Source organism: Cavia porcellus, unplaced genomic scaffold (genome assembly GCF_034190915.1).
Source record: "Cavia porcellus strain 051 isolate PalLab524CR breed Dunkin Hartley unplaced genomic scaffold, mCavPor4.1 scaffold_4, whole genome shotgun sequence".
NCBI lineage: Eukaryota > Metazoa > Chordata > Mammalia > Rodentia > Caviidae > Cavia > Cavia porcellus.
In genome coordinates this window covers 62692360-62814255 of record NW_026947487.1, presented here as the reverse complement: position 1 = coordinate 62814255, position 121896 = coordinate 62692360, and the positions used below count along the sequence as shown (strand labels likewise).

General features: G+C 38.7%; 2 protein-coding genes and 1 long non-coding RNA gene across 33 annotated transcripts; 1 reads left to right on the top strand and 2 right to left on the bottom strand.

Annotated features, from left to right (window-relative positions):
- Nucleotides 1–2115: 2115 nt before the first annotated feature.
- Nucleotides 2116–69373, bottom strand: Sec31a (SEC31 homolog A, COPII coat complex component). 29 transcript variants are annotated; one of them, XM_063247156.1, is made up of 30 exons: nt 69082–69373; nt 61502–61581; nt 59673–59755; nt 58836–58959; nt 56815–57013; nt 54683–54778; nt 53854–53994; nt 52192–52334; nt 47340–47439; nt 45980–46141; nt 45634–45786; nt 43083–43319; nt 41420–41494; nt 38921–38959; nt 38380–38457; nt 35266–35341; nt 34662–34840; nt 32758–32884; nt 31773–31918; nt 30441–30614; nt 27121–27294; nt 24436–24528; nt 23650–23773; nt 21608–21946; nt 16710–16748; nt 15233–15291; nt 13586–13849; nt 6797–6916; nt 4220–4291; nt 2116–2685 (listed from the first exon to the last, which is right to left on the bottom strand). In XM_063247156.1, the coding sequence occupies exons 3-30, from the start codon at nt 59749–59751 to the stop codon at nt 2506–2508; spliced, it is 3792 nt and encodes a 1263-aa protein (XP_063103226.1). In that variant the 5' UTR covers nt 59752–59755; nt 61502–61581; nt 69082–69373; the 3' UTR covers nt 2116–2505. The 29 variants fall into 29 exon arrangements, with proteins under 29 accessions (XP_063103226.1, XP_063103225.1, XP_063103223.1 ...); XM_063247155.1 differs by lacking the exon at nt 61502–61581 and having other exon boundaries at nt 69036–69373; XM_063247153.1 differs by lacking the exon at nt 61502–61581.
- Nucleotides 69374–77106: 7733 nt separating this feature from the next.
- LOC101788537 (uncharacterized) lies at nt 77107–79616 on the bottom strand. The gene is made up of 2 exons (XR_010046933.1): nt 79151–79616; nt 77107–77180 (listed from the first exon to the last, which is right to left on the bottom strand). It is a non-coding gene; the product is annotated as an uncharacterized LOC101788537 (long non-coding RNA).
- A 104-nt stretch (nt 79617–79720) lies between these two features.
- On the top strand, nt 79721–97677 carry Thap9 (THAP domain containing 9). 3 transcript variants are annotated; one of them, XM_013141467.3, is made up of 5 exons: nt 79721–79958; nt 83594–83789; nt 86460–86763; nt 88264–88414; nt 93710–97677. In XM_013141467.3, exons 1-5 carry the CDS (start codon nt 79873–79875, stop codon nt 95661–95663), a joined length of 2691 nt encoding a protein of 896 aa, XP_012996921.1. In that variant the 5' UTR covers nt 79721–79872; the 3' UTR covers nt 95664–97677. The 3 variants fall into 3 exon arrangements, with proteins under 3 accessions (XP_012996921.1, XP_003477736.2, XP_063103252.1); XM_003477688.5 differs by having other exon boundaries at nt 79722–79952; XM_063247182.1 differs by having other exon boundaries at nt 79724–80573.
- Nucleotides 97678–121896: the final 24219 nt, after the last annotated feature.

Sequence of the window (121896 nt, the reverse complement as noted above, 5' to 3'; positions counted from 1 at the left end):
GTTCTGCTTTGCTCCAATTTATTGTTTTATTCAGTCTTATATTTTGGTTTGTTTTGATTTTGCTGTTTGATGGTATGAACAATTATTGTGAAGACAGCAAGACATACTATGGTAGCTATTGTTGATTTCTTATTATCCTGTTTTGAATTTCTACACCACTTGTACTGCTGTTTTGATTGGGTTTATTATTTTATGTTGGGTTCTATTGTTTTAAAATAAAAAAAATACAGCTATAATTTTTCTAAACTGTAACAATCACGGTGGGTGTGGTGATGCTTGCCCACGATCCCAGCACTGGGATTGAGGTAGGTAGATCACCATGAATTCAAGGCCAACCTATACTACATGGCAAGACCCTGTCTCAAGTAAATAAATCCTTGTATAACTCTTAAGAGCTTTATGTAAAGATAAGACTACTCAACTGTGGAGGTATGTGTTGTAACATTACTCTGAGTTCAAACATTAAAAATGGAATTATTTGCAAAATTAAGTTGAAATTTTTCTCTTAAAAAGAAACTCAAAATCTGTTTTGTCAGCTTATCTGACTTCCATTCATTTCCAGCCTCAGAATCATAAGCCACAGACAGAAGCAGCTCCACAGGGCCACAATACAATCGCAGTGCTGTACAGTAAGACACAGGGGACACGCAGATGTCAGTGGCACTTTTCATATTTATACTCTTGAAATCTCTGGGCCTGGCCAAGCTGCACTACTGCCACCTCAACTTACTTCTTACCTTTTTTGGGGAGAACTCACATTTTTGTAAAATGATGCCACAGAATAAATCCTAATTATAAGGGAAGTGAGTAAAAATGACCAATGAAAGCCAGGCAGCTGTCCCAGTGGAGCCTGGCATGGACACTGTAGTCCCGAGTGCAGGCCTGGTAGTCCAACTATCTCTGTTAGCGGGACCAACATTCATTACCAAACACACAGGAGATGCCAAGTTTGGACAACCCATTCCTGACACTTCAACATACACAGATGCTAGTCAGGTTTTTATTTCCCCTCTTTGTTACAAAGCTATTTTGAACTATAAAGTCAAATTGGTTAATTTTTTGTTTTTGAGACAGTCTCACTAACTCATACAGGCTGGCCTCAAATTTACAGTGATCCATCTACCTCAGCCTCTGACGTGCTGCTTTATCGGAGTTTATTGTCAAGCAATGGATTCCAGCAAAGGGAACTGAAAGGTTCTCATGAACTACTTCATTCAGGATCCAAGAAAACCTCATGAACTATCCTCATTCATGAAATAGCATTCACCTCCGCAGTGGTCCCACTGTTGCTTTTTCAGTTTCCTGCAACTCTTAGCTAATACTCCACCAGCAATGAGATTTATTGGTACCTAATTCTCCACACTCTACAAGACCATGATTTTACCACATGCTCTTACAACAAATTGTAGTATAAAATCACTTCACAGAAAAACTGGCTGAAAACGATTCAAAAGGCTGAAGGAGATGTTTTTCTTTCTGAACTTAAACCTCACAACCACAGGGAATTAAGACTGTGTGTTGCGTGTGGTATGAGGGAAGGAATCTGGGCAAGCATATGTGAGCCAAGTACTCTACTGCTGAGCTATTTACTCAGTCATTTTAAATTGAGACAAGGTCTCTCTAAATTGCCCTAATATTCCCTTGAATTTGCAGACTAGGGAAGTCCTCCTGCTTCAGTTTCCCAAGTAGCTGAGTTTAATTACAGGTAAATTATAGAAAATATGTGAGAAATCTCCAACTATGAAATGGAAGAAGTTCAATATTGAGCCCAGACATTATGCTTATTAACAAAAGAAAAGCTCATCATATCCCTATAGATGAAAACACTGAGTCTTTTCCTACAGATATTTAAAGCAAGCAATCACACTTTTCATTAATATTTGCTGAAATCTATGTAGCAACTTCTAGTTATTTGTTCAATTCCAAGATAAAAACACAAGAAACAGGGGTCAAACTGCCATGAGCAGTTGTTTTTCTGCCCATGGAGGTGGGGATGAAACGCAGGGCCCTGTGCATGCCAGGCAAACACTCTACCACTGAGCTATATTCCCAGCTCAGTCACCAGTGGAAGAAAAATAAAAACAAAAACAAAACAAAGAATATATGCACATAAAGTAGGATTACACACTTTAATCTGATTGACGTGAATAAAGCAGGGAGAACATGAAAGAAATTTAGATTTAGCTCTGCTTTATGCATAACCAATTTTTCCAAAAATAAACAGTTTTAAAAACCACATTTATCAGAATATTACAAACCACTCTATGTGTAATCCAGAAATATGCTATTTGCAGAATAGGAAAATCATAATGGACAAGTAAAGATTAAAACAAAAGCACCAGGGTTTGGAATAGTTCTATGGTGGGTATCTGCAGAAAGAATGTAAAAGCTTTTATTGGCTGCTATGGAAACATGCTGATGAGGATTGGTCCACATCTTACAATTTTCTCTTTAAATGTACTTCTTTGGAAAAGTGGCAACATGGGCTGGGAGTACAAATGTCCTTCAGACACCCAGCTTATTGGCCTGGGTGAGAACAACTTTGAGAACCGGCATGAAAGCAGATGTTTCACTGAAGTTGCTGGTGCTGACTATGTGGGTATGGATGGTCAAACCTTCTGAGTAGTTTCGTGTTTCAATGCTTCTTGCAATGTTGTGTAAACCATTGATGATTGTTGGTGAAAGCTGAAATAAAGATGCAACCAAGAGAAAAATTACAGGAGAATTTTTCTGTGAGACCCTCTATAAACATTAAACCTAGATACCTAAAAAGAATTGAAATAAACATTTAAAAAATGTATGAATCACTAAGAATTTCTAGAAATATTTTCTTGGCCCAAACCATAGCTAAGTTACAAAACAGAACAATGACAAAAGGACTCATGTAAAGAAGTTACTTATGAATTATGCCTATGAACCAGGTATTTTCTTACAGAAAAGCAGCCAGATTTTCTCCCCTAAGCTGGCATGCTAACATTTCTGTTCATGTAAGTACTTTTTCTTAAAATTTTTCCTAAGTATATGAAGGAGATTAAAAATTCTTAAATCATGATATTCAAAGGTAAGGACCCAATTTATTTAAAATCTTATCTACAACAGAGTCCTAAATTTTTGGTCTACTTCTGTTAGCAGGCCAACAAGCTTGACGATGTACTCAATTTATTAGTTCTTAACTGTTTCTTATAATCGTAACATCATCTTGAGAAAAAAAGCCTAATACAGTGCCAGGCTGGTCTCAAGCAATCCTCCCAAGTCAGCCTCTTGAGATCCAGGGACCACAGGTGCATACCACCATGCCAAGCCTTGTCAACTCTTAAAAACATGAAGCTTGCATTTTCTCCATGTCATCACCACTTGGCAAACAAGTTCATACTTCAGACAGATAGTATTTTGGATCAGTTCATGGTCCATGACCCTCAACTGTTTTATCAACTTTCTCTGGCTTGGCTCTCATGAAAGAAATAAGGTATTTTCATTTGATGAGATTGGATATGGAAAATGGGTTGGAAGAATGCTGATATATAAAATTATAAAAGTACTAGTTCTTTTTTCCTCTCCCATCCTCTGGGATTCATTAATAGAACAGAACAATTCTAGAACTGAATGGAGGGGTAGGATAAGGGAACAGCGAGTACCCAATTCCTAGCTGTGGGCTCTCTGTACAGCATATCGCCCTACTCATCTGGCTCTGTCTTTATTTTATTTATTTTGGCTTTGCTGTTGCAGAAAAAGATCAGGAGTCTTAAAAATATAAGGAAGAGGGCCAGGGATTTAGCTCAGCGGCACAAGCACCTGCCTGGCAAGTGTGAGGTCATGAGTTTAATCCCTGGTTTAAAAAAAAAAATACACACACACACGCAAGATTACAGATTTCTTCCCTAGAAAATGAACTACCTGCCTAGATCCTGATTTCTCAATTCATGGGCCATACAACGAATGGACAACAAAAGGTCAGCTACCTTGAGGCCAATACAAGCCAGTTTGTTTTCTAGTCTTTGGTATGAAAACGGTTAAAATCTCTCTCTCTTCTGCACTATTCTTGTTTCCAATGAATAATATCCAGGATTCAGATCAACAGTCAAAGGGATGCCCATTCTGTAACTGTCACAATGGTTTTGCCACCAAAATGACAAAGTAGAAATGCTAATGAGATGCTTATTTTATTAGCAACTAGAAATAACCGGTTATTACAAATTCTTCTTTTTCCCCCCAAACTTACTGTCTGTTCTCTAAGTTTATCGTACAGAAACTCCAAGCGTTTACTGGCATCATCTAGCTTCCTCTTGGTTTGCTGCAGGAGAGGAAAAACAGATACTATATTGGAACATTTTATTCACAGAACTTGCCCTATTTCACCTCACTAAACCTTACACTTAAGATATTGAACAGTTTCCTTTTCTCCAAGAAATAAGAGGCAACTAGGGTCAAGAAATGCTTAGAATAGGCATCAGTAATCTATCAAGGGCAGTATGGTAGGGAGCAAAAATGAAAGAAACTTCTTTTCAGTGTGCAGAAAGTGGTACTGGCTGGACTTTCTCTGGCCTGCAAACTACCTGCCCAGTGTGTGCGCGGCTGCACTTCAGTCACAGGTCTCCGGAGGCAGCTGTAGGTTTTTCATACAAAAAAGGTCTTCAGACCATTTACACAAGATTACAGGTTAGAGGCAAACAACGGAGACCTGTGGAACCTTATTTAACCTTTCAAAACTACTACTTGTACACTTGATCACACCTGGTATGCTTAATCCTGCCTCTTTTTGTGCTTTTACAGTACCAAGCAAGGAAAAGGAAACTATCTTCTGACAACTTAAAATTACTGAAGAAGGAATTTTTCTTTCTTATCCTACTCCTGTAAATAGTGAGAGAAACTATTTCAACACTTAAAATATCATTTAAAAAAGTGTAATATGATTAACTTAGTGATCTACATGACACAACAGTGATGTTATTTTTTAATATATAATTCAAAGTCCAGAGTTTAATTCCTAGTACCAAAAAAAAATTACTGAATACTAAATTTATCAAATACTCTCATGCTGGGGAGTCTTACATGTCACGGAACATGTATTCTACTGGATGGGAAAAGATACTAAACAGACATCACATTATGTTTCAGATGGTGTAAGTGCCATAAAGACACATTAATGGGTTAGGTGCCAGCAGCAATGGGAGGAGTAAAGCAGGCCTGATGGCTAATGGACACTTCAGCAACAGCCTCCATGTGTGGAGGTGAGCAAATGTAGACCTGTGGGAAGGTTGCCAGGCAGGAGGAGCAGAAATACACAGTCCTCGATGCTCACATGCTCTGGGGGAATTTGATGAGGGAATATTGCCTGTGGGTCTGGAGGAGACAAAGGAGAGACAAGACCACCAAGCATGTCATATGCTAGGTTGTGTCACAAAATCATCTGTGGTTTGGACATAACTAAAACGAAAACAGAGTAATGCTATGCTATAAAAATTATTCCAACTACTGATTAAAATGAACTTTTGCAGAAGGAAGTTCCTACAACACAGCTAAAAACGGAAGCTTTACCTAAAGGTTAAGGGGACAGCAGGGAAGGGTAGAATTTCCCACCTATTACAGGAACTGCCTGTCTTCTATGGTTCTGGTCTGCCTAGCTAGGTTCCTTGGTTATCCACCCAGAAGAGAAATGAGACACAGACCCAGGGGAGGCAAAATGCAACCACAATTGATGTTATCCGGGCCATGCATTAATATGTGCTGTCAACCTATCTGTGCTGCTTAATGCCTGAGGGAGGACTAGAATTCTGCCACATTCTTATTAGAATGCCTCCACTTCTGAAAGACTATAACCAATTACTTAGGGCACAGTGCATATCTGCTTATCAGTTCATCTGCTCTCCACTCTTTTCATCTAACTGAGAAATTCTGTTTTCTGTCAATCCCTTAGTTTCCTGACATTTTCAGTAAAAAGAATTGCTTTCCCCAAGGCTAGCAGAAGACTGCACATAATACTCATTGGCGGAAGAAACAACACATTCCAGAAGCTGTCTTTTCCAAGTAGACAAGTGGCAAATGACTAAAATATATTCAATATTTGTGGGCAGAAAATGAAGTTTCATTTAAAATAACACTAGCTTTGTGGGTTTCTGTCACTGCCAATAAACTAGCATCCTCTAAGTAAATAAAAAGTCAGTCGCCTTAGCTATGACTAAGACTTCAGTAACTATAATATTAAACTATCTTTAAGATCTTTACAAAATTAAAGACAATACAACTAGTTTCAAAAGCTTCAACTGTAAATTCAGGAAGAAAACCCTAACTGGAGTTTCCTGCAGACTACTATTCGATTCTGTTTGTGTGCCAGGAGGTCTGTAGAAATCTGGAGCCAGACTGGCCAGAAATGCTGGCCCCGATCTCAAGTAAGAACACTTAACTGTCCTTTAATTTATTTCTCTAAAATAAAAAGAAGTCGATGCATCCTGGAGTTATTATAGGATTAAATATGCTTTATATATGAAACAAACATATTTCTATATGTAATTAAGCCCTAGATTTATTAGTTTTCTACTTTTTTTTTTTTTTTTTTTTTTTTGAGACAGGATCTCACTACATAGTTCAGGATAGTCTCAAACTCACTTTGTAGCCCAGGTTGGTCTTGAATGATCCTCTTGCCTCAGCCTCCCAAATGCTTGGATTACAGGCGTGCACCACCACACCCCACTCTACAGTTTTTTAAAGAACCGTATTTTGTAGGTCTTCAAGCAATAGTAACAGAAGAGTTCCAAGAAGAATTATTTTGATTAAACAAAATATGAGAAAAAATACATACAGGATCTGTGGCTGAAGAGAGGCAGCGCTGGATAAGATCCTCAAATGTGGTCTTCAGAATGAGATGCTCATCTGGAATAGGTTTCTTGGTAATTTTTTCTGTTGGTAAAGACTGTACATGCTGGGAAAAATAGTATCAGAAATGATCAGAAGGTATTTTACACATGAAGTTCTGAATCTATGCAATGGAGAGAAACCATCTTGCAGACAAACCTATTCAAAATCACATAATTTAACATGTAAAACTACCTATTAGGAGAAGGTAAAGCACTTCTTCCATAGGCTGCATTTTCCTAAGACTGGACAGGCAATAATGAGGGAATGTATACTGGCCATTACTGAGTGCAACTCATGGGAAGTAAACTGTTCCAGGGAAATAAACCAGATATTGGAAAACATAGTTGGCAGGTTAGAGTGGCTGCTTATACTACTTGTTCACTTATTTCTGTTTAGCCTGGCATTTTATGTTTTACTCTTAGAGGCTGTTAATCATCTATTACATAAAAAATAAGATTAAGTTAAAGATTTCAGAATAGATCATAATGTTGCTAAGTACAAGGACAGAACAAAGAGGAAGATTTTTTCAAATTTTTGACTTACTAGACTTTATTAATTTTATTTGTCTTTTTGAGACAGATTCTCGCTATGCAGTTCAGGCTGGTCTTGAGCTCATTTTGTAGTTCAGGATGGTCTCAAATTTGCAATGATCCTCCTGCCTCAACTTCACAAATGCTGGGACTACAGGTGTGCCACCACGCCAGGCTAGATTATTCTCTTATCCATTCAAAAATCAACTGGCTGGCAGTGGTGGCAAATGCCTGTAATCCTAGCCTTCAGAAGGGTGAGGCAGGGAGGAGTGAAAGTTCGAGCTTACCAGTCTGGGTAATTTAGCAAGATATTGTCTCAAAATTAAAAAAAAAAAAAATCTTTTTAAAACCACTAAACAGAAAAAGCATTCCACATAGAAGATTCATGATATAAGGGACTAAAGGTAACCAGTGAGTAGCCAGGGCAGAGAGAGACAGAACAAGGAGTATGAGCTGAGCCTTTGTAAATAGTTTGGTCTTTATCCCATGGCCAAAGAAAAGCTGTAATATTCTAAGCAAAGAGGAAACAAGACCAAATTAAGAGATAGATCAGGGATTCCGGGAGAACATGGTGGACAGATAGCAGCAGCTACAGAGGCTCTCTTAAAGACTCGGCTTAGTAATCAGGAATGGTGCGGACTAAGGAGTCATAAGCAGGTGGAGATATGCTCTGCTGACCCAGGAACGAACTGGGCTGAGAGAAACCAACTTGAAATGCAGTCCTGGTGCTAGAACAGGAACAGAGGGGCCTCAGTGTGGAGGCTGGAGCCTGCGCCATTGGAAGCCACGATTTGGGTTTCCCGCAGCACGGCGGCTGCGTCTACATCGGCTCGGCAGGGAGAGAGACCTGAGAACGGGAATCGGCGAACGGAGTTGAAAACAGGACGGGTGGGGAGCTGTGCATTGACTTGCGGTGAGGTGAGTGAGAGAAACTGACACTCTCCCACAGTTTAATGAGACCCCAGCGGAAGACATTCTGGGACTAGGCAGACTTGCGGGAGCGGGGCACTGCAGCGACTTCAGCCACATATTCCCCTCTCAAACGGGATTGGTGAGCAGTGCCTAGCCTACATGACGCTGCTGGCTGAGACCCAGTAGGCTAGCACAACCCAGGTCCCAGAGCCTGAGGGTGGCCTGGAGGGGCGGGCCCCGCATAGGCTCCCTGGTCTGCAACTTCCTGGTGTGCTGCGGTGGGCGGGAACACCTAGCCAGCGCAATTCAATCAGACTGTGGCTGACAGGAAAGGAAGCTGGGCCTCCTATATACACTTGCATATATAAGGAACAAAGAATATGGGAAGAGGCAGCAACAAGAAAGGCTCCTCGGCCCCCAATCCTGAACAGGCAATAGCGGACACTGCACCAATAGACATAAAGCACCATCTAGAGAGCCTAATAGATCAATTCAGGAATGAAGTTATTAATGACCTGAAGCTAGAAATAAGCAGAATAGTTAGAGAAATGTTAAGCACCACCCAAGAAAAAACAGATGGTGGAATGGAAGAACAGAAAAAGAGGGGAGAATTGTTTCATGGAGAAAATAAAGAAAGCATAGAATATGGGAAGCAGGTTCAAAGAGACTACCAGGAAACTAAAAACTCTATCGAAAACTGGCATAACAGCTTGAAAGAAACTAACAGACTATCTGAACTGGAGGGCAGATTTGCAATATGGGAGAATGAAATGAAAAACTTCTTAAAAGTAACAAAGAAACAAACAACAATAATACAAAGACTAGAAGATGATAAGAGGATCCATAACTTAAGAATTAAGAACATAAAAGAAGAAGTAGGGACACAAACAAATGAGCTACAAAAGCTACTCACAGAAATAATCCAGGAGAATTTTCCTAATTTAGCAAAAGGTAAAGATACTCAGAAGTATGAGGCATACAGGACCCCAGCTACCTACAACCCAAACAGAGCAACAGCCAGGCATATAATAATAAAAATTCCAGAAATTCAATACAAGAACAGAACATTAAAAGCTGTCAGAGATAAGAACCAGACCACTTACAAGGGAGCACCCATCAGAATTACAGCAGATTTCTCTGCACAAACCATCAAATCACGAAGAGCGTGGGGGGAAATAATTCAAGCTTTGAAAGATAATAATATCCAGCCAAGATTGATATATCCTGCACAACTATCCCTGGAAATTGATGGAAAAACAAGGTGCTTCCAGGATAAAGAGGAACTAGGGGAATTTGCAACCACCAGTTCAACTCTACAGAGAATACTGCAGGATATTCTAAAAGAGAAAAATACCAAGATTCCAGAAACAGTGGCAGAGAGGCCACAATGAATGGAGCAGAAAGCAAAATGAAGAAGACAAACTGACAACTAATCACAGAAAAAGAGCTCAACAGAAATGAGGCAGAGAAGGTTAGATGGTAGGAACAACTATTTTGGAGGCAAGAAGACATCATAATAGCTAGTGCTGATTTAATATCATCTTGTTTTGAAGTCCTATCAAGCTTTTGCTCTTCTGTCTCCATCAGTCTTAACATGTTGTATCCTATTGGATTTTATTATATGTGATAATATAAACAAAAACTTTTATAGACAAGGAGATTATACAGAAACCATTGTTCATTTTCTGTTCATTGATTATAAATACCCTGCAATACTGTCATTCCCTTGAACGGTTTTACATTGTCTTGATATGTTTGATGCTACAGTATACAAAGTTATACTCAAAGATTTCAAGGGAAGAGACAATATGGTAACTACTTTTATATTGGGATTATCTTGTGGTGAAACACTATTTTGCTTAAATGGTTATGTTTTGACCTGCGCTGTTTTGTTGTTGTGCCCTCTTTTATCTCAATCTCCTATTTTTATTATGTACTTTTTAATTTTTATCCTTTTAATTAAGGGGAAAAATAAATAAAAAATAGCAGGATATATTATAGTAACCCACTTTGACTTTCCATTATCTCGATTTAAAGCCCTGTATTACTCTCACCATCTTGTTTTTGACTGATGTCCCCCTATTCTGTTTTGCTTGATAGTACCAGGTTCGAAAGTTTAGGCAACAGCTGTGAAGATAGTGAGATTCATTATGACGCCCATTCTCGTTGACTTTTATCTACTTTTGAAGAGCTATAATGTCTCCAGTGTTTTGGTTTTGTTCTTTACTGTTTTATTATAACTGATGATATAGGCAATTCTATTAGAGATAGCGGGAGGCATTATGGTAACCATTATTGATCACCTTGTATTATGCTTTTATATTATCTATTATGTCCACCCTTTTGATTTGATTGATTCTGTTCTGTTAGGTCACATTTGGTTCTACTCCCTTCCAAAAAAGTAATAAGAACTGTGGGAGCAAAAAAACCCAAAATGTGTAATTGTCATTGTACAAAAGAGAGGAAAAGAAAGTGCTCTAAACGATATAACTGCATGCATATTTAAAGTGTGTAAGATAGAAAATGATATCACTGAGTTTTATTGGATCATTGAACAGAACTGTTTGCAGTGTCACTGTTGGAATGTCCACTTTACAAGCTTTAATTTTGTGACTTGAACAATTATTTCTAAGATGACAATATGTAATCCATTAACTAGTGATTTCCTACTGTTTATTTTTTTCTGTAAATCTGTATAACTTGTACCCTTTCTCTGCTTTTTTTTTTCTCCCTAAATTTAAAAAAAAAAAAAAAAGAGAAAGATCAAAGCAGATAACACCAGACTAATTAGGAGGCTCCTGTATTGCTGAAACAAGAAAAGTAGCAAGGATCAGAGTAGAAATGCTGAGAAGATTCAAGAAACATTTTAATATCAATAAGGTTTGGGAGAATTTTTTTATATAGGTATCAACTTTTTGGCTTGCCAAGGTTATACTGATGAAAGAGTCTTTATGTTTCTTGGGTAACATATGAAATATATAATATAGTTAACATAAATAACAAAACTTTAATATTTGCACAATATTTTAAAAAAAGGAAAAAAAGGTGAGCAGCATGCAGGTTGGATACCCTTTACCAGTTAAAGGGAGAAAGAGTATAAAGAGACTCCCAAATTTTTGGTGGAGTCCAAAAAAAGACCACAACCTCATATGCTGAGAAAGGAAACAGGTAAAGACTGGGCGCAGTGGAAACAGTATGAGCTACACAACATGGGGCTGGGCAGCTTCTGCTCTCAAGGAACCAGGCAGCTGGTGTATGGCCTGGCTGGACACCAAGGGTCCCCTCCTTCTTGCAGTAACTATGGCTCTGAATAGATAAGGACAGCCTGAGAACCCAGGTCCACATCCCAGTGAAAGCTGGCCAGTGTCTCCATGTAACAAAGGCTTACAAACCATAAAAACAAAAGATTCGGGTACTGATAAAAATAAAAAAGACCAAAAAAAAAAAAAAAAAAGATTTTACAATTTGTATTTTTGTGAAAAGATGCAAATCTTCCTACCTTCATCAGCATATTTGTTTTGGTAATGTAACGTTTAAAATCTTAAGCACAACTATCTTTTAATTGTAAATCATACTGTTGTGACAGAGACATACAAAATTTACAAATTTGATTTAAACAAGTCAAGAGCTGATGGTGATGGTTCACATCCATAATCCTGGGACTTGAGGCTGAGGCAGAAGAGTTCCAGGTCAGCCTGTGTGATACAGTGAGTGTAAGGCCAGCCTGAACTATATAGCCAGGCCCTGCCTCAGACTTATTTATTAGAAAAGAAATAAGAATTATTTCTTAGAAAAGAAATAAGTCAAAGACAAAAAAAGAATAAGGCCTCAAATTACTAAAGCTCTTGCATCAATCCCTTGAGCTGTTGGGAGTACAGACATGCACATAGCTTTTAGCAAAATTTATTTCATATTCCTAATGTTTAACTTTGATCCATGCACTTTACTTTTTATGGACAGATAAACAAAACAATTTTTTTGGTACTGGGGGTTGAACCCAGGGCCTCATGCAGTGCTCTACCACTGAGATATATGTAAGCTCGGACACTTTTCTGTTTAATTTTATTTTGAGACAGCGTTTCTCTAAATTGACTTGATTGATTGGCTTTAAACTTGCGAGCCTCCTCTCAGCCTCTCAAGCAGCTGAGATCACAGTAATGTGCCACCATACCTGGACGAAATATCTTTGTAGGTGTAAGTCAAATACTTGAAAATGTTAATTCTTCAGCACCTAAGACTTGCCAACTAGCTGTTTGTGTGAAAAACAAAAATGTGTACCTCCACCCAAAGATAAGGCTATGCATATGTAAAATATAACTGATTACCTTTATTTATTACTCTAAAGAGAAAAACCATCGAAAAGTTTATTTTAGTAACTTCAAATACAGAGATAATTTAACCAATCTTAAAATTATTGTTACTGACTAGATCAAGTAAAACACTGTAACTGCCAAGTTCTGAAAAACATTTCTTCTCTTCCAGAGTTTGTATGATATGGCCATGTTGCTGAAAACTAATATACACATATGGGCAATCTTTAAAAAAGAGGTTACTGCTATGCATGGTGGCACATGCCTGTAATCCCAGCACTTTAGAGGCTAAGGCAACAGCATCATCATGAGTTTAAAGCCAGCGTGGGCTACATAGTGAGTTCAGGACCAGCCTGAACCACACAGAAAGACTGTCTCAAAAAATAAATAAATAAATAAATAAGTTTTAAAAAGGGGTTTCCATTTTTTGCTTAGGTTTTGTTCTGGTCTCTGTCTAGATGTCCCCCCAAAACCTCATGCAAATGTGGAGGCATGCTTTTCAGACGCAGCTGAATCTAGTTCGTGACTATTCATGGTCTACTGAGGGGATTATGGGTGTGAGTGCCATACACACACACACACACACACACACACACACACACACAAAACCCAAGGGTGGGTGTGCCCTGCATACAATATAAGGGACAGAGTCTTATCTCTATCTCCTCCTTTTTTGCTCTTGTTGCTTTTGCTGTCTTTCAGCTACCACGAACTGTTGCCCTTTGCCAAGTGCCACTATGCCTTGGAGCCAGTCAAGTGTGGACTGAAATCTCCAAAAAATGTGAGCTATGCAAACCTTTCCTTCCTTAAGTTTTGGGGGTCGAGTATATTTTGTCTCAGCAATGAGAGAAAAGTAACCAGTATGGTTGTCTATACTGAAACCAAATTTAGATGTTCATTAATAATGGTATAACCATAAAAGTTAACACATTAAAGAAAATGTACTGCCATGCCAGTTCATGTCCATGGATTTACTGTTACCTGGATGGTATTTCCAATTGGAGCCCCAGGGGCACCCTCGATGTTGGGCTTCGGAAAAGATGTGGGCATACCAGCCTGGCTGAGTGGCTGTTGCAGGCCGTGGAAGTGCTGGCTGCCCAGGAGATGTGGTTGTGGGTAGGAAGGCTGGCTGGACAATGGTGCGGGCGGTGGAGGTTGCTGCTGCAGCATCTGTGTCTGGGGGTCACCCACAGGGTTCATGATTGGTGAGGTGATGGGAACAGGAGGCATGAAGTTTTCAGGCATCTTTTAAAACATGGAAAGAAAAGACACTGAGGATAAAAAGAAAAAGGACATGGCCAAAAAGGACATAGCATAACACATGTATAATCCCAGCACTTAGGAAGCTGAGGCAGAAGGAGCTCCACAAGTTTGAGGCTAGCCTGGGCTAGACAGAGTTCAAGGACAGCTTGAACTACATAGTAAGACCCTTTCTCCAATGAAACAGAAAGGAAAGGGAAGGGGAGGGGAGGAGAAGAGAAAGGACAAGAGGAGAAGAAGGGAATAGAAAAGAGAATGGCAAAGTCTCCCCAGTTTTAAACAAGGGAGCTAGAACATTCTATGATTTTTTAAAAATTTTAATAGCTAGAATTCTTTTTCACAAATGAAATTTTACGTAGATTTCTAGAGTGAAACATGAAAGTAATGCTAAACTGGCTAAGAAGTGTAAGGAACTCAAACCTGGTCCTCTCCTTCTCCCCTTGTTACTTTCAGTAAAGAGAAGCTAAAATAATAGCATTTCTGAAAGAGGATGCCAGTCTTAAGAACTGTGTCTAGCAATACAGGGGTCAAGATGTGCCAATGTTCAGTGCTATCAAAGTGGTTTTGTGGTTTGTTTGTTTGTTTTGGATGAGACTGGGGATTGAACCCAAGGACTGTGCACTGAGTTACATCCCAGTCCTGTATATTTCATTGTGTGACAGGGTCTTGCTTAGTTGCCTAGGCTTGGCTCAAACTTGTGTTCTTGCCTCCAGCATGCTGGTATTAAAGATGTGTACCACTACACCTGGCTCATCAGGATGTAATTTAATACACCATTTTCCTAGGTCACTAGTAGATACTACCCAGAATTCTGTGACATTAGAAGTGGAGATCGAGCTTTTGATTATTAAGCTCTATTTTATGACTACTCATTAACTACATTTGGGAGAAGGGAGTCACTAGGCATAAATAGTAGAAATGGTTTGCAAAAAAAGAAGGAAAGTAAAATCTTTTGTGCACAAATAGCTTTCAACAATTACTGATATACAAAAAAATGCTCAACTATAAGACTATTTCATTATTATTATGGCATAGAACGATTGTTCTAAAATGTAAATATAGTCATAATTACTGCTGGAACCCAAAAGTCAAAGCAAGTCCTTAATTTCATTTTCTATTATTTAAGAGAGGCCTGCTAGGAATTTACATCTTGTCTTCTAAAAAGGCTTTAATTTAAAGAGCAAAGTTTTGGAAATTCTGTTTTCTACTTTCTTTCTCACATGGATAAGGCACTTGATGAAATACAATCTGAACACATCCATCAGTAAGCTTTGTCTCTAAAAAGATCAGTGAAATGTGGTCTGTGCTACGTTGCTACGTGATCCTGTAAGATCTAGAGGCCACTGGATGGGCATCTTTTTCTAGTACCTTCTTCTTCTTGGGCACTCTGTTCAAAGCAGGGGGATCATTCCAACCATTCTGAGAACCTAGAATAGGTAACACAGGACATTTTCCTTTAGAATATTTAAAGAAAGAAAATGAAACTGAAATCATCTAATACTCTGAAATCCTGCCGTAACTGAGTAACTATCACACAGAATTTTTCCAGCTGAGTTACAGGGTTTGCTACATAACTGGATTCTAAAGCTCATACCTTTAATAGTCACAAGGCCTTGGCCTAGGAGGCAAGATATGCCTAGCTGTATTTAAAGGGAAAAGGTATGCCAAACTTAAAGATGATCAAGTCTTTACGTCTATACTAGTGCACAGCCTACAAAGATCAGCTTACTATTTTTACCTAAGGAAGAAAAAGTAAATCACCAGAGTCAGAGTCTACAAAAAACAACCCCCCCAAAACCTGATATATCCAACATACCCTGCAAAAGGTAGCAATTTCTTCCTTTCCAAAAAATCAGTTCAAGTGAATCATCTATGAATACTCTAAACATAATAGAACTACTATTTTAAGAAAAGCTAAACTATATGATACTAGTAATTTTTATCATCTTTGCCTTAACGACCACTTATAAAGTAGAAAAAGGCATTCAAATATCTGTACAGGTTGACAGCAATTATACTGTCAATTATATAGTATAGTTCCTTTCAGAACCACAAAGTTCTATGATCCCAAGTTAAAATGCATACCAGTAACAGAACTCATTAAGTGTTTTAACGCCAATACCTTCAAGAAATCAAACATTTTATAAAGATACTTTAAAAACCACAATTGTATATCTCTTTGTGAGTTTTGATATCTTCCCTAAGAAACCACATACTCGCCTAAAAATAACATTCAGTTCCTGTGTGGCAAAAACTCCCGTTCCAATAAATTTTCTTGCAACATTTTCAATTTTACTTGTTTAATCCATATATATGATATTAAGTTACAAAAAACTGCTAAGCAATCAAAGAGACTGTGGTACATAAACGACGTCAAAGAAACTTTTAAAGCTGTAGATCTAACCATGTACTCACTTGCCTTGATTTTGAAAGAGAAATTCTACACGTTTACTAGAAGATAAAACGCCAAATAAGGCTCAAAATGCTAGTTAATCACAAAATACTAAATCACATGCTGTTATCTCCTTTAAAATTCTTAAAACCGCTGGTCACACACAAGTTAATCATTCCCATCATCATCAACCTTAACTGTATTAAAGACAATCTTGGTAGAGATATGTTTATATATGTTTATATAAACAGCTTTTATGATTAAAGAAATTTGTCATATAAATCAAATCAGCTATAAAATTTGATTCAATGAAAATGCCAACTAATAAAAGGTTCAGATCAGATTTAGGACACCATCATCTTTGCAGCTCACATGCATTATTGTTAAAGTCCAGCCATTAATTATATTCAGTGATTCGAAGATTTCTAAAGGTATATTTTATAACCAATTCACCTTCAAACATAAGTGTCTGGTCTTGGACAGACTGATTTTCTGTAGACAAAATGTAGAAGTCATTTCAATAGTATTACTGAAGACATTCTTAACTGTATTTCTTACAATTGCTTCTTCTCCCTCCATCAACCCCCACAAAAAGCAATCTAATTTCAAGAAAGCACAAAATGTTTTCTCTTTTCTTTAAGACAAGGTCTTACTGTATAGCCCAGCCTGGTTCCAAACTTGCAATTCTCCTGCCTCAGCCTCTTAAGTACTGGGACTGCAGGTGTGCACCATAGAGCCCAGCTCCAAAATTTATTTCCTAAAATAAGTCATATGAAATATCACCTATCCAATTAAGGAAGTAAGTTTTTAGCCAAAGGGAATTCATTTATGTCAGATCAAATTAACTATTAAATACTGTCATACTGTCAGAAAAAATTTCTTTTACTGTGCTATTTAAGAGTAAGTTCTACCCCTTTATTTAAAATAACAGTTATTTCCGTAATCATGTGCTTGGTTTTTTGTGGAGTTTTTTGGTACTGGAGATCAACCCCAGGGCTTTGTATATGTGAGGCAAGTCCCCTGCTACTGAGCTACATCTTCAGACTTCTAAAAATTTTTGATAGGATCCTGCTAAAATGCCCAGGCTGGCCTTGAACTTGTGCTTTTCCTGTCTCAGCCTCTTGAGTAGCTGGGAGTACAGGTGTAATCCCATTTTCTAAATTGAGCAGCAACACTGAAGACAGCATTTCTCAATGTATTATACCACATACACGAAAAGTTGTTAAAGGTATGATCCACATCAGCTGAGAAAAATCCTAGTTGTTTGAATTCAGACTCTAATTCATTAGGTAAAATGGCAGGGCCTGAAGTCCTCTTTCCAGCCATCTCCCCCTGTGACACAGATGTTGCTGGTATCACAGCAGAGTAGAGAAACGAGAAAAAGTCCACATGGTCTGTGGATACTAACATGCCAATGCTACAGGCACAGTGTGTTCCTCTTTGCTGCCAGGTCAGAAGGCCCCAGGGGACCTTTCTACATTCTAAAGAACATGTAATTTCTGGGGTCACACCATGAGTATGGAATATAAATAACAGAGCCAGGAAATGTGTAACCATCTCATATGATCCTGCTGGGACTACATAGATTTGGGGACTACTTTGCACAATCCTCTCAGATCTTTTGCTAGAACTGGTGTTTCTAACAGAGGTAAACAGGCTGGAACACAGCAACTCCAACTGTCAGACAGTAAGGATTCAGGTAAGGCCCAACCTCAAATCAAATTGAATTTATAATTCAACCACCTTCACATGGTGAGGGAGGAAGCAAGAGCATACACTAATTAAGAGTGAATTCAACTCAATTTGAGCTCAAGAAACTGAAGCTGATCGAGGTAGTGCAACCTCTAATCCCAGCATTCCAGGAGGCAGAGGCAAGAGAATCACAAGTCTGGCCCCAGTCTGAGTGACTGAGACCCTTTCTTAAAATAAAAAGTAAAAAAAGGCTGAGGATGTAGTATGGAGACCCTGAGTTCAATCCTTAGTACTTCTGAAACAAAACCAAAACATTTGGTGAGGTGAGAGAGGCATTCCAATAGTCTAAAACCTTGTCATGTGAAATTAAGATTCTAGGATTAACTGATTAAGACATCTTTTCATACAATATTGCTCTTAAACCAATTTCATTCTGCTTAATGGAAGAAAACAGTAAACAATGATAGCAATCCGTGAGTAAAATTACTTTTTTTATTTTTAAACAGTGATCTGTGATCTTACAACTAACAGCCACCACGAGACAGTAACTTCCTCACCCTATAGTTAATAAATGCTTGGGAGTCGTATGTGTATGTATCAGCAGAACCAACCTGATTCCTACCACTGATGTGCTCTCCAGCCCCACTTCAGCGTTAAGGCTGAGGGGCCAGGGTGTTACAAACCCAGAAGTACTGTAAATAGTTCGGGGCTTGTCAGTCTCAGAAACACTCCTTCTTTCCAGCCCCACAGCAAAGATGACAACTGTTTTGTCTCTGGCCTTTTGTGGCAAGGAGTTATATGAACATGAAAACCTAGCAGGGTATCCTGATTTCATGAACTAAGAGCAGCACAAAGAAGCCTGGGAGGCAATTTTTGTATCCTCCCTTGATGACAGTAAAGTCATAATGAAACCAAATTTAAGGTTAGGAGTAAAAGTCAATCAAATCAGAATCCATGACTCTCAACAGGAAGAGTCAGCTGGCCTGCGAGGGCCACAGAACCCAAAGGAACAGCCTTACTGTAGTCACGCCCTTTCGCTGATGCCTGCCTTGCAAACTCTTCCTCGCCTCAAACCTATACTATATTTCAGCGTATTTTATTTTGACCCAGATAAACCTTGTTCAAAGTTTTTTTTAAATTAATTTGCACAATTTCATTTCTATCAGGTACCTAGAAAGTCCCACTAAAAGACAGAAAGTGAAGTGGTTTTCACGGGCTGGTGAGAACAAAAGTTATTGCAAACTGAAGTACTCATTAAGAATTTACTGAATAAATGTTTTCCTGATTCCTACATTCATTTCTCTGAGCCTTGAGTACGTAATTCTGCAGTTCATTGATATAGAGCCTGAAAATCTAGTTTCTTTAATTAGGAATTATCCCACTGGCCAAGTAGAACTCCTAAATCCTGAACAATATCATGATCTAAGACACATCGGAATAAAAGAAACTTCAATCACAGTTACTTATATAACTTAAAAAATTTTTTAGGAAATACAAAAATAAAATATGGCAAACTGTAAATGTTAAAACATGGGGGACTGTTAATTGCAAGAAGTAACAAAGCAGCTAGGCATCCACAGTACATGCTGAATTCCAGAAAATGTTTTTGTGCTGCTTCTGGTTAGCCACTGTTTCTCAGCCAGGTTAGAACATTCCCATACTCTGTGTAAAAGCCATGACACATCTGTGCTCAAGAGGAAAAGCACCCATGCAAACATTTACAATGTAAAGTAACAAATGCTTACAATTCTAGAACAGCACTGTTAGATAGTTTTTGTAATTCCTCACTAAAAGTTTTCTATCACTTGTATCAGACCAGAATTTCTGATGTAGAATGAACAAAAGCTTTAAAGACTCAGATTCACTTTTTACCCTAAATTGGAGACTACTATTGTGCCATTATACAACTCCTAAGAAACTCAGTTCTCTCATCAGTAATTTAAAAACACCTTAATTGGGCAGGGGATTTAACTCAGTGGCACAAACACCTTCCTCGCAAGTGCAAAGTCCTGTGTTCAATTACCAGTATCAAAAAGTTTAAAAATAAATAAAGCAAGCCATAATTATTTGTTTTTGGTGTTTGAGACTTAAGTAAGAAAATATGCAATGAGTACTGGATCATGAACAAGATCAGTTCATCCATAAATGTCATTTCTTTCCCCTACTTCCCTACACTTTTTTTAACCTTGATACTAGGTTTTGAACCTTAGCCTCCTCACTGGGCTACAATCGCTCCCTTTATTTACTTTGAAATGGTATCTCTTGAAAGTTGCCCAGCTGGGCTCCAATGTGTAATCCTCCTGCCTAAACCTCCCAGAGCTGCTACACCAACATGGACAGCAATGACTGTTAAGTAGGGCTTTCCTAGAGCCCACACTATTTCTCTTCCTCAAGAACTCTCATAATTACCCCCTTACTTGAATGGATACTGTCAAAAAGTACTGGCTACTACTCAGACACCTGTAGTATATCACTGAAATTTCATCTGTATAGTAATGAAGGATAAACATACAGTAGTGCTTCCTTAACTACAGTTTTTCTGTAGTGTCATTCATCCATGGTCAAAAATATGTGGAATATTAATAATTCATGTGCACTGTGAAATAATACAAAATTACTTCAAATTGTGTACCATTCTAAGTAGTCTCAAAAGATCTTGTGCCATTCTGCTCTGTCTTACAACTAGGATGAGACATGTGAATATCCTGATGTCCAACATGCCCACACTAGATGGTCACCTGCCTGTCAGAACTTTAGGGCCCTTCTCACATACCTTATCAGTAGTTGTGGGACTGCTGTACTTTTGTTCATGTAACTCTGATTTACTAAGTAAAGGCTCCAAAGTATAAAAACAGTAATGCCAGTAATTTGATTATAGATTATAAGTGTTCTATTTTATTAGTGTCATTAATCTCATTGTGCTTAATTCATAAATTATGTTTTACCACTGATACATGTGCATAAAAAAAATATAGGATATATGGGGTTGGTACTACGATCTCAAGAGACATGTGTTTAACTCTGGACCAACTCTCCACAAGTAATAGTATTTTAGCTAGCTATGGTGGCACATGCCTGTAATCACAGCATGCTGAGAGACCAAGACAGGAGTACTGGAAGTTCAAGGACAGCCTTGTAACTAAGGGTTAGGGACATAGCTTTGTCTTGTCTCACAGGATCTTTTTGTGAGAGCTTTACTGTCTCACTTTTTTCTGGGTCAAGCATACAGAGATCATGTTCTATTCTTACAAATAAATATAACTGTAAAACTTCTGCAATCTGATTGAGATTCTGTACTGTTTAATCTCCATGAAGAATTTAAGCAACAAGTAATTTCTACGTTTTCAATTAAGAACAGAGCCTACCTTTGTTGTAGTAAAGAAATTAGTGTCAACTAAATCTGATTTCAACTATCACTTACCAATGAATTTCTTGCCATTCATTTTACTATCAGTGGCCAATTACGTACTTACTCTTCTGAAGTGCTAAGCTTTCTTCACTTGGCAGTTAAAGTTCATTGTGAGAGAATCATACTCACAGAATGCTATAAAAACTCAATCGCCACCTCACATTACCAGTACAAAGTAGGGTACCTCCCCTTTCCCACCGCTTTGTGCACAAAACAACAAACAGGCAGATAAATCCCCTCAAGCGCAGACCTGTTCTCTGGGATGCAGGCAGCTCACTGGCAGCAGGCAGTGTACCTGTTGTTCCAGGAGGCAGTGCATAAGCAGAGGAAGATGGGGGCGCCCCCGGTCCACCATGCTGGAAGGATGTCCCCAAAGCAGAGGGAGGGGGAAAAGCAGCAGCAGGGCTGGAGGTAGAAGAGGTCGGGTGCTGTGCTGCATAGAGCGGAGAGTGCCCAGAGTAGGAAGTAGCAGAAGAGACGTAAGCGGTGTTAAGGTAAGTGCTTGAGGCAGGAGGAGCAGAAGGCTGCTGAGGTCGGTACATTGCCGGCCCCCCTGTTCCGAAGGAATACTGCTGGGCTGGTTGATAAGCTACACCAAGGAGAAGAAACAGAAATTATAATTAGTTCCAAGTTTATTCAGACCACAACAAAACCAAAAAGTTAGCTCATTCTATAGAAATTATTGCAATCATCTCTAATCAAGTTAAAACCAAAAATTAACACTTATGGGCTGGAGTATGGATCCATGGGGAGGGCTCACCTGGCATATGTAAAGCCTTGCTCAATTCCTAGCATCACAAAGCAACAACTATGGTTTTGTGGCTCCAATGATCTAAGTATACTTAATTAGCTCTCATATTTGAAAACTACTAGCAGAGATAGCTACTCGTAATGAAAGTTTTTGAGGCATTCCTTTCTTAGACCTTTCTGGTCCTAGAAAAAGACTACACTGATACCCATCAACCATCAGATAGAACCAAGCAGGAATCACACAACTCAAAAGGCCACTTTTACAGAAAAGGTCCCCTGACTCATCCAGAATCCTGGTGAGGGAGATCTTGACCATACCACATTCTGTGTGAGGGGGAAGGGGAGGGATGAGTCTTTACAGAGTGTATTTACAACTACCCAGTTTCTACTGAGTACTGTGAAGACAACACTTTCACACAGAGCATTTGAGTGAAAAAGGCTGTAGCAAATCTGTATTTATGTTAGATAAAAAGAACAACTGTAGTATAGAATATACTCATCAATGGCCTTTTTTTTTTTTTTCAAAAAGTTGTTTTGTCTTAGAGTAATTTTCCCTTTTGAGATTTTATTTAGATTTTTTGCTTTTAATTTTGAAGCCATAGGGGATTTTTTACCACCCAAGTGCAATTATTTCCTAAAAGTAAAACAAAAAAAAATGCCAATGGTAGATACTTATCATTACACATCTGTCAAAGCCTGTAAGAATGTACAAAGCCAAGAGTGCATAGGACTCAACTATGGAGTTTGGTGTGGCCACAAGGCATCACTGCAGGTGAACTGATTGTAGCAACCACACTACTGTGGCACCACAATGCAGATGACGAGGAGACTGCACCCATATGGGCACTCCACTTTCTGCTAACTTTCGCTATGAATCTAAAACTATTTTAAAAATAAAGTTCACAAAAATAAATGAATAATAATAAACAGTAACAAATACCCCTTGAAAACAAATGTACAAAAATGGTTATTAATGAGCTGGGAGTCGCATAGTACCTGTGGCATAGTACCTGTCTGGCGTGAGTTTGATCCCTAGTACCAAAAAAAAGATTTGTAGTATCTTGCCCACAAGAAAAAATTATGTATGAAATGATTTTTTTTTTAAATTGAGATAGGGTTTCACTATGCAGTTCAGACTGGCCATGAAATCACTATGTAGCCAGGCTGACCTTGAATTCGAGGTGGTCCTCCTGCTTCAAGCCTCCAGAGTGCTGGAATTATAGGCATGTGTCCCAAAAATTTCTAGAATTCAATTTTAGAATCAATGGGCATTTGGCCTTCCTTAACAGGCTTTAGTAATGAAGCCTGAGGGATAGGAGCCAAGGCTCTGAACAAAGGCACAAGGAAGCGCCTTTCCAGCATACCGATTCAGGATGGCTTTCAAGGAAATCCTGTTCCTCTACTGAAGGGACTCAAGAGTTCTGTGCAAAATGGTTCTTACTTTGTTTGCCAAAACTAATTTCAACAATGGCTTTGGTGCTTCAGAGTAGTTACTATATGAAATAAGATCTGCTATGAAAGACTTCAGCTCATACTACTTACGTTGCGGCTGTGGGTAAGGTGGTACCTGGCTGTGCATATGACCTGGAGATGGAGGAGGTGGAACAGCAGCATTTGGATTAACATTTCCATGCATTATGAAACCTGGGGGTGGAGGGTTTTCAACCTAGAAAAGATTATAGTAAAAAGAAGGATTACATTTGGGACCAAGATGTAAATTTATAGATGGCTTTCTAATCTCTGAAATGGAATTCTATGTTTATTGAAAAAAACAATGTCTTTACTGTATACAAACTCCTTTCTCAGCAACATGTTCTAAAAGATTTAAAGATCAGACAGGCCCAACGTAAGAACTGGAATGAATGGCAAAAAGATGCTAACATATTTGTAAAACAGTGTCAACAGTATTATGATAAATCACCAGGATTGTTTGTCTCTATTATCCATCCACTACATACTCTGAAAATATAAGTAATAAATGTTATAAAGGAAACTGTAGTTTTTTATCTCTGCAATGCTTAAAAAAAGTGAATGAAAGAAACAAAAAGAAAAAATAATAAAAAGAAAAAAGTCTTAAGTAAAACCATCATATTCACAGAACCGTGGTTATTATTTTTCTAATTCAAATCAATTTAGAACTGCAGGAGGGGATGGATAAGGAAGTAAATTAATTGTCCTAAAAGTTGCCTCTTACATTCTAAAAGCAGTAAAATGTAACGAGTAGGCAGATGAACGTGCAGTAAGGGTGCAGAACTTGAGGGGCAAGGGGCATATAGCTATATTTCAGTGGGAAGAATCCTGCTCAAAGAGGAATAATGAAGGATATACCTGTGTGTCAGAGGGAGAGGCTGCAGGTGGATGGCTGGGAAGGGCAGTAGGAGTTTTGTTACTCCAGGTAGTGGCAGTAGGGGCAATTCTAACCTGGATCGAACACAAAAATACCAATCACAGAAAATAAAAATGAAAATGTTAAAAGAAAAAAAAAAAACAACTCAAAAGATATCAAAAGCCAGATGCAAAGCGAAAAAGGAAGAACAGCAAGGTACCATATCTGTCAGATGATTGCTTTCAACATAGCAAGGATGTCAAAAGAAAAGCATGGTCACAACAAAAGAGGGGAGAGGCAGGGAAAAATCAATACAAAAACCTAATCAAAGCACAGGAACAATGCCATTCAAGCATCAAAAATAAGTGGAGAAAATCAGATCCTCTAAGTAGGGAAAATAAGATGTTCTGACAAAACTAAGTAAAACTGTGATTTCTAAAACAGTAATATGACTTATGCTACTAGTAATCTGCAAGCATATTGCTATAAACTTCCTTTTCTGGATTTCGTTAGAGTAGACACAAGTCTTAAAAAAAAAAAATCACACAATCAGACAACGATAAAGTTGAGTATTAAAATCCCAATCTCTGTATATAAAAGCAAAGCTGTGCCAGCTGAAATGGGAGGAGATTACCTACTAATCTGGACTCCCTTTTACTCCTTTACCTGCCTATAAATGCTGCTTCAAAAAAAAAAGGTACTGTCTTCATTAATTCAGCTGATGATAAGCTTTAATCAAGAAAATCACTGACTTGTCATTCAATGTATTTTTCCTTTTTTTTTTTTTTTTTAAAGTCTCACTATGCAGTTCAGGCTGGCCTTGAACTCACTACAGTAGTCCAGGCTGACCTCAACTCAGTGATCCTTCTGCCTCAGCTTCCAAAGTGCTGGGATTACAGGTGTGAACCACCATATCCAGCTATTTTTCCCTTCTTACAACATAAGAATGGTAAATTAAAGCACAATAGCATCTTTCAATATTTTTATCTCTCGCCAGAAAGACACATGAACCTAAAAATCTAAAAAGTAACCACTGTCATCTCCCAATGGGGAATCTGCCTTGCTTCAGTGCCTGGTGAGACAGCAAGATGCTTGAAAGTTCTAACCCCAGCTTGGTCATTAACCCGTTATGCAATGCTGAGAAAAGAAAACTCTGTCTCTTCAAACTCAGATTGGCTGCTTGAGTTTTCTGCCTCAGTTTCCTAGCCATCCATTGATCTTGCTACAGAATTCACAGGCTTCCTAAGACATATACAGTCTCTATAAGGGAGGGGAATTCCATGTACTCTATTCCCCAGCAGACTCTTAATAGCTAAAACAATGCCAGGAAACCACAGCAGGGTCTCAGTAAATATTTGTCAAATAAATGAAAAGGAAAAACAAAAAAGCAAGTATTCTAGCCAACTTGAACTTTAGAGCAGAGACCCTGTCTCAAAAACAAACAAAAACAAAACAAGTGTTCTAGATAATTAACGTATTAGTTAAATGTAACCTATCCCCTCTTTTTTTCTTGGAACCAGGAATCAAATTTAAGACCTCCCACTTGCCAGGCAGGCACCTTGCTGCTGAGCTATATCCTTGGTCCAAATGTAACATGTTTTATTTTTATTTTTTTTGGTATTGGAGATGGAACTCATGACCTTGTGCTTACCAGCCATGCACTTGTGCCACTTGGCTGTATCTCTGGCCCCATCTTGACATCCAGTCCAAAGTGTAACAGACAACAGAGCATGACTTTTAAAAAGTGTTTTTCAATTTTATTTATCTTTTTGAGATGAGCAGGATTCTTACTACATAATCCAGATTAGACTTGAAGGTAGTAATCTTGTCTCAACCTCAGGTGATGGGATTAAAGGTATATTCTACCATGCCTGGCCAGTTTTCTGTGGTTTTAGATTTACTTTTGTCATAACGAAATATAAGAATGTGCTATCAGTGCTACCACCAATTTGTTCTATTTTAAAACTGTTAATTTTGCTATCACTCAAGACCAATTTATTAATTATGAAAGAAACACTTTTCATATAAGGACATACACTGAAGGGTATCTGTTGGTCTGGAAATAAAAAAGTTTCTACATGAAACAGTAAAAGACAGTAAGAACATGTTTAATGTCAGCAAACATATTAATTTAAATAAAAATTATTAAACTTCTGCACTTTTCCCATAACCTACTTCATAAACTGTCAGTTGTTCAATTTTTTTCTAATATCAAACTTGTTCAAGAATATCTGTGTTCTGAGCATTTATTGTGCAGACCCAGAATAGAGCAAATCTACACTGATTATGTAGAAAAGAATGCTGCTCAAAACAGACTACTTTCTGAAAATATTTTATAAAATTAACTAAATCCCTGAAAGTGTTGTTTCTACCAACTGACTGGCTAGTTTGTTAGATAAGCAAATGTTTCAAAAATGAATCTACATATGTAAGACAGGTCTGAGAGAGATAATACAACAAATCTCCCAAGAGAGTTTTAAACTAACTTATATCCAAAATATGTTTGATCAGATTAAAAAGATGCTCTTGGGTAGTAGATACAAATATCACTTTTAAGAATCCCAACATTATAGACAGTGTTGTCTAATTTTACCATTTAAGGGAAGATCTTTTGTCCAACAAACAGAAACTATCGATTTGAACACAAATACTTAAATGATCCTCCTTCATCAGAACCATGCACTCACATGGGCATAATATGGTTGAGTGGAAGCCCTTGGCATCTGTGGGTGGCCGGTCACTGGTCCAGGCCTGCCCTTGGACAACTGTGGTCTCTCACAAGGAAGTTTTGGTGATTGCTCTGCTGGTACAGGCTCTCCTTGGGCTCTACAAAGTCTGTCACGAAGCTGCACAATATTTGGCTGTAAGAAGCAACAGAAGAAAACAAAGCAAACTGTGATGATTCACCTAACTGTAAGAAAGCATGTTGATTTTCTTAAAAGTTCATATGCTGTGTGTTATACAATAATCCCTGACATTTGAGGGTTCAACAGTAGGATTTCTATTACTTAACACTGGCACCAAGGAAAGATCTATGACACACACTGCAACTTCTTTTTTAGTGACTGGTTGGATGTTGGTGTCTGTCTTTTTTTTGAGACAAGGTCTTACACCATGTAGTTCAGGCTGGCTTCACACCTTCAATCCTTTTTCCTCAGCCGCAAAAAGTTAGGCTTATAGGATATTCCCAGCAAATACTATAACTTCTAACTTAACTGAGGCAGGGATTTAAATTATGTCCATAGATCACTGCCACTTTCAGCATTGCTTTTTGATGTGTTCGTGTGGTTAAGTATTAATGCTCCTGAATCTCTGCTTACTATCCATCATACTGTGAGCAGCTCTCCTCCATCAGGCCCCTCTGCCATGCTGCCCTGCTCTGCAGCAAGCTGAATATGAACTGAAACATGAGTCAAAATAAACCTCTCCCTCCCTAAATTGTGGGTGTCAGATATTCTGTCCCAGCAACAAGTAATTAAAACCCTAGAAAAATAAAACCTAATTTTTGCTAATCCAAAAAAGTAATAATGTTCATAAATCATAAAACTAAAACAAATATAAACAGCCCTAAAAGAGAATTAACTGCTAAAGATGAAAATGGAAAATGTGATGTAAGAGATCATTAACTTCTAAAATAAATTTTTTGAAATAAATTAAGATCACAAATTCAGATCTATGATACACTTAAATTTTTTATAAATTTACATATTAGAGCTGGATGTGGTGGCTCATGCCTGTAATCCCAGCACTCAGGAGGCTGAGGCAAAAGGATTGTTGCGAGTTTGAGACCAGCCTGGGCTACAAAGTGAGCTCAAGGTGAGCCCAAACTGCATAGCGAGATCCTGTCTCAAAAAACACAAAAACAAAAACACCCAAAAAAAACCCGACATAAATTTATAAGTTAGTCATATACATTTTCTTCATACTAAAAATTATAAAGCAAAGTAATAAAATGCTTCAGAAATTATTATACAATCTTTTAAATTTGCTGAAGGTTTAAAATGGTCATGTAAACTTTATTTGGGAGGGAGAGTGTACAATATTGAAGATTGAACCCAGGGCTACATATCCAGCCACTTGAAACTTTTTTATTTTGATACAAGAACTCTTTGTCTCAGCTTACCAAGGAACTAGGATTACTGGCATGTACAACCATAACTGGCTCATCTGAGCTTTTAACATATACTTTATTGTATTTTATGGTGAAGAATTATATATGATAACACAATCACAAAGTCTCAGGACATTTTTTCCAGAAAATGCAGGTTTTACTTAGTTAAACCAGGAAATAACATCAAAATCATGTTTTATATAAAGAATGTTCTTTAAAGTCCAAAGAGCCAGGTGTGGTGGCACACACCTGTGATCTTCCCAGTCAGGAGACTGAGGCAGGAGGACTGTCATGTTTGAGGCCAGCCTGAATTACATAGTGAGACTCTTATCTCAAAGAACCAAAAAATAAGGCCAGCATGGAGGTGCCATATTCCCCAGCACTAGGAAGGCTATGGCAGGAAAGATTACTACAAGTTCAAATCAGCCTGAGCTACAAAGTGAGTTCAAGGCCAGCCTGAACTGCATAGTGAAACCTTGTCTCAGAAAAGAGGAAACACCAAAAAACAAAAACAAAATCCAAAGAAAAGCATTAAGACTAATACATTAAAAATGCATGAGATTTTGGCATTAAAAACACAGTTTAGGATTTGTGTAAGGCAGACAGCATATATCTGTAATCTCAGGGAGTCTAGAACCCTAGGCATGAGAAAATAAAGTTCTAGGGCATCTTAGGGAACTCATCTCTGTCTCAAAATAAAATTTAAGGCCCAGATTTAGCTCAGTAGCATAAGCAACTGCCTGGCAAGCACAAGGCCATGAGTATGTTCCCGGAAACAAAAATAAATAAAATAAATAAATTTTAAAAGGGCTGGTTGTGGAACATGGTGATGCATACCTATTATCCCAGCACTTAGTGGTTGAGGCAGGAGGATCACAGCAACTTTGATGCCAGCCTGAACTACAGAGTAAGATGCTGTCTTAGAAAGGGGCGGGCACAGATGGGGTGGGGCAGCTTGTTTGCTAGTTCTGGTAGAGTGCTTGTCTATCATGTGCAACCATTGGGTTCAATCCTCAGTAGCCAAGTGGATAGGGGAGACTATAAACTTAAGGCTAAACAAACAAAAAGCCTTAGATTACGTTGGCCTAAAAGGGTCTTCTATCTCGGTATCACAATGAAATTATGTGAAGTAAAAGGTCTTAAAACTATTATGCCAAGTTATCTTTTAAAAAAAGACTATGTTTTTATTCTAGCTATTTCCTTTAAAAATGCAGATATAGCTGGATTTTACAATTAAAGGATGTGGTGCAATTCCTTCTACCTTGAATAATTTAAAAAACATACCTACAAATGGTATTAGATTAAAATAGCACAGAGAATGCACTTCACTGCTAATATTTAGGGTGACACACATGAGAATTTGACATTTTACACATCAATATTCATTGTTTTGTTTGAGATAAGGTCTCACTATGCAATTCAGGCTAGCCTTGAGCTCACTTTGTAGCCCAGGCTGGTCTTGAACTTGCAATCCTCCTCCTGCCTCAGCCTCTTAACTCTCAAGTGCTGGGATTTCAAGCGTATGCCACCACATCCAGCTTAATATTCAGTTTTTCAACATAAAAAAATCCTACAAAGAATCTCATGCACAAAATCAGCATTTAGTCTTAAACATAAAGCTGGTCTTTCATTCATTTTGCTAAACTATTATAGTTCCACAATACAGAGGGATCTATAGACCACAGAAGTACCTACTTCTCCAACATGGCTTAGCTACACATAAAGTGATCCTTGAAGAATGTCAATAACATTTACCTACATTTGGTTGCTAGAGATTCAGCTGCTCCAAAACATTCCACCTAGTTCATGTATGCCTCCCTAATGTCAAGTGCCATCTACTGGAATCATCTTATTCATACACTGAAAGGAAGACGACAAATTGTCAATACTAATTACCTGGTTGGTGTTGTCAGGAAGAAAAGCCAAGGCTGCAGCAATGCTGCCTTGCGCTGCCAACAAATTAGCATACTGACTCATTTTCTCAGCCAAAAGAACCCCGACAGTACTAGTATCCACGGTTTGGGTGAGCTGTACAGCTTTTCGCAGAATGACAACTTTCTCAATCAGATCCTAAATGAGAAAAGTAAGCCAGGATGAAAGAGAAATAAAGTATTATGAGTGGAAGTAGAGAAAAGGAAAGAGTTACTAAGATTTTTAAAACCTGTTAATTAAGTATAGTATTTATTATATTATTCCAGTTTGAAAATTATGAATAGCTACTGACCTCCAGTTTCGTAAGTGAAAAAGGAGTAAGACAGGGGTGCTGGGGATTTAGCTCAGCGGCATAAGCACCTGCCTTGCAAGAGTGCAGTCGTGAGTTCGATCCCCAGTATCCAAAAAAAACAAGACTCCGCAGGTGAAATGGCTTGTGAAAAATCTAAAGATACAGTTATTCAGTGACTGAGAAGAATCCCCACAGTTTTTCGCCTTCCTTTGCTTGTGTATTGGTATACATGGGCTTCTATTTATATTCTCTTCATTTTCCCTTAATCACAAAGGTTCTCTATTGGTATTAGAGATGCCTCCTCCTCCTTAGGCCACATTGCAGCTTTCTTTGCCCAAGGCAGAGGGGCCACTAAAGAAGGAACCTGAGGTAGGAAAGGCAAACCCTAGGGCAGTGATGGGGAACCTTTAGAAAGCAGTGCCCAAACTGCAACCCAAAATCCACTTATTTATCACAAAATGCCAACACTGCAATGAAACCTGAATACTGAGGTTTTGCTTTAGAAAAAGCAACTCACACACAAATGTCTCACCTTAAAAGAAAAACACAGTTACAGAGCTTTCAATGACACAAACAGTTTTTAGTGAAAGGTAAGTTTCAGATGGTATGCTTTTGCACAATTAATGTGATCTTATTGTATACATGCTGATAACCTGTCAAATCTCTGCTGGGGTGACTTGGCTTACATGCTGACAGAAGACTCAGCATGTCTACTGTGGCACCACCACTCTGGGGAATTTTTAATGCTCTTGCCATCTACTGAGCCCAGTATGTACCAAATCACAAACAGCTGCAACTCCATTTCACTATTTTATCATTTCAAACTTTGCTGCTTCAAAGGATAGCAATATTTACAAGTAATTATCCAGTAAATGATTTTTTAAAATGTAACTAGGGTAAAAGCAATACACTTCCAGAACAAATTAACTTCTGAAATAGAACTTGATCATAAGTAGAGTAAAAGAAAACACTAAAAATGCACATTTTGTTTCAAAGATACTAACCTGAAGAGACAAAGGGCTGCTACCATCTTGAGCTTTAGTCCAACATGCAACTAATTTCTCTACATTCCCTGCACAAATATAGCAGAGACATGCCTGAGTCTGTAAGATGCTATCTCCTTCACTTTCAAGCCTGGTGCCCAGAAGATCTGTAAGACAGGAGGACCCACATTATACCCAAAGTAATCTACAACACAGTGGTGAGCAGCTCCCTGAAAGTTTCCTATGTACAGACTAAACTTCACACCCAATGAGACACAAACTCACTCTAAATGTTCCTCAGTAAATGTTATTAAATAAGTGGAAGTGAATGACAAGTTAATTACATATAATAAGCTATTTCACAGGACTCCATCTAGCTGCAGGATGATTTTCATTAGTTAGAGCGGAAAAACAATAAATGAAAACACTTTTAGAACATAAAGCTCCTAAAAGCACATTTGGAATTGGCATAAATGGTAGTTCTACCAACAATTATTTATGAAAATAGTTAGTGTCATGCAATTTTTGGTACTCTTAGTGAATGATTGCTGGCTCTTACACTATCATACTTAACCTTTACTGCAAATACAAATTGCTATTCCTGAACCACCAATTTAGTCATGGCCTCTAATGAAAATTTTTACTCAAACCCAATTATTAATTTTATCAGTTAACATTTAATAAGTGAGAGCTGCCTATTAAAGATGAATAAAATGAGGCTTAGAAAATAAGTTTTCCGGGCTGGGGATTTAGCTCAGCGGCATAAGCACCTGCCTTGCAAGCAGGCGGTCGTGAGTTCGATCCCTGGTACCGATTTAAAAAAAAAAAGAAAATAAGTTTTCCTAGGTTATCAAACTAGCTAAGTGGCTGAGGCAAACTTCCAACTTTGTTATATTTGAAATCAGATTCACTAAACAGTATTTTTAGAAATAATGTTAAGAAGAAATATATTAATATTATTTACAATTCAGCGGTTAATGTAGTAAGTGCAAAGCTCATTTCTTACCACACAGAGAGGGAAACTCATCCGGTTTAGCATAAGTCAACACAGCAGCTAAAGCTTCTCTCCAATTTTTAAGGTCACAAGACTCAACAATTTCTTTCCAGTTCTTCATTACAACTGCAGTGATGAGCTTGGGAACAGAAAAGAAAAGGAAAATTAAACCGTTAGGTAGGCATGGTGGCACATTCCTGTAATCCCAGCATTTGGGAGGCTGAGGCAGGAGGATCTTTGCAAGTTCCAGAATAGGCTGAGCTACAAATTATCTGAAGGTCAGCATGAACTGAACAACAAGACCCTGTCTCAAAAAAGATGAAAAAAATAAATAAGTCTTTAGTATATTAATAAAGATTAACTTTGGCTAATAAAACTGCTATTTAGAGTATTTCATAAAGCAGCAAAAAAATACTTTCTTGCACAAGTGACACAATTAGAAGGTTTTATTTTTTTCTTAGGAAAGCCACACCAATATATTTTATAAAATGATGAAAAGAAAGGTGTACGAGACCAGCAGAACATTTAACAGGAAGATGTGACCTGGTCTACTAGGTCAGAAAAACTGCCTCAACATGAAGGCTTTTGCACAGAAATTTAAACAGAATGAGCAGGAAATAACTTAATCGAGAAGTAAAAAGCATTCCAAGCTGAGGAGACATGAGATACAAAGTAGGACAGAACACAAAGTGAGCTAGGAGCCAAAAGGCAGCCTGTCACAGGGAGAAAAGGCAGGAGCTGTGACAGTGAGAGAGGCACGTGGGATGAGGAGGGAGTGTGGACAGCAACCAACCAACACTGACATGACTTTTATGTAAAGTAACTGTCATAAACATTACCTTCTTATGATACAGAAAATAACATCAAGCAGGATCCTTGTAAGAGTTTAGACCCTTTGTACCAGAAATTTAACCTAGTATTATGGGGTAATCAATTAGAATCTGCACAAATCTTTAGGTACAACACAGATTTTTTTATTTTGTCTTTTTCCTTTTTATTGGTACCAGGGATTGAACTCACGACTACCTGCTTACAATGCAGGCGCTTATGCCGCTGAGCTAAATCCCCAGCCCCCAACACAGATTTTTATCACTATACACATAATGGTGTTCACCTATATAAGGAAAATATTAGAATATGCATAAATACCCAAATATGGGAAATAAACACATCCTTATTAAATAATACTTAAGTAGTTAAAATCTTTTGAGCTTTTAATGATGGAAAAAGTAGTGTAAATGACAACATGAATGAAACCACACATATCACATGATCCTGTCAGAAAAAAATTCTATAAATATATAGAAAGAGGTATTGAAAGCTGTGCAAAAGATTGTTGGCAGGATTAGGGGAATCTAATATTTTTAACTTTAAAATTTTCTATGTTAAAAATTTTTTGGGGGGCTGGAGGTTTAGCTGAGCGGCATAAGCGCCTGCCTTGAAAGTGGGCAGTCGTGAGTTCGATCCCCGGTACCGATAAAAAGGAAAAAGGAAAAAGACAAAAAAAAAAAAAAAAAAATTTTTTTTTGACTGGGTATGTAGTCCGAGCATTCAGGAGGCTGATGCGGGAGGATTTGCCATGAAATTTGAGGCCAGCTTGGACTACACTGTGAGTTTAAAGCCAGCCTAGGCTATATATTGAGACTGTCTCAAAAACAAAAACAGAACAAAACAAAAAACTCAACAATTTTATCTATTTAAACCTTTCTATAATAATATGAAAAAGAGTTTTAATTTTAAAAATATATATAGAAATAACAAAAGCTGGGTTAATCACATCAAAGTGCCAACAACTATTTCTGAGTTAAAGTATTATGGATAGGTTCATTCATTAGCGTTTTGTACATCCCAGTGTATTATTTTTGCAATCAGGAAGACAAATAGGCTATGATTCATCTGTTTTGAAAGTAACATACCCTGGTAATTTTGCTTTGGGACTTTGCAAAGTACTTTTTCTGAGTTCGAGCCAAGAGTTCTTGTCCCCCTGCTATAGCCAATATAATGGCATCAGCCATGCGGTTATCATGTAGACAAAGGTCAACAGCACTCTCAAAATTACCCGTCAGCAAAGCCTGAGTAATTAAGCCATCAATATCTGCAAGAAGGAAAAATACAGCCAAGTTCAACAAAGGTTTCTGTCATCAAAATCAGCTACAGTAAGAAAATCTATACACGTTAAGTTTTTACACACAGATTCAAATGGAGAACAAGAAATTAACTTCTGCTTACTGAGTTTTAAATTTCTGACATAAGCTATTAGTTTTTTATAGGAGAGTTCCATGGAAATATACAATGAAGTACATGTAAAATAACACTACTTGCTGATTCCTTAGACTAGATGAACACGGACGACTCAAGTGCCAAACACCCCACCCCTCTCAAGACACTGATTGCATATACTACACGGTAACTCAGTTCTTTCTAAACCCTCAACTGCTTCTAACAAAATATTTTTAACTGCAACCATTAGCTTTCAAATAGTTTGAAAAAATTTAAAAATCGGAACCAACAGGTACTTACCACCACTCACAGAGATATTAAATGTCCCGCCAGCTGAGGGCAGAAATTCACATTCATGCTTTTCTTCTTTATTGTGCTAAGCAGAGACAAAAGACAGCAATTTAGTCAAAATGAAACTATGGGACAATTTATTAAGAAAATAAAATTTATACATGATTATTTACCACTGACTAGACAATATGCCAAGTCATTCCAGAGAAGTCCATATATATATATATATATATATATATATATATATATTTTTTTTTTTTTTTTTTTTTTTTTTTTTTTTTTGTGCAGGGAATCAAACTTAAAACCTTGAACTTGACAGGCAGGTGCTGTGCTACTGATCTGTAATTCTGGCCCCTCATTTCTAAATTTATACTCAGATTTATGACTTCCTGAAGTATTAATTCCCATTGTGCAAGACCATCAGAAATAATGTAAAACAGACAAGCGTACATATTCATTATAGATATGGTATCTGAAAAGTTATTGAAACGGAGCATTTTCGTTAGATGCTTCAAGTACAAATAGCTTGAGAAATACAAAATATCCATGTTTTAAATTACATTTAGCTTTTAAGACAATCCTACTTCTAATAAGTAAACATTCCTGTCTACTAGACTTGGCTGAATCTTTTTGTTATAACTGAATCCTTAAGGAAAAAAAAACATGCCAGGGATTTAGCTCAGTGACATAAGTGCCTGTCTAGCAAGCGTGAGGTTGTGAATTTGATCTCGGGTGCCAAAAAAAAAAAAAAAAAAATCACCTGGTATCCTAGGCATACAGACACACAACAGGGGCCTGGGACATAGCTCAGTGGTTGAGTATTTTGTCTACTATGTGCAAGGCCCTGGATTCAATCCCTAGATACTTCCCTCACCAAAGCAACACATTATTTCCAGACTTGTAATTTTTTTCAAATTCATTTTATTTCAAAGAGAAAAAAGAAATTTTAACAAATGACAATCAGGGGAGTGCTTTTTTTTTTTTTTAAACTTACACTACATTTTTTAAATTTAAAAATTGCATGATTTCTTTTATATGAGAAACTTAATAAAAGACAAGAATAAAAAGTAATTGTAATCCAAGGGGAACAATATACCTAAATGTGTACCTTAACTTAGCACCATTGTCTTATATGTTCTTTTTAGCCCAATCAGATTTTATTGGTAGAATCTGAGTACTTCTGAATATACTCAAGTTCAATTATACATTTCACATTCTCTCAAATTAGTCATATCTGGAACAGCAGATCAGTCTGGTAAAAACACATTCATTTCTTTTATAAACTTCTGAGATTACAGGTTAAGCATCTCTAATTCAAAAAATCTGAATTCTAAAATGGCCCAAAACCTAAAACTTAGCAGGGCATGGTGGTACACACCTGTAATCCCAGTACTTGGGAGGCTGGGGTAGGAGGATCGTGAGTATGAGGCCAGGAAGGGCTATGTAGGGAGTTCAAGGCTAGCCTGAACTACATAGCAATACCCTTTTATCTTGATTATACTGTTTGATTGTCAAACATAGTAGCAAACACATTGAAGGTTTTGAATACATAGGAAAATTTTGTATCTCAAAAAAAGAAAAAAAATCTAAAACTTTTTTTAGTAGATTTTAGATTAGGGATTCTAAACTTGTAGTCCATACAACTTTTTAAGTAAAGGCACAGCTCTTTCTATAAAGGTACTCAAATTAGTCATACCTTTAAGATAAACTACCTTCTGTACCTGTGCCATTTATACTTCTGAATGTAAGCACCTAGAATTCAAAGTCAGGGGTTTGGAACTGAATCATTCAAGTGCAGGGTGCAGCACAGCTAAGGATAGTTATTACAAAAGAGTAACCATGGTTCTATATCCTTTCCCCAGTTAAAGAGATTCATTTTAGAATCTAAAAACTCTAAGCCATTGGAAATTTAAGTTAATCACATTAGTGATCATTGCCAAAATTCACAGAAAAATCTTTTAACTATTTTTTCAAATTTGCTTTCTATAATAAACACATCTTTATAGACTTTTTAAATATACACAAAGCCCAAACAGTACAATTTTCTTATATATTCAAAACCTCACTATACAATTCAGTTCAGGCTGGCCTTGAGCTCACTTTGTAGCCCAGGATGGTCTCAGACTCTCAATGATTTTCCTGCATCGGCCTTCCAACTGCTGGGATTACAGGCATGCACCACCTCGCCTGGCTAGGCCGTATTACTTCTAAGGAAAAATTTTAATAACTGTATGTAGTAGTTGAAATATGTGGGTGACTTTTACAACTTAGTAACATTATATAGAATATTCCAGTTTGTATATCATCAAGTCACAAAAGGCAAAGAAAAGTTAAAGGTGAGCTCAAAACCAAGAAGCTTCTGATTAATCTTCCAACATGAAATAAAATTAGAAAGCAAGAAAAGCAAATCATAGAATCAGATTAGTGGTTTAAGAAAATCAAAAGGAAAAAAAATTAATGATAGAACTCTGTTCAAGGATTCTTTTTGATTAGTTACAGAAATTACCAAGTAAAACGAAGGACATATTTACAGTAAAGGACAATCAGTTTAGAGAAAAATTTCTTTCAGCACTGTGAGCTGAACCCAGGGCCTTACACTAAACTACACCCTGAGCCCTTTTCTTAATTCATTATTTGGAGACAGGATTTTGACAAGTTTCTCAGACTGGTCTCTTAGCACCCTCCTGCATCAGCCTCCCATGTAGCAGGAATTACAGGTATGCGCCACCATGCTCAGTTAGTGAAGTGTTCTCTCCTTGGCGCTAAGTTCAGGACTAATTCCGAAGGCTATGCCACTGAAGTGGACCCTAAATATTAATATGCCAAGAAAAAAATTAATTTTACATGCAATGAAAGCAGATTTCTGAATAAAATAGTCTTCTATGCAAGTTAAGTCAATCTCACTTCAACTGTTAATTTTAAAAGCATATAATCCAGAAGCGAGGTTAGAGAATTAAAAGACTTTAGAGAGGATACTTCTGTCCTTCTAAGTAAACAGATTGCAACCCTAAACATTTCTGAGAAAACAATATGTTCCAAATTTATTTTGCAACAAACTGTCAAGAAAATGTTCATATTTCAATATTTGTCCAATATAATATGAAAAAAAAAAAAAATAAGTACCTCTCCCAAGAGCTGCTCTTCAGCAGCAGGGCTCTCCTCCCCATCACTCTGTGCTACTTGGTCAAAGTCTTTAAGAGCCTTTGGTACACAAAATGATTTCAAAGGAAGTTGAAGAATGTAGAATGAAAAGATTATTAGTAACAAGGAAGACAAAAGATCCAACCAACAGCATTCACTTTGATCATAGGGAACAACAGTGAGTCAATCTATTTGAGGAACATTAGAGGAGAGGCAAAAAACAACTTCTAACACCTTCCTCTTCTTTGCTATCAATGTCACCCAGCATCAGAAAGATTTCTTTAAAGTATATGAGCAGTTATTGAGCCCATTCTTCCTCTTTTACAATATTCAGATACGCCAAAAGAAAGGTATGCTCTGCCAGTGAAACACAGGCTATTTTAAAGTAAGAATTATGAACTTAATAAAATACTCAGAATCAACATTTGTGAAGCACAAATCAGATGTACTTCTTAGATCACATTTCCTTCTTTGTTGTGACCTAACCAAAATTTTAGAAGATAGCTAATTTTTAAGACCTTACCACACTGGATCCATCCACTTTGTTCAAAGCCAAAGCAATCTGTAAAGAAAATAACAACTTACCTACTAAATGGAATTGTACTTCAAGCCATACTGCAAATGTTCACCTCTCACTTCATTCTTGTTGGCAAAAACTCACAAAAGTCCTTATCAGGGATAATGTAACAGACAATAGCATCTGTGCAGAATCGCCTCAGCAGCTCTACATGTCACTTACAGGCAGTTCTTTCAGATGTCATCCTGTTCTGCTGTTTAGTCACAAAACTAACTTCAAAACAAATATATTCCTTTCTATGTTTCTGTTAAAATGCAAAGCCTCAGATGATGGTGTACACGTGTAATCCTATACTAGGGAGGCTAAAGCAGGAGGACTGCCTAGACAGTGACAGTAAATCTTTTAGAGATGAGTGCCCAAACTACAATACAAAACCCATTTACATATTTACTGCAAAGTGCCAACACTGCAATGAAACTTGAATACTGAGGTTTTAGTTTAGGAAACAACAACTCATATATTAACATCTTGTGTCTTAAAATAACATATGCCATAAATTCGCACTACTAGCCTAGAGCTTAAGGCAAGTCTGGGGCTATACAGTTCATGGCCAACCTGAATTACACAGGGAGACCCTGTCTCAAAAAACAAACAAACATACCAGGTGTGGTGGCTTATGCCTGCAATCCTGGCATTAGAGAGGCTGAGGTAGGAGGACCAGCCAGGCTACATGGGCCACATAACCAAGTTCTAGGCCAGCCTGCACTACATTATGAGACCCTGTCTAAAAACAAAGACAAATAACCAAGCAAAAAATTAAAAACAAAAAAAGCTATTGTTTTTAATTTTTTATTTTCTTAATGCTCAATGACATTTAATCATAAACATATATGAAGCTACTATATATCCATTTCAACACTGACAAAAAGTAGTTTTCCTGGATGTATCATGGTAGATGGTACTTTTCCTATTATATATGCTGCATATTTTATTTATAGACAGCATATTTTTTTACTTTTTTTTTTTGGTACCAAGGATTGAACTCATGACCACGTACCTGCAAGGCAGGCACTTATGCCGCTGAGCTAAATCCCTGGCCCTTAGTTTTTTACTTTTAAAAAATAACTAAAATTAATTTTGTTTGTTTTTTTTTTTTTTTGGTCTTTTTGCTTTTTATCGGTACCAGGGATCGAACTCACGACTGCCTGCTTGCAAGGCAGGCGCTTATGCCGCTGAGCTAAATCCCCAGCCCCCAAAAATAACTAAAATTAATTTTGGCAAGTATATTTTTCAGGTACTCACTATGGAAAGAATGGGTATATTTTGATAATCAGGTTCTATTTCCTACCAGGCATCAATAAAATTCTTATAGTAATCTCTTACAGATTTGGAGGAGTTACATATTGAGTAATTCAGGCTAATAATAAAAGGAAACATGAATTCTAGAGGAGAAGCACAGTTCCAAGCAGCAAGCTATGATGTCTGGCTCCAGAGTGCATGACACCCAGTTTATACCACTTAACAATCACCACATAGTATTATAGAAACTGTCATCTACATTACTGTCTTCAGGTTTCCAGTGTTCTTTAAAAACTGCTATTTGAGGACCTGGGGATTTAGCTTAATGGCATAAGTGCCTGCCTGGCAAGTGCAAGGTTGTGAGTTCAATCCCCAGTACCAAAAAAACAACAACAAAAAAGTTGCTATTGATATAAACACTGTGGAAAAATATTAATCCATTTCTTGACAAGAGTACTACAAACTGCAACATGACTTCCTCTTTTTAGAAGGGAATCCTCTTTATGTTTAAGTTAAATTGTTAATAAAGCCACATGGACTGTTGTTTACTTGGGTTAAGAATAATAAATCACTCCTATTCCAAGATACTCATTAGTTATTTGTGAGCTGGACCAATCCAATACACAGTTTCGGCATCAGAACAGTTAAATGGGAATTGTGGTAACAAAAATCTGTTTCTCATCACCTGACCATACTGAACATGGGGAAGACCACTAATATTTCTTCCTCTTTCCCCTAGAAAGCCACTGTTTACACTCTGCTGCTGTCAGAGTTGTGTGTGGTATTATATCTGTCAAGATACAACTCTTCAAACAACCAAGTCTGAATGGATGATGGTTCCAGTAGCTTCTAATCCAGGTAAAAAGTAGAGTTTGGTAATACGTATTTGAAACTCTGGCAACCAAACACAAATTCTTTGGGGAACCAAACACAAATTTTTTCTTTGGCCAAGGGTTGCAGGGGAGATGACAACAACTGGGGATTTAACCCAGGACATCTCCAATCTCTTCTCACCTCCACTTTATCTTTTTTGAGATAGGGTCCTTCTATGTGGTTGAGCCTGGCCTTGAACTTGTTATTCAGCCCAAGTTGGCCTAGAATTTAAAATCCTCTGGCCTTAGCCTCCCAAGTCCTAGGATCACAGCAATGCAACACTTCACTAGCTACAAATTCTTATTAAATGCTTAGTAATTGGGAATAGTTTACCTTCTTTCCAAGATCTTCTTTTCTGTATCCTAGAAGCTCAAGGTATTTTCCACGGGAATCATTCTCAAAGTTCACCTTTCAAAAACAAAACAAATATATATATATATATATATATATATATATATATATATATACACACAGACACACACACACATATATATTCTTGAAACAAAGATCTATACTTAAGCCTAAGTTTTTAAAGAACAGACCAAATTCCAAGTAAAAATTAAAAATATCTAAAATCTACTACATCATTCTGAAGATTCACCATTAGAAAAGAACTAGTTATTTTTTAACAGTAAGTATACTAGTAATTAATTATCCTGGTTGAATAAAACTTCCTTTTGAACTATAATTTTGGTAACTACAAGCTAACATCCAAAGGATATGTGTATGCAGAGCTCATATGAAAAACTTTATATCATAAAACACTTTTTTCAAATTTCATATTAAATTGCAAAATATAAATTCTTCAACTCTAGAAATTAACCTTACTGGGCCAAGGATATAGCTCAGTGGCATAAGTGCCTGCCTGGCAAGTTCAAAGTCCTGAGTTCAATTCCTGGTTGTCCCCTTCTGCCAAAAAAAAGAAGAATTGAACCTTACTGTATTCGAGATTGCTTTCCTTAGAAAGCAGTGTCAATTCAGTGTCAAGAAACATACATTCCAACTGGGTGTAGTGGTGCATGCCTATAATCCCAGCAGTCAGGAGGCTGAGCCAGGACGACTGCTGTGAGTTCAAAGCCAGCCTGGGATACACAGTGAGTTTGAGGCCAGCCTAGACTACACAGCAAGACCTTGTCTCAAAAAAGAGAGAGACAGGCGTGATGGTACACACCTGTAATCTTTGTAGTTGGACGGTAGTGGTAGGTGGATCACCATGAGTTCAAGGCCAGTATGGATTACATAGTGAGTTCAAGGTCAGTCTGAGTTTAGAAAACAAAACAATAACAACAAAAAACAAACAAACTCCAGACATTACAGTAGAGGCAAAATGACCAACCAGAAAATCCTAATTGTTAAGCCGACTGGTCTACTGTCAAAAATGCAATTGAGCACTCAGGAGACTTAGGCAGGAGGATCGTGTTTGAGGCCAACCTGTACAGGAAAATGAGATCAAGGCCAGCCTGAACTACACAGAGAGACCCTGCCTCAAAAAAGACAAAACAAGCCGAGTGCCTGCCTGGCAAGTGCAAGGTCCCGAGTTTAATTCCCAGTACCGGAAACAAACAAACAACAACAACAAAAAAAAAAAAACAGTAAAAACCTATTTTCTCTCCTCTAAATTCCTCAACAGTGGGATGAAAACACCACAAACCTCTCACTTCTATGCCTCATCTCTTTTACCATTTGCCTAAAAAGCTTTATTACATATATTACACATTTTATGTTTTGATTGCAGTGGCCCTTATGTTGTAGTTTGAATGCAATCTTTCTTCCTGAAATATACTGTATCTGCTGTGTTGTGTTTTACTAGAAAAGTATTTCATAATAGGTTTGTCCAAACAGAGAAGGACTTAAGAAATTAGATTGTATTCTTAAATTTCATGAGATTCTGAAGTCACACTTTCACAATTATTTAACAGGAAGTAAGGTTCAGAATAAAACAGATACAGTTGTATTTAAATTTAACAAAATGAAATAACTTGAAATGACAACTTACCTTCAGAAAGGACCACACATTTTTCTCAAACTCTGTCTGAGAAGCATCTATTTTTTTCTGGCAGTAATTGACAAACCCTTGCGACTGTACAACCTGCTGCAGCTGATCTGAACGACTGAGGAATTCCTTTTCTGTCACCACCTGGCTAATGAACACGTAGTGGTGGTGCTGCTGCTGCTCAGCTCCCTGGGGAGACTGCGCTTTGACACCCTCAAATGTAACCAGCTTGCCTCCAAACTGCATAAGAACAAAAGAGATCATTTTTCATCACAAGGATGTGGCCGAAAACACACTTATAACACCACACAGGAACAGAACTGCGGTTGAAACAGGCACCCATGTGGATGACATTAGCACTTTCCCATGTTCCTTCCAGTCTTACAGCCTAGTCTTCAGTTACTAACACACACTACTGCAACCCACCTTACTACTCACTGCGCCCCACAATTTCTCCATCTTGTATATAGGAAGTAGACAATAAACATCAATGTGTTCATACAAAATAAATATAGAGAAAAAAACAGAACCAAGTCTGCTTTTCTGATTCTGTAATGCTTAGTACAATGACTATTGGGGCCATTCTCATGCTCACGCTCTGCGTGTATGTGGATGGAACCCAGGCACCTGCACATGCTGTGGTCTTATGAAATGTTTGTTAGATTTAAGTTACCTACAAGGTTACATGTTCTTTTCTTGGCATATTAGTAGCAGACTAAACCTACTAGCAGTGGCTTAGTCTTCAGAATTCGTGCTGTACTTGACGAAGTCCAAGTAAAGCACACTCTACTAGCTGGGCCTGGGGGAACACACCTGTAATCTCAGCTGCTTGGCAGACTGAGGAAGGATGATCTCAGGTCTGAGGTCAGACTGGGCAAATTAGCAAGGCTCTGACAAAAAAGAAAAAATTAAAAAATAGCGGGGTTGGTGGTACATGCCTGTAATCCCAGCACTTGAGACTGAGGCAGGAGGATCGTTGTGAGTTTGAGAACAGCCTGGGATACAAAGTGAGCTCAAAGGCAGCCTGAATTGCATAGTGAGACTTCATCTCAAAAAGAAAAAAAAAAGCTGAGGATATAGTTCAGTGCAAGACCCTGGGTTCACTCCTTAGGACTGACAGAAAAGAAAGCAGCTCATGGAGTCCCCTTTGAAACTTGGGTATAGGAACTAAAATTCCAAAATGAAAGCATTAAAGATGGTTTTTTTTTTTCTTCCAGTATTAGGGATTCAATCCAAGGCCTTTGCACTGAGTTATACCCTGTTTTTTGTATGTTTGTTTTTTGAACTAGGAACTCAGAACCTTGTGTTTGCCAGGCCCCATGTATCTCCCTTTTTATTTAAAATTTTGAAACAGTCTGTGATGGTGGGTTGATTGTGTCAACTTCAGAAGTCCAATTAAATTGGCTCTGCAATTCTACACTCTAAGGTGTGGGAGACCCACCCGAGGCCAGCCTGTCATCTGGATGGTATAAAGGGGAAATGAGGAAGGACAGATCTGCTTCTGCTCTTCAGGGCAGTTCTAGTCTTCGCCTTCATACTGGATGTCATCTCAGGGCTTCCAGCAGACTCTTCAGCTTCTGCTGCAGATCCTTCAGCCTCCCAGAGCACTCTTTAAGCCTTGCACTACAGGCTCATCGGCCTCTTGATACAAACTCAAACTGGACAACGCAGTGAGCTCCAGACCCTCGAAAGCATCCTTCAGTCTCCAGTGTGTAAACAAACCCTCTGCACTCTTACTCATCTGACTGTGGGTGGCCAATGCAAGCCAACTTGTATCCTGTATTATATTTGTTTCTCTAGTAAATACTGACTGATGTGGAGTTTCATTAAGTAGCTAAATTGCCCAGGATAAGGTTGAAACTGTGATCATCCTGCCTCAGCCTCCCAGAGTTCTAAGATCACAGCACTATGCTGCCATGCTGAACTTTCAAAATGATTAAGTCAAGAGGGCAGAGAGGGGCCAGGGATTTAGCTCAACAGCGTAAGTGCCTGCCTGGCAAGCATGAGGTTGTGAATATAAGCCCCAGTATGGGGGAGGGGGGTGGCACAGACCTCAGAATGGAGGTAACAGCAGCCTAAAGGGGCAGGGAGACAACAGGCAGTGCTTCTGTCCCTCCGCCATGAGGACACCACCTCTGTTCCCTCTGGAGGGCACAGAAACAAGACACCTTCTTGGAAAAAGAGTTTAGGCACCTACAGCACTGAGCCTGCTGCACTCTTGCTCACAGACTTAGACCTGAAGCCTCCTGCGTGGCCCTCAACTTGCAATCCTTCTGCCTCAGCCTGTTGAGTGGCTGAAATTACAGGTACATGACATCATGTTCGGACTTAAACTATGTATTTTAAAGGTGGTACAGGTGATAAGTTTTATATCATGTATACTTTCCCATAATGTTTTTTTTAAAGGCCCCACTTTTTTCTAAGAAACCATTTTGAACAATGATCAGCCCACAAACACATTTTAAATCCTACTTTTACCATATGAATGATCCTAAAATGACTTTTCTGGAAAAGTCTTTTGTCACTATTAACTACACAAACAAAATCCACTTACTGAGAAGGAAGCGCCAACAGGCCTCCGGACCCACTTGGGAGGCTTCTTCAAGGGGAGCACTATAGCATGCTGCCCAGTCTGCTGTGGGATCTGTAATGGAGGAAGGGGCTGCCCTGTGCCAAAGGGATCCAGATTGCCAAATGACGATGAAAGCTTAAAATTTAAAATGGAAAAAAAATATATACATTAAATGTACTGCAGTTTTTCAGGTCATGTACTAAAATATTTTATTACAATCATCTGACAGTGTTAAATCACTACGATTGGTCAGTAAAATTATTTTCAAAACAATTATTCAATGTGATTTGGGGGATATGTAATCAAAAGCCTTATAACTTCCTATTACCTTGTCAACTTGTTTCTGCCTTAAGCCATCTGTGCTCCCTCCCATGACAGAATAAACACTGATTCGCCCATCAAAGGAAGCAGCTGATAAGACTGCAGGATTTCGGGGACACCACTGAATATCAAAGCACCACTGTGTGTTGGTGGGAAGTTCATATAACACCTAAGTCATACAAAAACAAATGAAGAAATTATAAACATAGTAAACAAAAAAAAATGAGAAAAGGGTATAGCCACTTTATAAACAAAATCCCTGAATTAAGTCAGTCAATAAGCACATTTAACATTTTACTTTATAAAATGTCTTCAGCCAAGTAAATCTATTGCAAGATTTTGGAATGCATTTTTTTTTTTTTTTTTTGGGTACTGGGGATCAAACTCACGACCTCGTGCTAGCCATGCAGGCACTTACACCACTGAGCTAAATCTAAATCCCCGGCCTTATTGTAAGATTTTATTCCACTGTGGTAGTCCAGAAGGCTACTCAGAAATGCTTCTAATGTTTCAACTAGATTTAAACAAACCTATCTTTAAAAGTGAGGTTTTCAATTTTTCTTCAAATTATAGTAGATGTGTTTGAAAGACTTACTGAACTGTAAAAGATCAACAGTCCTTTTTAACTGTTTTTGCCTGACAAGATTCATACTTAAAGATATCTGAGGGCCATATTTTATAATCAACCTTAAGAAGGAAACTCTATAACCTGAAAGGAAGTAGTTCACCCTTCCTTCACTGTCTCACCCGCTTAATCCCACCAGAAACAACAGGATCCCTGGAATAACAGGTTTCAAATTCAACAGTCACACTTGCTGATGTAAAATCTTTACAATGTCACCACAGTTGTTACCGCTTCAAAGTTAGAGTGGTAACTGTAATTTAAAGAACTGGTTGTAGGCCGTAAGAAATACGTCTAATGATCTGAACTTTGGCTTCACGCATGATGTGTCATTTCATAAGAAAATAGAAACTAAGTAGTACTATCATTATTGCTGCTTTTCTTTTTGGTCTTCTAGAATGAACCCAAGGGCTTATGCATGCTAAATAGATACTCTACTATTCAGCTAGCCCAGTTCCTAAACAAGTATTTCTGAGGCTACGTAATGAACACACTTTATTGGAAACAAGATATTTATTACTACCTTTTATGTGCTATTTCAGTGATTAGGTTTTCTGGTTGGAAGAAATGATTTTAGACAATGTTTCTGGAAAAAAAAATCTACACTGGATTAACATTTCATACCTACTTCTTACTTTGTCAGGTTTTTAATTATTCAAGTGCACTATAACATTTATATGGAAAATTACTCATTTAACTGGAAACAACAATTTCTATAAAACTGAGAAACATTTCCTCCTCATACCTCTCCTGTATTTGGATTGGAGCAGAGAATCTTTGCATCTTTTCCACAGCTCAGCAACAATTCAGGATCTGCCATGCTCCAAGCAATTGCCAAAATCCCTCTGTAAAAAATACAAGGAAAAAATGACAGAAATGAGGAAGTTTACAATACAATGAAAAAAAATCTTAAATTATTTCTTTTAGGTTTTGGAGACTCACACTTTAACAGAAGAATAATTTAATATAATCTTTCTAGAAGCCAATTTAGTCATGTTCATTACAATTTAGTGTGGATCATTACAAAGACATGGATGTTGAAAACAGTGTCCAGTGTATGAGCAAAGAATGAATGCAAATGGTCAATATGAATCTACTCAGTGATAATAAATTACAAACCATCTTCGGATTAGAAAGTACAGACTTAAATTATAGGGTAATAGCTCAATGGTAGAGCACTTGCCCAGCCTGCAGAAAGCTCTGGATTTCATCCTCAGCACCATCAAACAAAACAAAAAGTTGTAGAAATTTACCTCAAATTCTGGTATACTATTTTTATAATCAATGAAAAAGTTATATATATCTATACATTCCATTTTTAGTAAAGTTATTATAGGAACTGTGTAAGTTAGGTATAATAAAATATTTTACTTAGAGAGGGCCGGAAATATAACTTTCACTCTTTTGTTTACATTTCTAGCTTGTTACCAAGGATGTATTCTTCTTGTGTCAATTTTTTTTTAAAAAGAAATTTAAACTATGTCTCACAAGATCGAAATTCCAGAGATGCAATTTTAAGTTTTTTGTATTATACTGAATTTTGGATGCTTTTATCCTCAGTATAACGAAGTAGTATTTTCTGGTAAAAGTTCTGAAAATTCAGATTAGCACAAAGCAAACAAAAATTTCCATACACCATAATCCATGGAAAGCCACTGTTACTATTTCTCTCTTCTGTATTCATGCCTATGCTACTTACTCTATTAGAAGCTAGAATTCAGTTTGAGTATTTCTCCAAAGTAGACAAGCTAGACTGTACAGATGTAGCTCAGTGAGAGTATACTTGTTGTTATGGTTTTGAAAGGTGAATGGACCATGGCGGGGCACAAGGCTTACCCATGGACCAGTCCTTTTATGACTTTATAGTTAAATGTGACACCAGGAGGAAGTAGGTCACTGGGGCTGTGGCCTAGAAGCCAGATGTCCCTCTCTTCCTTGATCACTCTGCTTCCCACCACTATGCTTACAGTGTTTCTCCTCTGCCATGCAACCATGCCCGAGAGCCAGCAGACTACAGACTAAAACCTTTATAAACTATGAGTCAAAATAAACCATGCCTCCTTCAATCTACAGGTGTCAGTTATTGTCTCAGTGACATGAAAGGTAAAACAGATGCACAGTGCTACTTTTTTTTTAACCTTTTGAAGTACTTAAAGAGGGCTAGGGATTTAGCTTGCAGCATAAGCACCTACCTGGCAAGTGAAAGGTTATGAGTTCAATCCCCAGCACCAAAAAACAAACAAATAAAACAAACCAGAAAGATAAAGCACCTACCTGGCAAGTGAAAGGTTATGAGTTCAATCCCCAGCACCAAAAAACAAACAAATAAAACAAACCAGAAAGATAGTCTTGTTATCAATTAGTGGTGATTATCCTTTCCCAAAAAAGTTTTTAATAATTGGATAATAGTCTCATAATCTTACTTCCTTCAGAGTCAAGAAAATACTGGTACAGAATTGTACAAGGACCAGTTTGCCTGAATATATTCTATTTCCAACAGTTTAAGAATGTTCAAACCAGGGGCTGGGGATTTAGCTCAGCGGCATAAGCGCCTGCCTTGCAAGCAGGCAGTCGTGAGTTCGATCCCTGGTACCGATAAAAACGAAAAAAGACCAAAAAAAAAAAAAACTTAAGAATGTTCAAACCTTTATGAGTTATATGACAGCACGAAAATTTACATGCCTCACCTAGATTCACTGATTTAGCCAGTTACTTCCCAGGTTTCTCTCCTTTCACATATACAGTACATGGATGTAGTTTCTGATCATTTGCAAGTTATGACATGTCATGATACAACACATTGCTCCTACCGTTATTTCCTCATGTAACTATATTGTCCTTTACAACTATAACTCAAATATATACTCAAAATATTTATTATTTACATGTAATACTATTTTTTTTTCTTTGTCTTTCTGAGACAGGGTCTTGCTATGCAGCTCAGCCTGGCCCTGAGTTCCTTTGGTAGCCCAGGCTGGTGTTGAACTTGCAACACTCCTCCTGCCTCAGTTTCCTGAGTGCTGGGATAACAGGTGTGTGCCATGATAACCAGCTAAGTATTTTAAAATATATAGCCCACATTAAATTCCTCCAGTCATGCCTGTAATCCCAGCACTATGGAGGCTGATGCAGAAGGACTGCCATGAGTTTAAGGCCAGCCTGGGATACAAAGTGAGTTCAACATCAGCCTGATCTACATTGTAAAATCCTATCTCCAAAGAACAAAAAAAATTAAAACAAATCAAATTCCTCCAGTGGCATCAAAAATGTACTCTATAATGTATGTCTATTTCATTTATTAGAGGCTGATTTGCTCCTGGCACCCACTAGGATGTTCGGCTAACTTCTGACTACTCCAAAGCCTGGAGTCAGTGAGGAAGGCAGTATAGAGCAAACAGACTCTGGGATCCCACCAATTGGGGTGGAAGTCAGCATGGTGCTGGTTATATGACTTTAGGCAAGTTAACCTTGCTGAACCTCAATTTGTGACCTTCAAGATGTGACAATAACTGCATCCAAAAGGTTATAATGAAGGTTAACCAAGGTAACTTGTATGGTTGATACATTGTGTCAACTTGAGCAGTTTAGAAGTTTAACTAAGAGACTCAGAGGGGAGCCAGGATCCTTATTTGTAAATATCCTCATCCTGTACTCACCCTGGAGGGGAGTGGCCTGTGTACAATATATGAAAGGAGAAGAGGCTTGCTCTTCCTTTCTTTCTGCTTTGGCTGCTTTTGTTGACTGCTGCTGTTAAGTGTTGTCCCAGTGCCATGCCACCCTGCCTTGCAGCCAGCTTATGGACTGATTAGCTTCATAAACAATGAGTTAAATAAACTTCCTTTTCATTTTGGGTGTTGGATATTTTGTCCCAGCAATCAGAGAAAATTAACCAAGACAATGCTACTATATGTATTGTATGTGTTGTATGTACTGTATGTGTTACTTCAGTTCAGTTGTCTGAGGGCAGAAAACTTTGTTAAATAAATGAATTCAATATTAAATAACAGAACAAAACTATTAAAAGTCTCAGAATCATCCTTAAACAAAAAAAAACAAAAATCTGACTGAAGCCCGGCATGGTGACACATGCCTGTAATCCCAGCATTTGGCAGGCTGAGGCAGGAGGATCGTTGCAAGTTCAGCACCAGCCTGGGCTACAAAGTGAGTTCAAGAACAGCCTGAACTGCATAGAGAGACCTAGTCACAAAAGACCAAAAAAAAAAAAAAAAAATCTGACTGAAGCATAACATTTATGCTTCTTTTTTTTTTTAAACTTTTTATCGGTACCAGGGATCGAACTCACGACCGCCTGCTTACAAGGCAGGTGCTTATGCCGCTGAGCTAAATCCCCAGCCCCGAAGCATAACATTTAAATGGGACAAGTTTGACTAGACTCTTCTCTGTAAGAAGTTCCAGAAGAGATCATAAACTTTTTTTCCCCTTAAGATCATAAATTTTTAAGTACAAACTCACTACAGAGGATGAAAGGGATTTAAAAAAAAATTTTTTTTTGTACCGGGGTTCAAACTTATGACCCCCTGCTTGCCAGACAGGCACTTATGCTGCTGAGGTAAATCTCTAGCCCAGGATTTAAATTTTAGCCTACATATCACTAAGTAGGAAAGAGGAAATAGAGGCTAAAAGTACTTAAAACATACCATCCTGTTAAAAGAAATTTGTTTTTTGTTTAAAAACACTGAACAAGTTTGCATAACTTCTCTGGGTACTGGAATATCAATACAGGAAATTTGTCAATTTACTAATTAATAGTATTAAAACAAACATGAGAAAATCCTTGTATGTTTTTACAGCATCAACATATTTATTAAAATTCAAAGAATATAACAAGTAATTTCTCAGAATGTTTGCTTTAAAAGTAATAACTTAGAAGCCGGGTATGGTAGTGTATCCCTATAATCCCAACACTCAGGAAGCTGAGCCATGAGGAGTGCTGAGAATTTAAGGCCAGCCTAAACTACACCATGAGACTCGGTCTCAAAACCCAAAGTAAAAAAAAAAAAATTAAAATTAAAATTAAAAAATAAAAAACTCTGAGAAATAAAAATATTTTAAAATTGTTAACATTTTATGAAAATCTCTTCATAAGTATGATGACCCTAGTAATGATCAAATTATATAACAACTTCAAGAGTTGTCCCAAGGTATTGTGATTTATAAAAATTTTGAAATATCTGATAGAAAATCGTTTAACAAAGGATTTATGCTGATATGATTTGGCTCCATTTTGATAAAGAAAATTCCTCAGTTACACAGTGAGTCACTACAAAGTGAGACCTGCCTTTAAAAACTATCAATCAATCAACTAACCAACAACTAACCAGTAGTACTACCATTCACAAGAAAGCAATATAGTAAACCCCTGAATTAAAAAGGAAAAATATAGTCTAGCAAGACGCTGTGGGGCATGCCTGAAGCCTCTATTAATCAGTAGGTTACATCAGGAGGATCATGATTTGAGGCCAGCCTAGGCAACACAAAAAGATTCGAAAATAAATAAAAATTGGATAATTCAAAGTGATAACAAATTATGTTTTACAACATAAACAAATCAAGCTCTTTGGATAGTAGCATGATACCTGGCATGGTTCTCCAGGACACGGAGAGGAGAGGTAGCAAATCGAAGATCCCACATCTGGATCACTGGTAACCTGTCATCCTCAGAGGCCAGGACCATCTGAGTGGCAACATCAGGATGCCATGCCAACCCAGAGCAATGCATCTGGAGACAGTGAAAGATCAGATTTAGCAATCACATGACTTTATAAAAACTAAAATGAAATTTGAGGATTAAGCTTTTATTGACATAAATAATAAAAAATATCAGCCCAGGCTTAATTTTTTTTTAAACCAAAACTTAAAACTATTAAGTTTTATTAAAAGTATTAAATACTAGTCTTTTTCTTTTTCTTTTTCTTTTTTTTTTTTTGTCAGTACCGGGGATTGAACTCACAATCATGCACTTGCAAGGTAGGTGCTTATCCCACTGAGCTAAATTCCCAGCCCTTAAATAGTAGTCTTCCCATCCAAGTACTAACTAGGCCCAACCCTGCTCAGCTTCCGAGATCAGATGAGATCAGGCGCCTTCAGGGTGGTATGTATGGCCACAGATTTAAAACAGTAGTCTTAAAAACCTTCTTCCTATGCATTTCTTCTATCAGAAAACTTAAGGAGCTGGCCATGATGGCACACACCTGTAATCCCAGCACTTGAGAGGCTGAGGCAGGAGGTTAACCATGAGTTTTAGAACAGCCTGGGCTATACAAGCAAATTCAAGGCCAGTCTGCACTATATAGTGAGCTGTGCTTCAAAAACAAAACAAAATAAAAAAAAATTCAAGGAAACATTTGTGAAACAACAATTATGATTTATATTTTCATATTTATATTTTCATATGGAATATGTAAGTATCATTAATAAGAATTATCCAGAGTTCAAATCCTGTAAAACATTTCAGAAGATGAATAAAATGCTTATCATATGATCATTCTAGTGAAGCTTGTGTTTTAAAACTCCTGATCCATTTAAAATACAATACTCTGAAGTAATATTCATCTGAACAGTTTGCTATTGTTTTAAAATTGTATATATTCTAACTTAGGCAATCTTGGTTTTTTTTTTTATGGTACAAAGGATTGAACTCATGACCTCACACTTGCCAGGCAGGCGCTTATGCCACTGAGCTAAATCCCCAGCCCAAGCAACCCTGTTTTAGAAAATGTCAAAGTAGACAATTTTAGTAAAAACACAAAGAAAAAAAATCTCTGAATTTTATCTAAACTACTTTACAGTATCTAATGACAACGATTTGTAAAGCTGGGAACTTAATGTGCTCTGTAGCTGTGTCTACGGAGATGTTCAGAAAGATCGTGGCTCCTGTTGGCAGAATCTAACTGGATAAAGCCAGAAGTTTGAAAACTGAAAGTTCATACTCATACAATTTCTAACAGGAAAAATTTATACATCTCTAGGAAAAGCTAAGTATCAATTAAGGTGCTGGCAATGCCTGGAAACAGCTAGCCAAGGAAAATCAGTATATTATGAAATAAGCATTAGTAATATCCAATCTGGCTTAATGGGAACTTTATTATTTTGCTTAGCAAGGGGAAAAGTGATTCATTCCAACTCGATTGATGAAGATTTAACTTTATAAAAACTTGACTTATTGGCAATTCTGATGGATAATATATGAACACCTAGAGCAGAGGTATGAATTCATCACAAATCAATCATATACTTACCCTGTTACTATGATCACTGACTTTGATGATTGGTTCATTTTTCCTAAGATCCCACACAGTGGCCCGGCCACTGGGACTGGCTGATGCTAAAATATGCTGAACTTGTCTGTTCCATGCAATGCAGCTGATATCTTCTGGGGGCTATAAAGAATGAAGTATTAAAAACCATTTCCCTATTATAGTCACATTTAATTATAAAACTGCTTCACTTTTAAAAAACGTAATTATTTAAAAGCTGGATTCATCCATTGTACAACTTTCCTTTATATGACTCCAAATTCATGCTTTAAAGCACAGGTAAATGGTACTTCAAGTATTTTATCTTTTTAAAGAGAAACTTAAGCAAGCAAGGAAAGACTGTTCTTACCTAACTTATTGAAAATACACTTAAAAAGTGTATTTTATTTTCTCTGGTACTAGGGGATTGAACTCATAACCTTGCAATTGCCAAGCAGGCACTTACACCACTGAGCTAAATCCCTGGCCCCTAAAAAGTATATTTTTAAATAAGGTAGAATACTTAGAATACTTTATCACAAAGGAGAAAAAATAACACTATATCTAAGAGAATTATTAACGATTTTTGTTGGTTTTACTTACTACTCTATGCCCAGTACAATGAACAGTGTCCAGCAGGCAGTAAACCCTGAATAGTATTTAGTGTAGAATGCCTCACTAACACTTTGAAGAAACATATTAACACTTTACTATACTGAAGGAAAATCAGTGCCATCTAAATAATGATTTGCATAAAAAACTTAAAACTGAAATAAGTATAAGAAATACTTTTGGTTGCTTTGATTACACTTAACCAAAATCAATATAATACCTGTGTTTTGGCTCCTGGTGTCATTGGAGTTGCAAAATTGTTTAGATCCCAAATGTAGATTTCAGATTCATTAGCACCAGAGGCTACCAGATTAGTCTGCAAATATGAAACAACTATAACTAAATAGTATTTATGAATAATGAAGAAAACAGAATTCAGAGCTAGAAAGATGTTGGTTTTGGGACAATTTTTCTGTTTAAAAAAGCAAAACATATACATGTTATCTTATAATTCTTCAAATTCAGTTTTTTAAAGAGAAACACTATAAAACTATTTAAAATCTTCTGAAAAGAAGTTTTAATGCCACACATTACCAAAAAAAAAAAGAACATTATGTGGCTCAAATTCTGTTTTTTTTCTTTTGGTACCGGGAACCAAACTCTCAACCTTGCACTTACCAGGCAAGTGCTGTGCCACTGAGCTATGTCCCTAGTGTAAATCGAATTGTTAATCACTGTTGTAACCATGTAGAGATTACTGCTTGTATATCTGCACTTCTGGAAGGAAATATTATTACAGGAGATGAAGAATGATCACCAATCATTGCCTTCAGAAACGGCTAAAATCCTCAAACTGTGGCATTGTTCTCAAGGTACTTTAATGCCAACCTCCAGAGTTCCATGATAACAGAAGTAAAATATCTTATGTTAAATCTTCATGTATTTTTATTTATTTGTTTATTTGTTGGTCGTGGAGATCAAACTCACAACCTATTATTCACACTCAAAACTCCTTATCTGATCACCTGGCACATTAACTTCAGAAACAGAAAAATTCTATGGTAGCTACCTATAAGATTCTTTTACCAAAAATGAGCAGGTATTTAATGTAAGTATGGAACTGACTAGTTAATCTAAAGAGTTGACAACACAAACTGCAGAAATGAAGTTTTGAAGGAAAATCAGTGACATTTAAACAATGATTTCTGTTTTTAATTAATGAAAATCTACGTATCCAGGTGTAATGATGCATGCCAATAATCCCAACTACTTGGGAAACTGAGGCAGGAGGACTGCAAATTCAAGGCAGGCTGGGCAAGTTGGCAAGTGTCTCAAAATAAAAAGGGCTAAGAATGTAGCACAGCACTCCTTGTGCTCAATCAATAGTTTGGGGGAAAACCTATTTACTTTCTTCTTAATATTCTTTTTTTTTTTTTGTCTTTTTCCTTTTTATCGGTACCAGGGATCGAACTCATGACTACCTGCTTGCAAGGCAGGCACTTATGCCACTGAGCTTAATCCTCAGCCCCCTTAATATTCATTTTTTAGTTGTTATGTCAGTATCCTATTAACTCAAGATCTGTATTCATCTATACACTTACATAATCAATATTTGCTAATTTTATAAGGCAAACAGGTATCTTTTTTTTTCAGTACTGGGGCTTCAATCTAGGGGCATTCCACCACTGAGTTCCATTCCACATCCCTTTTTAAAATACTTAAAATTTGAGTGGGCATGGTGGCTCGTATCTGTAATTCCAGCACTAAGGAGGCTGAGGCAGGAGGATCATTACAAGTTCAAGACCAGCCTAGGCTACAAAGTGAGCTCAAGGCCAGTCTGAACTGCATAGAGAGATCCTGTCTTAAAAAGACAAAGCAAAACAAAACAAAAAAAATTTTTAAATTTGAAACAGGGTCTTGCTAAATTGCCTAGACTTGACTAAAACTTGTTGTCCTTGTACCTCAGCCTCCATTTCTCATTATTTCAGGATAGTCATCTAATATAAATACAAAATTTCAGGTTGGGTGTGGTGGGGTAATTAATTAATTCCTAATTAAGATGTGACATCGTAGTACCAGCCTAATCCTGACTTAGCACAAACTTTGAACAGGAAAAGTTTCCAATCTCAACACTCCTGTTTAAAAATGTTCTGTTGGATGTTACGACAGACTCTTCTGGACTGCTAGAAATAAACACAGGGCCTGATCCCCTATATAAATAAGTTAGTATTATGCACCCTCCTATAAACCCTAAATCCACCAGTCTTAAATACACTCAAGTCATCAAACTATGCAAACATATATTTTTTTAGGTTTCAATTCAAAGACCAAGGCATTAGATTCATAAACTTCTTTCAAATGAGAAGCATATATTTATTGTTACTGAATGTCAAATGAATGTCAAAGCCAAACCTGGAAAATGTTCACATCCAAGGCTCTAACTGGACCAGTATGCTTGTCATTTTGGGCAATTACAACTTCCTTGTCTCCATTTATAATTTTAGAAGGATCATAAAGAATAATGTTTCCATTTTCACCACCTGCAATCAGAACTCCAGAGACATCTCCTTTGGAATCCACTTTGTGAGGCCCCCAAATCAATTTGTGGTACCTTTAAGAAAACGCGAAGTCAAATAAATGTAGAAAAAAATGTAGTATTATACATTTAATACATTTTTCATGTCTTCGTAAGCATTATGGAAATGGTTTCTTATCCACTCCTGGCAACTATCTGTGACTTTGGTAAAATGACATTTCATTTGTTACTTATATTTGTATCTACATGAGTTTATAATCTTCAAAAGTAAAAATTTTTGTGGAATAATACAGTATAACAAGGTTTATTTGGAGTTTGAGTTGTATGTCAAAAGATATGGGCTTGAGCCAGGTGTGGTAATGCACTCCTGTAATCTCAGTACTCGGGAGGCTGAGGCAGATGGACCACTGCAAATGTGAGACCAGCCTGGGCTACAATGTGAGCCTAAGGCCAGCCTGAACTGCATAATGAGACCCTGTCTCAAAAAGACAAAAAGAAAAAAAAGATATGGGCGTGAAAATGGTTTTACAATTTCGGTAATACGAGACACAGTGTTAAAACTATTTAATCTTCCTAAAATGCCTTAGGTTCTGTAAAACACAGCTGATCAACCACTTTCTTTGAAAAATAATACCTTCTATTTGACCACTCAAGTGCATTAACAGGTCTACTAAACAGTGAAGGTGTTAAGGAAGTTACCTGAATTTTATAAGAAAAATAATTTGATAATAGAAAGGTAACATAAAATCAAGTCTACTATCTCTGATGGAGACTAAAAGCTCACAGAGATAAAATATAAACATGGCACAGGACGAGATGGTAGTGAGACAAAGACAACTGGGAATCCTCTGATCACATTGTAAAGGCACTGCAGAGCATAAGGGAGCCCATGAAACTCTGTGACTGAAGCTGCACTCTGCAAGCTAAAGACAATCTTTTCAAATTCTGCCAAAACACTGAGGGGCAAGGAAGTTTCTCTTGTTACTCAAATGAAAGCATCCTTTCTCTGCATTAGAACAGACCGTTAGGACCTGAAAGCGTGACCCAAACAGTGTATCAAAAACCACGTCAACAGAATTCTCTGTGATATACATTTCTAAATACAGTAAGTACATAAAAGAAAATAAAAATAACCTGCCATTCAGAGATGATGACTACTAATACAATAATTAATATAACCAGCCCTTTTACTAGTCACAAATGCTTTTATAAACAAGTGAAACAATGGTGATAGAAAACAATAACTCTACTAATATTATGAGAAAAGATTAGAAACTAGAGGCTCTCATGTACATTACATGATAGCAATAAAGAATCAACAGGGCTAGGGATTTAGCTTAGCAGCTCAAGTACTTGCCTGGTAAGCATGAAGTTGTGAGTTTGATCACTGGTATCACACACACACACACACACACACAAATACAGGACATCTAAACACTTACTTTCATAAACATACTTTTTCACAAAGTATCTCATGTCACTGATGATATTTATTAGTTGCTAAAATGATGTAACTGTGGGCAATGTGGGCATACCATATAACTAAACACAACATATAACTAAATAATCATATGAATTGCTGAGGACATAGCTCAGTGGCAAAAGCACCTGCCTGGCAAACGCAAGATCCTGAGTTTGATCCCCAGTACAAAAACAAAACAAATCAAAAAAAGCCACTTCAAATTTCCAAAATTAGTAAATAAATAAAGGAGCCAGGTGTGGTAGCACACATCTGCAATCCTAGCACTGGTCAGGTTGAGGCAGGAGGATACGTGGGAGTCAAAACCAGCCCAGGCTATAAAGTGAGCTCAAGGCCAGCCTGAAATCCATAGTGAGACCTTGCCTCAAAAAGACCTCCCCCCACAAAATCACATGAATTTAAGGTTGAACCTCATACCTTTGAGAAGAAGAGAAAGTAGCACAAGATTTCATATCCAAGGATGGATCAGAAAGGTCTAATTCAAACACCTCAAGGGATGCACTCGTACTAAATGTTGCGTCCAATTGCTGAGCAGATGTTCCTAAGGAAAATATATTCACAGTTAACTACACATGCAAAAATAAATGATTCGGCAATGGCACAAATAGAAATTCAAAGCATGATTTTCAATTATCTTGCTCATGAATGCTGCATTAGTGGCTGAAAGTTCAGCATATATGCCATTGAGCAGAAGCTTAAATTACTATAGCAATGAGATTCTGGCACAAGACAGGGACACGATGTTTGCAACAGTAATAAGCATAATTTTTGTAAGCCTGCAGCTATTTAAAAGTTGTCTGTAAAAACAATTGTGTGACTTACTCTATCTGCCTACAGTAAGACACGATGAAATTTTTTACATAAAGCAGCTTACATCAGATTTGCTCTTCATTCATTCCGTCTTTCATGTCTTTTACTTCCATAAAGATGATATTGCTCACAGTTTCTAATAACATATCTAACTCTATTAAGCACTGATTGTGCTTGATAATCGAAGATAAACACTACTCCTGACAGTGGAAAAGAGAGTACATATAATACATCATCATGGTCAGTGTTGTGATGTACAAGGTTCTACCAAAGCACAAAGGAAACTCATCCAACTCAGTGAGGGGGAGGTGGAGATAACTCCAAGGGACAGAGGCTTTCCAGAGCTGACGCTGGAATTGAATCTTAAAAGAATACATATGGATTAGCTGGATATAGTTAAGCAGAATTAGGGTACTCACGACATCTTTTCTTTTTAGAACTAACCTGTGGCCAGGTAAATAGGATGGTTCTGGGCAGGGCTCCATGCCTGCATGGCAGTACGATCTACTTCCTTTAACTTCATCCTGCTAAACAGGGTATTTTTTACACATTAATATACTACACATGTAACAGCATATTTTACATAGAAATCTGTAATGTTTGAGTGTCAATAATTCAAACGGGTTAGGTATCACTTGTTGGAAAAGGTCAAAAGTATAAGACAAGTTTTTGAAACTATTTTTAGACAAATATTGGGATACTCTAATTTTCCAGATATACATGTTCAATACCTTTTATATAAAATGGAGTTATAAGTGTCTCAGATTCCACAGTTGTTTTGACTCTGGAATATCTACATAGATGTTCGTGGGTGATTATTTGTTACCTGGAAATATGAAATCTGAAAATGCTCCCAAATCTAAAACTCTTTTCAGATTTTTAGATTAGGAGCGCTCAACCTATAGATTAGTATGAATGACAAACCTTTCAGAGCTTTCAATGATAACAAAAAGCCTGCTGTGGCTGGGGATTTAGCTCAGCGGCATAAGCGCCTGCCTTGCTAGCAGGCAGTCAAGAGTTCGATCCCTGGTACTGATAAAAACGAAAACTACCAAAAAAAAAAAAAAAAAAAAAAGCCTGCTGTGACGAGCACACTATAGGTTTACCATCACTGTTATAGAGCTTCAGCGAAAAATCAGTCAGGAAAAATATTCCACAAAAACAATACAGGGTAGTACCTAAAGAACTGCTACACATTTACTTCTTAAACAAGGATGAGTGACAATGCACCAAGCCAAAGTACAAGAGGCATCTTCCTGGAGTAGGATTACTCATTAAAAGCAGTCTTAAAATTATTATTTTTGGCCACAGGATCTCACCATTAGTAGTCATCATCTCTGAATGGCAGGTTATTTTTATTTTCTTTTATGTACTTACTGTATTCAGAAATGTATTTCACAGAGAAATAGTTCAAAGCTTCAAAGTTTGTAGCTTTGAACTCATTACGTAGCCCAGGCTGGCCTCAAACACATGACAGTCCTCCTGCCTCAGCCTCCAAAGTGTGGATGACAAGCACATACCCCACACCCAGCCTAAAAATTAATTTTAAATTAAAACAGATTTCCTGCAAAGAACAGCCAGCTGTGATAGGTCAGACCTACAACCTCAGTACTTAGAAGACTGAAGCAGGATGATGGAGAGTTCAAGGACAGCCTAGGTTATGTAGTAAGAATGTCAAAAAAAAAAAAAAAAAAAAAAAAACCAAAACCACCACCACAGGTTTTGAAGCAGAAATTTTTAGAAAAACAGTTCTAATTTGAAATGTTACATGTTTATATACTATCAGTAAAGTTACTTTACTGAAAAAAATTAGGAATTATAATACTATATATTTTTTCAAACTTTTAATTTTCTGTATGTTCAAATGACATAGTATGTTATTGTAAGATGAGTCATAATTTAATTACCTTATACTGAACATCTCAGCTATTTTTTGCTATTTTTACAGAGCTGAAATAAATGGCCATACATACAGATTATTTCATTCATAGCCAGGGTTAATCATAAATTTTCAGAAGTAAAATCACTAGGTTAAAGGATAAATGCAATTTTACTTTTCATGACTATTATTAAGCTAGTCTCTATAATGAATGCATCTTTTCAAAGTAACATATGATAACCTGCTACATTATAGCCTTACTAGAATGTATTATCACACTCAGGTTTTTCATGTATGTGTATGCATTACTGGAGACTGAACCCAGAGCCTCTGCACTGAGTACATTCCAGCCCTTTTTATTTTGAGATAGGGTCTCATTAAGTTGCCAAATTACCTGGACAGGGTTACGGGGTTAAAGTTATGATCCTCTTGCCAGTTTCCAAGCTCTGGGATTACAGGTGTGCACCCAGTGATCTTTACCAATGCAATAGGTAATAAATGTTAGTTATGTACAACTTTAACTTCTATTCTTCACTCTACAAATGATGGATAGTACCTCTCTTTATGACATTCACTGTCCTTCCTGTTACCTTTTCTGTCTATTCATATCATTTGACCACTTTTGTTTTTCTTTGTTCTTTTGGGAGAGGGTACATCAGGGGTTGAACCCAAACCTTAAACTACCACTGAACTATACCCCTAGCTCATGCTTTTCTATTATATTGCTGAATTTAATCTTTTGACTTTGCTTACATATTTTTAACCTTTCATAAGATTTTGATTTTTTTTTTTTTTTTTTTTTTTTTTTGAGACAGAGTCTTACAAGTAGTTCAGGCTGGTCTTGAACTCACTTATGCAGTCCAGGCTGGGCTTGCTCTCACAGGGATCCTCCTAACTCAGCCTCCCAGGCTGGGATTATAGGCATACATCACCACACCTAGGTATACACAAGCTTTACTTTTTACAGCAGTTTTAGGTTCACAGAAAAAGTCAGTGATAAGTATATACAATATATGCCCCTTCTCCCTTCACTCAAGCTGCTCCACCTGCCACCAACATCCCACAACACCTGTGTCAGTCCACAAACCAATAGGACATCATTATCACCCAAAATTCATACTGAATACCTTGGTTCATGCTTGAGGTGTTGTGCATTCCATAGGTTTTGACACAGAGTATAATGTCTTCTTTCCAACATGACAGCATCACTAAGAGTAGTTTCTCTACTCTGAAATCTCCTGTGCTCTGCCTCTTAAATCCTCCCTCTGTCCTTCCCTATAAATGGATTCTACATAGTAAGCTTTTATGAACTGTCCATGGGACCTAAAAAGGCATGCTGTTTTTCAGGGTCCACAATACCTACTGTATCATCTAAACCGTTTCTGTTTCATATACATTTTTCATCTTAAGTGATACTGAACCAGAGCAGTGAATTAAAATCTAGCCAGGTGTGGTGGCACATAACTAATCAAAGTTATTTGGGAAGCTGAGGCAGGAGGATCAAAAGTTCAAAGCCAGCCTGGGCAACTTACCCAGACTCAAAATAAATAAATAAATAAATAAATATAATTTTTAAAATGTGGGGGCTAAAATAAAGAAGGATAAGCTGATAAATCTGGGTAAATGGATGCACCAGGAGACTATATTCTTAAGTAAAATAAATCAGACACATATGTGTAAATACCGCATTCTCTGGTATGAGAAAAAGAAAGCATAAGGACAAAAATATGTAATAGGTATTGTGAAACAAAATAAAACGGTTCAAATGGTGAGGGGAATAAGGAAGGGGGGAAGGAGAAAGGAAAGAAGGTAAAAGTAAAAAGAAAAATGAGAAAAGAAAGAAAACATGGAAACAAAACTTTTGCAAATGAGAAGTGGCTGAAAGGAAGGTAGGGGGATGGGAAAAAAAACAAAAGTTATATCAAGTACAGGTACAAATTCTCTATGATGAATATGATCATTGTGTATATATAAAATGTACCAAAATAACCTAATTGGCAAAAAATGGAGAGGGGCTGGATATAGCTTAGCATGAGGGCCCTGTGTTCTATCCCCGGTAACAACAACAACAACAACAAAAAAGTTTCCTCAGGCACTAAAGTGTCTCTTGGTATCTACCGAAATTTCTACAGTATGAAAGTTATCATGTTATTTAACACAGTTATTTGGCACATATTCTCCAAGTTAAATTTCACTGCCAAATACACAAATTTGGCCTAGAGTATTGGTACATGCCTTGGGAGACTGAGGCAGGAGGATGGCTACAAGTTTGAAACCAGCCTCGATTACACAGCGAATTCAAGGCTAGCCTAAACTGCAAAAAAAGACAAAACAAAATAGGTAAGCTTTTTTTGAAGAGAATTGTCTCAAATAATGCCTCTTAACCTGGATGTCACCTTATATTAAGACCAATACTCTAGTTTTTTGTCTTTCAGGTGGAATTGTGTACTTGTCCTTTTTAACTTTATTTTTTTGGTATTGGGGACTGAACTCACAACCTCACGTTCAAACGCTGTGCTGCTGAGCTATGTCCCTGGCCCCTTTTGAAACTTTTGAACTACTTTATTTTCTCTAGCTGTACAAATAAAAGTCAGACTTTGTGATTCAATTTGAAATTTTTATAACAGATTAACCACTTAAAATGTAAGGATATGAAGTTCCTTTTTGGTTTTAGTCTATCACATTACATTTTGCTGTTTAGTTTTTTATTTTTGTTTTGGTACTGAGAATTGAATTCAGGACCTCACATTTGCCAGGCAGGCACTGTACATACCACTGAGCTACATCAATGGCTCCTGTTTTGTTCTTTTTCTTGAGGCAGGGTCCCATTCTGCAGTCAGGCTGGGGCCTGGAACTCCTTTTTAGCCCAGCTTGGCTTCAAATTCACAATTCTCCTGCTTCCACTCTCCAAGTGCTAGGATTACAAGCATGAGCTACAAATCCCAGCTCTGGCTTAACATTTTAAAAATGTCTTCACTGTTAACCACCCTATAGTTATCCTCCAAAAATACAGAGGTCTTGTATTTTTGTTCTAATAGGTATTTCTGGTTCTATCTCCTTTAATTTTAAAAAATTTTAATACCATTAATCCTCTATTTCTTTACATAGCCACTACTAACTCCTTGCTAGGCCCTCTCCTGAACCTGGCTCATATTGTTTATCTGCCCCTACCACACTGTGCAATGAAAGCACTGTATAGCACTCTGATCACTTCCGTCTGCACTGTTAAATAAGCTTCTATTTCTACTGCTGACTTGTCAGCTGCAAGGATGTCCTCTGATTCCCAGCTATTAGAGACAAGGGAATCTAAAAATTTTTACTACCTACAATTGATTTTATTTTCATTTCTTTATATATCCAAATTCCTACGTTACTGGATGTTTAGCATTTACATGTTTACCTTTTCTTCCTAATACTCACTTTTGTATTAGTCTGGGGATGTAATCCCAGCACTCCAGACACCAAGGCAGGACCATCGCTATTGAGTTTAAGGCCAGCAGCTATATAGTGAGTTCAAGGCCAGCATGAACTACAGGCCTTGCCTCAAAAAAATAAAAAACACCACCATTACAACAAATAATTAATGACAATCAACTACCATGCATAATGGAATTAAGAAGAAAAAATGCATTTTTACTTTATTACACATGCATGTGACTGTGTGTGTGTGTGTGTGTGTGTGTGTGTTTGGAAACAAAATATCACTGTGTACCAAGGCTGGCCTCAAACTCCACAGTGATGTTCCTCCCTCAGCCTCCCAAATGCTGAGATTATAAGCACCACTCTGCCTGGCAAGAAATGGGTTTTCAAAACTGTGCTAGATTAGGGAAAAGCAGGATTAGTAGATCCCGTTACATAGTTAAAATCATGATCTCTGGAATCAATGCTCAACTTCATTATGGGCTCTGCTATTTTTTAGACATGACACTTTGCACACAGTATTTAACTCCTCTGTGCCCTGGATTGCACATTTGTAAAAACAGAAATAAGAGTGACTATCTCACGGGATAGTGTGAGATTTAAATCACATAATTTAGAGATCCAAACAATGCACCTAGCAAGATGTAAACTGGGTTGTTTGTTCTGTTTCATTTTGAGACATGGTCTCACTGCATAGGTCAGGTTGCCCTTGAACTTATGTAGCCTAGGCTCTTCCCAAACTAACTGCAATCCTCTTGTGTCAGCCTCCTAAGTGCTGGGATTACAGATGTGTACCATCAATGCCCTGTGAAAGTGTTCTGATACATTATTATTTTTTTTTTTTATCGGTACTGGGGATCAAACGCACGACTGCCTGCTTGCAAGGCAGGTGCTTATGCCGCTGAGTTAAATCCCCAGCCCCCTGTTCTGATATATTATTTAAAGAATCATTGCTAGCCTGGCATAGTGGCATACACCTGTAATCCCAGTACTCAGGAGGCTAACCCTAAATTCAAAGCCAGTCTGAGCTACATGATAAGACCTATTCTCAAAAAAAGAAAATTACTACTATCATGAGATTGAGAAAAGTTCTTAACTAGTATTACTCTGGGGGGGAAATCCTCTCATTTTCTAAAAAGTAAAAAGAGACCTATTTTCTTTTTATGAATGCCATCTTCTTCCTCTCACCCAACTGTGTGACTTAACTGTAAATTCAAGTCCCAACTCATTCATGTACACTTCCCAGGTGATCCAATCCACACTGATTTAATATGCTATTAACTATTCACATTGGTCAGTATTGCATTTCAGGCGTGTCATAGTAAACTGCCATCCTGCTTAACTAGATACTTTGTAACATCCTATTATCACGATGTTTACCTATTTTCCAGTTATCTTTTTATAAATTACTTTATGTGCTACCTTGTCAATTTTTTTTTTTTTTTTTTGTACTGGGGATTGAACTTGGGACCTCACAACCTCATACTTGCCAGGCAGGGGGTTATGCTGCTGAGTTAAATCCCCAGCCCAATCTTGTCAATTTTTAATCAGATGAGGTGGCCTTCATGGGTTATGAAGTTTGTTTGATTTTGAGTGCTTCTATTTTAAGGAATACAAATACACTAACAAGATCCAGGCATGGAGCTCACATGTAATTCCAGCACTCAAAGAGACTGAAGCAGGAGGATAGCAACAAGCTGGAAGCCAGTCTCAAACATGGTGAAACTGTCTCCAAAAAAAGACAAAAAACAGAACAAAACAAAAATAAAAAACTACACATTGATAGGCTAGACTCACCAGCTCCCGATAAATAATAAATTTAACTGTGCAGATCATTCATATTTTTAAAATGGGACGAATGGGGGGGGTTCTAAAATGATTTTGCAATAACTTCTAAAAGCAAAAAACAAAGTATCATATTAAGAAACCAGACCAGAATTACAGTATCTCTAACTGCAAAGGTTCAAGGACTACCTAATTCTTGAATCCTTAGTTAATGTGTAACACAGGCCCAAAGAACCCACAGTGATTAAGTGGGAATTCACAGAAGTTTCTTAGCTCTCTAGGACTCAATGTTCTACTGGAAGCAGCACCAATTATTAACCAGTACTGAATACTATGGACAAGGCTTCAATGTCATCTATACAGAAAGAAAAACAATACTGTAACATAGTTAAAAAGAAAGGCAATACTATATGATCATTTTCAAAGTAAGAACACTATGGAAATACAGCTTCAGTATATGTGTATTCCTTTTGTTAGAAATGATTGTTCATTAATTACAAATGATTTTTCTTGAAAATACTGAGTTTTTAGATGAAACTATATATGTACTTCCTAAGACTTGCTTTAGAAGATCTGTGTAATTTTTTAATAGTTTTAATAGTGATTAGAACTCATACTATACATTTTTTTTTCATCCAAGACTATTTTACATACAACATAATAATTATACAAATAGAGAAAGAAAACTGTATAGACAGTGTCTGGTTAATATAGGCCATCTGCCAAACAATGTTTTAAGCTGTTAATAAGTATGTAGCCTAAAGTGGACACCCTGGATTGAAATCCCAGCTATGCCATGTGCCAGTCCTGACTCTGGTCACATAACTTTACCTAGCTAGGTCTTGGCATTTCTCACAGTAAAATAAGGACAGTAACAATATCAGTGCTATGTGGTGCTATGAGAATTAAATGAAGTAATACAGTACTTAGAATAGTGCCTGGCACATAAATAAATGCTCATAAATGATGACTATTAAGGGCTGCGTGTGGTGATGCACATCTGTAAACCCAGCACTCAGGCGGTTAAGGCAGAAAAATCACACCAAGTTGGAGACTGGCCTGGCCTATGAAGTGAGTTTGATGCCAGCCTGAATTGCATAGTGAGACCCTGTCTCAAAAACACCAAAAAAAACAACAATTACAAAAGACAATTTAAAATGTCTATCTCAATGAACCTTCAAGAACACTTATGAAGAAAATTTATGCTCCAGACTAAAATTCTTATTTTATTCAACTTTCTCTCTGTAAGAATTGTATGCAATTCAGTGGAAACTTTCTGTTCACTTTCAAACTACAAATTTTGGGAAGCAACACTAAATTTCAACAATACTAGTCTTTGAAATATCGTAAAATGCCATTTAGAGGTGACCCACATCTCAGAAAGTGAAAAGAGAACAGGTAGTAAGTAGCCTCTGCACCTTTGATGCCAAAACTAGGAGGAATACAATCCCTTACTGGCACTGCCTGTAGTCCAAATTCATTTAGCATGGGCAAAATACCTCTTGTTAAGGATTTACTTAGAATTACCAATGTTAGGCTCATTTCACTCAACCAAAGCCAAACCAGTGAAATGCAAGAAAAATGTTTTTGAAGCTGAGCTCACTGGCACAGGCCTGTACTCCCAGTAGCTGGAAGACTGATGTAGAAGGATCACAAATTCAATCCCAACCTTGACAATTTAGTGATTTAGCAAAATGTTGCCTTAAAAATCAAGGAATAAAAAAGGGCCACAGACGCATACAGCTCAGTACAAAAGATTGAATCCCCAGTAAGGGGGGGGGGGGACAAACTCAAAAGAATTTTTGAGCTGAAATTAACCTATGTAAGAATGACAGCATTTCCAAACAACAATATAAAGATCAATTTAGCAACATTTTACAAGAGTTGTTAATTTTGGATTCTACACCTAATGAAATTACAAAGAAAACCCTATGTATGTGCATGTGTGTATTTTGGGGAAGGTGATTCAATGCTTTCCCAAAAAGGAATGGAATCCCAAGTAGTTTGTAACACCGTTCTTTAAAATTTCTTTCTACTCACATGTTAAGTTTCACAAAAGAAGCTGCATATACAAAGTCAAGCAGTTATGATTCCAAATTCATCTAAAATTTTACCCTTCCCAAACAACCATGAATGTAACAAATTCGAAGCTATAAAAACATTTCCAAATTATCCAAAGTTCTTACAGCCCACAAATCTTTCCCAGAACTATAATTAAGAGGTAAAACAAGGAGCACAGAACAATCACTTAAAGTTTTTTAGCCAGTTCTTGAAAAACTTATGGAAAAAAGGACACTACGATACAAGGACGCTTGTAATTGCTGATTAGTTACGACAGTTACGACTGCCGACACAGAAAACCACATTTCAGTTTTCTGTAGTTAGAAAGCTAACTTAAAAACAATTGGCAGAGAAAATCTCATCGCCGCGACTCTGCCAAGAGCCATATAAAATTATTCCTCTACGCTCATAGAAATATAACGCATCCAAGTCTACGTAATATTTTGACTTTTATAACTGTCCCACACTAACTTTCTATAAAAATTTATTAGCCAAATTATACAATATTTGAGAGTCCTTCAAAGTATAGACTGCGACTAGCGTCCATTATGCCTAATAATCCAATTCCGATTAAATAAATGATATGAATCTTCCGTTCAAATCTTACGGGGCCCTGAAATTTGACGAGAGTCAAACAAACGAAAATTTCCAAGCGAACTGACGTGGACAAGCTAATTCCGAGCGTCTGCCCTCCTCCCGGGACCGCACCTCTCGGAACACCGGGCTGAAGGTCTAAGGCGTCCCGGCGCCGCGACCGGGCCTCAGGCTGGAGGGACGGCGGAAACCAAGGCCGGGCTCAGGCGAGGGTCCAAGCTCCAGCTCAGGGTCTGACGCCAAGCGAACAGGGCCGGCAACTACCGGCACACACACCAGGCGGGGACCCTTGGCAGCCGCTTCTCTGCGCGGTGCCGCGGGACTCTTCTGGACTCACGACAGCCCCTACTCCGCCCAGAGCCACCTCCGCGCTCCGCTCCAACGTGGCAGCCGCAGACCCGCCCCGTCGTCGGCACTTCCGGGTGCGCGCCCCGCCCACGGCTGCATGACACTTCCGGGAGCGGCAGGGGCGGTGGCGGGGACCGCGCTGGCGTGGGGTCGCTTGCGGTCGTGCGCTGTGCGCTCTTCCCGGGGCAGCGCGCAGACCTCGGGAGAAGGCCTAGCCCACTAGGCGGTGTCTCTGGCCCAAAGGAGGCTACGGCCATGACCCGCAAGAGCAGAGCCACGTAGCAGCTTGACAGACGCCAGGCAACACCCGGGAAACACCGAGCCTCCAGGTCGAGGGCAGAGCTTGGCCGGGCGCTTTAAACTGAACGTTGGTTCCACAACGTTGGGTAACGTCACCAGATCGTTTCACACTTGACTAACCAGGTGCTTCTGTAGATCCAGCACTTCCCTTAGGATCTACAACTATGATCCAAAGCCCTCTCTTCCCTAACACTTTTCTTCCCTAGCCACTTTAACCGAAGTAATGTATCTTGTACACATACAAAAAAATACAGCTAGTACTCCTGTAAGCCCTAGAATAGGAAGACTTTCGTCCTCACATCTTTCCAAGACCCTTTCTGGTCCACCAAGAATTGCAAAGCTACCCAGCCTTGGAGCCAGCTAATTATGAACTGAAACCTCTACAAATGGTGAGCTACATATTCTAAAGCATTCCCCTCTTAACTTTTGGGTATCTTGTCTCAGCCACGAGAAAGGTAAAAAAATTTAAGTGCAAAAGAAACACTGAAATTAATGTGTCCATAAATAAAAATTGGAACACATTTATATCCTTTCGGTACCTTGGCAAATTGTTCTAAGTTTGGTTCAGCTACCAAAAAATTTTTTTACTTAAAGAAAATGATTTTTATTGGTACATTTTGGTAGAATGATCACACATGGCCACCAAAATTTTATCCTTTGCACTTGTAATGTCTTGAAATTGCGTTCTTTTAATGTGAAGGGTTTTGCTACCATCCCTTCCTGAGGTACACGTATCTTCTATTAACAACTACTTTACATGTATGCCAGAAAATTTACCTTCATTAGTTTCTATGGCTGTATACAGACAACTGCCTCTTGCATGATAGCAGCACCAACATCCCCAGTCAACTCTTAACAATGATCTGAAACCTAATCTTTTGCACAGTGGGATCTTGCCCTGTTGTTCATCAAGAACACTGTCTTACAATCTGATGTTAACTTCACAGTACCACCTTCATCTAAGCTTGCAGTTTCAAACAGTTTAACTCAACTAATATGTGGCAATTTTTGAAAGGATCAAACCAGTCTTTATTAGCAGCAAAGTGTTCACTTTTAATTTTTGTTGTAATTACCACTTTCTACTAATGTAGCAATAGCCACCCAGTATTTCAGCCTGACTGCCAGCCAGTGTTGTTTTTGGTTAGTTCAATAAACAAAATACAAATAAACATTCAGTCTCGATCATAAGTGGTTTTTAGTTTCTGGTGCAATTTAAACTGAACAGTGTTAGGGGCAAGGGATATGGCTCAGTCGCACAGCATCTGCCAGGCAACCATGAAGTCATGGATGAGTTCGAGCCCTGGTACTAAAACAAAAACCACCTGAACGATGTTGGTATTAGTCTTTTGATACTGTAGACTTAACCACTTAACAGTCCAATTGTTTACAGGATGGCCAAAAAAAAAAAAAAAATCACATTTCTTAGTTAATTTTAATATCACAGGAAATATAAAAACAATTTTAGCAAATTTATCCCATAATTTGTATAGGGTACATCTTAACATATTCAGTACACAATGCAACATTACGTCTGGACAATACTATCTAGTCTGTTTCTGAATTCCTTTTGTATTGTCTTTCTTTGAATTCTGCTGTTGTATTGGCCTCTCCTTTTTTCCTGTGGATGGTATTAATTTCAATAAAATGTCTATTCACTGCACATAATGGTGACATGGATGATGGACTCTGCCTGGTGTCTTACTATCGGTAGTTTTTCAATTATTTGGTCTGTTAGATCTAACCTATATTGTAAAAGACTTTGTGAACTCCCTTGTTTTGAATAAGTGAGTTCCACATTATTTGGTCCAGAAGGTATATACCTGTTACAATTTAGCTAGGCCTGGTGGCGCAGACCTGTAATCCCAGCACTTTGGAGGATCTCTGTGAGTTTGAGACCAGCCTAGGCTAAATAGTGATTTCAATGAGAGCCTGAACTACATAGTGAAGAGCCTGTGTCAAAACCAACCAACCAACCAAAATAAGCAAAATCAAATAAAAAAATTTATAGGTTTTCATTACAGGATAACCTGTTAATGTTGGTCACCGCTGTCACATCCATAGTTATTGTAATCATTGACCACTATTAGAATTCCTATAAAGTTTTGTTCTTTTTTCAAGTTATCATCTGTATTATAAATAGCTGATAATAAGGAAACATCTTTTCATTGAATAACAGACTTTTATTCTCTGATATGCCAACATTTCTCCATTTTTCAGTTTTTCCTTTTGCAAATCTTTTTGGCACTTCCTATTCAGTCTCAGTGTGTCAAATGTGTCTGTCTTGTAAGAGGATCAGTTCTGGAGAAGTATACAAATTGACCATAAGTTAATGTCCCATGTTCAAAAGTGGTTTCATCAAACAATTCATGTACACATGGAATGATCTTTAGTTATTACCAAGTACTATCGCCTTTTCAATGTAAATTATTAAAGACAAAATATACCCAGACTTGGATTCACAAGCATGTTAAGATTCAATACCAAATATAGATTTTTAGGAGCATAAAATGAATCCATTCCAGTCAACCCTTATATAGAATTAAGGGTTTCAATTCTGATCTTGCTCAAGTATAAATGCAGTAGAAAACTTTTTGAGATGTTGAACCATTAGTCATAATATACTTTAGGATTCAGGTGAGGTCTAGTGTCAAAAGAATTATCTACAAAATGAATATGTTTCAAGAAAGCAAAACATTTATGATATCACTTTACTAAAAAAAGGTATTCTGATCCAATCTTTTTTAGATCACTATTACTCACATATTGGCTTACACAGAATTCCTTAAAGAATATGGAGAGCAAAAAATAAACTCAGCATTATCTTTGGGTTTCCAGTCCTTCCAGTGTGAAAATTTTCATAAAATTTCAAAAGACTTGGACAGATTTGCTATTTGTTACTTTCCACTGTAATCAACTCCATTATTTTAGAATCACAGAAATATTCAAACTACAACTATCCGGCTCAGTATTTTGTCTAAACAGCAAATTTACACTAGGTGTATTGGTGAATGGAAACGTAGAAAGGGTTGGCATTGGATTTTACAAATTATCTGGCATGAAATCTTCATCCTTGGAATGAAATTCATCATCCAGTAATTCCAAAAAATCATCTTCAGGTTAACTTATCACTTCTTGATTCATTAATCAATAATTCCTCATCAGTATTATCTTCTGATTCAAACATTTTGGATGGCAACTAAAAATGCAAAAAAATTTAAAAATGCTGATTTATCGTAACATGAAACAATATAATGGGCATATTAGTAACAAAAATATATCTAATGTACTTATTCTAAGTCTTTACAGATTATAGCACAAAATTACAGGTTATTTTTCACAAACATGAGTTAGTAAAAGAAAATAACTACAACTTATTAGATTTCACTATAAAAAAACAGCAAAGGCAAGTACAATGTTCTAAATAAAAAATATGCAAAAATAGCCAATATAAAACAAACATGTCTGTGCGTTATTCTCAGGGAAATAAGAATCAACTGGTTGAAATGACACCTGCCAAAATGATGCTCAGGATTAAACTGTTAAATGTTTAATGTGCATCTAGGAATTGACCACTCTGCTTCGTGGTCTCCATTTTTAAATCTTCTAATTGAACCTACTTCTAGCATTCACATTTTTTGTCACTGTTATTGTCACTTCTGTGAACTGTCACATGAATTCATCTCTCCTAGACAAGGAAGCAACAAAACTATGTCCTTTGCTTTTTGTGAGCTAAGTGACAGATGCTTAGTAAGGACCAATCACCAACAGACCTTACAAGTAATGTAATGCATTATTGTTTATGATGTACATACTTTGTGTAAGGGGTGTGAACTAAAGAATTAGCAATTAAGTTTATGTGGCTTTTTTTTTCAGTACTGGAGATCAAATTCACAACCTTGCACTTGCCAGGCAGGCGCTTATGCCCTGCCAGGCGCTTAAATCCCTGGGCCAATATGGCTTTTTCAGTTAAAACTTTTGCAACAAATTTCAACCATGTTGCTAGGGTACTGGTGTTATTTAACTAAATTGTGGTAAATGAAACTCATACATACTGGAAAACTACAAAGCAATTCTAAAAAGAAAACTCATTTTTTTTCACAAAATAATCAAACTTTAATTCAACTTAGAGCTATCCACAATTAAATAAAATTTTTCTTAAGGAACACAATTTCAAAACAATTAGTGAGAACAGAACAATATTTGGAGATAACTAAATGAAGAGTACATCAAAGTAGGATTTACAGATGCTCCAAAGATACTTTTGAGAATTTACAGAAGTATTTTTTGTTTGTTTTTTTGATACTGGGGATCAAACTTGTGACCTCACACTTGCCAGGCAGGCGCTTATGCTGCTAAGCTAAATCTCGGCCTCTTGAGAGTTTAGATTCCCCTTCTCTTTTTGATAATCTCTAAATTGCTAGGCATAGTGATGTACTCCTATAATCTCAATACTCAGGAGGCTAAGGCAGGAGGATTCCAAGTTTGAGACCAGCCTAAGCCCAGGGCTAATCTGAACTGAATACCCTGTCTGAAAAAGACCAAAACGAAAAAAAAAAAAAAAAGAAAAAAAGAAAAGAAAACTGAAGACCAAAGTTCTAGAAGAAATAATCACTATAATGCAGTGTTATACTATTTATTCCATAACACCCAGTACCAAATTTACATTTCAGCAGAACAGTAGCATCCATTCTATTAAATATTTTGTAATTTTATTGTTTTTGAATGCATGTTGTTGAATGCATTTTTAAAAATGCTTTTTAAAAATATGATTTCCAAAGCTGGGCATGGTGGCTCACACCTGTAATCCCAGCACTGTGGGGGGGGCCTTGAGGCAGGAAGATCGTTGAGTTCGAGACCACCCTGGGCTACAAAGTGAGCTCAAGGCCAGCCTGAACCGCAAAGACTCTGTCTCAAAAAAGACAAAAAAAAGATTTCTAGTATAGTTTTCCAAATCAATAGATTTGATTTAGGAAATTAACTTAAGGCAACATAAGACCATTTCCCTTTTTATTAGTTGTAGATATCCCTCAAATTTGAAAGCTGTGTATGATAAAATGCCTAATTAACTGGGTGTGATGGCACATGCCTGTGATCACCTAAGAGTTCAAAGCCACCCTGAACTACAGTGAGGCCATGTCTCAAAAAACAAACAAAACCCTTATTAATGACAGAATTGATATCATATCAGAATTGGATTCCCATTTTCATACAATTTTTCTATCTGCCATTCTTCTTAATTACAGGATAGCCATCTGCTGGCAGATGTATGAGCCAGTTTATCAAACAGCAAATGCATTTCTAGAAGATAACTATTAAGAATTTCAGGGGTTGAAAGGAGGACATCATTTTGATGACAAAACCAAAGTTAAAATTCCTATTCTATGCCAAGTGTGGTGGTGCACACTTGTAATCCCAGCACTTGGGAGACTGAGGCAGTGGAATTGGTGTGAGTTCAAGACCAGCCTGGGCTACAAAGTGAGTTCAAGGCCAGCCACAACTGCATAGCAAGACCCTGTCTCAAGAAAAAAAAAATTCCTATTCTATATTCTCCAATTGTCTTCCGTGAATCAAACCTACTAATTTGGAAAATTATCCTGGAAATAGTATTTTTAAAAATCATTTTTAATTTTGGTTTTTGAGACAATCTTGATAAATAGCTTGAACTTATTATGCAGCCCAGTCATCTCCTTGCCTTAGCCTCCCAAGTACTGGGATTACAGGTTGTGCCACTATGCCTAGCTTGTTTTTTTGATTTTACAAGTTGGAAAACAAAAATGTTTAACTTAAGAGTACAATATCCGAATCATATTCAAATAAATGCCAATTTATGGATCAAGTCTAACTTTTTTGTTTTTATATACTAATAGATTATAATCACCTTGCTGCTACAGATGTAGCTCAGGGGTAGAGTGCTTGCTTAGCATTCAATGAGGCCAAGGCCCTGGGTTCAATCCCCAGCATTGCCAAAAAAAAGAAAACACTTACCTTAATAATCTTCAAATTCTTGATCAAATAAATCTGAATAATAATGTTCTCTAAGAAGACACCTGTTTTATTCCTACAAAGAAAAACATTCAGAGAGGGAAATCAATGTACTAAAAATTTATCATCTTAATCTCATAATTTTCTTTTTCTATTATGTCCTCATCCACATACATTAATCACAGCAAGTCATGATGTGAACAGCAGTGGAAAGTTTAATCATTGGACATTTGTACTTTCATTTATTTTGGTACTGTCATTGGAAGTCAGGACCTTGAACTTGCCAGGCACGTGCTATGCTGCTGAACTATATCACCAGCCCCTTTCACTTTAGTTTGAAGCTCTATTTATGAGGTTTTTCTCCATTGTTTAGTGTTTTAAAAATGTTACTTTTTTTGAGTGTTTATAAAAGCAGCATCATAATTTTCAACATTAATTGGTTTTTGGTATATGAAGTCTAAAAAAGAACATCAGAAATAAATTCTCATATGAGCTACAATGAAAATATCAACAAAATTCTACAAATAAACTAATCTTTGTTTCGAATTATCACACCTAAGGCCACTAGTGACACATTTTTACAAACTTCAAATCTGTTATGTATAATACAGATAAGGCCTTCAATTTCACTGTATTTATGTGTCACAACCTGCTTTGCACAGACTTACACTACTATGAAGGCATCCTCATAGCACCCAACCTGCTATAAAAAGATATATTAAACAAGTGGTTATTCTTTGCTTCATATGAAATGCTTTCATTTGGAATCAGGTAAGAGATTTCCAACCATTATAAGAGTGACGACTTTAAGGGAAAAGAAGTAGGATTATTTCTAATAATGAGCTTGACATTCCGATGAAAAGAACAAGACTCAAGATCTCATTAACCACTTGTGGTGGTACACACCTGTAATCCCAGCACTCTGGAAAGTTGAGGCAGGAAAACGTCAGGTTTGAGCCCCATCTGGTCTACTTTGCAAGAATGTCTCAAAATAAAAGATTTTTTAAAAACAAGTTGGAAGTAAAGCTTAATATGAAGACCCTGGGTTCAATCTCCAGTACTATAGAACTAAAATCAAAACTACTAATCCCAGTCTGGGAGTCTGAAGCCAGTATGAACTACATAGGGAAACCATATCTCAGAACAAAATGTTAATTAAAAACTCTGTCTCTCTACATATAAAGCTTAGCACACCTGGCACACAGTAAACTGGTCAATAAGCACTAGCTGTTCTTATTCTCTCCCAAGTGACCAAACTAAGATCTTACATCATAAAACAGGTAATTTGATTTCACCAAAGCCTTCACAATTTTGTTTGTTTTTTTTTTTGGTACTGGGGATTGAACTCATGACCTTGCGCTTGCCAGGCAGGCAAGGCAAGCACTTATGCCACTGAGCTAAATCCCCACCCCTACAAATTCATTTTTCACTGGGACAGTGTTTCACTTCCAAGTCAATGCTATAGTTCAACAATACTTAAAACATTTAACAGAAAAAGATGATATACTACCTTTCCTGCATATTTCAAAGAAGCATCTTCCAAGATCCATGTGTCTTTCCCCAACACCTTCAAAGTGTAATTCCTAAAAAAGACATTTTCTTTTAGTTATTTTGTGCAATGGTCACTGCCTTTTACAGTAACAATACCTTTAGTAAAGCTTTCATATCCTCATTTAAGTATTCAGTAATCACAATGGTTCATTATGTGAACAGCAGTGAAAGGGTTTAATCACTGGATATGAAGTTACTAGAGGAAGCAGAAATAATAGCACACAACCAAATTGTCAAATTGAGAACCTCAATGTCACCAATAAAGAAAAGCAAACCAAAAAAGGCACCAAAAAGTTCTATTACCTACTTCCTTATCCACAGTATTCTAAGAATATCTATAGCAGTGACCCCTGCTGGATTGGGCAAAGTGAATTGGTTATGTATTAAGTCTACCCAATGGTGAATCTTTTACACTTTCAATGATGCAAGAGTCAGTTGCAGGCATGCAAGCCATATATTCTCCACCACTGTTCTGTGCCATTTAAACAACACTAGTCTGCTAAAAACAATTAAATAAATAAAAAGCTTTTGTAGTTCATCTACAGTTAATTAGAAAAATGTTGTCAGGCTTGGAACAATGGCACGCTTTTACAATGTCAGCTACCTATAGGTAGATGGATTGCTGCCTCAAAAGTAAAAAGCACTGGGAGCGTTGCTCAGTTTTGAGTGCTCAGTTTTGAGGTCCACCCAAGGCCCCAAAGTCAACTCCTAGCACCACCAAAAACTTAAACCTAGTCACCCTTTTATGATCCAGCAAATCTACTCATCAATATATAATCAAGAAAAATAAAAATATCTACCAACACCAAAAAAACCTCATTAATATTTGCTACAGGGAAAAAAACACCTGTTAACAAACTCAAATGTATGCCAATTTATGAATAAAACATAGTATGTCCATGTAATGGAGTATAATTCAACAATGAAATGACATCAAGTGCCAATGTACTTTTAAACATGGATGAACTCTGAAAACATCTGTTAAGCGATAGAAACCAAAATTCCACGTATTTAGTTTATGATTAATTCCCCATAAGTACCCGGAATAGGCAAATCCACAAAGTAAATTAGCTGTATCCAGGGAATGAAAGAAGGAAGAGCTCCTAAGACTGTTTCCTTTTGTTAGGAGTTGATGAAACTTAAACTGGCCAGGCTCACAAGCCTGGATTACCAGCTACACATTAGTCTGAAGTGAGCGAAAACTCGAGTTCCACTTCAAGACCAGTCTGGCAGTAACAGCGTGAGTTCACCTCAAAAACAAAACAAAGTGTTTTAAAATTGATTGGGATCACAGTCGCTCAAATCTAACCAATTACTAAAACCCACTTAACTATAAATTGCTAATTGTATGGCTCCAACAACTATGAATAAAACTGTTTTTTTAAAAAAATGTAAGTGTGGTGGTGCCATCCTTAAATTCCAACACTTTGGGAAAAGTACGCAGCCAGGTGGCAAGTTGGAGCTCAACCTGGGTCACTTAAACAGACTTTGCTAATTTTCAGAATAAATAAATTTTTAAAAGGTCTGGGGACGTAGCTCAGTGCAAAGCTACAGTTCAATATCCAGTACCCCTCACAAAAGAAGCAAGCAACCTGTTTTTAACTGATAGTATTTTAACCCACGTCCTTTCTCCGCGGTACAGCCAAACATTTGCCTAGCACCTTCCTCAGGGACCTATTTTTTTCTCAAAGTTCCAAGCTGTTATTTCTTAAAAGTGCGTACTAAAACAATGCATTTGGTACTTATATAGTTGATAGCACATATATAGCGCAGTATATAATTTTTTGCCCTACATGGTGGCACACGCCTGCGATCTTGGGAAGCTAAGGCAGGAAGAAGGCCCCCAGTTCAAGACCAGCCAGGGCTACATAGTTCAGTTCAAAGCTAGCGTGAACTACACAGCGAGATCCCGTCCCAAACAAAACCCAAAAATCAAAATCTAAAATAAAAAAAAACTTCAATTCGACCATTCCTCCACTCTGACCTCTAAGCCTGCACTTACCTCACCAGATTTCCCTCAATTCCCCCGTCGCGGCAAGGCTCGCTGCATTAAGAATCCGTGCATTCTGGAGCTCCTCTGGGATCATAGGCGTGATCCCAACATGAGTTGCACTAACAACTCTTCTGTCACTCTCCAGCCTCAGAGAGCTGCCAAGATAAAACACGAAGAAACAAGTCTCGCCTCGGTAAACCACTGACTTCGGCCCGACTGTCCTGAATATTTCTAAGGCCCCACGTTTTATACCCCTTCCTCCCATTCCTTCCTCCCTTTATGCTCCACTCAGTCTCAGCTCAGGAATCGCCACCAGAGAGCATCTGAGTGCTCGGGTTTTGTATCACTTTACGATTCTGCCTCTCTGCTTTGCATCCTACGCTCGGCCTCCCCAAAACCCTGATGGCGTTAGATTGAGCCGGACTAGACCGGAACACCCAGGAAAAAAACCAGATCCATCCCATAACATCAACCACGCTACAATGGAACCCAGAGGAGGCAATCAAGGGGCGTGGCTCGAGGAACCGACCTTTCCGATTGGCTGTCGCGGCACGACGTGAGTTATGATTAGCCAGGGCGTCGAGCGCAGAGGGGTGGAGCCCTGGCGCCTCTAAAGCCCACCTTCTCAAATAAATACAGGTCGTAACAGCCCACTCAGCAGGCGGAACTAAATTTATGGTGATTCAAAGTGTCGCGGGAACCTCGAAAGTGGAACCCTACGTTAGGAGAAGATGACCCGAAGGTGTTCTGCAGTGGGCTGCAGCACCAGTGACACCGTGCTGAGCCGCAAGCGCGGCCTCTCCTTCCACCAGTGCGTGTGAGAGCTGCCTTGGAGCCACAGACTCCTCGGAGGGCCTCGCGGCTGCGGGTCAACCTGGAATGGGCGGGGTGTCGGGCAGTCCATGTGACCTGCGTAATGGGGAGCGGAAATGGGGGCCTTGAAGTTAGGGTACTTCCGGCGCGTTTTGCTGAGCGGCGACGTAAAGATTGTTGTCTCTCATGTCTGCACGTCGTGCGGCTTTGAGGTTACTTTAGCGAGGTCCTCGTTTTCTGAGGTAGTCCTGGGGTCTAAAGTGAAGTGCCCAGAAGACTACGCGATGGGCAAGAGTGTACGCGTGCGCTTCCATGGCTGAGCTAGATTTCTTAGCAAACGGGAGGATGGATGTTTTCGTCTCTGCTGCCTAACATGCAGTTGCCAAGGCCGATTTGATTGTGGCTAGATTAGATCTTGGCAACCATTTGTCTCAAGAGCGGGTAGAACAACGCCTGGCAGTGCACATTTGTAATCCCAGCATTCTGGAGGCTGAGGCAGGAGAATCTTCAAGTTTGAGGCCAACCTGACGTACACAGCAAGCCTATGAATAAAAAAAAAAAGTTAGAATGGGGTAATATTTGAGAATGGTCAAATCTGAAGTCGTGGTACCTGTTGGAGGTCAGTTCAAGTCAATGGTAAGGTATTAGAAGCCGGGCATTGGTGGCACACGCTTGTAATCAGAGCACTCCGGAGGCAGAGGTAGAAAGATCACTATGAGGTCAATGCCAGCCTGAGCCATGTGATGAAACCCTGCCTCAAGAAAAGAAAGAAAAAATAATATTGGGAAATAGAGAATTGAGCCTACACACAAAAGATAGACACAACCATAGAGGTAGCCAGGTAGGATGTTACTATCATTAGAGTTAAACCTAGCACGCTTGAAAGAAAACAAACGTGAGTGGAAAGAGAGTGGCCCTTAAGTAGGAATTGTGCGAAACGTGCAGATTAATATGTAGAAGAGTGAAATATATCTTGAAGATAAATTATGAAAAGTAATAGAATACCAGGTTAAGGAGTTTCGATCTTACGGCACTCTTTGCAAAGTCATTGATTCTTTTTTTTTTTTTAATGGAGCTGATCCCAGAACATAAGTTATTACAATTGTAGCCTTGCCTGTCTCCCCTGAGACCTTTACTTCTGGACTGGATTATGTAATTCTGTTACTTTATTGATTGGTACTGTAACTTGAACCCAGGGCCTTCTCACTAAGGTATATCCTAGCCTTTTTTGTTGTTGTTATAATAATTTTAAGATAGAATCGCTAAGTTACAGAATTGCTTGGGCTGACTACAGATTTATGATCTTCCTGGACGCAAGTCTCAAAGAGTTAGTACTAAGATTACGTGTATTGCCAGGTGTGGTGCACACCTGTAATTCCAGTATTTGGGAGGCTGAGGCAGAGGATCATTGCAAATTCAAGATTAGCTTGGGCTACAAAGTGAATTCAAGTTCAGCCCAAACTGCATAATAAGACCCTATCTCAAGTACTCCCCCCAAAAGAAATTATACATGTAAAAGCTTTTCATATAAATGCCATTAATTTTTTTTTTTTTTTTTTTTTTTTTTGCGGTACTGGGGATCGAACTCATGACCTCACACTTGCCAGGTAGACACTTGTGCCCCTGAGCTAAATCCGTGGCAATAAATGCCATTAATTAACAGTGAAAAAAAGTAGAGTTGCCTCACCTTTATTGGCAAAACAATTTTCTGTTCTGTTCATCAAGTATATGACCTTCCTTAGGAAAGAACAAATTTTGGTTAGTACTTTACAGTTTAAAAAAATGTTTCTGAGTTGGAAATTCTGACATATGCCTGTAATCCCAACACTAGAGAGGCTGAGGTATAAGGCTTGCTGTGAGTTTGAAGCCAGCCTGGGCTACTGTGAGTTCAGGATCTGTCTGAACTACCGAAGGAGACCCTGTCTTAACCCATCCCCTCTCCCAAGCACTTTTGAAGGCATGTATAACCTCCTGTATTCGTAATACAGCCTTGTGCTGAGTTCAGTGATGGAAATATGAGCCTAATGCCCTACAGTTAGTGAAAATTCTTCAGGCTTAAAATACAGGCTTTTTGAATTTGTGTTCTTTCTCAAACCAATCAAAAATAGAATTGTTTAACTGCAGAGCCATAGTCTTTATTATTTTGTACTGAATAGTCTGAGATCTTAACATTGAGTACCCATCTAGCTCTTTGTTTGTCATTTTGTTCTGAAACAGGTCTAAATTGCCCAAACTGTGCTTGAATTTGAATTCCTTTTGTCTCTGCCTCTTAGTGCTGGGATTACAGGTATATACAGCCACACCCAGCTTGTTTGACCACACTTTTTTTCTCTTTAAGGCAGGGTCTCACTATGGAGTTTACACTGGCCCTGTACTCACTGTGTAGGTCAGGCTGACCTTAAACTTATGCTTAATCCTGCTTTAGCCTCCTGAAGTGCTGGGCTTACAAATGTGAGCCATTATACCCAGCTGCTTGACCATACTCTTAAATTTTTCTTTCTGAGCTTGAGACCTGCCTAAACTACATAGCCAGACCTTCTTTCAAAGCTGCAGTAAAGATGAACTGTTACCTTTGGGCAGAGGCCTCAGTTTCTCCCAAAGAGATTTCTTAGGGCTGCTTATACTTGGTAGGTGGCTTCCTCCTTTTCAGCTGAAGGAGCAACAAAGAACTGGCAGTGCCTTTTGTAGCTTAGTATCTGGCCACTTACACTTTCTAATCTTTAACAAAACTCTTAATGCCAACCCATGCACAAGTGGAGGGACAATAGACTCCCACCCCTTGAAAAGACAAGTACAAAAGTACAGGTCCGAAAACCTTTGTGGCCTGGTTTAAAATCACCACAGGCAAAAGGGGGGTGGGCTGGGGATTTAGCTCAGTGGTGTAAGTGCCTGCCTGGCAAATGCACGGTCTTGAGTTGATCCCTGGTACCAAAAAAAAAATCAGTAAATATAATCATCACAGGCAAGTTGTCATTTAACCATTTAAATTTGAACAGATTCCCTTAAGTAGTGAACACCTCATGGTAGAATAGTTGAGTATTGCCCTCCATTAGTTTCAAACCATCACTTAAAATACTGAATTTTGGGGGCTGGGGATTTAGCTCAGCGGCATAAGTGCCTGCCTTGCAAGTCATGAGTTCAATCCTGGGTAACCTCCCCCAATAAAAAAACTGAATTTTTGGACTAGTCATGGTAGTGCACAGTTTTATTTTATTTTATTTTATTTTTTATTTATTTATTTATTTTTTTGATGCCTAGGATTGAACTCATGACCTTGCACTTATGCTGCTGAGCTAAATCCCTGGCCCCATTTTTTTTTTTTTTTTTTTTTTTTTTTTGAGACAGGGTCTCACTATACAATTCAGGCTGGTCTTGAACTTACCTGTGTAGCCCAGGCTGGCCTCAAATTCATGATTATCCTCCCACCTCAGCCTCCTGATTCTGGAATTATAAGACATGTGCCACGATGCCTGGCCAAAAATAAAATATGGAATTTTGGATTAAAAACTTTGAAATCTAATCATATTTTACTAGGCTTTATGTTTATATATAACAGTTGGTGAATGAGATTTTTAGAACTACTATTACAGTAATATCATAGTTCTTTGGATGGTAATGGAACTTTAATGTTTGCTATAGATTTCCAACTGACACTATTCAGCGCTCAAAATGGATCAGGGCTGTGAACCGTGTGGACCCCAGAAGCAAAAAGATTTGGATTCCAGGACCAAGTGCTATACTGTGTTCCAGGCATTTTCAAGAAAGTGACTTTGAGTCATACGGCGTAAGAAGAAAGCTGAAAAAAGGAGCTGTGCCTTCACTTTCCCTATGCAAGGTACTTAAATGCGAATGGAACTAAAGTGCACACAGCTTGTAAAAATCATGGCAAGACACATTAGCTAGAATTACAGAGATGAGAAAATTCAGGGTTTAAAATAAATAAAATAATGGATTGTAAATGCTTTAAAAGTTACATGTTTTGTGTTTTAAATGTATATATAATCTTCCCTTTCTGGCCTCAAGCTTTTACAAAATGTTTAATTATAAAAATCAACTAGTAAATATAAATAGCCTTAGAATTCAGGCTTTTGTTTCGTATGAGCCACTTTTCATAGTACTTTGAAGTTATTTATCTCTTTTTGGCTCACAATAGTATTACTGATCTTAACCAAAAGCATGCCTGATTATTAGCGTTGAAATAAGAAAAAGTATATGTAAAATGAGATTTCTGGTGTGAGATCATTCATATCGGTATTACATTTTTGTTCGTTAGATTACTAGTATCTTTTTGTCTTTTCAAGACAGGGTCTTGTGGAAGACAATTTGAGCAGCTCCCCTTGAATACAGAACAATTGCTGCAACATTTGTCTTATTTCCGTGTACTGATGTGTACAGAGCAGGCTATGCTGTTCCCTTCTCTCTTCAATTGGCTCTAAGCAATGCAAATTTGGGCAGCTGAAGTACTGATACTTAATCTTCAGGGCCATTCTGACAGTCTCTTTTTGGCTCCTGGCATAGTGCTGTCTGAGCACAGAGGAAAGGCAGAGCCAGTCAGCTCCAGAAATGTGGAGCCTCAAAACAAAGAGGCTGTGAGTTCCTGGAGCACAAAGGTTTACACGTCAGACACTAAAGCAACAGCCTCCCAAAACAATTCAATTCCAGATTAGAAAAGGGATTACAATACTTGGGTTACCATATTTGATATTGGGATACCTATAGGGTCTCACCAGCAGTTCAGACTGGCTTTGAGCCCACTTTGTAGCACACGCTGGCCTCAGCCACCTGCGTGCTGGGGTTACAGGTGTACTCCACAATGTGTGACTAATTACTGTCGCTTTACATAACCACAATTCTAGAATGTGGCTTTCACTTTCTGCAGTCCAAAACAGTCAACTAACTGTTCTGACCTTAGCTTCCTTACTGCACCATATTCAGGACCGTGTTACTTTATTCGCCTATTCAAAACCTATGTAGTTGGTGTCATTCAAATTTCTTTGTGCCATGAGCTTCCATTAATTGATCTGTGCACCTTTAATTGCCCTAAATTCAATTTTCAAACCACATATTACTATATACATAATAAACTGCTTTCATGCTTTTGTGTAAAATCAGTAATAGCTACTGTTTTTTTGAGACCTTTAAAAAAAAAGATTTGCATAAATTATTTCATTGTATCCTTACAACCTCATTTTGTGAAGGACTACAGAGTTTAAATCTAGGTCTATCTTAACTCCAAAACTCATGCTGTGTCCATCTCCTCTTCCAGAGATAATTGTTCTGTCCTTTCCATTACTGTTACTGTTTTTTCAAAGAACTGCTCAAAACTCAATTCTACCTTCTCCATTGTTGGTAGGAGCATAGACTAGAACAACTATTGTGGAGATTCCTCAAAAAACTAGGATTAGAGATTCCATTTCGACCCAGCTATTCCTCTTCTGGGTGTTTTCCTAGAAGAATTGAAACATCATCTCACAGTAATATATGTGCACCCATGTTTATAGCTACACAATTTGTAATGGCCAAGTCTTGGAAACAACCCAAATGCCCATCAACTGAGGAATGTCTAAAAAAGATGTGGTATTTTTATACAATGGAGTACTACTAAGCCATAAAGAACAATAAAGATGAGTAAATGGATGCAACTAGAAGCCATACTCATACGTGAAATAAATCAGACCTGCATGTATAAACACCAAATTGTCTTGCTAGTATAAGACGTTGGATCCAGAAGTTAACAATAGATATAGTAAAAGGAGAAGAAACTACTCAAAGGGAAATTACCAGTTTTGCAGGCCTATATCTGGTAACCTGAGTAGCCATTTTGAAGATAGCAATGTGTTAGCTCAGCAGCATAAGCGCCTGCCTTTCAAGCATATGGTTGTGAGTTCAATCCCCCGTACCAAAAAAGATAACAATGTGCATTGTTAAATTCCTATCATCTTGCTTTGAACTCCTGTATCACTATTGATTTGTTATTGTTGTCATTTTGCTGTTGTTGCTTTTGTTTGCTTTTTGCTCTGTATTTTTTCCTTAAAAAAACCCTACATTCCAGAAACCTTTCGCAAATTACTCCCACATTTCTCTGGCTTTTTATATTTATATACTGGGGAATGAATCCCAGGACTTTGCTCTGAGCTCCAAACCCCGACCCCTTTTATGTTTTGAGACAGGGTTGCCCTAAGCTGCCCAGCTAGAACTTGAACTTGAGATTCTTCTGCTTCAGCTTCCCAAAGTGCTGAGACTACAAGCATGCACTTTCAATCATTTCAGAAACTTTGATGACCACATTAGTGTTTCTGGATAGATGCAAGTAAAAGGCAAACAGAAAATCTGTTTATACTGTCCTGTAGACTATGCATTTTAAATTCAGATCTTTAAATTGTGATCTTTTCTTTCATATCTGCTTCATAGCAACCAGGTAAGTGCTCTGTTCAGTAGTATTTTTATAGATAATCTTCTATGGGATGATGTCTAAAATAGCCTTAATTTTCTATTTCTGTCATAGGTTCCTCAAACTGTATCTCTTACTGTTAAAGCAAGTCACAAGATCCGGAAACAGCCATTTCCAGATGATTCTGAAGAGGTTGCTTCTGAAGACCATAACTATAGTTTAAGAAATCCCTGGACAGCAGGTTCAGAGAAATTGGCAGAGGTGCAACAGATGTTACAAATGTGCCCCCCAAAAATGGTCTCTGTAAAAAACTACAGGATGATCAAGAGGAGGAAGGGCTTGCAGTTAATTGATGCACTAGTAGAAGAAAAACTACTTTCTGAAGAAACAGAGTGTCTGCTACGAGCACAATTTTCAGGTACTTCCTCCCAATGGCTGGAATATTTCCAACATGGCTCTCTATTTTTCCATTAAGTCTTTGCTTGTTGTTTGTGGATTTTTTGTTTTTGAGACAGTCTCATCGTGTAGTTAAGCTAACTTTGAACTCACTGTGTCGCCCAGGCTGGCCTCAAACCCTTGGCAGTATTCACGCCCCAGCCTCTCAGGCATTACGGGTTTGCGCTGCCAAACCTATCTCCACTAGGTCTTTACCTTTAACATTGCCTATGAAAGCATTATTTCAGCTAAGAAGGAAAAAAGTCACAGTAGTACAAGCAAGAATGAAAAGTAAATCTCAGAGTCCTTTTATGGGGCCTGGGATATAGCTCAGCAGGGTAAGTTCCTGCCTGGTATGTACAAGGTCCTGAGTTCAATTATCAGTACCAAAAAAAAAAAAAAATCAAAATCTCATGATCTTCCGTTTATAAAAGCAACCAAGTTTAGTATAGGAAAAGCAAAGGCATATTTAAACAATAACGATAATTCATTTAATCCTCTTACCCAGAAATGAGGTAATGTATAATTTTCTGTGTTTTTCGAGTATAGTTCTGACCCATGGTACTGCAAATTCTTTATAATTTTAATTGCTACAAAATTTATTACCACTGTCTTGTTGCAATGGAGTTTTACTAGATTATTTATTTTTGGAGACAGGGTCTCCCGACATAGCTCAAGCTAGGCCTCAACTTGCTGTTTAGCCCAGCTGACCTCAGACTCTTGCCTCAGTCTTGTCAAATGCTGGGATCACAGATATGTAACACCACACCCAGCTCTACAGAATCTCTTGGGCTTGGAGAGTTTCAGTTTCCGGTCCCCCCGCCACACACACATACAATGTTCTATAGAATTGATACAAAAAAACTATTTAGACCTCTACGTAAAACCAGAAAAAGGGACATAATAAGTAAGAATGACCAACTTTTTGATGAAAATAGCAGACTTTGAACTTATTTTCTGGGAAAATGGAAGCATGTCCTATTCTAAAAGAGTCATTATCTCTAGACTTTTTCTCAAAGGAGAACAGAGTAATGAGTAAGAGCCCCCATGGAAGTAGGATTTTTTTCCTCCTAATAGTAGACAAGATGGTCTATAAACCCGAATAGCGCCATTTCCCAAAAAATGTTTCTCATATCTGATTTTCACACTGATAAATAGTAATGAGGAAACAAAACAAAAAAGTCCTTATAATCCAGAGATTTAATTTGGCACATTTGTTTCAGTTTCTTCCTTTCCTCTAAAAATCTCCAGTCAGGCTGCCAGTGAATAATAAACATGATTCAAGGTGAGACTTCTTTTTTCTTTACTCTCTAACCAATTATTCAAGATGAACAGGGCACATTAGTCAAGAGGCCTTAGGTGGATATTGACCTCAGGTAAAATGTGACATAATACTCAGTTATGTTATATCCAAATACCATGATCCATACCTGAAAATGCTGCTATTCACATTTTTCATTATGACAATAATTTCTTTTAACAGACTTTAAGTGGGACTTGTATAATTGGAGAGAAACAGCTAAGTACTCCACAGAAATGAAACAGTTTGCATGTACACTCTACTTGTGCAGCAGCAAAGTCTATGACTACGTAAGAAAGATTCTTAAGCTGCCTCATTCTTCCATCCTCAGAACGTAAGTGATGTTAAATGAGTGTTTTGTTTACCTGTTGCATTTTTGTACATTGAGTGTTAGCACTCACACTCCCATCAAATAGTGTGTTGTCTCTTTTTAGAAACTTTGGTGGGATTTGCATATTATCACAACAGCAGTACTTTCACCAGCAAAATGAAGATGCAGTCATTGTCTGAAACATTTTTACATCTCTAAAGTGTTAAAGATGCTCTGGAGAGTAAAACTTCAATTCTGTGATAGTAGATTTCTGATGCACTTCACTAACCCTAATATTACTGTCTGGAAGATCTAGAGCAGTTCTGGATTGGCAACCACTGATCCAAAGCAAAGCACTGAAGTCTATATTGCTTCTAAACACTGCATTTGATGTCATGCAGGTAGCTGCTCCAAGGGCCAGATTTTAATAAAATATTTCAAGATTTCTGGTCAAATACAGATATATTTATAAATCTCCATGTGAAGCAAATAATCTAACTTTCTAGTAATGTCTTACAAGTTTAACAGTTAATTTAAATTTATAATCTTAATGTACTTTTCTTTCTCCCAATATTGGGGATTGAATCTAGAGCCTCACACATTAGGCAAGTTCCTATCACTGAGCTACATCCCTACTCCTTTTATTGTTTAACTTTGAAACAGGATATCAAGTAAGTTTTTAAGGCTGGCCTCAAATTTATAATGGTCCTGCCTCAGCCTTTCTACTAACTGAGACGCTGCACTGTGACCACTGACCTTGGTTCTTACCACAGGTTTTACAGACACCTTTTTAATATTTTTTTTTAAAGACAGGGTCTTCTAAATTGCTAAGTTGTGCAGACTGTGCTTGAATTTGTGATCCACCTCAGAGTGCTGAGACTGATTATAGATGTGATTACAGATAAATTTTACTAGCTGCATAATACCATGTAGTTTTATCCTTCTTTTTTTTTTTTTTTTTTGGTCTTTTTCCTTTTTATCGGTACCGGCAATCGAACTCATGACTGCCTGCTTGCAAGGCAGGTACTTATGCCACTGAGCTAAATCCCCAGCCCCAGTTTTATTCTTCTTAACCCTTCTCCAACTATTGGATATTTATATTGTTTTCCTTTTGTTGTTGTTGTTATTATTGGTACTTCCTTTCTTGATGAATATATATGTGTGAGATTCCTCTTTCATAATTTATTTTACCGTTCAAACTAGATATTATACTTACTTACAGTGTCCACCTGATAAGCAAGTGATGTTTTTTCCTATACCTTCACTGGTCTGTCTTTTTTTGCACTCGTTTTGTTTAAATTATTCATCACTGGTTTTTCATGATGGTTTATGTAGGAGTTTCTCATGTTTATTTTCCCAGGACTTTCTTCATTTTCTAAAGTTCTTCATCAGTTTATAGCTAGATAAAATGTTTCCTTCCAATTCAAACTCACATTTAAGTTTTCACTTCTTAATGGGGTTTTGCTGTTTGTAACTTCTGTTATGATACTATGTTTACATTTCTAATTCTAGTACTCACATAATTTTTTTTTTTTTTGGTACTTTGGCTGTAACTAAGGTACATTTTTAAGATTATAGTAATAAATGTTTATTGTAAAATATTCAAATAATGCATAAGTATGTGAAGACCAAAGGTAAAAGCACTTTTAACTTCCTTTCCCTAATCCTACAAGCTAACTAGGTATAGCTATAGGTATACTATAACAAGCTATAGATAGCTTGGTATACATCATATCCTCCAGACTTTGGGTTGGATTGGGTTGGGTAGTGTTGGGTTTCATTTGGTTTGGTTTGGTTCTGAGACAGAGTGTTGCTATGCAATTCAGCCTGGCCTGAAACCCATGGCAATTCTCTTGCCTCAGCCTCCTGAGTACTGCAGTGGCAGGCACGCATCACCATGACCAGCTTCCAGAATTTGAAACACTCTTCCACCAAGCTACATCCCTAGCTCAAGGCTTTTTGAGCTATTTATCTATGAAGAAAAATTTGTTTCAATTATTATTATATACTAAGGGTACCAAGATTTTATCCTCATAAAGCTGAATGGCCAAACTTTTGTTTTTTGGTTATAAGCTATTTAAAACTTAGAGCTGTTTTTAACACAGCAGTGCTGAAGTGTTAGATCTCTATAATCAGTATATTTGATAATTATCTATTCAATAAGTATTTATTGATTAGGAGTAACCAGTGAGGCAGGAGGAAAAGCAAGAGATTTTGATGGCTTGGAAGCCAAGTACAGAAAGCTTTTCAAGGAGTTATGCAAGGTAATGGTCAAATGACCTTGACAAAAGCCATTGCTGAGGAATGCTGAAGAGATAAACCTGGCTCATTAAATCAGGAGATAGAAAATTGAAGAAGCAGAAAAATAATTATGGACTCTTTCAGGCCATTTTGCAATGACAGAGAGCTAGGAAATGGGTCTCTAAGTAGAAGAAAAGGCTTGGTTTTGCAGATGTACTAGCATGTTTGCAGGCTCATGGACAGACAGACATTGGTGATACATGTAAGAAAGAACAACTGCATGTGTTTGCACAGGTTAAGGCCCAATCCAGTTGAGGGGAGGTGTGATTTAGCAGGCATAGTTCATCAGTTGGATCAGGAAGAAAGATATGGACACAGATTGGGTAGAAGAAAATGAGTTTTGATCAGACTGCATCTCTTTTTTGTTTGGTACCAGGGATCAAATTCATGACCTCATGCTTGCCAGGCAGGCGCTTATGCTTCTGAGCTAAATCCCCAGCCCCTCTGTTTTCTCAGTAAAATAAAGCTCATTGGCAGAGTTGAGGAAGGAAGTTTTAGAAGTTCGGATACAAAAGAGAAAAGATGCATAATCAGCCGAGAGACTGGAAAAATAAGTTACATGAAAATGTGGTGTCAGATTTGGGGCCAAAATTGTTAAAGAGATTGCTGTTAGATGATGACAGACCACGCTTAAATTGCTTAAAATACATTTGGTTTGGTTAGGTAATTACCTCACTCACTAATTCTAATTGTTAGATATCTTTAATTCATAGCTACCTCAGACACCTCAATTTTTTGTTTTGCATTGATATGGATCCTTTTTCAGTTCTCTCTGAGTTCTTTATGTCTTCATCTTACTTAGAACTGTGCTGTTATTTTAGGACTTTAGTTTCTAAGATGGCACGCTTTCACAAATCCTCTGAAGTTATGTCATAAATAGCCTCAGCTTTCCTAGTTCCACCATAATAATGATACAGTTAGTTAGTAGATCTTAGTCATAGAAAATGGCAGCACAGTTGTTCCTTATTTGCATTTCCTGTTTCTAAGTGCCTATATTTGTATTCACTGCAAGTAAATTAATTTCCTCTACAGGTGACGGATGTGAGAGAAAACATTGACAGCTTGGCATGGTGGCATCTCCCTATCATATCCTCCAGACCTTGGTGGTTTTTGGCTATAACACCACTGCCCTGTTCTCTCATTGTCTTTATTACTTTAGACCTATTTTAAATTACAAACAATTAATGAGTTTGGTGGGGACAGGCGTTGCACCACTGAGCTACATCCTTGGCTCCAATAATTGATACTTTTGTCATAAATAAGCCATTTAGCTAAGCAGAGTGGCACATGCCTCTAATCTCAGCACTTGGGAGATGAAGCAGGAGGATTGCCATGAGTTGGAGGCCATGCTGGGCTACATAATGAGACCCTAACTAAAATAAAAGCTAGTTATAGTCATATCTTTTGGCATCTTATAAATACATTTCAAAACATTAGTGCATGAAATCAATTTAGTGTGTCATAGTTGCCATTGAATAAATAATGTGTGTATTTTGTATGTGAAAGTATATGATATGTAGTAACAGTAAACTTTATTTATGAAACAGAATGCAGCTAAATATTTAGAAAAGCAAGTCCTGAAATACTTAGAGAAGGGTACTCAAAACTCAGTAGCTGTTCAGGAGTAAACCTTGGCTACCTAAAAAATTAAAGTAAAAAAGACATTTGACTGACCCAGGCATGGTGGTACACACCTGTAATCCTAGCATCTGGTAGGCTGAAGCAGGAAGATCACTTTGAGTTCAAGGGCAGCCTAGGCTACATAGTGAGTTCATAGTGAACTGCATAACAAGACCTTGTCTTTAAAAAAAAAAAAAAAAAAGACATTTGCATGGTAAAATTATTTCAGTTGTAGATGAACACCTCAGTTCCTCCTTCAGAGCCTATTTACTATAATCTTGTTATGTTGAGACGGGGTATTGCTAAGTAATTTATATTCTCAAGCTCTCAGTGATCCTCCTGCCTCAGCCTCCCAATTGCTGGGATAATAGGCGTGTGCCACACTGAACTGTAGTCTTATTTTAGAAGATTACTAAATGGCTGGTTTTTTTTTTGTTTTGTTTTGTTTTTTTGGTTAAAAGCAAATGAAAAGGAGTACATTAGAAGTAAGACTCATTCTATAGACAGCAATAGTAATAGGAACAACTACCCAGCAGTCTGGGAACGTCAGGGTGCCAAAAGAACTCCCAAGATGACAGCGAAGGTATGCTGTACAAGGATGAGAAACTGAAGACTCCTTACAGCTTCTAAGGGATTCATTTTGAGGCTATAAGCACTTAAAATCATCGAAGCCCTGGCAATGAGGAAAGCTGGATTTGACATTTGTTCCTCACAGCACCATAGGCCACGTCTCTTTGTGCCAGTTTCCTACCTTGTAAATTGAGGTGGGTGTTTCTAGAAGTTCTCCAGGGTTCCCTCCCATATGATAGTTTTCTCCTGTAAGTGGATTTACAAGACTGGTTTAGGCTCTATGTCATTAAAAGATGAATTATAACAAACTGGGTGATTGATTCATATACTTTTTTTTAACAGGGTCTTGCTCTGTAGTTCAGACTGGCTTTGAATTTACTCTATCCCTACCTGACCTGGAACTCACTGCAGTCCTGCCTTAGCCTCCTCTAAGTGTTAAGATTACAGATATGTACCACCTTGCCCAGCTTGATCTGTATACTTTTTTTTTTTTTTTTTTTTTTTTTTTGGTACTGGGGATCGAACTTGTGACCTTGCACTTGCCAGGCAGGCACTTACGCTGCTGAGCTAAATCCCCAGCCCCTGTATATTTTTTAAAGAATGAGAAATTTAAAATTATGTTGTATATTTCTGTCTTAAAATAGTTTCTCATTTATCTTGTTTCATTATATGAATGTGTGCTTGAAAATGTAATTTGAATATTTACAGTGGCTTTATTTCTACAGAGTGAGGGATACTTTAGTCGATTTAAGGCATTTTCCTTCTCATCCTTTGTACCTTTATATTTCTTCATTTATGTCTTACGCTTTTCACTTTCATGTTTCCTAGTTGGCTGTCCAAATGCAAACCCAGTCCTGGCTTCAACAGCAACATTTTTTCTTTGCTCCAAGAAAGAGTAGAGAGTGGAGACCAGCGTTATCAGTATTGCTCATTGATAATAAAAAGCATACCTCTCAAGCAGAAACTCCAGTGGGATTCCAGCACTCAGAGTTTACAAGGTTTTATGGACTTTGGTCTGGGGAAGCTTGATGCTGATGAAACACCACTTGCCACAGAAACTGTCGTGTTAATGGGAGTGGGTATATTTGGGCACTGGAGAATGCCCCTGGGTTACTTTTTTGTGAACAGAGCATCTGGATATTTGCAAGCTCAGCTACTTCGTCTGACTATTGGCAGGCTGAGTGACATTGGGGTCACAGTCCTGGCGGTTACATCCGATGCTACAGCTCACAGTGTCCAAATGGCAAAAGCCTTGGGAATACATATGGACGGAGACAACATCAAGTGCACATTCCAGCATCCTTCATCTTCTAGCCAACGGATTGCATACTTCTTTGATTCTTGCCACTTACTGAAGTTAGTAAGAAATGCATTTCAGGGTTTTCAAAGCATTCACTTCATTAACGGTACAGCACATTGGCAGCACCTTGTGGAGTTGGTAGCACTTGGTGGACAGGAATTATCAATCATGGAAGGAATCCCAAGTAAACTTGCAAATTTGAAAAATCATGTACTGAAAATGAATTGTGCTGCCCAGCTCTTCAGTGAGAGTGTAGCCAGCACATTAGAATATTTGCTGTCATTAGGTCTGCCTCCTTTTCAAAACTGTATTGGTACCATTCATTTTTTACGCTTAATTAGCAATCTGTTTGACGTTTTTAATAGTAGGAACTGTCATGGAAAGGGATTTAAAAAACCTTTATTACCTGAAACTTTTAGTGAAATAAATCATGTATTAATTGAAGCCAAGACTATTTTTCTTACACTGTCTGACACTAGCAATAATCAGATCATTAGAGGTAAACGAAAACTAGGATTCCTGGGATTTTTGCTTAATGGTGAAAGCCTAAATTGGCTCTACCAAAATTATGTTTTTCCTAAGGTTGTGCCTTTTCCATATCTTCTGACTTACAAGTTCAGTCAGGATCATATAGAGTTATTTCTAAAGATGCTTAGGCAGAGGTTAGTAACCAATTCAAGCCTTACCTGCATGACATTCCAAAAAGCTTACCATAACTTGGAGACCAGATTTCAAGATGAAGTTTTCCTAAGTGAAATAAGCATCCTCGACATTTCAGTTGCTCAAAGGAAAGACTTGGCTCTTCAGGCAGTTCAATGTCAATATGGTGGCAGCATCATAAAATCTCTATTTCACAAAGAGGATATTTGTCACGACTGGTCTGATTGTTCCCTCAGTGAGGCGTTACTAGACCTGTCAGAGCGTAGGCAAAGGCTTGTCTACTGCACTGGATATATTGCAAACAGGTTGTCTGTTCTTTTGCTATGTGAAGACTGCATCAGTGCACTGTATGCATTGGATCCTAAAACCCCTAAAATTGGGTCACTGTTATGTGTTAAAAAGAAAAATGGCTTTCATTTTCCTTCAGAGAGTCTCTGTAGGGTCATTAATATTTGTGAGCAAGTTGTAAGAACCCACTCAAGAATGGCAAATTTTGAACTAGTTCCTAAAAAGAGGGAATTGTATCTTCAACAGAAAATACTACATGAACTTTCTGGGCATTCAAACCTATTTGTAGACTTAGACAAGCATCTCTTTGATGGAGAAGTATGTGCCATCAGCCACTTTGTAAAGTTGTTAAAGGAGATAATAACCTGTTTCTTAAATATGAGAGCTAATGATACAGCTCAGTACCCCTTAGGGCACCATTCAGAAAGACTTAAACAGAACACTTCACCAAAGAAACACTGGTCTTTTTTACAGGATTATGGATGTTCAAGTTTTACCAATACCAGTAATAAATTCAGCCATCTGTTTCCTTAACAATGGGTATCTATTCAAATGAGAAACTTAAAATATATTAACATTTTTATTAAAGTTCACTTTACCGTATTTTACAAATTAATCATTCTGCACAGTGGACAAGTTTACAATTTTGGCTTAATGCGTATTATAAAATGTGCTCATACGGACTGCAGGGTTTATAAACTTTCCTTACTTTAGGAAGTAGTTAAGTGTAGCATCATACCACCACCAAAATGCTACATTTGAAGTATAAGACTGATTCATGTGACTGAACAACTTGGAAACATACAAACATCGACTCTTTTTAGACTACATTTCTTAGAACAGCTTTAGTTTACAGTTCTTAAGAATGCCGAGCATACAGCTTAGCAGCAAAGGCCTATAATCCCAGTACTTGGAAACTGAGGATTTCTCCTTTCTCTCACACCTTGTACTTGGAAGGATAAATGAAAAGCACATGGGTACATACACCTTCACAAAAGTTGGGTGCCAAGGAATAAAAGAAGAAACAAGCATATTACCTCACATTTTCATCATTGGATGAATGTTCAGAAAGTACCATTAACCCTCATGAAAACTTAAGCCAGGGGTGCTGGTCGGTGGCAGAGCACTTGCCAAGCATGGGTGCCATCCCTGGAATTATAAAAACAGCAAAATACTTAAAATTGCAAAAGAGATTGGTGAAATGAAAAACTATATTAATTGAAATTCCTCTTCTATTTTGATACAGCTGTTTATTCTACCTCAAAGACACATTTTGAAGTGTAATCAATGTTGTACTACATTTTACACAAGACCTGCTGCTGAGAAGTCTGAATATTGTGCAATTTTGTTGGTAAATCACTGCCTTTAACTTATTGTTTATGTAAGTCCACATTTGTACCTGATCTTTATTTATTTAAAGCAAGCTCTATATCTGTTGTATCTATTGCTCTTTGCTATTACACCTGGGTGGTGGACTAACATATTCTATATTTGAAGAATTTAATGTTTCTGTACTTTTTCTTTAAGTGCTGGATCAATTGGGCAGCTGAACACTGAAGGTGAGATTCACGATCACTACCTTTAGCTCAGTTCATTGTTCTTGCACTTAGGAAAACATTCATAGTCTTATATCAGATTTAGTTAGTATGAGAGGCTTTAAAGTGAAATTATTCATTCACACTTATACTTGGTTAGAATAGTTGGTTATAATTTTTATCCTTTTATGTCTTCAGAAACATTCTCTTTAAAATTGTGTACATACTACTTTCAACAAATAGTGCTGGAACAACTGGATATCAACATGCAAAACAAAAATTAAGAGACCTAGATGTAAGAGGTACTGCTATAAAACTTAGAAGACCATAGAGTGGAAATCTTTGAGACATGGATTAAGTGTTGGTTTCTTAGTTAAGACATCAAGACATTTTCTTCACAAGCAAGTGAAGAAAATAAATTAGACTTTATCAAAACAAAAGTCTGTGATTTAAAACAGTACCATCGGAGAAGACAGTCCATTGAGTGAAAAGAAAAATTTGCATATTATTTATCTTATAAGGTATTTGATTCTAAAATATACAAAGTATTTAACTCTGTAAAAATGATAAATGACCAAGTTTCGAAGTGGGTGAAGCATATGAAGACATTATTAAAGGAAATAGTCACATGGCCTTGAAACATGAATATATGGTTCTTATAAGCCATCTGGGCAATGAAAATAAAGTCAACAATAAGATGTCTCTTCATACCAGCTAAGATGACTGTGACAGAGAGGACATAAATACTGGCAAGAACGTGGAGAAATATGCTTCATTCACTGTTGATGACAATGGAAAGTGGTACAGATAGTGTGCATTCTTTCGAAAAAGGCCTCGCACCTCCCCAAAAGTTGCCTACAACGCAGCAGTGCTCCTAGGCATAAAACCAAAAGAAATGAAAAACTATTCCTATAAAAACTGGCATACAGATTTCATCACAGCATTATGGTACCTAAAAAACAGAAAAACTTAGATGTCTGTTGATAAAAATAAAAATGCTAAATCCCTACTAATGGTCATAGGCTAAGTGTATCTTTATTAGTAAAGTACCAAAACTAAAATGGTGTTACCGTTTTGCATTCTGGCCAGCAGGATATGAAACTTCCAGGGCTCTACTTCTCTTCAAGCGCTTCTTTCATCTGGGTTTTTTTGGGTAGGGTGGAGGGCCTTGTTTTAACAGAACTTTAATACTGAGCTGCATCCCTAGACCTTTATTTTTGAGACAGGGTCTCCTTGTGGATCCCAGGCTGGCCTTGAACTCACAGTACTTCTGCTCCAACCTCCCAAGTGCTAGGATTACAGGGGTGCACTGCATGAGTTTATCTTCCTGTACTTACATTCCTCATGGCTAACAATGAGCGCCTTTTTCCTCTACTTCACCATCCACTTTAATTCCATGAGGTTGGTTGTTTTCATTCCATTTTTAGCCATTATATATTGCTTTCTTGTTGTTTTGTTTTGTTTTGTTGGGGTTTTCTTTGCTTTCGTTTTTGTTCTTGTTTTGTTTTGTTTTGGTTTGTTTGGACAGGGTCTCACTGTGTAGCTCAAGCTGACCTCAAACTCTGCAGTCCTGCCTCAGGCTCCCAAGTGCTGGGATTACAGGGCTGCACCACCATGCCCAACCCTCCATGTTGCTTTCTTACATATTCTGGATACATATGCATTATCAAATGTGTTTTGCAAATATGCTTCCCAGTGTGTGGCTTTTTATTTTTATAATGCCTTTTGAAGAGCAGATGCAGTTTTGGTAATATTGCTAATATTTCTTTTTTGTTTTGGAGATACTGTTTTCTTGTGGAGATCTTATACATACTTTCTGGACCTTTTTAAATAAGGTCTCACTATAAACACAGATTGACCTGAGCCTTGGGATTCTCGTGCTTCAGTCTGCTGAGTAAGGAGATTACAGGTGCTGTAGCTAGAGAATCATACTTAACATCTAAAAAATATTTGTCTAATTTAGGGTTCCAGAGACTTTCTTGTTCTCCTCTGGATAGTTTGCATTTTTAGGTTTTACATTTCACTTACAATCTATTTTCATTTAGCCTGTAACCTTGCTGTTCAGAATGAGTTGAGGTTTATATTTTAGCATATGTATACCTCAACACTGTTTTTAAAAAAAAAAAAAAAAACCTAGCCTTTAGCCAGGCATAGTAGCACACTCCTATAATCCCAGCACTTGGGAGGTTGAGGCAGGAGAATCCTTTACAAGTTTTGAAACCAACCTGGCATACAAAGTGAGCCCTGAACTGCATAATGAGACCCTGTCTCAAAAAGACAAAAATAATTCAGTAAGTAAAAGACCAGCCTTTCTGTACTGAAGGACCTTTGTCCCCTGTTGGCCACCGGCTTCAGTGATCCAAAGCCTCAGTGAGGGTGGGGTGGGCTCAGGCTTCTGCAAGTTCCAGCATTGCTGGTGCAGCCTGCATAGCAGGAACACTGGGAGCACACAGCACTGGAGCAAAGGGTCCCCAGGTCCCAAGGCACCCACTTGGGTGGTGGCAGTGGAGGAGAGGCTGGTGTGCTGAAGGAGCCATCTCAGGGATGAGCTGGATGATACCATGCAAGTGGAAGAGAGGAGGAGCCCATGCCCAGCAAGTGGGACACTCTCCTCCAGACTCTGTGAGACCAGCCCTTTACGGCCACATTTGTTCTGGGGTTCCCTCCCCCATGTACTGCCCAGAAATGCACCAGAGTTGGAGTGACAACATGAAGGTATCCTCAGGAATGGCCATCTGTGCTGGTCCTGCCAAGTCAAAAGTCAAAGATACAGCCTGCATGACCCACGGTTCCAGGGTCCAGACCATCAGGGAGGGCTGTAGACCCAAGGCCAGAAGTGATGTCACACTGTACTGTCCCTGTTCCAGAGGTGGCAGGGGTCCCTGCCATCAAGATACAAACCAAGCTTGAAAGTCTCTGTGGCTCCCCAAGTAGGGGCCCTCAGGCTGCACAGCAGTCCCCCAACACCTCCCCCCCCCATCAGCTACATAGCAGAACCCCTGTGGGGTGGCCAGAATGGGGACAGTGAGTTGATCTGGGCCTGTACTGCCAAAAGGGAGAACCCCACATGCCACTACCTCACACAGCCTCTTTTCCAAGCTGGGTGTGGTGGCACAATCCTGAGGTCCCTGCCCTAGAGAGGCTGAGGCAGCAGGATCACCACCAGTTCAGGGCCAGCTTAGACTGTAGAGAAAAACAAGTATTCCCTAAAGCACCACAGAGGGAAGAAGAGTCAAAGACATCCAAACATAGGATCTAGGACCAGAACACAACATGTGTGATAAAGTCCTACAGTATGTGAATCGGGAGGTTGAACTGTTCTTTCCTCCTACTTTGATGACACTGGTGACCATGTTGGAACTTGAGATTCTCAGATTCCTCACAACTTTGTGCTGGAGGAGTGACAGCCTGGTTCTGTCCTGCCTCGAAAGATCCCCAGCAAGCAGCATCTTTAGCCCCTCACTGGGACAGAATGCCCACAGTGACTGTCACCATCAGTAGACCATGCAGGGGACAGGACTGTTCAGGTTGTGGGTCCTCAGTTCTGCATGGTTGGATCCCATAACTTCTGTTAGGTGGGTCTCAGCTAGGGCAAGAGGACAAGCTGAGGTGCCCCCTGCCCAGATCCAAGGATGACAAGTGCGGTGTCACCTGTTCTGCTCTGTCGGCAAGAGATGTAATGTGAGTGTGCGTGTGTGCGTGCACACTCAGGGCTGCCCCAGCTCTCACTCCTCTCCTTGGGGTGAGGCTCTTGGGAGCAGACAGAGTCAGAGCCCACCGCCCGCGCCAGAGTCAAACGCAGTGCCAGCTGAAGACTGAGCAGCAGACAGGGTTCTCTGGTGGCCCTGCCACTTGTGTCTGCCAGCCTGAACCACATAGTGAGACCCTGTCTCAAGAAACAAACAAAAGCCAGGCATGGTGGTGCATGCCTGGTATCCCAGCATCAGGAGGCTGAGGCAGGAGGATTGCCATGAGTTCAAAGACAGCCTGCACGACATAGTAAAACCTTGTCTCAAAATAAACAAAATTATCAGAATCAATTAGCAGCATTTTGGAGATGGTAAAAGTACCAGTAAACTGATATGAATGAAAGTTCATTTTTCCAAGTGTAGATGACATTCTTGGATTTTCCCTTTTCTGTTCATGCACATTCTTCTCTCTCTCTCCCTCCCTTTCTCCCTGTCTCCCTCTCCCCGTCCCTGTAAACTTTACCTTGATGAGAGCCCAGGGTAAGCTGCAGGCCAGACAAGTCTTCACCCTGAAGGGCAGCTCTTCCATCTGTGTGTCTGCCATAGAGCCAGGTGCCAAATAAGTGGTCACTCAGTTGAACTGAGCATAATGAGAAGCAGCAATTTTAAGTGAAAGTAATCCTCTGATGGTGAAGTACACACTAGACTAGTGCAGAGGGGACTTGGAGTGCTAATATAACTCACCGACACCACAAGTCCTGTCCTGTCCATGTCAAGTCAGTAACCACTGGAACCAGAGCTCAGAAGAGAAAGAGGAACAGATTGGGAGTGTGGGGAGCCATGGAGCAGGGGACCTGGCCTAGACAGAGGAGAGGCGAGGCAGGCTGTGGCACTTGCATGTGTGTCAGGTGAGGAGGGGATGATGAGCTCAGGCAGCAGTTTGCAGCAGGTGTAGAGGGACAGGCTGGCCAAGGGGAAAGTCCTCATGCGGAATACCATTGAGATGAGAAGAAGTAGCTCATTTGCCTCTGCTCTTAGTAACACACGTGGCAGGTGTGGTATGACTTTTGCTGTGTGCTGAAGGCTTACCTTGAACTCATGTAGCCCAGGCTGCCCTCCTGCCACAGCTTGAGGTACCAGGATTACAGGTGCGGTGTCACCTGTTCTGCTCTGTCGGCAAGAGATGTAATGTGAGTGTGCGTGTGTGCGTGCACACTCGGGGCTGCCCCAGCTCCCACTCCTCTCCTTGGGGTGAGGCTCTTGGGAGCAGACAGAGTCAGAGCCCACAGCCTGCACCAGAGTCAAACGCAGTGCCAGCTGAAGACTGAGCAGCAGACAGGGTTCTCTGGTGGCCCTGCCACTTGTGTCTGCCAGCCTGAACCACATAGTGAGACCCTGTCTCAAGAAACAAACAAAAGCCAGGCATGGTGGTGCATACCTGGTCACCAGCCTAGGCTTAAAGGAGCATGATTTTGAGATTCTAAATTTCATTGTTTTCCTGGGATGAGCTGCACGGTACAGAAAGGTGGCTGTGCACGTCAGGACCTCCTGCCTGTTGCTAATGTTTACCAAACACCTATTTGAATTTTTACCAACCTTGATCAGATTGTCTGTTACTGAAACTGTATCATTCACTTTGGGGTTGATAAAAATGTGAAAGAACAAAGGAGCTGCTGCAAGTCACCTCAAAGCTGCACTTCCTTTGAAGGGCAACAGTATAGCTGTGGCTGTTTCTCTTTCAGCCCCAGACTCCTTTTTATGGAAATGACTGAGTTGTCACTGTCTTCTAAGCAGCTGAACTCAAGGTCTTGTGGCCATCACAGTAATGTCACCTTTCTCCTTTCTTTCTTTCTTTCTTTCTTTCTTTCTTTCTTTCTTTCTTTCTTTCTTTCTTTCTTTCTCTCTCTCTCTCTCTCTCTCTCTCTCTCTCTCTCTCTCTTTCTTTCTTTCTTTCTTTCTTTCTTTCTTTCTTTCTTTCCTTTTGTCTTCTTGAGACAGGTCTTCCTATGTAGTTTAGGCTGGGCTTGAGCTCACTTTGTAGCCCAGCTGGCCTTGAACTCACAGTGATCATCCTATCTCAGTCTCCCCAGTGCCTGTTTTAAAAGTGTGCATCAATAAATATATGAAAAAATGTTCATCATCATTAGTCATTAGAGAAATGCAAATTAAAACCACACTGAGATTTCATCTCACTCCTGAAAGAATGGCCAAGATCAAGAAAACCAACAACAACAAATGCTGGAGAGGCTGTGGGGGAAAAGGAGCTCTCTTGCACTGTTGGTGGGAGTGTAGACTAGTGCAACCATTGTGGAGGTCAGTCTGGAGATCTCTCAGAAAACTGGGATTGGAAGCCCCATTTGACCCAGCTATACCACTTCTAGGCATATTCCCAGAAGAACTGAAAGCAACATACCACGGTGATATATGTGCATGCATGTTTATGTGCACAATTTGTAATAGCCAGATCTTGGAAACAACCTAAGTGTCCATCAACTGCAGAATGGATAAAAAAGTTGTGGTATTTTTATACAATGGAGTACTACTCAGCTATAAAGAATGATAACATTGAGACATTTTTGAGACCATACTCATAAGTGAAATAAATCAAACTCACGTGTATAAATACCAAATAGTGTAAGAAATGATAAGAATACATAAAAGTATGTGGTAATCATGATTCCAAATCATATTGGTTTGAAGCCATATAATGTTTTCACTCATTAATTGCAATGGTTTTAACCTGGGTTGTTCGATTTTAGTATCTATGATAGTACGAATAGCTATTTTGAAGAAAACAACACAACATAAAAGCTAGTGCTGATTTAATATCATCTTGTTTTGAAGTCCCATCAAGCTCTGGTACATCTGTTTCCACTGGTTTTAACATGATGTATCTTACTATATTTCACTATATGCTATAGTGTAAACAAAATTCTTTATAGGCAAAGAGATAATATAGAAACTGTTGTTCGTTTTCTATTAGCTAGTTCTAAATACCCTGTAATTCTTGCATTCTCTTGAATGGCTTCACACTGTCTTGATATGCCTGATGTTATAGCATATGAAGTTATACTCAAATAATTCAAGGAAAGAGGCACTATGGCGACTACTATTATGTTAGATTATCTGGTGGTGAAACACAATGACACTTGAATTGTTCGGTTCTGACCTGCGTTGTTCTGTAACAATGTCCTCTCTTATCTCAATCTCCCCCCCTTTTTTAAATTAATCTATTTTCTCTCATTTTTTTAATTAAGGGAAAACTAAATTAAAAAATAGCGGGACATATTATAGTAACTTTCTTGGTTTTCCTATTAACCTGATTTGAACCCCAGTATTGCTCTCCCCATCTTGTTCTGTCTGATTATTCTATATACTATTTTGTTTGATATAGTATCAAATTTGAGGGTATAGGCAACCACTTTGAAGGCAATAAGATATACTATGATGCCCATTATGGTTTATTATCCTTTTTTTTTTGAAGTCCTGTAAGGTCTCCAGTGTAGGTTTTATTGGTCTGGTTCTGTACTATTTTGATCAATTCTATTATACCTGATGATATAGGCAACTCAGTTTAAAGATAGCAAGAGGCACAATGGTAACCACTTTTGATCACCTGGTATTCTATTTTTGCATCGTGTACTATGCCCACCCTCCTGTTCTGACTCTGTTTTGCTTAGTCACGTTTGGTTTTATTCTCTTCAAAAAAGTAGTAGGAACCGTGGGAGTAATAAAACCCAAAAAGTCTAATTGTTATTGTAAAAAAGAGAGGAAAGGAAGGTGGACTGAGGGATGTAACCGCAGGTATGTTCGAGTGTGTAGGATGGAAAACCATATTACTGAGCTTTTGTTGGATTATTGAACGGAATTGTCTACAATGTCACTGTATGAATGTCCACTTTATATGCTTTAATTTTGTAATTTGGACAACTGTTTCTGGAAAGATAATATGTAACCTATTAACTGGTGATTTCTTACTGTTTTTTTTTTCTTGAAATTCTCTATTACTTGTACCCTTTTACTGCTTTGTTTTTTCATGTCCTTTCTTTTTTTCCTCTTTATTTCTTTATTTGGTCTTTTTCCTTTTTATCGGTACTGGGGATCGAACTCACCACTGCCTGCTTGCAAGGCCGGCGCTTATGCCGCTGAGCTAAATCCCTAGCCCCTTTTTTTCTCTTTAAATTAAAAAAAAAAAAAAAAAGTGTGCGTCACCACACTTAGCCAACAAAGACTTCCTGTAGTAGAGTGCTACTTAATATGCTATGGTCAGTAGCAGGTATGACCCCCCTACCCCTGCCCATTGGGCCCCCAGCTGCCTGAGTTTCCAGAGAGGCTACTCCCAATGCCTCAGCTCCAGGTGCGGGCACAGTCCCATTGCTACCACACTGCCACCCTGCCCCCTTGCTAGGACCCAGTGTACCTGAGTACAGTTGTTTCATAACAGAACCTCAGCCATTGCTGTATTGCCTTTGCTGTGCTGCTTTTCAGTCACTGCTACTCAGCTGTTCTCACCACCCCAGTCTCATGCTTCCATTTGCCTCACCGCCCCCTAACCCTATCTCACTAACCCTGCATAAAAACTCAGTTCAGTAAATTCCCAGTCGATTCTCCTTTGGAGTCACTCCCAGAGGTCCTGCTTGGAACCCTGAGTTCAGGCTGGCCATGTTCTTTTACTGGGTTGACACTGTTTTACCCAACAGAATAATGATTTGCCCTACCCGCCCCCCCAAGTATTAGAGATCATTAGATTAGATAGAAATATTATAGGCAGTCAGGGCTAGCCTTCAACTGGTCAGTGCAGAAGTGCTGTGATCTAGTGTGGCTCCTGAGGTTTTTTGGGTTAAGGACCAGAGAGAGAATGAGAAAAATAAAGAAAAGACAAAGCGGGGGTCAGGTGGAGCCCTTATTCTCCTGCTCAACCACTGGAGCACCTTCATTTATATACTAGGAAAGATGATGTCAATTTTAGGCCCTCTGCCTAGCAACCCATTGCTTGGCAGGCCTGGGCCCCTTGCCTTCTTGGTGCTGGAACAACTTGTTTACATAGCTTGTTTTGTCCTTTCTGCTTTTTCTGGGCTAGTCTTGCTTTAGCCCCACACATGTAATCAATCTCCAACTTCAACGGCTCCCTACATATCCCTCTTTTTTGTTTTGTTGTTGCACAGGACGGGTGGTCAGTTGAAGCTGGAGGAGCTGTGTTGGAGAGCTCTGTAGATCTTTTAAGTGTAGTCCAAAGATTTTTTTTTTTTTAGTCCAAAGATTTTAAGTCCCTGCATTCCGCAATTGAAACCCTATGCAGTCCATTAATCTGTGACAGTAGTCAGCTCCCAGTGTAGCTGGCAATTGCCAAAAGGTAATAGTGATTTGAGTTTCTTTTATAACATATTACTTGAGCATTGTTTTATATCCCTCTAATAATTGTACATTTTCTGCAAGATGTTCAAGACCAAGTTAAGGTGAGACCTGTTTTAAACACAATCAATTTTTTTAATATATCAAGGTCAGTTAGGTCTTCTCAGGAACACCTTGGAAACAGCTATGGTACCTCTTAGTCCTTCAGCCATTTGGATGAGTCATGGCCATTGCTTGACCAAGTTGCTTTCTGTGAAAGCTTGGGAGGTTTTGTTCCTGGTGACTCTCCTTAGGTACCCCACACACCGCTGATCAGTTTCCTCAGTGGTCTCACGATCTTCTTAATCAGAAGACCAGGGACTCACCGAGTATAGGATGACACAGCAGAGGTTCTCTCATGTCCTGGGTCCTCACTGACCTTGGAAGACTAGGGCCAAAATATTGGCTGTCTCTAATGGTTGGTTTCCAAACCTCAGTTGTTGAACATCCAGAAGAAAAGACTGACAATAGTACAATGTAGTAGAGTCTTTATCATCTTATCTAAATGTCAAACATCTTACAACATAAAATAGAACCATTATTTTTTAACAAACATGGGTGTTTTAATACTTGAATACCTATAGAATAATAAAGTTACATATTTTACACAGAAAATTAGAAATAAAACCATATACAACACTGTAGCATAAAAACTGTGATGACATTTTGTAACACACTTGAATTTTCATTTTGACATCAAATATCTCCCTTTTGGTCAGTCATCCCGATCTAATACCTAGAGGCCTTTACCTAACTTGTTGACCTTTAGGAGGACGTACATCTCATAAGCATTTGTTAGAGGCAGAGGTCTGAATCTGAAACAAAAGTGCGTCACCATAAACAACCTGTTTTTACATTTTCAAAGACCCATACATCTGGAGGCATGAATATATGAATACACCATGAGGTTAACAATAATCATTTGTCATAACCACATGAAAACCTCTGTATGGGCTTTTTAAATCAAAAGCCTTCTGGTATTATTGCATTTGATGATGACGAATGTGAACATATTACAATAATATTTATATAACTTTATTTGGGGTGTCTCCCTTAAGGCTATGGAGATCACTGGGACCTCCAATCAATGAACAAGAGCTGGTAAAGTTACCAGGTGGCCACTTTCTTACTCATCAATTGAAACCCTGTTCAATAATCCCAACCCTAAGGGATTTTTGTTTAAACATTTTTATAATAATTTTTTCTTAAGAAAACTCCAATCATAACATTTAACATATTATGTTTGAACAATGAGAGACTCTCAAGTTATGATAATCAACAATGTATTTTACATTTACAAAGACTTTAGCATCATTTTGACTAACTGGAAACCCAGGTGGAAGTATGTTTTGTAATTGTATAACTCAAATAAACCTTGATTAAATGATCTATAAATGCAAAAGAAAAGGGAAAATTGCTGAGCTCAAGATAAAAAGAACAGCTGTTCACAAACGGACAAATGGACAGACAATCTGTACAGATTCAAACAGACGTAGAAACAAATGCAGAGCTGTCAGGTGTCCATAAGAACTCTCTAAATTCCTGGGGGCTATTTTACACCGCTTTGCTGAACTCCTTGGGGTTGAAACACCTGTCATCTCCAGCACCCCGTGCCCTCGGGGTGTCTCTCAGGCACTCTGTGCCACTTTGACACTCCTGTATGGGCACTTGTGATACTGGCTCCACACATGTGAGCAATCACTAGCTCAGTGACTTCCAACAACAGCTTAACAGACTGGGTAAATAAACAGATACACACACAGATTTACAAACATCTTTCACAATCAGAGTGTACTCAAATATATTTTAACCAAATTGAATTACATGAACTTTTTACAATTGTAGAATTTGTAATTTTAAATAGTCTAGTCACATTTGTTGTAGGTCAGTTAGCAGAGATCTCTTATCAAAGAATTTGAAAAAGAGAAAATCATCTATAATTAACATATTTTTGTCATAGGACTTAGCTGCACTTCTATCATCTATTTGGACCTTTTTTATTTTTGGTTACCATCTCCTGGACATCTTGGGTCAATTAAGGTTGGTTCTAGATCATCCTTTTCTATGGGTTGTGGCATGGTCTCCAAGACATCACTGTCATAGGACTGAGCATCAGCTTCTTGAGAGGTAGGATCAACTCCTTTCCTGGGTTTGGACCCATGAGATAGCTGAACAGCACACACTGGCACCTAGATAGGTCATTTGGCTTTTCCTGGAAAAACACAAACATATCTTCGACCCCACGTTAGCACTTGACTGGGCGCTTTTATTGTCCAGTATGAAGATCATTCTAATGGAGTCTTTTTAGATTTGATTTATTTGATTACATTATCTATCTGCTGAGGTAGTTACATCTTTATTAGAATTTACATATTTTAAATGGTATATACTGCCAAGTGAAATCTATTACCAGGTGAACTCTCCCTTTTATTTTTTTTGAAATTTAAGTTGTGAGCACATTTAGCTTGCTTTTAGACCTGAAGATTATAAAGAATTTTTGTGGTAAGGTATAAAGAAAATGGAAACTGTTTTATATTTAGGTACCTTGGGCTCTCCTGTCACATGCAGGTGGTATGAGGCACTACTGTTGTTGGGGATCTGAGCACCAGTGCAGTGTAAACTTTTGATTCATAAAGCAAGTGCACAGGTGATGGGAAAAACCAGGGTGGTTTGGGCAGGCCAGAGCCATGTCCCTCCTTAGGTACCCTTTCTTTAATTATAGATTTCCCAGTTTTTGTCAAGGGAAGAATAAACAATTGAGCAATACAGTAATCTAGGGACATTTGAACTGTGTTTTGAGTAGATTGAACCATAACCCTGATTTCTCCTTGCAACTGAAACAAGCAACATTGTTTCTTTACCTTCCTTGTCTGAGCCAAACTCCAGGCTCAGTGAGGCTTTGGTGTCCTCCTGCCTGGGAGCCTGTGAGAAGTAGTCAGGGGCAGAAAGCAGCAGTTTCATCTGTAGAGGTCCAGTTTGTTTTTTCCCTGGTCTTGCTCTAAGCTGTTTTTCAATTTCCTCCCAAGTATGTAAATTTATAATTTCTTTTTCTTGGAGACAAACTCAAGAAATTTAGCAAGCTGTGTAGTGTCAGTCTGTTTGTCATTAAAACTGACTTAAGAAAGCAGAAGGGACTTAAATAAATGTAGGGTTACATTAATTATGAATTTGAAATAAGTACCTCTGTAGTAAACAATTAAAAAAAAAATTGAGTTTGAGAATTTACATTACCAGATATCAAGACCCACTGCAAAGCCATAGTGAGACAGTGATATACTGGAGCCAGCCCATTATCAGCTAGTGAAAGCCAAAAGTTGAATTTTTAGAAGTTTTAAAGGTTAGTTGTTGTCGTTTTGGTTATTCAAAATTGTCTTTTGTCAGAGCATTTTGTAAACAGAAGTCAGCAAACCACAAATCAGGAGCATATTATTCCCCAACCATTAGGAGCCTGGTGGGCCCAGGGGGCCAGGCCATCTCACTGGAAGCCATCTGAGCCCTCACATCCCTACTTTTTGGCAGGGCCACCGCCAGCCCTACTGGCAGTTTTTCTTTTGTAACAGTTTTGAATTTACATCGAGTGGACTGATGATACCGTCCTCTACACTTTGGACAGACAGTGGAAGGTTTTGCTGAATGGACAGTTAGTGGCTCAGTTAAGGTTATCAGGGTGGGGGTCATGCTGCCATCTTTTCCCTGCTCGGAACCTGATTCTGAAACAGTGCCTGGAGCCAGTTCCCTTGTACTTGTCTCAAGAAACTTAAGGTTATTAAGACCCTGTCTAACCCAGATCTACGAAGGAATGTAAATACTGGAATCAAGCATACAACAAATAGTTTTTTATACATTTGTGATTCTTTTGGATAAGTTTGTCCTATAGTTGATATAATATACTTCTTTCTTTTTTCTCTTTTCAGGGGAAGAGGTGTCTCTCAGGCCCGTTTATAACTAGCCCTAGAAAATAAGGAGTTTCAATGCTCCACTCTTTACACCTGATGAAGCCAATATCAACACACTCCAGTGATGACTACTGACCTATACCAGTGCACTTCTCTCCCTCTAGTTGCGTGCACATGAGAAGTGTCCCCTCATCCTCAATCTCTTACCCCGTCTGTGTTCAGGGGCCATATGTCGTGACCCAATGCGGCTCCTGAAGTTCTTCAGGTTAAGGACCAGTGAGAGGAGGAGAAAAATAAAGAGCCAAGGCTAGGGTCAGGTGGAGCCCTTATCCTCCTGATGGGAGGAAAGGAACTGCTCAACCACTGTAGCACCTTTATTTATATACCGGGAAAGATGATGTCAATTTCAGCCCCTCTGCCTAGCAACCCATTGCCTGGCAGGCCTGGGCTCCTTGCCTTCTTGGTACTGGGGCAACTTGTTTACATAGCTTGTTTTGGCCTTTCTGCTTTTTCTGGGATGACCTTGCTTTAGCCCCACACATGTGATTAATCTCCAGCTTCAAGGGCTCCCTACACAGAAGATAACCAGAGGCACATTCACTGAAGCCTAGACTTTAAGAAAAACAGGAAGGACTCCACCCATACACTCCCCCTAGGGAAGAGCAGCAGGGATTGATGTTCTAAACAGGTGTCACCTTGGAAGGAGGACCAAACTCCCTTAACCCACCCCTTCCAGCAACGTCTTTATCCTTCCATTTGTGCACTTGCTGCATGACTTGCTTCCCAGTTTGATTCCTACTTAATCGATATTAACCAGTGACTCTATTTGTAGCCTTTTATTGGTTCACCCATAGTCCTTTCCCACCTCGTACCCACCTTGTGATTCAATCATGAATCAATATTATCTAAGCAACTATACTTGTAATCTTATTGACTGATATAGTTCTTTCTCACCTTGAACCCACCTCACCCCATGGCTTCGCTTAATAAACACCCTTGAGAAGTAACTTGGGCAGGCAACCCACTTTCTGGACCCCCTTCTGTTCCTCTTAGACAGAAGTTACCTTTCTCTCAATAAATTCTTCCTACTCTTAACCTCCATTGTTCCTAGAATTCATTCCTCTATTTTAGAGAACAGGAACTTGGCTTTTGGGACATCCAGCAGGCTAGGAACTGTATTTTCCCTATATTATTAGCAGCCCGTTGGAAATATTGCTGCTCCCCAGGACCAGATCATTATGCTCTCTGGGCAGGGTTCCACCTGAGCCCACCTCTCCAGCCATGCTTGGTACTGACAGTGAGATAGGGGAATGAAACTCCCGACCTCCTATGTCTGGTATGAGCTCGTGTTCTCTAAAACTGAACAATGAATTTTAGAAACAGTGGAGGTTAAGAGTAGAATATATTTATTGAGATAAAGAAAGCTTCTGTCTGAGAGACAGGAGTCCCTAGAGGGTTGCCAGGAACTCTCTTTTCCAGGGATTTATATAGAGTAAAATCATTAGGTGAGATGGGTTTAAGGTGGGGAAAACTGGGAACTCACAAGGTAGGTGGTCATAAGGTGGGACATAACTATAGTTAGCCAATAAGATTAATAAGTCAGGTAAAATTGATTAAATTAGGGACAAATGGAGAAACAAGTCACATAGAAAGCGGGCATTCTTAGAGAGATGTGACTCTTCCCTAGGGGGATGGGATGGTGACTCCTGACTTCCTCAGGAGATGGGGAACTATTTAGAATATCAATCCTTTGGATATTGGTGCATTTGTTTGATCTTTTGTCTTGTGGTCTGGCCCACAGCAGGAGGTATCTATCTCCCCCACAGTTGCAAAGTATCTGGACTTTTGCACTGGCTTTTTGGGGACCTAGTCCTGTCTCAATGCCTATAATATTTTCCACTAACTCAGCTGCCTGCAACAACAGCTGTATTTTTTGATTGGTTGGCACCTGGCCATGTAGGGTGAGTGCTCATATGAGATTCCCAGCCTCCCCTCCCTTCTCTATGTAAGAGAATGCGCTGTGCCCTGGTGTCTAAACACTGCTTCTCCCTGGAGGCTCAGGGTGATTCCCAGGTAACTTCATAATTCAGAGCCCCTGACGTCACTTCCTGTCCCTGGAAATGCCTGAGTCTGGAGCTGTTGGGTTTTTTTCCTTTCATTTTTTTTTTTTTTTTTTGTTTTGGTACTGGGGATAGAACTCACAACTGCACACTTGCAAGGCAGGCATTTATACTGCTGAGCTAAATCCCCAGCCCCTTTCATTTGTTTTTTCAGTGTACCTTTATCTTCTTTTTTTTTGTCTTTTTGAGACAAGGATCTCATCATGCAGTTCAGGTTGGCCTTGAGCTCACTTTGTAGCCCAAGCTGGTCTCCAATTTACAGTGATCCTCCAGCCTCAGCCTCATATATAGATCTTTATTTACCAAATATTATCTCAGTGCTAGGATTATAGAAGTACACCACCACGCCCAGTTCAGTGTATCTTTATTTTAACTAATACATTTAAGATATTTGCTTATCTGAATTTTTCATGCTTTTTCACTTCCTTATACTTTCCTCATGCCATTTGCCAGTTTCTTTTTTTTTGGGGGGGGGGCTGGTATCTATCACACGCTAGCCAAGCAGGCACTTATAACACTGAGCTAAGCCCCTGGCCCCTGTTTTGTCTTTTTAAAGTAGAGTCTTGCCATATAGTTTAGGCTGAACTTGAACTCATTTTGTAGTATAGGCTGGCCTCAGACTTGCAATGATCCTCCTGCCTTAGCTTCCTGAGTACTGGGATTACAGCCCATGCCTACAGCTTCTACAGATGGAGATTGTAGCTTCTGCACTTTTATAAAGAGTTACATAGTATTTGTTTCTAAATTGGTATTTTCTTTGTTTGTTGTTGTTGTTGTTGTTGTTGTTGTTGTTTTTGGTACCAGGGATTGAACTCACAACCTCACACTTACCCAGGCAAGTGCTTGAGGAGCTAAATCCCTGACCTGGTATTTTCAAATTTTGGTCACATTCTATCTTAGATACTAAGGAAGCAGAAATACTATACTAAAGGTGAAATATATTTTATTACATTATTAATAGATTGTTAAATTACCACTTTGTCTATTTTTTGCTGTGTTGTTTCTCATTTTAAATTGAAACATCTCAAAATTTTAAGTGGGGCACTCTTGTAATCCACAAATGAGCCCCCAAACTCGAGTTCAAAAAATGAGGCAAAAACATATTTTAAAAAGCAGCACTGATTTATTTTATCCTGGGCCCAGTGACACAGTGCAGTTGGAGATAGCAAAAGTCATTTCTCTATACTTGCCACCTTTAAGTACATATCACAACTTACAAAGTAAGGGGTTTGGGCGTGGATCAGGAGGTAGGCTAATGGGGAAGATCCTTGTTTTCCTCAGCAGAGAACAGAGGAGTCTAGCAGCAACTAACAACCTTTTGTTACCTTATTTTAGCACTGCATCTGTTATATGTAGAGGGCAGCAATGGTTAACATATCAGTTGGTCACCCAGAGGGAGAAGGGAGAAGAAAAAAACGTATATAGAACAGTTAGGGTCACATTACAGGTATTGTGGTATAATATAACAAAGCTCTTTTTTTTCTAGTGTACAACAGGCACCATTTTCAAAACATCCTAGATCACAGCATATGTTTGTAAATCTCTGGTAAAAACTAAGAATAATGTTATTTTTTTAAGGAAGTCAAGCAGAAACAGTCAATAAAAGTGAAAAACTATTATCCATTTTTTCACGCAGATATTTTCAGACTGACCATATCCAGCAGTGCCTTTCCAAGATGATCATAAAATGCAAATTTAAGGTATGGGTAGGCCTAGCCTTCTAGGCTTAGCTATTGTGTCTTAAGCCACTATTTTGGAATGGCAAAGGCATTCCTATCCGCGAAAAACATCGCTGATGATGATTCTTACATTTCACATTTCCCTTAAGATTCTTAACAATCAAGTTGTGTCACCTTAATCTTTCCTATTCACCTGCTCCTTGAAGACTGAAAAGCAGCTGGGCTCAGTGTTTTGCACATTCTTTCTGTACTTGGTGCCTCATCTTTTAGGGAGAGATGTTTCCCAGAGGCACAAAAACCAACTGAGGACAAGCCCAGTGTGGCAAAGCAGAAGTTATTTGAATTCCACCCTGCCTCCCCTTCCTGTTTCTAAGGTGTGGAGACAGCCAGGTCACTCTTCTCCAGACTCAACTGCAATTGCGTATACTTAGGAAATTGGCTTTCAATTTAATTAGTGAGCCCGCCTGGGGCTATGTATGTATCTTCCTGAAAGCCTGCAGCTGATGATGGACTAGCATTGTTTTTATCTATGGCTATGAACTCAGTTAGATGAGCTGTGATACCAAACAGCTAAGGTATGAGATAATGTTTCCACTGAGGCCTGCATGACCCCAGAGGAAAATTCCTGGCTATAAAGCAGATTACTCATTAACCATAACCTAAATCTGGCTGTTGCTATCCTTTCTGCAAGAATGCTTCGTTCGGGGCTGGGGATTTAGCTCAGCGGCATAAGCGCCTGCCTTGCAAGCAGGCAGTTGTAAGTTCGATCCCTGGTACCGATAAAAATGAAAAAGACAAAAAAAAAAAAAAAAAAGAATGCTTCGTTCACTTTGTTAAAAGCCTTCCCAGCCTTGGGGCTGGGGATTTAGCTCAGCGGCATAAGCGCCTGCCTTGCAAGCAGGCAGTTGTGAGTTCGATACCCGGTACCGATAAAAAGGAAAAAGACAAAAAAAAAAAAGAGCTTTTCCAGCCTCATCACAATCCCTCACTATTTCCCTCAAATAACTAAGGACCAGGGTTCTGGATGCCTTGTGGCGTTTTGTTCCCCAAGAACAACTGGTCATCCCAGATCTCTGCTGCATCCCTACTTCGTCTCTCTCACTCTCCCTGCCATGCACCCTAACTCCAGGCAGGAGATTGGAACCCGCTGTAGGGGTCTCCGATACTTAGGTAAGATTTTCCTTGAGCTCTATTGATAAAGTGAATATTGTGATGGAGACCACCAAAGTGAAATCAGCTGGGTGGTTCTTAGAATTCTGCTCTGCAGAAAGTCAGAATGAGAGTTTTGTGTGGAGCTTGTTACTCTATACTTAATAAAATATACAATTTGTTGTCATTAATTTCTATTTCCTATACACTTAGGACCTCATCATCTACAGTTTTCCATATATAGATCTTTATTTACCAAATATTATCTCTGAGAAGCATAGTTCTATTATACTTTACTTTGAGCAAAAGTATAATCATGGAAAATGACAGCACTCACTTCCACAGAAAGTACAATACACAGATCCAAGCTGTGACCCAGCTTCTAAATGTTGAGGCTATCTGTTGAGGAGCTCTTTGGAAGGTGGAGTGGGTCCTGAAGGGACCTTCATGGGGGTTGGGGAAAGCCCAGCTCTGGGTGAAAGAGACTGAGGAAAACCCTGTGGGGAATAGACATTCCTCTTTAGGAATGCTGGCCATGGTTTGGGGAGATACCTTGATGGCTGATGATGTGGGGAAGGTTTGTCCCTGTTTCCTGGAGGATGCAGAAAAAGAGGGAGAGCTCTCAGGACCCTGGCCCTTTGGAAGCCTTAGAAATGATAGTGCTCCAGCTGGAGGAGGGGTGAAGGGGCAAAGGCATGGCGTGAGAGAGAGATGAAAGAGGCCCCGTGGAGTGAGCAAGCCCAGGTCCAGTGTCCCTTCTCTTGGATTCATCATCATTATCATTGTCCTAAGGTCCTGTTCTGATGGAGGTGACAGGAAGCTGTATCAGGTGGTGCTCTGTGAGAATCAGTTCATCTGTCATGGTCTGAGTCTCCAGTTGGTGAGCTCACTTGCTAGTTTGGTGAAGGTGGCTTTTGGAGCATCAGGATGTTTTATAGGCAGCTGAATTAGTTAGAAATATAAGCAATGAGACAGGGTTGAGTCCTCGAAGGAGCAAGTACAGAAGCCCAAATACCTTGCAACTTTGGGGGAGACAGACACCTCCTGCTGTGGGCCAGGCCTAAGACAAAAGATCATGCAAATGCACCCATATCCTAAGGCTTGATATTTTTTTTTTTTATCAGTACCGGGGATTGAACTCACGACCACTAGCTTGCAAGGCAGGTGCTTATACCGCTGAGCTAAATCCCCAGCTCCTAAGGCTTGGTATTCTGAATAGTTCTCCATCACCCTGAGGAAGTCAGAGTCACCCTCCTAACCCCCTAGGGAAGAGTCACTGCTCCCTAAGAATACCCACTTTCTATGGGACTCACATCCCCATTTCTCCCCAATTCAACCAATTTTACCGGAGCAATTAATCTTATTGGTTAACATAGCTCTGACCCACGTTATGCCTGCGTGCAAGTCTTGTAGCCCAAAAATGAGCCCCCCAACTAGGTGTCCAAAAATGGGGCAAGACATGTTTTTAAAAAGCAGCACTGATTTATTCCCAGCTCCAGCGTTTGTTCCCATAGAATCTGAGAGTCTGTGGTAACGGCAGCTCCCATGACCCGCTTACCTTGATAGATGTAACAGCTTCCATTGGAGAAATATAAAGGAACTCTGAATAGTGGCTCATCTGTCAAGTATGGCCCCCAATACAGTCATGGAGGTGCAAGGAAGAGTAGCATCAGGCAGCAGAGTAGCAGGGTTTGAAGGCTTGTCTGCAGTCACAAATGCACGCACCCAAATCACAAACAGGTAAAAGCCTCCAAACAGGCCGAAGCCCCACACGGGCCGAAGCCACAAATGGGCCAAAGCCCCCAAATGGGCTGAAGCCCCAAACAGGCTGAAGCCCCAAATTACAAATGGGTAAAAGCCCTAAATTACAAATGGGCAAAAAGCCCCCAGAAGGTATCTTATTCCATTTGCAGTTACAAATGTGCACACCCTAAAAACAGGCAAAAAGACCCAAATAGTTACAGATGTTTAGCCAATCAGTGAAAAATAACTTGGGGGGTCCCCCAGTAATCCTGGATGAGCCCCCAAATCTTGTAACCCAAAAATAAGCCCCCCAACTTGGTATCCAAAAAATGGGGCAAGACATGTTTTTAAAAAGCAGCACTGAGTTATTTATCCTGGGCCCAGTGACACAGTGTAGTTAGAGTTCACAAAGCTGTGTAAATCGAGGGCTCGATTTCTATAGGTCTCCAGCTCTTCCAGGGTATGGTTGTAATACAGGGGAATGAAACTTCTATACAAGTATTTACTTATATATTTATCAAAAACATTATATATCTTCCTCTTTTTTCTCGTAGAGTTGATGAGGGTTAAGAAAGGCCATGTGCCACCCAAGATGCAGACAGTACTGCCTGTGTAGTGGCCAGGGGTCATCTTCCCAGAGGCCTTTGCAATTTTTTTGGACTCTGTTTTGGTTCTGCTTCTGAGGCCCACCTTATCAATACTGCAGCACTGACCCAAATTCATAATGCCAGATAATGACCTGACAATGATTAATACTTCTGTTCCAGAGAGAGAATATCTGTCTGTACCACCAGGGAATTACAGAAACAATCAGAAGACTACTTGCTGAGTGCAAAATTAGAACAAAAGGAGTTAGCAAAATCCAGCATTTAATAGAAAAGACTTTGGTGGCCAGATCCACCCCACCTCATGGACAGGGGCCACCTTGTCAGTATAACTGATTCGCAAACACTGCCCTGGTTCCCCTTCTACTCTTCATGTTGTTAGGAGGGACACAGCCAATGCTGACTTCCTGCTCCCGTCTCTGTGCTTTTACAACTGACTTTTTTGAGGAGGACATTTTGCTGCAGATGTATTCAATTGTGCTCTTCTGCAGCCTGATACACTGGGAAGCCATTTGGTCCATGTACATCTCTGCTCTGCTCATCATCTTTGACCTTGGTGGTCTCTGCTGGGAATACTGCCTTATACAAAATTGTTCACTGCACTATTTTCAAGTACTCAGGGGATGGGCAATGTCTTTCCAAATAGAGACCAATGTACCAAAGAGACTGAGTCCAAGAGAGCTGGAGAATTCAGGGAAGGCTTCGTGAAGGAAGATGGCTTGGCTTACTTTTTGACAGATTCATGACTCTGCAGGTAAAGGAAGTGTAGCTGGGCAGAGGCACAGATGAGCATAGGGATGGACATGGTATGTCTGTGGCATGGAGAGGGCTGCTCTGGTTGGAACAGAAGGCTGCTGTGACAATGAGAAAGGTTCACTGGGTAAGTTATGAGGTGGTTGAACTGGAAGAGGAGAGTCAAAATTGTCAGCTTATTATTCTTTTAACATTCTAGCACCTACCTGTTGAGAAAACTGATGAACCATAGAATTACATGGTTCAGCAAAACCAAACAGAAGCAAACCCCAGAATCTATCACAAGGGTTCCTAGAGGACAGAACTGAAGTAGAGAGGGACTCACACATGGGGAAGCAGGTTGTGCTTGTGTTCTGCGAAAGGCTGCATTGTCCCCTGGCTGCATCCTTTCCTCTCCAGGGTGATCACAGGGCCTGGAAGATGGAGCATGTACATTTCTCCTCATGTCAACAAAAAGAATAGAAAATCTGTGATAGGAGGAGAGCAGAGAGTGCAAGTGGTAACATAGCTTTAGGTTGAAGAAATTTTGTTATCATGTTAGCTCTGGCAGCTACACTTCTCCAGAGTTTTTGGTGTGGCATGTTAACTTGATGTTCACTCCTCAGTCTCCTGAGAGTGAGGGTTCTATAAAAAAAATCTCTCTAGCCTGGTGTGGTGGCACATACCTGTAATCCCAGCACTCAAGAAGCGGCAGGAGGACTGTTGTGAGTTCAAGGCCGGCCTGGGCTACAAAGTGAGCTCAAGGCCAGCCTCAACTGCATAGTGAAACCTCATAAAGACCAGTATATATATATATATATATATATATATATATATATATATATTTTTTTTTTTTTTTTTTTTTTTTTTTTTTTTTGAGAGAGAGAGTGAGTTCACTATGCACTCAGGCTGGTCTTGAACTCACTTTGTAGCCCAGGCTGGCCTCAAACTTGCAGAATTCCCCTGTCTATGCCTCCCCAGGCCTGATAACAACTGTGTACCAACACACCTGGCCCATAGTTATATTTTTTTTTTTAGGAATCGCTGTACTTATTTCCATAGTGGTTGTACCAATATACGCCTACCAACAAGAAGGATTTCACTTAATCTACAGCCTTACCAGCATTGTTATGGATTCTTATTTGTGAATTTTGAATCTACTGCAAAGACAGGATGTATTCAAGAAACCTGAATTAGTTGTTGTCCTTACCTTGATGAGACAAAACCAATTATAACCAAAACTACCACTAGGACTATCACAGATATTGCTAAGAGGAGTTTGTTGTTATAGCCAAATCCTGGAAAGTGTTTTTGGTACCAGGAATTGAACCCAGGATATCATGCTTGACAGGCAAGCTCTATGGCTCTGAGCTACATTCCCAGCCCTGGAACTTCTTGAGTGAGGTTAAAGGAAAAAAAAAAAAAAAAAAAAAAAACAGTTAGATGACAAAAAGCCAACACACATGAAAGCTATCTAGTTAACATTCCATTCTTCCAGGTGATTAGCCTGAGTAGCTTGCAGGCTCTTGAAGAACATACCAAGCTTAATGTGTTATACATTTTATTCTCTACTTTATCTTGTGGGTCAGTTCATTCTCTCAAGGAGGGAAGCAGGCATCACTGTCTCTGCCAAGGATATGCAGGCAAACTGAGATAGAGATAGGAGGCCTGGTCACCTTTTCTCAGGTACTGTGTGCTACATCTGTGCTGCCCCTGATGTAGGCCTCGGTTCTCCATGGCTCTGAATCCCACTGGGCCAGGGACATCTTGATTGCTTAGTACTTATTGTGAAAGTGTCATCTGAAGACCTGTCCAGGAGGTAAATGTGGCACAGGCCAGCAGCACGTGGTCTCGACAGAACATTTTCCACAAGTTCAGTCAGCACGAGAAATGAGCCTTTTTGTGGCATTGAGGATGCAAGGCTAGAGCTGCCAGGGAAACTGAGGTTCAGACTGATCGCCTGGGGATGATGGCAGTGGCAATGTGAAGTCTTCAGGGCACAGTCAGTGCCCATGTCATGAGAATGCCTGTGTCTCACTGGTCTGGTTATCTGTTAACATTAGGCTGATGTAGTCACAGCAGTGTCTGCAGCATAAACAGTAGTGTCTTTTTGAAAACATTTCTTTCAAATCATCTCCTGCCCCTGGTTTTCTACAGAAGCCTGTGAAGGAGGGTAGAATTCAGAGAGAGGATGCTCCTGAACACGAGCATTTCCTGAAGATGAGAATCCTTGCAAAGGGGAATCAATGGGGAAGGAGGCTCCTCACTGCAGAGATCAGGAGCCTCTTTTGCAACCTTTGTGAGCTGCTCACTTGACTTGCCCTTGGGTGTTCCCTGGGCCACAAGAGTGAGTTTTATGTAATTTGTGATTCTGGGGGAGTGTAAGATTGGTTAAGAACAGTGGTGGCATACGTATGGGACATGCACCACAGCAGGCACATGGAGTCCTCTCTGTCAGCACCAAGCCCAGTTGTCCCAACAGCTGAGCATCAGATATTCAGGTTTCACGGGAATGTTGGACTTTTGCAATAAAAAAGTGGGTCCAGGGTTGCAGTTTGGGCATTCAGTCTCTGAGAGGTTTGCCATCACTGGGTTAGAGATGTTCAAGCTTTTAACCCTAGCACCTCCATATTTTAAAACAAAAATGCCATAGGTAGAGACTTTCTGTTTCTCACCTCAGGTGGGGCTCTGGCAGGAGTGGAGGTGGGAGACTGCACAGCGGGAGCCCTTTCACAGAGGGAGGGTCTGATTATGTCCCTAGCTCCTCTGTGGAAAGCCTTTCCAGCCAAGTTCCTGGGCTTCAGCATCCCCTGATGCTGTGCTGCTCCCCTGTGCTGGGTCTCCCAAGGCTTTTTTCTCAGGGATTTTAGTCTCCGGATGCTGGGCCCTCCGCCTCTTCCAGTCTTCCGTTTCCACGTTTCTTTGTGAGGAATCTTTTCCATGTGTCCTTCAGGCCCCTGAGGTGTTTGTTGACATGGTTTTTCAGTGCAATAAAGGAAGAATATAAAGTAAAAAATGGCCTTTATTCTAAGAACATAGAGAGAACTCCATGACCACCAGGGCCTGGCTTTCTCTGCCAGAACATGGGGCATGGGATGGGCAGACATTGCTGATGGGTGAGCAGCTGACTGGAACTTTTTCTGCGCCACTGATAGAAGGAAAAGGAAGTTGTCATAGGGGAAGGGGGAAGTGACCTCAAGGTAAATGTCCCTTGGTCCTGCCTCCCACTGCCGTAATATTGTATCTAGGGCAAAATCCTTTCATTTGTCACTGTCCACAGCCTCCTTCCAGTTGAGCCTCTGCCAAGCTGTTTTCCTGTGCTCAAGCACTTGCCAATTTCTTTAGAAAGAGTCTATGTTTAAATTTGAGACCTAAAAGTATGGGCTGCACAAGCCTGGCAGTTTTTTCTCGTTAACTTCCTTGATTTTTTTTCTTGAATTTCTGTGTCCAATACATTTTGCAGAAAATACAGCTTCATCAGTTCATTTTTCTAAGTAGAATTGCTGATTGAAAAAGGATTCCAAATAACCCAGGGAGTTATCCCCAGTTTGCACCTTTGAAGAAAGCAATTGAGTGAATGGCCATAATGTTGATTCTGCATCTCCTACATTTCAACCAGGGAATACAGTGGTACGTAGTTGAGAGTGCTGATCACATCACTTCCTTACAGTGAAGCTGTGTGTTCTAGAAGCCCAGCTAGTTGATACCATTTTCCTTGGGAGAAGACTGCAGGCTCAGTCCTTACTTGGTGCCGGTGGTGTTCTTCAGAGCTGGTTAGACCTCCACGAATGCTCCTTCCACTTCCACGTTCCCTTTGGGTGCTTTTTGAACTGTCAGGAAAGAGACTGCTTTCAATCAAGGAAGACTGATGGACAGCTGTTTCCCCATCAACATCCACACAAATAAAATAGGGACCAGGAAATATTTGAATACCATTTAGAAGGAAGAAAAAAAAGAAATGAACTTCAACCTATGAAAGTCAACAGCATGATAAGAAAAGACGTCTTTGGCTGGTGTGGCTTCCTACTCAGAACATTGCACAGTGTGAAATGCAGCCACTTTGTGTAGGAGTCAACTGCCCTGTACTCCAGGAAGGCCCCCGACAAGGCTGGGCGACCCAGCAGCCTCTGCAGACCTGCCAGGCTCCTCACACCCCAGACCGAGACTGTTCCAGCCCGCTGCAGACTGAGCACAGGGCTTCTTCCTCCTCCTCCTCCTGAGGCCACAT

Excerpts from the sequence above, each read along its gene's own strand:
- Thap9 (XM_013141467.3), top strand. The coding sequence starts at position 79,873 with ATGACCCGAAGGTGTTCTGCAGTGGGCTGCAGCACCAGTGACACCGTG. Across the intron at positions 79,959-83,593 it reads CTCTCCTTCCACCAGTGCGT|ATTTCCAACTGACACTATTC; the intron begins GTGAGAGCTGCC and ends TGTTTGCTATAG. Across the intron at positions 83,790-86,459 it reads CTTCACTTTCCCTATGCAAG|GTTCCTCAAACTGTATCTCT; the intron begins GTACTTAAATGC and ends TTTCTGTCATAG.
- Sec31a (XM_063247155.1), bottom strand. The coding sequence starts at position 59,751 with ATGAAGTTAAAGGAAGTAGATCGTACTGCCATGCAGGCATGGAGCCCT. Across the intron at positions 43,320-45,633 it reads CTGTTGGCGCTTCCTTCTCA|TTTGGAGGCAAGCTGGTTAC; the intron begins GTAAGTGGATTT and ends GTTCTTATGCAG. Across the intron at positions 6,917-13,585 it reads CAATTGGAAATACCATCCAG|CATGTACAGTCTTTACCAAC; the intron begins GTAACAGTAAAT and ends TATTTTTCCCAG.